Below are 144,179 nucleotides of genomic sequence, written 5' to 3'. Positions count from 1 at the left end.
CTAAAAGCATATGCCAATTTAGCACAGTTGTATGACTCTTAGAAACAAATTCATGAGTCATTCAAATCCATTTAGCAGGGAAAATTGAAGAAATAAGTATTAATTCTTCATATTTTTATGCATTTTCTTAGATTTCTAACTTAAAATGACAAACTTTTCAAGGGCAGTTATTTGAGAGTAACAGCCATTTCCCATGCCTAATTCGATTACCATTAAATCCGTGTTTATTTCCAATGTTCTTAGCTGTGCTATCCACAAATATGTGAATCAATTAGTCATACAATGTGGTCATAAACCAGCAAAGAGACAGTGGAATACAATAAAACAAGCACAGACTTAGGGGTCAGTCTGGATGTGGGTTCATATCCAGGCTTGGTAACTTTCTAGTTGTATAAACTTGGACAAATTGTTGTAATTATTCTGAAAAACACCTAACTAGAATAAATAACATAAAGGTGAGCTGAGATTACATAAAGATAAAAGAGAAAATGACTCAGTGTCAAAGCCCTGGCATGCTGCCTGGAATTCAATGGATAATGATTTGCATTAGAAGCAGAAAACAGAGAATTTGGATAGAGCAGTTTATTTTCTGTCTGCATCAGAATTTCAACGTGGGCACTATTGATATTTGGGGCTGGATAATTCTTTGTTGTGGGACACTGTCCTGTGTGTTGTAGCATGCTTAGCAACATGCCTGGTCTCTACCCACTTCTAGTGGTCTCTATCCACTAGAAGCTAGTAGTGCACCTCCCTCTTCTCAATTACTCCTCCCAAGTCCTGCCACTCTACCACTTGGCGCCTTAATTATGACAATCAAGACTGTGTGCAGGGATTGCCAAATATGCATCAGGGCAAAATCTCCCTGATTGAGAACCACTGGTCTGCCTGAAGAGTGGGGTCCATTGTCCAGTAGCCCGGACCCAGTCTTGTGTCTCTGTCCTTCAATTTCACCTTTGGCTAGTTACACAGTTAATGGCAGAACTCCCCCAATGTATAGGGACATGGTCATTGTATATTTTGGGTACTCATGGTCATTGTGTAATTTGGAAAATTTCTTTATCACCTAAGTTCTTCCTAAATTAGAATACAATATCAGGAATACTGGACATGAAATGAGATTTATTACTTAATTAATTTGTGCTCAGTAAATTCCATGTGAATTTGCAAAGAAGTAAGTAACCATTTTAGGCAAATAATTCATACATAACAATTAGTCTTGTTTAATTCAGAATGCCTCAAGACATTCAACTTTTAAAATTCAAAGAAAAGTAAAAAAAGTAAAATGTGTATTTCGGGATAGCAAAACTCTTCCTTGTACATTAATAATCTGTTTCTTTCTTTCTTTTTTTTTTTTTTTTTTTTTTTTGAGACGGAGTCTCGCTCTGTTGCCCAGGATGGAGTGCAGTGGCGCACGGTCTCTGCTCACTGCAAGCTCCGCCTCCTGGGTTCACGCCATGCTCCTGCCTCAGCCTCCCCAGTAGCTGGGACTACAGGTGCCCGCCACCCACGCCCAGCTAATTTTTTGTATTTTTTTTTAGTAGAGACGGGGTTTTACCGTGTTAGCCAGGATGGTCTCGATCTCCTGACCTCGTGACCTCGTGATACGCCCGCCTCGGCCTCCCAAACTGCTGGGATTACAGGCGTGAGCCACTGCGCCCGGCCAATAATCCGTTTCTTAAGTGATCCTAATACACGTTGTTTGGAAGGATTGAAAAAATTGTTGTTAATATACTCGCTTTCACTTACAAATGATTATTTTTATTTTACTATGTGTATTTTTGAGGAAAAACCTTAAAAATTACTATAAATAAACTGTTAACAGTTTTAAGGAATAAACACTATCAAGTCTGTTTCTGTAAATTATAAAATGAAAAAAGTTTTTAAATGTGCTATTTAGTAATTTAGTGTCAGATGTATATAATGGAGCAGATTATATTTATAATTATTTTGTCTTTATAAAAACGGAAAAATGACTTAAAACTGGGGGTGGAGGAAAATTTGTGATGTGATCATGAAGAAGGTCAAAATATTCTCAATTCTATATATATTTGTAAACTAGTTCAATACAGTACCTAGATTATTTTATTACTTATACTGAGCTTTGACTCCAAATAATTTAAATAAGTCTATATAAAATATAGTGAGATTATTCAAATATTCAAAGAAAAAGTAGAAAGAAAAAATAAACACAACCCTAGAAACATAAAATTAAGTCAGTAAAAGTCTAGTTGAAAATGCATTTATAAAATGTTATTTGTTTTCTACAGCTGGATAAGATATTTTGCAAGAAATGAGCAGAACAAAAATAAAATTAGGAAAACAGTTCCATTTATAATCACACCAAAAAGAATAAAATTCTTACAACTAAATTTTTAAAAGAAGTATATACTTTATACTCTAAAAACTACAAAATATTGTGGAAAGAAATTATAATAAACCTAAATAAATGATAAGACTTTTTATGTTAATGGATTGGAAGATAACATTGTTAAGATGACAATATTCTCCACATTGAGATACAGATTTAATTCAGTTCCTACCAATGTCCTGGATGACTTCTTTGCCAAAACTGACAATGTGATCCTAAATTTAATTTGGAAGTGCAAATGATCTAGAATGGCCAAAACAATCTTCAAAAAGAACAGAGCTGGAAGACTCACACTTCCTGATTTTAAAATTTACTTCAAATCTATAGTAATCAAAATAGTATAGTATTGGTCTAAAAATAGAATTAGAGTCCAGTAATAAACCCTCAAATTTATAATAAATTAATTTTGAAAAGGGTGTCATGACCATCTAATAGGTAAAGAATAGTGTTCTCAACAAATGGTGCTAGGTCAACTGGATAGTCACATTAAAAAAAATGAGTTGGAAACTTAGCTTACCACACACACAAAAAAATTTAACTCAATATTGATCAGAGACCTAAATGTAAGAGCTTAAACTATAAAACTCTTAGAAAACATGTATTTCAAACTCTTAAAAACTTAGGTATAAATGTTTGTTATACCTATGGATGTGGGAATGGTTTCTTAGAGATGACACCAAACATACAAGAAACAAAGAAAAAATAGGTATCATCAAAATGAAACTATTTCATACTCAAATTACACCATCAGGAAAGTGGAAAGAACACCCATAGAATGAAAGAAAAAATTTTCAAAGCATGTATCTGAAAAGGGACTTGTATCTAGACTATATAAAGAACAATTACAACTCCATAATTAAAAAGACAAATAATCCAATTTAAACATGGGCAAATAGTCCAAATAGACATTTCTTCAAAGAAGATATACAAACTTCCTTCTGTTTAATGCTGGTATTTATCAGAGAAATGCAAATTGAAATCCACGAGATACCACTTCACACCTCCTAGAATGACTATAGTCAAAGAAACCAAAAATAAAAATTTTTAGTGAGTATTTGGAGAAAGTGGAGCCCTCATACACTGATGGTGGGAGTATAAAATTTGAAAAACAGTTTGGAAAAGCCTAGAGCTTCCTCAAAGTCTTAAACACAGACTACCACATGATCTAGCAATTCTACTCCTAGGTATATACCAAAGAAAAATAAAAACGTGTCCACACAAACATTTGTAAGTGATTGTTTGTAGCAGCAGCATCTATAATAATCCAAAAGTGGAAACAACTCAAATGTCCATCAACTAATAAAATGTGGCATATCGTTATAATGGCATATTACTCCACATAAAAAAAAATGAAGTACTTATACATGTTGCAGCATTATGAACCTTGAAAACATGCTTAGTGAAAGAAAACAGACATAAAAAAACACATATTATAATTATTTCTTTTGTAAGAAAAGTTGTACTATTATGTCCTGTTTTGTTTGGTAGTGGTGAAAAGATTGTGGTCAGAGCTAGAATGTCCCATCTTAGAAGAAACTTCCATAACCACCCATAGAAAGTAGCTACCCAATCCCTCTTTGAACATGACTTAATTTTAATATTCTACATAAAACCAATCAAAATTTTATTTTTTTAAAAAAGGATTTATATACTTTATTATCTTAACACTGAAAAGTAATGTATACAAACAAAGAGTTGCCCTTATTATTCACAGCTGTATCTTTAGGACCAAGTGTGATGCCAGGCATAGAGTTGGCCACCTAATAGGCAAATGTCACTAATAAGATATTTATCATAAGACTATGGGAGATTGAAAGATATAAATATTTAAAACAGTGACCATTTCTTGGTACTGGTACTTTTTACTAATGTATTTATTTATTAAAATTGATAAGTAAAAATTGAACTTATTTATGGCATATAAGACGATGTTTTGAAATATGTGTACATTGTGGAGTGACTAAGTCAAGCAAACATATGCATTACCGCACATACTTATTTCTTTGTGATGAGAACACATAAAATCTGTTCTCTTAGTGATTTTCAAATATGCAATACATTGTATTAACTGTAGTCATCGTGTTGTATAATAGGTACTGGTACTTTGAGTGCCCTATCTTGTGTAATCCTTAGCTCAGCCCTGAGCTAAGTAGTATTTAGCCCTGAGGTCAGTAGTATTCTTTCCATTTTTAGAGAAAGTAATAGTTCACTTCAGATCACACAGTCTGTACCAGGGCAAGATTCCAGTTGGCATTTTTCTTCCCGCAAGTGCCATGCTTTAATGATTACACTGTACTATAGCCAGTGCTGAAGCAAGTACTATTGGGACTTAGGAGTGTCAGGGGATGCTTCGAGACAGAGGGATATTTTTAAATAGGTTTTGAATAAAAGGGAGACTTTTGTTCATGTGGTGGGATGGCATACCACCCAAAGTGTGGGAGGAGGATAGCACGGAGCTTATAGAAAGCAATGAGGGGTTCAATTTGGCAGGAGTCTAGGATGAGCTACACTTTGAGAAGGTTTTGAGAATGAGGTGAATATTATGATTAATTTGCTCCTTTTTGCAGAAATGACTGGACCAATGCTCATGTTTCTTCTTATAATGGCACTAGTCCAATTCATGAGGGCTCCACCCCCATTACTTAATGACTTGCCAAAGACCTTACCTCCAAATATCATCACACTGGAGACTAAGCTTCAACATACGAATTTGGGGACACATCCTTGATCTCAGTTCCAGCTCCCCCACCATCTGTCCAATCCATTCTAGATCACAGAAAAAGCCCTGATATTCACCAACCATGCCCATAATTTCCTGTTTCTGTGCCAGGTCTCTCGATACCACTTTTGCCTAGAGCTCCTAGCGTCAGCCATATTGCCTTCTATCAACATTCTGTCTTTCCTGGCTCCTTTGAAACACCATTGGTTAAAAATCTTTCTGAATGCATCTCCCAATAATCAGATGTGCTACTAAATAAGATATGATATCTTCTTCATGATTATCAAGGAATCCAATATTTCTAGCTTTTTCTAAGATCAGTTTCTAAGAAAAGCTTCTCCATTATTCTTGTGGTGTGCTCTCTTGTTTACATTTTGGTTTTCCTATTTCAGATAATACTGGGGATTTGCTCATGTAGTTCATCTGTATCTATATACTGGTTAACCTCTGTTTAGAATCTTTCTGAAGGAAAGAATAATGATAATGATTATAGCTAATCATTTGACCTTTCTGTGTTATTCAAACATGCCTGTATGATGTACTAAAATTATCTCTATTAGTTAACACTGTACTTATAACAAAGTGGGAGCTCAAATAATTCTAATTTGCTGAAAAGTCTACAGTCTAACTGATATATTGAAAATAATCTACATGTTATGTCTTCATAAGAACTTCATTTATGATCATTCCTTTGTTTCCCTAAATGGTACCTAAAAAAAAGATTCCATTTCACTTTTATTAAGCATCTACTCAGTGTAAGACTATTTGTACTGCATGGAATGCAAGGAGAACTGTGATAGTAACTGGCTTCATAGATCTTAGCATCAACTGTAAGGATAAAGCAAGAGTATTTACAGGTAATTGTAGGTAATAAAAACTACAATTAGAAGCACACAAAATGTTCTGTAGAATTCAAAGAAAGGAGAGATCATATCACATTAGAAGTTAAAAGAAAGATTTCATGGAATAGTTGACATATCATTTAGGCAGTGTGGCAGAAACTGCTATTTGCCTACCTGAATATCCATTTACCCTTTCCTTTTTAGGAACAGAATTCTGATTTTTAGCTGAACTTATTGATGCATGAATAGAAAGACTGCATTTCACAGCCTTCCTTAAAGCTGAGGGCAATCACGTGGCTAAGCACTGGCCAACAAAATGTCAACCAAAGTGTTATGTGTGATTTCTGTCAATGTCACGTAGAAGTAGCTGACTTGCAAAGAGAAAAGAGATAAATCTTTTTTTTTTTTTTTTCATCACTATTCTGCCTTTTGTCTTTCTTCTGGCCCACAACCTCAGATATAATGGCTGGAGTTTCACACACTGTCCTGGGTCATGAGCCAACTTGAGGACAGAAAACTTGTGCTAGTCTAATAGAGCAGAAAGACAGGAATTGTGTTCTTATGAAAACATGGAATGAACTTTCTACCTCCAGACTTATTTTACACAATAATGAAATAAACTTATAACTTATATAAGCCCCTATTATTCAGAGATATTCTGGTCCATCCCACTAAAACAGATTCTAATCTACAGCTCTGGAGGCTTTCACTAAAGGCAGGTGGAGCAAAGTAAATGGCACGCTGTTAGGAAATTTTATAATTTTACGTTTATTCTCATTTTGGTCATTCCTATAATACCTTTGGCAATATTCCTTGTGGTTCTCTTTCCTTCTGCTAACACTTAACCATCACAACAGGCAGTCTCACTCAGTGATCAAAGATGTGGACTCTCAAGTCAAGACTCTGTAGGTTAAGATCCCAGCTTGGCCTCTCATGAGCTGTGTTATTTAACCTTTCTCATTTCCTCAACTGCAAAATTTATACAGTAGTAAGATCCAGCTCATAGGGTTTTTGTGAAGATTATATTAGTAAAGGATGTACACTAAGACCATAGAACAGTAGCAGGCTCACAGTAAGTGCTCAGTAAATGTTAGAAATGTGGCTATCAATTCAAGAATGGCTTGTTGAATGTCAGTTATGTGTTAATCTTTATATTCAGCTTGGGTACAAGGGAGGAAATAAATCACATTCCTTACTCTCAAGCAGTTCACAGTATAGTTCTCTGTGAGAAAAATACATATATTTTGGGGGATGATTTTCTTCTAGCTCTGTGTCCTGTTAACCACACCAAACCAGTATGAATTATAAACCAATGTTTTTGTTTTGAGACAGAGTTTTGCTCTGTCGCCCAGGCTGGAGTGCAGTGGAGCAATCTTGGCTCACTGCAGTCTCAGCCTCCTGGGTTCAAGCAATTCTCATGCCTCAGTCTCCCAAGAAGCTGGGATTATAGGCCTACACCCAGCTAATTTTTGCATTTTTAGTAGAGACGGGGTTTTACCTTGTTGCCCAGGCTGGTCTTGAACTCCTGAGGTCAAGCAATCCACTGGCCTTGGCCTCCCAAAATGCTGAGATTATAGGCGTGAGCCACCACACTCAGCCAACAATGTTTAATCATTGGTTAAATTATGCAATTCAGTGCACTCTCCCCTGGTGAGAAGAAATGCCCTGGCATGGCACACAGGAAGAGCAAAATGATAATATCATGAGATCTACCCCCACAAAAAATATTTGAGAGACTACTTCTCAAAAACTTCAAATTAATTATAACTCAGTTTAGGGAGACCTGAAAATGAATAACAACAAAGTACGGCAACATCAAAAATATCTAATATTACTATAATTTGTGCAAATGCCAAATTAAATGTTATAAGCCCTCCAAAAAGAATTTTTGCACTATGAGGAAGATGACAAAACAATTTCCACATGGCTTCTACTGCCCATTTATATGTTTATACTAAAAGATGCTTCCTCTATTGTCCACATGGCTTTCACCAAGCCCCACTTCCACTTCCACTTAGAACTATTAGACGAAGTTGCCAAATTATGATGAGTCAGTTGTTTAGAAATTGAACATGATTTTACAGGTAGCCTACCTAATTCACAGTGTGCCTAATTATAACAATAATAACACTGACTCCAACATTGTACTCTAAACTCTCTCAGAGGAAAATTCACAGCAGATTCTTCCTTGAGATGACAAATTACATTTCATGTCTCTAACTTCTTCCAACACACTCTCTTCAGTCACTGGGAATAATTATTGGGATATGGACAAAGAGTTCCATCCATCTGGGGTTTGGGTAAAGGACAATAGGAAGAGAAAAAAGGAGTCCCCAGGGGCTCTTGGTTCTGCATCAGCTTCTAATTGCATTTCTTATAGGGCTGGGAGATTGGTCCATATATTTCCAGTTCTACTATCCTGGCCTGCTCTTCTTGCTGTGGGTTGTCTCCTCTCCCAGGCCACTGCCCTGTGAAACTACAGTTCTTCCCTAGTCTCCAGTTCCCGAATCAAGTATACAGTCCTTCGGAGCAGTGGTTTTCAAATTTTTTTTTTTTTTACATGATCTGCAGCAATAAAAGTACAATAAAAGCATTTGACACCGTGATTAAATAAATGTGTACCTCTACATAGACATAAGTAAAAGAAAAGTTTTACGGGACAAAACTCATCCTACTATGTGATATGCACATTCTATTCCATTCTATTAAAAAATATTTGTTATCACAGCTCACTAAGTCAATTTGATGACTGTTTTATAGATTATACCTCACAGTTTGAAGAACTGTGCTTTAAACATTAAAAAAAAAAAAATACTTTTTTAAAAAGTCTAAAAATTAACACAAACAATTTCAAATCATCTTGAAAATGTCCCACTATACTGGACGTTGAGTTTATTTTGACTGTTGAGGGCTTTGAAACTCCTTACTATGGAAACTTCTCTACTTCATGAAAATTGGAGAGATAGGGCTTGTTTCCTACTATGACATTGCCACTGTCCATACACACTATTTCTCTGACCCCTAGAAGTAAGGGATGAGCATGTGAGCCTTTCAGTTTCTTGGTTTGGAGCAAGAATTCATTCTGGCAGCATAAATTAACATTGGCTGCATTGGTAGCGGTACAACAGTTCATTGTGGAACACTGTTCACTGTGGAATGGGCCTGGGTGCCACATGTTGCACCCAGTAGCCAGCAAGAAGGATAACAGTATCTGCATCCACATGGTGTTTGGTGGTGTGGTTTTAGCTGTAATCATTATGTCCAGCCTCCTTTTATCCGTACCTTGCCCATGTCTGATTCTCCAGCCTTTCTAGTAGTTCCCTTTCTTTTTAAATCTGCCACTGTGTACGTTGGTTTCTCTGGTTTGCAATGACTTGCAATCTATTTCCCTGAGGTTTAACTCAACATTAGGGATTTTTCCTCTGCTTTATGCAGAGGAAATCTGCATAAATCTACATCAGAGATTCTTTGCAAAAATCTACAGTAGAGGCCTGTGAACAAAAGGATGGGAACATTGAGGGGTGAAAGTTTGATAGGAGAATTGATAATTCATCTTGTTGGTGAGAGAATAAGTAGAGAAAGAATATCTTGGGATTTTTTCACTTTCTTTTCTTCAACAGGATCCTCATTGTATCCCTTCTACTGTCAAAAACCCTATTTGGGGTCAGGGTGGGGCAACAAAAGACCAAGATTCAATGGGGGAGAACAGGGAAGGCAGTCATAAGCAATGAAAGAGAAGGGAGCCCTAGTTGTATCATTGGGGAATAAAAGTAATTCATTATGGCCACTCCCTTTCACATGCTGGAGGCCTGTCCTGGGTATGTATGAGTAAAGAAATGTGTGTGAAGCAAAAATGTGTCTAATGCCATCAGCAGTCATCTAAAGACCAGTGTAAAGAAGCATGTATTTTTCCACATAAGTATCTTTATTATTATCGATATTATTTAATATTTGTTAATAGACTGTGAGATCTAGTTTAATTCTTTCCAGTAACGACCTAGATGGCCAGTGTAAATTCTCCTAGTTGATTCATCCAGATGGTGCCTTAATTTCTGCCCAGCTTCTCATCAATAGGCCATAGCAAGGGATCCTCAAACGCAAAGAGGTAGGTTTGTTGGGACAAGTGCTCATTAAATTCCATTGTTTTCACCGCATGTTCTCACTCGTAGGTGGGAACTGAACAATGAGATCACTTGGACTCGGGAAGGGGAACATCACACACCGGGGCCTATCATGGGGAGGGGGGAGGGGGGAGGGATTGCATTGGGAGTTATACCTGATGTAAATGACGAGTTGATGGGTGCAGCACACCAACATGGCACAAGTATACATATGTAGCAAACCTGCACGTTGTGCACATGTACCCTACAACTTGAAGTTTAATAATAATAAATAAATTTAAAAAAAAAAAAAAATTCCATTGTTTTCCTCTTTAGAATATTATGTTTTGACATTTCAACTGTCCTCATTGCACAAGAGTTTTCAGACTAAATTTTGTATATAAATCCAATAAAGATATGATGAAAACTTTAACTCATACTTAAAATGTCACTAGTTTCCCAAATCTGCACTGGATTAACACCCACGTGTAAATGTGATGATGCCTTATAAATGCTTTGAAGTTAAGTGAGCACAACTGTGTTCTTGTAGCAAACAAGCACTTGTGAAATATCAAGTGAAACAAGCATGAAATACTAGTCAGTTAACAAAAATGCAAATAAAATAGTTTTTACTGCTGACTAGTAAAAATCAGTCTAAATAATTTCATTTAAACTGATTAATTTAGCTCACCCAGTGAGCATGTAGATATAATTAGTAAAAATATAATATGAATATAAATATCAGTTTTGATACTTAGAAAAATTTGAAAATGTGATATTTGCCAGCATTAAGCTCATACATTTTCATTTAAAAATGCAATTTTAGAAATTTTTCTTCTCTTTGCTTGTACTGTGATATTGATAAATAGATGTAAGGCCCAGATATTATTCACATAAATTTTTCAGCAGTAGAGATTTTAAACAATATGAATACATGATTAACAGGTATTGCCTGTGATTTCAGAGTTGAACATGATTAAGGCTGGACTGCTTACATCTGCTGAATTCTGAGATATGAAGAAACAGGATCTTTGGGGCATCATCTAGTTTATCCAATGAAGTATTAATATGTTGGAAAAAATATTTCTTGTTCATGGGCCAATCATAGTCATGTGTCACTTACCAATGGGAGTTCATTCTGAGAAATGTATTGTTGGGTGATTTCATCTCTGTGTGAACATCGTAAGAATATGGTCACTAAAGTTAGCTTCCAGAAGGGACAGATAAACTTATTCTCACAAATATTTACTTTATGAAGAAGAAAGGGGAAAATACTTACAATTGTTAAAGTAAGAAAAGAGTTTTAATCTTTTATCTAATTGATTTTAAGATTATTGAATTAGCTGGGCATGGTGGCACACAGCCATAGTCCTAGTTACTCGGGAGGCTAAAGTGGGAGGATTGCTTGAGCCCAGGTGTTCAACATTACAGTAAGCTGTGATCATACCACTGCGCTCCAGCCTAAGTAACAGAGACACCCTATCTCTAATAATAATAATAATAATAATAATAATAATTTGAAGGGTTATCATAGTCAAAACAATGAGAAGATTTTTAATATGTTACTCATTTTATTATAAATTTCTAAGTGCTACCTTATTTAGGCATGGTAAACTTGAAATATTAACATGTTTAGAGTAAAAAAAATGAAAAGTGAAGTGAATTAATTTTTGGAAGAGTCAGAAGTTAACCTTGGGAATGATTTCTGGTGATTAATTACCTGGGTGGCTGTGGCTGACCAGCCTTACTGGCTCTGCTTTTCTTCATCTATGAGTCCTGAGCCAGATTATGTCACCCTAATACCTAGAATGAGTAAATATCTTTTATTAAACAGCACAGAAAGCAACAATATATCATATTTACTAGAAGCTTATGATGTGCATGCAGTGTTCTTTATCAATATTATTTCATTTAATGTCCACCATAATCTTTGGTGGTAGATGGTTAAAGTAAAATGCAAACAGACCAAGTTATGTTGCTGTACCACATCAAGCCCAGGTGAAACCCACTTGAAACTCCTAAACCTGGCTCACTTTTATTCTTTGATTTTAAAAGTTCATTTCAAATGTCACTTCCTTTAGAAGAAGTTATCTGACTTTTCCAGGAAACTCAAGAATTCTTTTCTTTAGCTGTTGCATACATTTTGTTCATTCCTTCATTATATAAACTATCATACTGATAGTCCCATGTCCGCCTCCCTTTCTGAGAAAGGGGACTGTGATATTTCATGCTGTATCCCTAGAATTCGTTAGTATTTGGTATATAATAGGTACTGAATATATTCATTAAATAAATGAATGAAATATTTAACACATTTCTGTGGAAATAAAAACCAGTAAGCATACCATCAGTGTATATTAAATAAGACTTACCGTCATCCAACACCAACATGTTGACACTGCTTTGGTGAGGACACTAAGCAGAAATTGGATTGAGTATTGGTATGAGGAGTCTCACATGGTTGAACTCGACAAGTCCAAACTATACGTGTGTGAAATCTGATCTATTGCTCAGTGGCAGAGAAGTTGTGTCCCTCTCCTTAAGAGTTACCTAATACAGCAAGACATGGCCAACCTGATTGTGCCTGTGTCCACATCTGCCGAGACCAGCTCGGTTGTGGAGACCCTAACCCAGCGGCACTAGAGGAATTAAAGACACATACACAGAAATATTGACTGTGGAGTAGAAAATCAGGGATCTGACAGCCTTCAGAGCTGAGAGCCTCAAACAGAGATTTACCCATGTATTTTGTTGACAGCAAGCCAGTCATAAGATTTACTAAAAGTATTCCTTACGGGAAATAAAGAGATGGGCCGAAATAAAGGGATGGGCTCTGGCTAGTTATCTGCAGCATGAACATGTCCTTAAGGCACAGATCGCTCATGCTATTGTTTGTGGTTTAAGAACACCTTACGTGGTTTTACCCCCTGGGTGGGCCAGATGTTCCTTGCCCTCACTCTGGTAAACTGACAGCCTTCCAGCATGGGCGTCAAGGCCATCAAGAGCGTGTCACAGCGCTGCAGATATTTTGTTTATGGCTGTTTTGGGGCCAGTTTATGGCCAGATTTGGGGGCCTGTTCCCAATACACATTCTGATAGATGTGGACTTCTTCCTCATAGAGGATAAAGACGAGCTGGGCACGGTGGCCCAACACTCTGGAAGGCTAAGGTGGGAGGACTGCTTGAGCTTAGAAGTTTGACCAGATTTGGCAACATAGTGAGAGCCCATCTTGAAAAAATGACGAAAGAAAAAAAGACTTATTTGGAAACATCTTCACTTGCTAAGCAAAATGATCTACCAATATCAAATTTCTCTTACTAATGCTCTTAGAATGAAACAGGAATTAAAAGAAATTAAAGAACGTGTAAGCAAAAACTCAGTTATATGTAAAAAAAAACCCAGTTCCCTCTGAGAAAGAAAAAGAGGTGGAGTCCTTTAAAAATTAACTGCCTGTTTTTTTGTCTGTGGCTAGTGAGCCTTCTCTCTCCCTTTCCCAGGCATTGTGAAGACTCTGTTTCTCTAGCTGTGCAGCTGCAAGGTCACTAGGTAGATAAACTCAAGTCATAAAACATGTTTTTCCTTGAAAAGTAAGAAATAACATAATACATGTCTCAGTTGAATGACTTTGTTTCTCACTTCTGTAATATGCTTCCCCCCTGCACGGATCTCCTCCTGCTCCACAAAATGTTTCAAAGGTAACCTGACTCTTTGTTTGAGGCTCAGTCCTTTGGATGTTAATCCGACTGGGTTGGGGCACCTAAATAATAATATATATCCTCCTCAAACCCTCAGTCTCTCTGATTCCTAAATTACCCTGCTGCATTTCTGCAAGAAGATATCCTCTCTTCCTCTCTACCGTCTCTATCCTCTTCAAGAAGAGTCACTGGGCACCGTGGCTCAGGCCTGTTATCCCAGCACTTTGGGAGGCTGAGGTAGGTGGATCACCTGAGGTCCAGAGTTCAAGCCTGGGCAACATGGTGAAATCCTGTCTCTACTAAAAATACAAAAATTAGCTGGGCATGGTGGCACATGCCTGTAATTCCAGCTACTTGCGAGGCTGAGGCGTGAGAGTCACTTGCACATGAGAGGTGGACATTGCAGTGAACCAAAATCATGCCAGTGAACTCCAGCTTGGACAACAGAGTGAGACCCTGCCTAAAAAAAAAAAAAAAAAAAAAAAAAAAAAAAAAAAAAAAAAAGGCATAGATCTTTTCCAAATATAGGATGAAATGCATCTGAGTGAAACATACAATATTGCTACTTCAGCTAAGATGACTCTTAGTCACATAATTACCATTAGAGTTGACAAAATATGTTCAATTAAATTACTTTGCAAATAAGAACATTCGTATTTAGATAGGAAGTTAAATAATATATAGTTAAAAAAACCAAATTACTTAATGACATAGTATTTCATGTTACTTAATATATTTATAACTATCTAGGAAGGAGAAAGGAAAAAAAGGGTAACATAATGACAAACCTACAGATTCCATATATAATAAATAGACTCATATATAATAAATAGATTTAAACACTATCAAAAAGCAAATGGGCTTTTATCTGCATTAATAACATTTCTGATTTTTCACAAACACTTTACATTTTACAAAGTCTATTTTATACATTAACTCCTTAAATCTTCACAACTTCCTCCTGTGGGAGTCTTATATTTTATTTACCAGAAAAGAGCATAGAGGTTAGTGAGGTTAGGTTTCTACTTTATATATAACTGTCTCTCCATTAAATAATGGAGACAGCATAGATGATACAGCAGCATAAAGATAAAAATAAATGTATACATATGTAGAAGAATTTTCATGAAATGATATTTCAAAAAGTGACAGTAAGAAAAATAAATTTTACCATATATGCTAAATAATTATATTGCAAAATGGAGCAGAACTATAGGTAGTTATGAAAATAATCTTGCTATATTAGACTCAGTAATAAGATTTTCACTGCGTAATTTCCTGGCATAGCTTTTTGTTAGATTTCCTATTCATTCAAAACTAAATTTATAATTGCAGTATTCTCTTTATTCTGGAAGAAAAGAATACTGAAAATCTTTTGTAATTTTACTATAATATATAATGCAAGTGCTAATCTTCCTATAGACCAAGAATTAATTAGCTAATCATTTCTGTGTTTCAGGACTTTGATGGAGAACACAGGATGTTGGGTACTTCTTGAAAGCAATAAAAACAATTTTGACAGAAAGATAAGAATATGTCTAATTTATAGTGTTAGGAAATCCTGGGCATGAAGTCTACTGCTGCTGGTAACGCTGGACTAACAGAGTTCGATTAAATCTCAGGCCTGAAGCAACTTAAAAACTGGAAAAAAATTGTAAGAAAAAATGGTTTTTAGGGAATTGGAGATATAGCAATAAAGAACAGTGATCCCAGAAAGATAGGAAAAAAATGAGGTGACCCTCCAGCAGCCCCAGTTTGCTAACTGGAAAGAGTTTCAGGACACATTACAGGGAGAGATAACTGGGTAGGATCTGGCAGTTTTGTATGAGATGAGGAGATAGATCTTAGAATCCAGAGAGATCAACAAAGCTAGAGGTTGCAAGGCATAGTATCAGAGGAGAGAGCCACCCAGAGAAATCTCTAGATCTGTAGAGAGTGCTATTTGAATCTTCAGCTGAGTTTGGATCAGTGCATGCATGTAAGTATAAGTAGCCAAGGGTGGGGGAAGAGCCAATCAAAAGGATAAGATGGAACACACAGGGTGAGAAATGTTTTTTATTCTAACAATGCAGAGTGGAAGACCCTGTCATTCACAGAACACTGGTAGAAGAGTCAGAAATATTTTACCTCAGTATTAGGGCTAAATTAGTCCTACATCAATCATCACTCTTTTTCTTCCCAATGAAGCTTAAACATAGATCTCAAAGGGATCAAACTGTATCCATGCTTCTTAGTTATATCACAAAAAATGGGTCAATATTTATTTAAAGGAATACAAATATAGCTAACACAAATTGACAATATCTAGCATCCAATCGAAAATTACCAGGTATGTTTAAAAAAAAAAAAAAAAGGAAAATAGGACCCATTTTGAGTAGATAAACCAAGCCATTGAAATTGACATGGGACAGGGCATGGTGCTAACACCTGTAATCCCAACACTTTGGGATACCAAGGCGGGAGGATTGCTTGAGTTCAGGAAATCAAGACCAGCCTGGGCTATGTAGTGAGATCTTGTCTCTAGTAAAAATAAAAATTAAAAAAAAAAAGCATGGTGTGGTGGTGTGTGCCTGTAGTCCCAGCTACTTTGGGAGCTGAGGCAGGAGGATTGCTTGAGCCTGGGTGATAGAGGCTGCAATGCTCTATGATCATACCACTGCACTCCAGCCTGGGTGGCAGGGTGAGATTCTGCCTAAAAATAAAAAGAAAGAAATTGACACAGAAATTATATTTGTGATGGAATAAGTAAAGAATGGCTAAACAATAAATGTAATTGATTCCATAGGTTCAAGAAACTATAAGGCAGATTGAGCATGTTAAGTAAATACATGGAAGATGAATGTTATTAATGTTCCTCTTAATATCAGACATAATGGATTTAAGAAGAAAAAATATTATCAGGTGATTTAATAATGACAAAAGTATAAATTATTCAAGAGAACATAATTCTCAATGTTTATGCATCTAATAACAGAGATTTGGAATGCACAAAGCAAAATTGATAGAATTTTTAGGAGCAATAAGTACACAAATGTAGTAAAATATAAATGTCAATAACCCTCTTTCAATAAATTAATAGAACATATTATCATGTATTAATACATTTTATAGAGCAATTAGTCAGAAAATCAGTAATGCTATAGAAAATTTGTTTGACACTATCAACCAAATTGACCTAATTGACATTTACAGAACATTCCACCTACCAAGAGAAGAAAACACATTGTTTTTAAGCACCTTTGGAACATTTAAAGACCACATTTCGGGTCATAAAACAAGTCTCAATACATTTCAAATGATTCAAATCAAAAGCAGTGTGTTCTCTGACTACAATAGAATTAAATTGTAAATCAATAAGCAAAATGTATCTGGGAAATCTGCAAATATTTATAAACTAAATAACACCTTTATAAATATCTCGAGTTATTTATATACTCATAAAGAAGACACAAAAAGGAAATCATAAAGTATTTTGAACACAATAAAATTAAAGGCAAAACATTTCAAAATTTGTGAGATGCACCTAAAACAGTATTCAGAGAAAATCAAAGCATTGGAGTTACACTTTGGGAAAATAGAAAAAAAGACCAAATTAAATTCAAAATAAGCAAAATAAAGGAAATAAACATCAGAGGGAAATTCAGTAAGACAGAAAAACAGAGTCGATGAAACTAAAACTTTGTGTTTATTATTTTTTCACTCTGTTGCCCAGATTATTGCAATGGTACTGTCATGGCTCACTGTAACTTCCAGCTCCTGGGCTCAAGCAATCTTTCTACCTCAGTCTCCTGAATAGCTGGAACACACCACCATGCCTGGCTAATGTTTAAAATTTTTTTGCAGAGACAAGGTCTTGCTATGTTGCCCAGGCTCCAGGTCTCAAAATAATACTCCTACCTTGGCTTCCCAAGGTGCTGGGATTATAGGTGTGAGCCACTAACCTGGCCTAAAAGTTTGTTTGTTGTTTGTTTGTTTTTTGATGAGATAAATGCAATGGATAACTTTCTAGACAGATTCATTGGGAAAAGAAATAGAAGAAATAAATTACTAATATCATGGAGAAGTTATACAAATACAGATTCTGCAGATGTTAAAAAGGCTAATAGGTGTATTATTTTCCTACTGCCGTTGTAAAAAATTAATAGATTATCACTCACTTGGTGATTGAACACAACACAAATTTATTCTGATTTCCCTTGGCTAAATTTTTTAAAATACTTTAAGTTCTAGGGTACATGTGCACAATGTGCAGGTTTGTTACATAGGTGTACATGTGCCACATTAGTTTGCTGCACCCATTAACTCGTCATATACATTAGGTATTTCTCCTAGTGCTATCCTTCTCCCTGCCCCATACCCCACAACAGGCCCTCATGTGTGATGTTCCCTGCCCTGTGTCCAAGTGTTCTCATTGTTCAATTCCCACATGTGAGTGAGAACATGCCATGTTTGGTTTTCTGTCCTTGTGGTAGTTTACTCCGAATCATGGTTTCCAGCTTCATCCATGTCCCTACAAAGGACATGAACTCATCCTTTTTTATGGCTGCATAGAATTCCATGGTGTATACATGCAACATTTTCTTAATCAAGTCAATCATTGATGGGCATTTGGGTTGGTTCCAAGTCTTTGCTATTGTGAATAGTGCCACAATAAACATACGTGTGCATGTGTCTTTATAGCAGTATGATTTATAATCCTTTGGTTATATACCCAGTAATGGGATGGCTGGGTCAAATGGTATTTCTAGTTCTAGATCCTTGAGGAATCACCACACTGTCTTCCACAATGGTTGAACTAGTTTACAGTCCCACCAACAGTGTAAAAGTGCTCCTATTTCTCCACATCCTCTCCAGCATCTGTTGTTTCCTGACTTCCTAATGATCACCATTCTAACTGGCATGAGACAGCATCTCATTGTGGTTTTGATTTGCATTTCTCTGATGACCAGTGATGATGAGCATATTTTTATGTGCCTGTTGGCTGCATAAATGTCTTCTTTTGAGAAGTGTCTGATCATATCCTTTGCCCACTTTTTGATGGGGTTGTTTGATTTTTTCTTGTAAATTTGTTTAAGTTCTTTGTGGATTCTGGATATTAGCCGTTTGTCAGATGGGTAGATTGTAAAAATTTTCTCCCATTCTGTAGCTTGCCTGTTCACTCTGATGGTAGTTTCTTTTGCTGTGCAGAAGCTCTTTAGTTTAATTAGATTCCATTTGTCAATTTTGGCTTTTGTTGCCATTGCTTTTGGTGTTTTGTCCTGAAGTCTTTGCCCATGCCTATGTCCTGAATGATATTGCCTTGGTTTTCTTCTAGGGTTTTTATGGTTTTAGGTCTAACATTTAAGTCTTTAATCCATCTCGAATTAATTTTTTTTCTTATTTATTTATTTATTTATTTATTTATTTATTTATTATACTTTAAGTTCTAGGGTACATGTGCATAACGTGCAGGTTTGTTACATATGTATACTTGTGCCATGTTGGTGTGCTGCACCCATCAACTCATCAGCACCCATCAACTCGTCATTTACATCAGGTATAACTCCCAGTGCAATCCCTCCCCCCTCCCCCCTCCCCATCATAGGCCCCAGTGTGTGATGTTCCCCTTCCTGAGTCCAAGTGATCTCATTGTTCAGTTCCCACCCATGAGTGAGAACATGCGGTGTTTGGTTTTCTGTTCTTGTGATAGTTTGCTAAGAATGATGGTTTCCAGCTGCATCCATGTCCTTACAAAGGACACAAACTCATCCTTTTTTATGGCTGCATAGTATTCCATGGTATATATGTGCCACATTTTCTTAACACAGTCTGTCACTGATGGACATTTGGGTTGATTTCAAGTCTTTGCTATTGTGAATAGTGCCGCAATAAACATACGTGTGCATGTGTATTTATAGCAGCATGATTTATAATCCTTCGGGTATATACCCAGTAATGGGATGGCTGGGTCATATGGTACATCTAGTTCTAGATCCTTGAGGAATCGCCATACTGTTTTCCATAATGGTTTAACTAGTTTACAATCCCACCAACAGTGTAAAAGTGTTCCTATTTCTCCATATCCTCTCCAGCACCTGTTGTTTCCTGACTTTTGAATGATCGCCATTCTAACTGGTGTGAGATGGTATCTCATTGTGGTTTTGATTTGCATTTCTCTGATGGCCAGTGATGATGAGCATTTTTTCATGTGTCTGTTGGCTGTATGAATGTCTTCTTTTGAGAACTGTCTGTTCATATGCTTTGCCCACTTTTTGATGGGGTTGTTTGTTTTTTTCTTGTAAATTTGTTTGAGTTCTTTGTAGGTTCTGGATATTAACCCTTTGTCAGATGAGTAGATTGTAAAAATTTTCTCCCATTCTGTAGGTTGCCTGTTCACTCTAATGGTAGTTTCTTTTGCTGTGCAGAAGCTCTTTAGTTTAATGAGATCCCATTTGTCAATTTTGGCTTTTGCTGCCATTGCTTTTGGTGTTTTAGACATGAAGTCTTTGCCCATGCCTATGTCCTGAATGGTACTACCTAGGTTTTCTTCTTCGAATTAATTTTTGCATAAGGTGTAAGGAAGGGATCCAGTTTCAGCTTTCCACATATGGCTAGCCAGTTTTCCCAGCACCATTTATTAAATAGGGAATTCTTTCCCCATTTCTTGTTTCTGTTAGGTTTGTCAAAGATCAGATGGGTGTAGATGTGTGGTATTATTTCTGAGGGCTCTGTTCTGTTCCATTTGTCTATGTCTCTGTTTTGGTATCAGTACCATGCTGTTTTGGTTACTGTAGCCTTGTAGTATACTTTGAAGTCATTTAGCATGATGCCTCCAGCTTTGTTCTTTTTGCTTAGGATTGTCTTAGCAATGCAGGCTGTTTTTGGTTCCATATGAACTTTAACGTAGCTTTTTTCCAATTCTGTGAAGAAAGTCATTGATGGGGATGGCATTGAATCTATAAATTACCTTGGGCAGTACGGCCATTTTCACAATATTGATTCTTCCTATCCATGAGCATGGAATGTTCTTCCATTTGTTTGTGTCCTCTTTTATTTCATTGAGATGTGGTTTGTAGTTCCCCTTTAAGAGGTCCTTCACATCCCTTGTAAGTTGGATTCCTAGGTATTTTATTCTCTTTAAAGAAATTATGAATGTGAGTTCACTCATAATTTGGCTCTCTGTTTGTCTGTTATTGGTGTATAGGGAAACTTGTGATTTGTCAACATTGATTTTGTATCCTGAGACTTCGCTGAAGTTGCTTATCTTCTTAAGGAGATCTTGGGCTGAGATGATGGGGTTTTCTAAATACACAATCATGTCATCTGCAAACAGGAATAATTTGACTACCTCTTTCCTAATGGACTACCCTTTATTTCTTTCTCCTGCCTGATTGCCCTGGCCAGAACTTCCAACACTATGTTGAATAGGAGTGGTGAGAGAGGGCATCCCTGTCTTGTGCCAGTTTTCAAAGGGAATGCTTCCAGTTTTTGCCCATTCAGTATGATATTGGCTATGAGTTTGTCATAAATAGCTCTTATTATTTTGCGATATGTTCTATCGATACCTAGTTTATTGAGAGTTTTTAGCATGAAGGGCTGTTTAATTTCATCAAAGGCCTTTTCTGTAACTATTGAGATAATCATGTGGTATTTTTCATTGGTTCTGTTTATGTGACTGATTACGTTTATTGGTTTGTGTATGTTGAACCAGCCTTGCATCCCAGGCATGAAGCCCACTTTATCTCGGTGGACAAGTGTTTTGATGTGCTGCTGGATTCAGTTTCCCAGTATTTTAATGAGGATTTTTGCATTGATGTTCATCAGAGATATTGGTCTAAAATTCTCTTTTTTTGTTGTGTCTCTGCCAGGCTTTGGTATCAGGATGATGCTGGCCTCATAAAATGAATTAGGGAGGATTCCCTCTTTTTCTATTGATTGGAATAGTTTCAGAAGGAATGGTACCAGCTCCTCTTTGGACCTCTGGTAGAATTTGGTTGTCAACCCATCTGGTCCTCTACTCCTTTTGGTTGGTAGGCTATTAATTATTGCCTCAATTTCAGAGCCTGTTATTGTTCTATTCAGAGATTCAACTTCTTCCTGGTTTAGTCTTGGGAGGATGTATTTGTCCAGGAATTTTTCCATTTTTTCTAGATTTTCTAGTTTATTTGCATAGAATTGTTTATAGTATTCTCTGATGGTAGTTTATATTTCTGTGGGATCGGTGGTGATATCCCCTTTTTCATTTTTTATTGCATCTATTTGATTCTTCTCTCTTTTCTTCTTTATTAGTCTTGCTAGTAGTCTATCAATTTTGCTAATCTTTTCAAAAAACCAATTCCTGGATTCATTGATTTTTTTAAAGGGTTTTTTCAGTCTCCATCTCCTTCAGTTCTGCTCTGATATTAGTTATTTCTTGCCTTCTGCTAGCTTTTGAATGTGATTGCTCTTGCTTCTCTAATTCTTTTAATTGTGATCTTAGGGTAGCAATTTTAGATCTTTCATGCTTTCTCTTTTGGGCATTTAGTTCATTTCATAAGAAGTACATGATGCATGTGCAAACTTCAATAGCTGATTCGATCAAGTGGAAGAAAGGGTGCAGTGATTGAAGATCAAATTAATAAAATAAAGTGAGAGGACAAGTTTAGAGAAAAAAGAGTTAAAAACAAACAAAGCCTGCAAGAATATGGGACTATGTGAAAAGACCAAATTTTCCTTTGATTAGTGTACCTGAAAGTGACGGGGAGAATGGAACCAAGTTGGAAAATACTCTTCAGGATATTATCCAGGAGAACTTTCCCTACCTAGCAAGGCAGGCCAACATTCAAATTCAGGAAATACAGAGAATGACACAAAGATACTCCTCAAGAAGAGCACCACCAAAACACATAATTTTCAGATTCACCAAGGTTGAAATTAAGGAAAAAATGTTAAGGGCAGCCAGAGGGAAAGGTCGAGTTACCCACAATGTGAGTGACCCCACAAAGGGAAGCCCATCAGTCTAACAGCAGATCTCTTGGCAGAAACTCTATAAGCCAGTAGAAAGGGGGACCAATATTCAACATTCTTAAAGAAAATAATTTTCAACCCAGAATTTCATATCCAGCCAAACTAAGCTTCACAAGTGAAGGAGAAATAAAATCCTTTACAGACAAGCAAATGCTGAGAGATTTTGTCACCACCAGGCCTACCTTATAAGATGAAGGAAGCACTAAACATGGAAAGGAACAACTGGTACCAGCCACTGCAAAAACATGCTAAATTGTAAAGACCATCGATGCTAGGAAGAAACTGCTTCAACTAACAGGCAAAATAAATTACAGGCATGTGCCACCAAACCTGGCTAATTTTTTGTATATTTAGTAGAGACGTGTTTCTCCATGTTGGTCAGGCTGGTCACAAACAGTATGGCATCTTTAAATCTCTTGATGACTCTGGCTTTCTTGTATCCCTCTTTCATGTAAAAGAAACAGTGAGATAGATTACATTGGTTCCACCTGGATAATCCAGAATAATCTCCCTATCCCCAGATCCTTAACCGTATCCACAAGTGCTTTTTTTTTTCCATTTAAAGTAACATATTCATAGGTTCTGAGTTTCTGAATGCCCAAAAGTGGGCAAATTGTTGGGCCATTATTCTGCCTGTGACAGCAGATAATACTATCAACAACTTTATGCCAAAAATTTAGACAATTTAAATAAAATGGATAAATTCATTTCAAAAACTACAAAAGCACACTGAAGAAGAAATAGATCATGTAAATAACCTTGTATATATTAAAGACATTGGATGTGTACTTATAGAATATAAGTATATTATATATATACTTATATTTATATATATAAAGTACATTGGACATGTACTTTATTCTGACAAATAAAACTCCAGGCCAACATCATTTCCTTGATTAATTTTACCATTTAAGGAAGAAAATAATACCTAGTCTACAAAACTTCCTCCAGAAAATTATAGAGGAAATCATTCTTTCTAACTCTTTCTGTGAGGGAAGTATTACCCTAATACCAAAACCAGATGAAAACACTTCAAGGAAAGAAAGAAGAGACCAATACTGTTCATGGAAAAGGTTTAAAAAAAAAAAAAAAGGCCTAACAGAATATTACCAAATAAAATCCAATAATATATAAAAAGAGTAATATATCCAGACAAAGTGATGTTTATCTTATGAGTACAAGGTTGGGTTTTATCCTTGAAAATTAATGAATATAATTCACTTTTTTTTTTTTAATTATTATACTTTGAGTTCTAGGGTACATGTGCATAGCGTGCAGGTTTGTTACATATGTATACTTGTGCCATGTTGCTGTGCTGCACCCATCAACTCGTCAGCACCCATCAACTCATCATTTACATCAGGTATAACTCCCAGTGCAATCCCTCCCCCCTCCCCCCTCCCCATCATAGGCCCCAGTGTGTGATGTTCCCCTTCCTGAGTCCAACTGATCTCATTGTTCAGTTCCCACCCATGAGTGAGAACATGCGGTGTTTGGTTTTCTGTTCTTGTGATAGTTTGCTAAGAATGATGGTTTCCAGCTGCATCCATGTCCCTACAAAGGACACAAACTCATCCTTTTTATGGCTGCATAGTATTCCATGGTGTACATGTGCCACATTTTCTTAATCCAGTCTGTCACTGATGGACATTTGGGTTGATTCCAAGTCTTTGCTATTGTGAATAGTGCCGCAATAAACATACGTGTGCATGTGTATTTATAGCAGCATGATTTATAATCCTTCGGGTATATACCCAGTAATGGGATGGCTGGGTCATATAGTACATCTAGTCCTAGATCCTTGAGGAATCGCCATACTGTTTTCCATAATGGTTTAACTAGTTTACAATCCCACCAACAGTGTAAAAGTGTTCCTATTTCTCCATATCCTCTCCAGCACCTGTTGTTTCCTTTTTAATGATCGCCATTCTAACTGGTGTGAGATGGTATCTCATTGTGGTTTTGATTTGCATTTCTCTGATGGCCAGTGATGATGAGCATTTTTTCATGTGTCTGTTGGCTGTATGAATGTCTTCTTTTAAGAAATGTCTGTTCATATCCTTTGCCCACTTTTTGATGGGGTTGTTTGTTTTTTTCTTGTAAATTTGTTTGAGTTCTTTGTAGGTTCTGGATATTAGCCCTTTGTCAGATGAGTAGATTGTAAAAATTTTCTCCCATTCTGTAGGTTGCCTGTTCACTCTGATGATAGTTTCTTTTGCTGTGCAGAAGCTCTTTAGTTTAATGAGATCCCATTTGTCAATTTTGGCTTTTGCTGCCGTTGTTTTTGGTGTTTTAGACATGAAGTCTTTGCCCATGCCTATGTCCTGAATGTTACTACCTAGGTTTTCCTCTAGGATTTTTATGGTATTAGGTCTAACATTTAAGTCTCTAATGCATCTTGAATTAATTTTCGTATAAGGAGTAAGGAAAGGATCCAGTTTCAGCTTTCTGCGTATGGCTAGCCAATTTTCCCAGCACCATTTATTAAATAGGGAATCCTTTTCCCATTTCTTGTTTCTCTCAGGTTTGTCAAAGATCAGATGGCTGTAGATGTGTGTGTGTTTTTTTTTTTTTTTTTGGAGACAGGATCTCACTGTGTGACCCAGGCTGGAGTGCAGTGGTACAATCTCAGCTCACTGCAACCTCTGCCTCTCTAGCTCAAGTGATCTTTCCATCTCAGCCTCTACTGCAATTATAGGTGTGCGCTACCACCCAACTTTTTTTCCCACCACCCAACTTTTTTTTTTTTTTTTTTTTTGTATTTTTTGTAGAGATGAGGTTCTCATTATGTTGCAAGGACTGGTCTTGAACTGAGCTCAAGCGATCTGCCTGCCTCAGCCTCCCAAAGTGTTGGCATTATAGGTGTCATCCACCACAATCGATCCACAGTATTTTTAGACTGAAAAAGAAATATCATATGATCATCTTAACAGATGCAGGAAAAAACTCTTAATAAAACCCAACATCTGTTCCAAATAAAAACTCTTATCAAACTAGATATTAATGAGAACTTCCTCAACGTGATTCAAAGTACCTATTAAAAAATCTACATTTAACATTACACTTAATAGTGACAGATTGAATGCTATCTCCCTAATATCAGGAATAAGGCATGGGTGTCCACTCTCATCAGTTCTCTTCAACATTGTACTGGAAGCTTTTGCTAACACATTAAGAAAAAAACCAGAAATAATAAAGGCATTCAAATTTGAAATGAAGGAGTAAATCTTATTCATTAGTGGCATGATCATGTACATAAAAAGTCCTGTGGAGCGTACAAAAAAGTTAATATAGTTAATAAGTGAGGTTAGCAACAGTTCTAGGATACAAGAACAACTTAGAGAAATCAATTATTTTTTGTACTAGCAAAGAAAAATCAAATATTGAATTTTTTAAAACATTGCTTATATTAGTATCAAGAATATGAAATACTTATGTATCACTTTGACAAAACCTAGACCAAATATAGGTACACTAAAACTACAAAAATTATTGATAGAAATTAAAGATAACTGAATAAATGAGAGATATATTGTGTTCCTGGATTGAAAGATTAACACTGGCAAGATGTAAATTCTTCCATAATTGATTTATAGATCAAATGCATTCTGAATAAAAATTTTTCTAGGTTTTTTTTTTGGTAGAAATTGACAAAATGATTCTAAAATGAAACTGCAAATGCAAAGGACACACACACACATAAAGACCTTTAAAAAATAAAATTACCATTGAATGACTAATGATACCTAATTTCAAGACTTATTAGAAAGCTTGAGAAATGAGGACGCTGAAAAAATGATGTACAGGCAGACAGATCAATGGAACAAAATAACACAAAGATAGAACCAAAAATGTGTGAACAATTGAGTTTTTACAAAATTGCAAAAGAAATTCTTTGTAGAATGTAGAGCTTTGCATCGTGCTTTGAATGTAGAGCTTTGCATGGTGCTGAACAAATTAGACATCCATATGCAAAAAAAGTTACATCCATACCTTGTACCATATAAAAATTAACTCAAAATGGATACTAGATAAAAATGTAAGGCCTAAAACTATTAGTCTTCTAGAAAAAAGCATAAGAGAAAACCTGTGACTTTTGTGTAGACAAAGTCCTCTTAAATAGGATATAAAAAGCATGAGCCATAAAAGAAAAAATACTTAATAAATAAAAATTAAAATGAAGAACTTCTGTCCTTTGAAAGACAATCATAAGAGAATTTTTTTTTAAAGCCACAGACTTGGAGAAAATATTTGCAAATCACATGTTGATAAAGGACTTTCTAGGGGCCAAGGAGGGCCCTCTGAAGATTCACTGAAAAATCTACTTGCAAAGGCAGATTAACTGGAGAAAAGGTGCATATTAGCCAGATGTGGTTATTAGCATCTGCAATCTCAGCTACTGGGGAGGGTGAGGTAAGAGGATGGCTTGAGCCCAGGAAATTGGGGCTGCAGTGAGTTATGTTAGTGCCACTCTACTTCAACCTGGGCAACAGAGCGAGACTCCATCTCTTAAGGAAAAAAAACAAAAGGCATACAAATCTACTTAATGTGTATATACAGGAGCCTTCAGAATGAAGGCCCAAAGATACAGGGGAATTTTTCACTTTTATGCTTAGGTTGAACAAAGTATGAACAACCATGTAGAAATATGATTAGACAAAACAGGTATGATGTAATGCTAACGGACTGATGGGGAAACTTAGCCAATCCTGTCTGTCTAGATTTTTCTTGGCCTCTCTGTGCAGCATTCCTTCCTTCAGGGTATGGGACAGGACCTTCTCTGGAATGGGGTTTAGGCTCTACAGTCAAACAAGTTAGACCAGATAATTTCTTTATGTTCAGTTTTTACACAGAAACATGAAGGGAAAATTAGAGTAATAATTTTAGGTTTTATGGCTGGCTGTAAGGAAAAGGAGTTCTGGTTTCCATAAATTGCCTTCATGAAGAGAGAGATTCTAGTTTCGATGGCTAGCCTTGGGGGAAAATGGAGCTGAGAGACAGGAGGGAAGGGAAGGTCGAAGAAAAACTTTTGCTTCTGAGGCTGTTTTGAGGGCTTCATTTTGGGGTATTATTTTCTGAGCCCCAACAACTATTATCCAATATATTTTCAAAAACTCTCAAAACTCAATAAGAAAACCATAAAAACCCAATACAAAAATAGATCAATGATTTAAGCAGACATTCACCAAGGAGGATATATGATAGTAAATATGCACTTGAAAAGTAGCTCAAGATTATTACTCATTAGGAAAACAAAAATTGATAGCTCAATTAGATAGCTCAACTACATATTAGCTCAACTAGATATTACAACACAGATATTAGAATGTCTCAAGTGAAAAAGAATTTAACATTCCAAGTGTTGGTGAAGTGGAGCAACTAGAACTGATGGTGGGACTGAAAAACTGAACACTTTGGAAAACATTTTGGAAGTTTCTTCAAAAGTTAAATATAACCTTACCCTATAACCCAGCCATTCTACCCTCAGGTATTTATCCAAGTGAATCAAAGGCACATGCCTGGGCAAAAATGTGTACTGTAATATTCATAGCAACTTTATTTGGTTTTTTGTAGTTGTTGATTTTTGAGATGGAGTCTTACTCTGTTGCCCAGGCTGGAGTGCAGTGGCTCAATCTCGGCTCACTGCAACTTCCGCTTCCTGGGTTCAAGGGATCCTCATGCCTCAGCCTCCCAAGTTGCTGGGATTACAGGCACCCACCACCATGTCCTACTAAATTTTGTATTTTTAGTTGAGACAGGGTTTCACCATGTTGGTCAGGCTGGTCTCGAACTCCTGACCTCAAGTGATCTTCCCGCATTGGCCTCCCAAAGTGCTGCAATTACAGGCGTGAGGCACCGCGTCTGTCCACAGCAACTTTATGTGTAATAGGCAAACTGGGAAATGATTCAAATGCCCATTGAAAGGGGCATAGACCGACAAATTATGGTATATCCATTCAATGGAATATGACTTATCAACATAAAGAAATAAACTCTTTCTACAGTTACAACATAGATGAATCTAAAAATAAATGTGCTGAGCCAAAGAAGCCAGACCGAATAAAAAAGAGGAATACATGTTATATGATTCATTTATACGGAAATCTAGAACATGCAAACTGATCTATAGTGACGGAAAGCACTGTCAGGATTTGCTTAGGAACAGGGTGGAACAGATGTGGCAGAGAGGAATCATAAAGTGAGGAAACTTTAGGAGGTGATGGATATATCCATTATCTTGATTGTGGTGATTGGTTCATATGCATGTACATATATCAAAACTATACACTTATAATATGTGTAGTTTTTATATTATTATAATATATATATAAAACATCTCAATAAAGTTGTTTTAAAAAAACAGAACATTTATATGAAATTTAGTAAAGAACACTTAAATTTTGTTAGTAATCTTTCTTATTAGATATTAACTATTAAAATATACATAGATGCCTATATGTGCTAATTCTGATTTATTTACCTTGTCATAAGTTTAAAACAAACAAACAAAAGTAATCTATATACTACTGTGAATGCCTCTGTGGTAGATACTCCTGTATGTGTATGTTGATGAATCTCTATTTTCGATCTAGTAAAAAAGTGTAAATTTTTCTGCAAAATCTTCTGCAATCCAGGTCTGCCAAGAAGCCAAACAGGGCTGGGTGCAGTGACTCATGCTTGTAATCCTAGCACTTTGGGAGGCCGAGGTGGGTGGATCTCTTGAATCCAGGAGTTTGAGACCAGCCTGGGAAACATGGTAAAAGCCTATCTCTACAAAAATACAAAAAATACAAAAAACTAGCCAGGTATGGTGGTCCACGCCTGTAGTCCCAGCTATTCAGGAGGCTGAGGTAGGAGGATCACCTGAGCCCGGGGAAGTAGAGGCAGTAGTGAGCTGAGATCTTGGCACTGCACTCCAGCCTGGGTGACAGAATGATGAGAGCACATCAGAAAACAATCTTCCAGCTTTGCTAAAAGCAGAAAATAAACTACTGAAACAAGTGAGATAGTAAGTGGGTAGATTACCCTCAAACCTGTTGCTTTGAATAAATCAGAAATCATAGTAAAGAAGTAATGTGTCTATTTCAGCCCCTTTATTCTATCTTCTAAAACCTGTTGAGCTCATCTAATAATCCTCAAATGCATTATTAAATAATTAAGAAGTTTTGATGGAAAAAAAATCCTTGTGAAGACTTGTCAATCCCTTTCTTATCCTACCTCCACAATGAGTCTACATAATCTGTAAACTTATCTCACCCTTCTCCTAATTCAACGTGAGAAAATATGTGAAGCATCATGCCTGTGATGAAAAATGGGATATTTGGAAAGTTTCCATTTTGCTAAATGGGTTCCCTACCTTCTACATCTTCTGCTCTACCATCTGCCCTTGTCTCTGTGCTCTCCTTCCTGCTTTATATTCAAAGGGTAGACTGCCCCTTAAACTTTCTGTCCTGCATTTGAGTCTACCCCTTCCCTGCCTCTGGTAGCAGCACTGCCCAGTTAATTGTCTTACACCCATTTTAGTGTTTGAGTACCTCTGAAAGATATAAGGGCAGCCCTGAGTTATGAGTACCAATACAGAGAGATGCTAAAGTAAAACTAAAGCATTAACAATGTGCTCAATAGTTCAGCAAATTATCTTTTCATGAATTAAATTCTGACGCATTTGTCATTCCTCAAATAGATCTTTGGCACCGTGGTAATTTAAACATCAATCAAGCCTGAAAGGCAGTGGGGGATGACCAGCTGCAAAAGTTGAAAGATTGGGATATTCCAATTTACAGATGTTGACACCTGCAGCACATCTAGTAGAAAATCCCAAAAATAGGTACCAGCAGTGATATTTCTCTCCCAGGAGGGCCAAGAGTAATTAAAATACCAGGTAACATTACTCCATTTATCTTCCAATAGGTTCTTTTACGCTAAAGAAAGATGGTTGGCTCAGTGAAGTCAAGGAACTATAATATGACAAAGACAGACCTACATTCCTTCGATTCCCCCCATGATAATATTAGTAACTGGCCATTGTGGTTATGTTAGAACAGGGTTATTATGCCATATCTCCTAGTTGTTTACTCTTCATATTGAGGCTGATGAAGAGGGAGGTGCAAGTAGGGGAGATTCTGTGGGCCAGAAATAGGAGGGGATGATAATGCCAGGGTTCAAATTTGGGAAGAAGGGGAAAGAAGTTTTAGGTAAATGTTTCCTAGCTGTATTAGCTTGGACCCTGAGCATCAGCCACAGAACCTCTTTTTGCTTTAGTGGAAGGTCCAAGTAGAATAATATTGGAGAAATGAGAGCTGTAGCTTATGACTGCCTAGGCTTTCTGATATGTAGGGACCTGAAGAAGCTGTGCCTATGGCCCTAGTTTTGTATCTTTTTATTTGTCATGCTCCTTCTGTAAATCCTAGCTTGCTATTGGAAATAGCCACAATGATAATGAGAGGAATAAAAGCTGTTGTAATGATGAAAGCCTACCGACTAAATGCCTGGAGAGAATTACAATGTGGCAATTGTGTTCCAAAGAAGTGAATGATAGACTAGGTAATACAGCACCAGAGGTACCCCTCAGTTTGCAGTGTTCTTTGCATTCACTATTGGCTTGGAAGTGGGTACTGCATAGAACTATATAAGTATGTGGAATTTTTGAAAGAGGTTCGCTAAGAGAAGAATATAAATTAGGATTCTTAGTTTTGTGTAATCTTGGAAGACAGAGGATGGGAAGATGTGAGTGTACATTGCTGGTGATGATTCATAGCAGGAGGTTGAATTGGGCAATCTTGTTTAATCTGAGTGGGAAGATCAATATGTAGGTACACGGAGATCCGATCTTAGAGTGCTTGGGTGCCAAGAACAGATACAGAAAATGATTTGGTCCACCTGGTCAGACAGGTATGTTCTGTAGAGTATGAGTCATTATGTCAGGTGGACATCATCAGGTGACCCTGAAGCTCAGATTTTGTATGCTTAATATCACCAGTAGTTCACCAGTATCATGCCAAGGCACAGGTAGAATGCCAGAAATAAGCTTTCCTGGTAAAATGTGACTGAATTAATTAGGATTTCCTCTAGAACCTTTTCAAAAATAGTCCTGAGTTTCAAGAGGCACTCAGATACCTCACCTTTGACTAATGATGTGCCCAGATGACAGTAGCCAGTTCTAACTGTGCTTCTACCCTTCCCATTAAGTCCTCTAGCCTGAGTTTCTTCTGGAATGTTATTGATAGAAAATGTGTCCTTTATACTCTAATTTTTAGAGATAGGTGCAAATCACAAGTCTATTTCAGTTTTCAGGTTGTTCGAACAGGGCCACAAGATCTGGCATTGACTGTTTCTTGGAGACCTATAGCTGTGATGGAGTAGCAGGCTTTCTCCATCTTTTTCTGTCTTTCATTAGCCAAAAAAAAAAAAAAAAAAAAAAAATCAAATTTGTAGTTCTATTCATGACACTTTCAGATTGAAAATAGTCCAGATTAGGCCTTTTGGAATCTTTCTGTGAGTTCAGAAGTTAATTGTAAAGAGTTGACAAGTTTTTCTTGTTGAAAACATCAGACATTCCTTGCATGTAACTATTAGGCTTTCATTTGATATTATATAAGGCAGCTCATGAACTTTATTGATTTAATGAGCCAAAATGTGTGTGCCTCTTAAAGCAAGTCAGGACATACATTATTATAATAGTTTGGAGAACAACATATCTTTGAAGTGTGTGGCCTGGATTTTGAGGCCACATTGCTTACCATATCTCTCATCTCTGAGAAGGTCTATTTGTTTAGTTTAGCTTTTGCTTTAAATGTGTTTTCCTAATTTCCTAATTTAGTACTGCAAGGAGCATAAAACTGGTATGGATTTTGAATTATATAATTTCATGTCAAATAAAACAAAATTTACTTTCTATAGGCATGAAATACTTAAACAATGTCCATAGGATATAGAACAAAAACCTTTACAATAGATAACTTTAGTTAACTTGTACATATTTGTGAGAACATCTTATATATTTCCTAGTATTTCCTACTTTTCCTTATTGAAATGTAGTCTCATTAGAGACTTCTTTTTCACTTGCCCAGTATCCTCATACACCAATGCAGTACATGCCAATGGTACAACCAATAGAAAGGGGAAATTGTCAAGATCCAGAAAATTCACAGATATGTTTACCCTTTGACTCAGCAATCCCGTTTCTAAGAAGCTATCCTAAAGTTACAGCTAGAAAAGTGTATAACATGTACAGACTCATTAATTGTAACACTATTTGTAATGGCAAAAAAAATGGAAGCAAGCCTAAATGTCTGTCAGTAGGGAGGGAGTTGAATAAGTTATTATATTATCCCACAGTGAAGTATATGCAACCATATCTAAAATGAAGATGCTGCCTGCATAATGATAGGTTGTGATTACCAGGATCCTTTAAGTGAAAAAGGCAAGGGGCAGATGTATTTTACAAAACATAGCTTGTATATAGCAAGCTATGTTTTGTAAAATAAAAAAGGGAAAAATATAAATAGGCATGTATTTCTTGTATTTGCAGAAAGAAATATTGGAAGAGTGAACTGAAAGCAAAAATTACTACTATAAATGCACTGGCAATAAGGGTGAAAGGGTTAAGATGAAAGCCAAATTTTCTGAGTGTATATGTATGTGTAAAAGATATATATATTTTGAACTTAATGTTTTACATATTTAGAATATGATAGTAAAAACAACATTAAAAAGCACTTGTCAATTACAGAGACAAGTATTGCAGGAAGTCTTCACTTTGCAAGTTGATTGTTGAGGAAAGAATTGACTCTTCCACTCATTTTATTATAAGAACTGTATTTCAGAATAATCATATGATTCTTGTTAATAAAATAAAGCTGTTTTGGAGATAAATGTCAGCTAGTAGGATCATTTTTCAACTCTATGAAATAATTGATTCAGGCAATCAATGGGCAATCACTAAAGGATACTAAAATAATTGAGTGAAAGATTGATAGAAAACTGAACATTCACAGAGGGTCCAAGTACCCCTTCCTGGTACTTGTGCGGCAGCACACTGAAAGAGGAAAAACATAATCAAATGTGACCACCTGAAACCTGTAGTCAGGTATCATCATCAATAGCAATGTGTTGTCCAATTCACAAGCAGATATTAGGTTTATCCTGATGTAATATGACATAAAGTACATAGCATCACCTATGAAGTAGTCTTGCCAAAACGTTTAACCTGAGTTTCATGAAGACTGTAAGTCTAATTATCAGTTTACATGGAATTAAACATGGTAATTAGACTTAGCATATTTCAGGGGTAATTAGGGGACAGAGTAACACATTAAACGAGAGCAGGGAGAAGCAGTCAGACCAATGCAGAAGGTGGGACACTCTACAAGATCTGTGACCTGTTCTAACAAGTAAACCTCTGGCAAATATAAAGAGGTTGTGATAGGAAATTGATTCTAGTTTAGACAAACAAACTCTATAATACATTATGAAAAAAATTAAATGTGAACTAAATATTAGAAGGTATTAAAGAATTATTAATTTTATCAGGATTGATCATGGTATTGTGATTAGGTAGGAAAATGTCTTTTTGTCAGAGATGCACCCTGAGATGTTTTGGGGGAGAAATGCCGTGTCGTCTGCAATTTATTTAAAACATCTAAAAATAAATGGATACGACAATTTGAATATAATACTAACAATCATTAAACTTGTGTGATGAGCATGTTGAGGGGGTGGGTCAATATTTTATTGTTTCTACCATTATGTATATTTCACATTTTTTATTTAATGAAAAGTTAAAAATTAAAATTGAAACAAAGAAACAGCAACTGGCTCTGACTTTCCTGGGCCCATTTTCCCTTCCTGATGGCCAGGAGAGAGCGAGAGCTGAAGCAGCTGCCTTGAATTCATAGGCGGAAACTCCAGTTGGCAGAGTGGTGCCAGCCCTGGGCCACCAGTGCTAAACCAACTGCCTACCCAGGGAAAGATAATTATTATAATCAAGTCATTGAAAAAACATTGAAAAAAAATTCAGTGCTGTAAAATTTCAGAATATATTCAGGTGGGATTTCCACTCTACATCTCAGAATTCCCACTCCTCGTACACCCTCGAGACTAAATCTTAGACCTTTTGAGAAATCCAAGAGTGGGAGCACATGGAACGACTCACTGCAACACTGGAGTATTGTTAATTCTTAACAACAGTTGCCAGAGACTTTCTTTGATTTACCTCACTAATGATCACATGAGCTTCCTCCATGTAGGTGGCTTATAAAATAGAAAGGAAGCTGGCTTGAGGACTCAGTGTCCTCATTTATTTATTTACATAAATATATTTTCCAAACAGTAAATTTTGTCAACATCGAGAAAAGGGAATTGTCATAACTGGAAGTATCTGGACATAAGACAGCTGTTTTAAAAAAATGAATAAAATACATGAGTAAAATATCTTCTTGGCAGGGTCCTGACTGCCATAAATTTCTAGGCATAGTTTGTAATGAGTGGCAGAAGTGATGGTTAAATATTTCATTTGTTTGGAAATTGTTCTTAAGTCTATCATTATAGGACCACTTATTTGGTGCTATAAAATTTTTATATTTTAAGAAGTGTTTGAGGTGTCAGACATGTAGTAATGTTAACAGCCCCCAATTCTCAAACAGCACACCTCTTATTTTTTCTTATTTATTGTACTTTAAGTTCTAGGGTACATGTGCACAATGTGCAGGTTTGTTACATAGGTATACATGTGCCGTGGTGTTGGTGTGCTGCACCCATTAACTCGACATATACATTAGGTATATCTCCTAATGCTATCCCTTCGCCCTCCCCCAACCCCGCAACAGGCCCTGGTATGTGATGTTCCCCACACTGTGTTCAATTCCCACCTATGATTGAGAACATGCAGTGTTTGGTTTTCTGTCTTTGTGATAGTTTGCTCCGAATCATGGTTTCCAGCTTCATCCATGTCCCCACAAAGGACATGAACTCATCTTTTTTTATGGCTGCATAGTATTCCATGGTGTATATGTACCCATTTTCTTAATCCAGTCTATCATTGATGGACATTTGGGTTGGTTCCAAGTCTTTGCTATTGTGAATAGTGCCACAATAAACACACGTGTGCATGTGTCTTTATAGCAGCATGATTTAGAATCCTTTGGGTATATACCCAGTAATGGGATGGCTGGGTCAAATGGTATTTCTAGTTCTAGATCCTTGAGGAATCACCACACTGTCTTCCACAATGGCTGAACTAGTTCACAGTCCCACCAACAGTGTAAAAGCGTTCCTATTTCTCTACATCCTCTCCAGCATCTGTTGTCTCATGACTTTTCAATGATCGCCATTCTAACTGGTATGAGATGGTATCTCATTGTGGTTTTGATTTGCATTTCTCTGATGTCCAGTGATGATTAGCATTTTTCAGGTGTCTGTTGGCTGCATAAATGTCTTCTTTTGAGAAGTGTCTGAACATATCCTTTGCCCACTTTTTGATGGGGTCGTTTGATTTTTTCTTGTAAAGTTGTTTAAGTTCTTTGTGGATTCTGGATATTAGCCGTTTGTCAGATGGGTAGATTGTAAAAATTTTCTCCCATTCTGTAGGTTGCCTGTTCACTCTGATGGTAGTTTCTTTTGTTGTGCAGAAGCTCTTTAGTTTAATTAGATCCCATTTGTCAATTTTGGCTTTTGTTGCCATTGCTTTTGGTGTTTTAGTCCTGAAGTCCTTGCCCATGCCTATGTCCTGAATGGTATTGCCTAGGTTTTCTTCTAGGGTTTTTATGGTTTTAGGTCTAACATTTAAGTCTTTAATCCACCTTGAGTTAAGTTTTGTATAAGGTGTAAGGAAGAGATCCAGTTTCAGCTTTCTACATATGGCTAGCCAGTTTTCCCAGCAGCATTTATTAAATAGGGACTCCTTTCCCCATTTCTTGTTTTTATCATGTTTTTCAAAGATCAGATGGTTGTAGATGTCTGGTATTATTTCTGAGGTCTGGGTTCCATTCGATTGGTCTATGTCTCTGTTTTGGTACTAGTACCATGCTGTTTTGGTTACAATAGCCTTGTAGTGTAGTTTAAAGTCAGGTAGCATGATGCCTCCAGCTTTGTTCTTTTTGCTTAGGATTGTCTTGGCAATTTGGGTTCTTTTTTGGTTCCATATGAACTTTAAAGTTTTTTCCAATTCTGTGAAGAAAGTCATTGGTAGCTTGATGGGGATGGCATTGAATCTATAAATTACCTTGGGCAATATGGCCATTTTCATGATGTTGATTCTTCCTATCCATGAGCATGGAATGTTGTTCCATTTGTTTGTGTCTTCTTTTATTTCATTGAGCAGTGGTTTGTAGTTCTCCTTGAAGAGTTCCTTCACATCCTTTGTAAGTTGGATTCCTAGGTTTTTTATTCTCTTTGAAACAATTGTGAATGGGAGTTCACTCATGATTTGGCTCTCTGTCTGTTATTGGTGTATAGGAATGCTTGTGATTTTTCAACATTGATTTTGTATCCTGAGACTTTGCTGAAGTTGCTTATCATCTTAAGGAGATTTTGGGCTGAGATGAGAGGGTTTTCTAAATATACAATCATGTCATCTTCAAACAGGGACAATTTGACTTCCTCTTTTCTTAATTGAATACCCTTTATTTCTTTCTCATGCCTGACTGCCCTGACCAGGATTTCCAACACTATGTTGAATAGGAGTGGTGAGAGAGGGCATCCCTGTCTTGTGCCAGTTTTCAAAGGGAATGCTTTCAGTTTTTGCCCATTCAGTATGATATTGGCTGTGAGGTTTGTCATAAATAGCTCTTATTATTTTGAGATACATCCCATCAATACCTAGTTTATTGAGAGATTTTAGCATGAAGCGCTGTTGAATTTTGTCAAAGGCCTTTTCTGCATCTATTGAGATAATCATGTGGTATTTTTCATTGGTTTTGTTTATATGATGGATTACATTTATTGATTTGCATATGTTGAACCAGCATTCCATCTCAGGGATGAAGGCAACTTGATTGTAGTGGATAAGCTTTTTGATGTGCTGCTGGAGTCGGTTTCCCAGTATTTTAATGAGGAGTTTTGCATCGATGATCATCAGGGATATTGGTCTAAAATTCTCTTTTTTTGTTGTGTCTCTGCCAGGCTTTGGTATCAGGATGATGTTGGCCTCATAAAATGAGCTGGGGAGGATCCCTTCGTTTTCTATTGATTGAAATAGTTTCAGAAGGAATGGTACCAGCTCCTCTTTCTATCTCTGGTAGAATTCGGCTGTGAATTCATCTTGTCCTGCACTTTTTGGTTTGTAGGCTATTAATTATTGCCTCAATTTCAGAGCCTGTTATTGGTCTAATCAGGGATTCAACTTCTTCTTGGTTCACTCTTGGAAGGGTGTATGTGTCCAGGAAATTATCCATTTCTTCTGGATTTTCCAGTTTATTTGCATAGAGGTGTTTATAGTATTCTCAGATGGTAGTTTATGTTTCTGCGGGATTGATGGTTATATCCACTTTATCCTTTTTTATTGCATCTATTTGAATCTTGTTTCTTTTCTTCTTTATTAGTCTTTCTAGTTGTCTATCAATTTTGTTGATCTTTTCAAAAAACCAGCTCCTGGATTCATTGATTTTTTTAAGGGTTTTTTGTGTCTCTATCTCATTCTGTTCTGCTCTGATCTTAGTTATTTCTTGCCTTCTGCTAGCTTTTGAATGTGTTTGCTCTTGCTTCTCTAGTTCTTTTAATTGTGATGTTAGGGTGTCATTTTTAGATCTTTGCTGCTTTCTCTTGTGGGCATTTAGTGCTAAAAATTTCCCTCTATACACTGCTTTAAATGTGTCCCAGAGGTTCTGGTATGTTGTGTCTTTGTTCTCATTGTTTTCAAAGAACATCTTTATTTCTGCCTTCATTTCGTTATGTACCCAGTAGTCATTCAGGAGCAGGTTGTTCAGTTTCCATGTAGTTGAGTGGTTTTGATCGAGTTTCTTAGTCCTGAGTTCTAGTTTGATTGCACTGTAGTCTGGGAGACAGTTTGTTATAATTTCTGTTCTTTTACATTTGCTGAGGAGTGCTTTACTTCCAACTATGTGGTCAGTTTTGGAATAAGTGTGATGTGGTGCTGAGGAGAATGTATATTCTGTTGATTTGGAGTGGAAAGTTCTGTAGATATCTATTAGGTCCAGTTGGTGCAGAGCGGAGTTCAAGTCCTGGATATCCTTGCTAACTTTCTGTCTCATTGATCTGTCTAATATTGACAGTGGGGTGTTAAAGTCTCCCATTATTATTGTGTGGGAGTCTAAGTCTCTTTGTAGGTCTCTAAGGACTTCCATTATGAATCTGGGTGCTCCTGTATTGGGTGCATATACATTTAGGATAGTTAGCTCTTCTTGTTGAATTGATCCCTTTACCATTATGGAATGGCCTTGTCTCTTGATCTTTGTTGGTTTAAAGTTTGTTTTATCAGAGACTTAGGATTGCAACCCCTGCTTTTTTTTCTTTTTTTTTTTTTTCCATTTACTTGCTAGGTCTTTCTCCATCCCTTTATTTTGAGCCCTATGTGTGTCTGTGCAAGTGAGATCAGTCTCCTGAATACAGCACACTGATGGGTCTTGACTCTATCCAATTTGTCAATCTGTGTCTTTTAATTGGAGCATTTAGCCCATTTACATTTAAGGTTAATTTTGTTATGTGTGAATTTGATCCTGTCATTACAATATTAGCTGGTTATTTTGCTCGTTACTTGATGCAGGTTCCTCCTAGCACTGATAATCTTTACAATTTGGCATGTTTTTGCAGTGGCTAGTACCAGTTGATCCTTTCCATGTTTAGTGCTTCCTTCAGGAGCTCTTGTAAGGCAGGCCTGTGGTTACAAAAGCTCTCAGCATTTGCTTGTCTGTAAAGGATTTTATTTCTCCTTCACTTATGAAACTTAGTTTGGCTGGATATGAAATTCTGGGTTGAAAATTATTTTCTTTAAGAAAGTTGAATATTGGCCCCTACTCTCTTCTGGCTTGTAGAGTTTCTGCTGAGAGATCTGCTGTTAGTCTCATGGGCTTCCCTTTGTGGGCAACCTGACCTTTCTCTCTGGCAGCCCTTAACATTTTTTCCTTCATTTCAACTTTGGTGAATCTGACAATTATGTGTCTTGGGGTTGCTCTTCTCAAGGAGTATCTTTGTGGTATTCGCTATATTTGCTGAATTTGAATGTTGGCCTGCCTTGCTAGGTTGGGAAGTTCTGGATAATATCCTGAAGAGTGTTTTCCAACTTGGTTCCATTCTCCCCGTCACTTTCAGGTACATCTATCAGGTGTAGATTTGGTGTTTTCACATAGTCCCATATTTCTTGGAGGCTTTGTTCATTTCTTTTTACTTTTTTTCCTCTAAGTTTCTCTTCTGGCTTCATTTCATTCATTTGATCTTCAATCACTGATACCCTTTCTTCCACTTGATTGTATCGGCTACTGAAGCTTGTGCATGGGTCATGTAGTTCTCGTGCCATGGTTTTCAGCTCCATCAGGTCATTTAAGGTCTTCTCTACAGTTTATTCTACTTAACCATTTGTCTAATCTTTTTTCAAGGTTTTTAGCTTCTTTGTGATAGGTTCAATCATCCTCCTTTAATTCAGAGAAGTTTGTTATTACCAATCATCTGAAGCCTTCTCTCAACTTGTCAACGTTATTCTCCACCCAGCTTTGTTCTGTTGCTGGTGAGGAGCTGCATTCCTTTGGAGGAGAAGAGATGCTTCTTTTTAGATTTTGGATTTTTAGAATTTTCAGCTTTTCTGCTCTGGTTTCTCCCCATCTTTGTGATTTTATCTACCTTTGGTCTTTGATGATGGTGATGTACAGATGGAGTTTGGTGTGGATGTCCTTTCTGTTTGTTAGTTTTCCTTCTAACAGTCAAGACCCTCAGCTGCAGGTCTGTTGGAGTTTGCTGGAGATCCACTCCAGACCCTGTTTGCCTGGGTATCACCAGCAGAGGCTGCAGAACAGCAAATATTACAGAATGGAAAATGTTGCCACCTGATCCTTCCTCTGGAAGCTTCATCTCAGAGGGGCACCCAGCATATGAGGTGTCAGTCAGCCCCTACTGGGAGGTGACTCCCAGTTAGGCTACTCAGGGGTCAGGGACCCACTTGAGGAGGTAGTCTGTCTGTTATCATATCTCAAACTGCATGCTGGGAGAACCACTGCTGTCTTCAAAGCTGTCAGACAGGGACGTTTAAGTCTGCAGAAGTGTCTGCTGCCTTTTGTTCAGCTGTACCCTGCCCCCAGAGGTGGAGTCTACAGAGGTAGGCAGGCTTCCTTGAGCTGTGGTGGGCTCCACCCAGTTCGAGCTTCATTGCCACTTTTTTACCTACTCAAGCCTCTGCAATGGCGGACCCCCCTCCTCTAGCCTTGCTACTGCCTTGCAGTTAGATCTCAGACTGCTGTGCTAGCAGTGAGCAAGGCTCCATGCACACCTCTTATTTTTAATGTTCAGTTTGCTTCATGAGTCCTTGTGTTGAGTAATAATCTGGGCAAAGATTATTCATTAATACAAATAAACATTAGATTATAGGAAGAGTAAACTTCCCATGAAAACCAAAGTTATCATCAGATCCTAAAAGCAGTAATTAAAAACTGAGCAGGACCCCATTCCCAGGTAGAATTGTAAAGTGGATGACTCCTGCATCCAGCATTCTCCCATTCATTTTCAGAGACATCCAACTCCCTCACTCACCTCACTGCCATCCCCTTTCCCAAGACCCAGCTGCAGTCTAGATAGTCAGAGTTTCTTGGCCCATTTCAAGCACTCATCATGATGTTTAGCCACCAACCCAGCATTGTTTGGCATCTTTCTAAATTTCTTGGTTTTTACTAAAACCTCCCATAATCCAAATGATGACTGCTATAGAATTGCATCAGAAGACATGAAGACAAGTGATTTGACAGCACAGAGTCAGAATGCTTAGGCTACAGTGGCAAAATCCTGTGAGCTCCATGTCTGTCATATGTTGCTATTTGTTCAGTCTTACTTTGATCTACTCACTAAACAATTCGTCTTCTACAGAGCTGAGGGTGCAACGGTGGTCGGTAGTGGGTTAAAGAGGAAAGTCAAATCAGAAATGAAGAAGGGGTTGAGGAGACCATATGTAGATTAAAAATAAACTTTTTTTGGCTTTGATTTTCATTTAGTCACAATATTTTTATTTTCAAATTACATTAAAGAAAAACATACAGTCTTTATATTTTCTAAAGGAGAACCAGAGAAATATCACACTGTTCCTATTCAAAAGTAATGTTAGCAGGAATGTCTAGACTATTTCTATGTGTTTATTTCTCTTTATTTTAGTGAAATAATAGATTTACTCACTTGCAACTAACTGTCGCTGTGTTTCTCCCATTTCAAAATACTTAATTATTCTAGCTAAAAATTGTATTTATTTTACTTAGCTGCCTTTGGTAGCATTTGAAAGTGAATGCAAAATTTCTGGACAAAATAGAAACAGATACATGGGCTAATATAGGTATATACACAATACTGCTAACTGTCCCAAGATTTTTCATTGATTACCTCTTCCATGGTGAGATTTCAGGCATAAAATTGGTTTGGGTTAGTACAAATTCTGGCCCAACATATACTTACTTGTAGTTCTTCCTAATAAATCAAACAAGCTCACATTTGCGGTGCTGAATATATTCTAAATTCATTGTATCTGTAATTGCTAAAAATTTAGTTTCATGCCTTAGGATGGTATTAGAATGTCCATGATAAGAAAAATAAGTGTAGCAAAATGAGTTTTTTGTGAATTTAATTTTATTCATTTTAAAATGTGGTCCTCTATTATAAGTGGCATTCCCTTCCTTCTTTAAAATGTTGAAATAAATCCTCTCTTTATGAAACAATGGTAACAGTAGATGGTCAGTGTTGTAACGTGTGCTTAATGTTTTAAATGTAGCAAAATAAAAGAAATGCCACGCCTATCTTTCTGTATCTCCGCTGGAGAAGGACAGATTTTACTCTTTAAAATTACAAAAGTCTGAGACCAACTGCTCCATATTCTTTTGTGTTCTTTAAATGTTATTTGGAGGTGACTTAAGTAGACTAAAGCTAGAAGAGAAAACAATAGAATGTCAAAGACATTTTTCAACATTGCAATGTTTTCAACATTGCATAACATTGCAAGTTATAAGCTACTTGATACTATTTCTTAATTAAAAAGATATTTCTGAATCGAAAAGATCAGAGCTTCTGAGTAAATTTAGAAAGCATTTTTTTGTCATTTACAGAAAAGGGCTTTAAGAGCCTATGTTCCTTTGGCTTTCAGAGAGCTCTTCACTGTGACTTCAAAGTAGTCATTTTCAGATGAATAAACTGGAGCTCGTCTTTGGAATTATCAGGGTTTTTTTTTATTACAGAATCTGAGGTTAGCCAGAATCCATTTGCAGAACATAAGGCAGAAGGGAGAAACACCTGACAAGCTGAGGCCATCCTTAATTATTTTAACACATGCAATTAACCATTTATATTCACTTAAAAGCAGGCAGCTAGGATGATGGTGTCTGCTAGAAAAAATACGTGTAATGAAATGTTCTTTAGTTTTTTATCTTTAGTACAATTTCATCTTCGTATAAAATTTTGTTATCCATTCCACTAACTTGTTACTTCTCCACTCCACCTCCCCACTCCCTTTAGAATCCTTAGTTTGAAGACATAATTCTTTAAATGATCTGTCTCAGGGAGGGGGGAATCCTGTTATTTTTAAGGACTGAAAATAGCATTATAAACTTTGTTTTATTTTTAAATATGAATATCGACTGAAGCTGTCAATCAATATTGTTGCCAGATTTTGTAAAATGCACTGTCTTGGTCCTCTAACGACAGAGTTCTAATATAAATGTAAAAACCAACCTATCAATATGTTTTCCAAAAATACTTTTTGTAAAGAACAGTACAGTTTTGTGATGTGTCCAAATATTCCTTTATTACAAAAATTATTGGATCTGTCCAGTTCATAAATATTCCTTCCCTCCCTCCCTCCCTGCCGCTCTCTCTCTCTCTCTGCAGCTTTTTGGTGTTTGTTCTTTTCTTTCCATTCTCTAGTTATTAACTGGTTCAATGGGTGACCTTTTGTGCGACACTGTTCTACCTTACCAGCCTCGCCAGGGCCCCCGCGCCGCCCAATTCTAGCAACCCTGGTTCTCCTGTGACCCCAAGCCTTCCAGATCTCTAGGTTTCCCCCCACGGGACTGTCACATTCTTCCCCGCCAGAAACGCCAGTCGCGGGCCTCCTCCCTGGGGTGTGAGCAGGTCGGCGCGACACGCTTCTCCAGACGCGCGCCCAGGGACGAGCTGGCGGAGGGGCCCAGGCAGTTCCAGCTGCGGCACTCCAGTAGAAGTGGTTGGCACTGAGCCTGGAGGCCGAAGGAGGGGGGCAACACTCTTGCCGCGATTCGGAGGAGAGCTACACTAGGCCAGCCTAACGACACTCGGAGTGCGAGCTGCGGCTGGGGTAGGGGCAGCCCCTTCCAGTGGGCGTGTGGGTCACCTATGAGCAGTTCTCGGGGACCCGTTGCATCCGAGGGACTGGGCGGGGTTGGGCGGGGCTGGACGCGGGCAGCGCTCAGGAGTCCTGGAACTCGCTGGCCCTGCGGCCACGGGCCAAGGCGTGGTCCTGAGCCCCTGCGCGGTTTCTGGTGCGTAGAGACTTTAAATCACTGCGCTTCTCAGTCATCGTCACCCCAGCTTTTCTCGGCTGGAATTCAGCCTCCAACTCAAGATCGCGGGAAAGACTACCTGAGAGGAGAAAAGCTTCTGTCCCTGGACCTTCTTCTGAGGGTGGTGAGGTTTGTTTAGGGTCGTAGAATCAGGGGAGGACTGACCCAGCCCTCACAGAGAAGAGGGCTGGAAAGTCCTGGAGAACCCGCAGAGCACGGGCCGCTGTCGCGGTTGGGAGGCGAGGACGCAGCGCTGGGGTCGTAGATTCCGAGACCCCTGAGGGTGGCTGTGTTGGTTTCTCGCAGGAGTCGGAGGCTCCCTGCTCTCCAGCCGCCCAGTGACCCAAGATTAATCTTCAGCACCACTTGGGGCGACCTTTTCAGTGCAAAGCTCTGATTCTGTTTCTCAGGATTCCTCCCCACCCCGTTCCGCCCCGGAAAAGCTGACAAGAACTTCAGGTGTAAGCCCTGAGTAGTGAGGACCGGCGGTCTCCGCGGAGAGCTGTGCCTGGAAGAGAAGGACGCTGGTGGGGCTGAGATCAGAGCTGCCTTCTGGTCCCGTGGCCCCCATGCTTCTGTCATGGCTAACAGTTCTAGGGGCTGGAATGGTCGTCCTGCACTTCGTGCAGAAACTCCTGTTCCCTTACTTTTGGGATGACTTCTTATTCCTGGTGAAGGTGCTGCTCGTTATAATTCGTCTGAAGAAGTACGAAAAGAGAGGGGAGCTGGTGACTGTGCTGGATAAATTCTTGAGTCATGCCAAAAGACAACCTCGGAAACCTTTCATCATCTATGAGGGAGACATCTATACCTATCAGGATGTAGACAAAAGGAGTAGCAGAGTGGCCCATGTTTTCCTGAACCATTCCTCTCTGAAAAAGGGGGACACCGTGGCTCTACTGATGAGCAATGAGCCGGACTTCGTTCACGTGTGGTTCGGCCTCGCCAAGCTGGGCTGCGTGGTGGCCTTTCTCAACTCCAACATTCGCTCCAACTCCCTCCTGAACTGCATCCGCGCCTGTGGGCCCACAGCCCTAGTGGTGGGCGCAGGTAGAGTATGGGGTGTGGTCTGCTTATACAGAACGGCAACCCACCTGCTTTCCTACCTTTTTTTTTTTTCTTTAGGATAATTCATAACTAATATTTTGGATGAGTGAAGTGTGCATGTTAAGAGTACAAAATAGTTTTACAATTCTATGCTGATTTAACACCTATCTCCTCCTTTCAGGCATGCAGTTTCAGAAAACTTTTATGAAATCTCTGCTTCCTACCATTTTGAGACAGGGACAGTTTTACTGCTACTGGTACCTTCAGTGAGTGCACGAACACACAGAGAACTTGGTCAGTTCTAAATTTTATCAGCTGACAAAATGATGAATAGGAAAGTTATCTGACTTCATTGTGACACACCCACCTACCTCTAATTGTGCATTATCAAGGATGACTACATTTGCAGAAGAGATATATTTAATGGAAAGTACATTAATTCCTTTCTTCATGTCTGCTCCTATTTTATACTGTCTGCAAGCTAGGACTTGCCTAACAAGGTTGTGCTCCCACCTGTGAGCCAGAAAGTGGGCTCTTGGCAGACTCTAGGGCCCTTTCTATTTCTTCTCCTGATCCATGCATGCATCTTTTTCTTTTTTTCACCAAGTTCTACCCTTCCTCCTCCCCCTACCTTGGAGTTAGGACATCTTAGGCTACACCTATTTACCCTGAACTGTAAAGAAAAGCCTGGGGTTTAGTGGCTAATTAGTAAAGAACCTAGGAAGATGGGTTGCTTAATGAAATAGAATTGAAATATGAAAAATGATACTTGTTTGGTGTAATCTGAATGGTTGAAGCAGACCCTTCTTCAATGGGGAAGGAAGGTGCAGAAAGAGGAAGATCAATTGCAAGGACCATAATGAAAATATTTAAGTATTTTAGATTAATAGATACATACCAATATCTTGTATAAAGTTTTTAAACTCACAGAATATGGAAAAATATATTTACACACTGGTGATCTCTAAGGTATAGAACTTTTCAAATAACCTTTATCATATAATATTTATATATCAAACAAAAATGAGTTAGGCAGTATATGGAAAATGGGTTAGTCCTTCAAGGCTATCACTCTTCCTAGTTCTTTTCAGTTCAACTTGTGGTCTGATAAAGTGGAAAATGTTTACTTTTTCTTATTTATATATTTATTGATGTATTTATTTATTAATTATTATACTTTAAGTTGTAGGGTACATGTGCACAATGTGCAGGTTTGTTACATATGTATACATGTGCCATGTTGGTGTGCTGCACCCATTAACTCGCCATTTACATTAGGTATATCTCCTAATGCTATCCCTCCCCCTGCCCCCAACCCAATGACAGGCCCCAGTGTGTGATGCTCCCCACCCTGTGTTCAAGTGTTCTCATTGTTCAGTTCCCACCTATGAGTGAGAACATGTGGTGTTTGGTTTTCTGTCCTTGTGATAGTTTGCTCAGAATCATGGTTTCCAGCTTCATCCATGTCCGTACAAAGGACATGAACTCATCCTTTTTTATGGGTGCATAGTATTCCGTGGTGTACATGTGCCACATTTTTTTAATGCAGTCTATCATTGATAGACATTTGGGTTGGTTCCAAGTCTTTGCTATTGTGAATAGTGCCACAATAAACATACGCGTGCATGTGTCTTTATAGCAACACGATTTAGAATCCTTTGGGTATATACCCAGTAATGGGATGGGTGGGTCAAATGGTATTTCTAGTTCTAGATCCTTGAGGAATCGCCACACAGTCTTCCACAATGGTTGAACTAGTTTACAGTCCCACCAACAGTGTAAAAGCGTTCCTATTTCTCTACATCCTCTCCAGCACCTGTTTCCTGACATTTTAGCCATTCTAACTGGTGTGAGATGGCGTCTCATTATGGTTTTGATTTGCATTTCTCTGATGGCCAGTGATGATGAGCATTTTTCATGTGCCTGTTAGTTGCATACATGTCTTTATTTGAGAAGTGTCTGATCATATCCTTTGCCCACTTTTTGATGGGGTTGTTTGAAATATTTCTTGTAAAGTCGTTTAAGTTTTTTGTGGATTCTGGATATTAGCCGTTTGTCAGATGGGTAGATTGTAAAAATTTTCCCCCATTCTATAGGTTGCCTGTTCACTCTAGTGGTAGTTTCTTTTGCTGTGCAGAAGCTCTTTAGTTTAATTAGATCCCATTTGTCAATTTTGGCTTTTGTTGCCATTGCTTTTGGTGTTTTAGTCCTGAAGTCCTTGTCCATGCCTATGTCCTGAATGGTATTGCCTAGGTTTTCTTCTAGGGTTTTTATGGTTTTAGGTCTAACATTTAAGTCTTTAATCCACCTTGAGTTAAGTTTTGTATAAGGTGTAAGGAAGAGATCCAGTTTCAGCTTTCTACATATGGCTAGCCAGTTTTCCCAGCACTATTAATTAAATAGGGAATCCTTTCCCCATTTCTTGTTTTTGTCAGGTTTTTCAAAGATCAGATGGTTGTAGATGTGTAGTATTATTTCTGAGGTCTCTGTTTTGTTCCATTGGTCTATCTCTCTGTTTTGGTACTAATATCATGCTGTTTTGGTTGCTATAGCCCTGTAGTGTAGTTTAAAGTCAGGTAGCATGATGCCTCCAGCTTTGTTCTTTTTGCTTAGGATTGTCTTGGTAATGTGGGCTTTTTTTTGGTTCCATGTGAACTTTAAAGTAGTTGTTTCCAATTTTGTGAAGAAAGTCATTGGTAGCTTGATGGGATGGCATTGAATCTATAAATTACCTTTCACGATATTGATTCTTTTCATGATATTGATTCTTCTTATCCATGAGCATGGAATGTTCTTCCATTTGTTTGAGTCCTCTTTTATTTTGTTGAGCAGTGGTTTGTGGTTCTCCTTGAAGGGGTCCTTCATATCCCTTGTTAGTTGGATTCCTAGGTGTTCTATTCTCTTTGAAACAATTGTGAATGGGAGTTCACTCATGATTTGGCTCTCTGTTTGTCTGTTATTGGTGTATAGGAATGCTTGTGATTTTTGCACATTGATTTTGTATCCTGAGACTTTGCTGAAGTAGCTTATCAGATTAAGGAGATTTTGGGCTGAGATGATGGGGTTTTCTAAATATACAATCATGTCATCTTCAAACAGGGACAATTTGACTTCCTCTTTTCCAGTTGAATACCCTTTATTTCTTTCTCCTGTCTGATTGCCCTGGCCAGGATTTCCAACACTACGTTGAATAGGAGTGGTGAGAGAGGGCTTCCCTGTCTTGTGCCAGTTTTCAAAGGGAACGCTTCCAGTTTTTGCCCATTCACTATGATATTGGATGTGGGTTTGTCATAAATAGTTCTTATTATTTTGAGATACATCCCAGCAATAACTAATTTATTGAGAGTTTTTAGCATGAAGGGCTGTTTAATTTTTTTTGAAGGCTTTTCTGCATCTATTGAGATAATCATGTGTTTATTGTCTTTGGTTCTGTTTATATGATGGATTAAGTTTATTGATTTGCATGTGTTGAACCAGCCTTACATCCAAGGGATGAAGCCAACTTGATCGTGTTGGATAAACTTTTTGATGTGCTGCTGGATAAGGTTTGCCAGTATTTTATTGAGGATTTTTGCATCGGTGTTCATCAGGGATATTGATCTAAAATTCTCTTTTTCTGTTGTGTTTCTGCCATGCTTTGGTATGAGGATGATGCTGACCTCATGAGTTAGGGAGGATTTCATCTTTTTCTATGGATTGGAATAGTTTCAGAAGGAATGGTACCAACTCCTTTTTGTACCTCTGGTAGAATTTGGTTGTGAACCCATCTTGTCTTGCATTTCTTTTGGTTGGTAGGCTATCAATTATTGCATCAATTTCAGAGGCTGTTGTAGGTCTATTCAGAGATTCGAATTCTTCCTGGTTTAGTCTTGGGAAGATGTATGTTTCCAGGAATTTATCCATTTCTTCTAGATTTTCTAGTTTATTTGCATAGAGGTGTTTATAGTATTCTCTGATGGTAATTTGTATTTCTGTGGGATCGGTGGTGATATCCACTGTATCTTTTTTTTATTGCATCTCTTTGATTATTCTCTGTTTTCTTCATTATTAGTCTTGCTAATGGTCTATCAGTTTTTTGGTTGTTTTTTTTTTTTTTTTTTTTTATCTTTTCAAAAAACCGTCTCCTGGATTCACTGATTTTTTGAAGCGTTTTTTTTGTGTGTGTGTCTCTATCTCCTCTGTTCTGCTCTGATCTTAGTTATTTCTTGCCTTCTGCTAGCTTTTGAATGTGTTTGCTCTTGCTTGTCTAGTTCTTTTAATTGTGATCTTAGGGTAGTGACTTTAGATCTTTCCTGCTTTCTCCTGTGGGCATTTAGTACTAAAAATTTCCCTCCACACACTGTTTAAACGTATCCCAGAGATTCTGGTATATTGTGTCTTTGTTCTCATTGTTTTCAAAGAACATCTTTATTTCTGCCTTCATTTCATTATTTACCCAGTAGTCGTTGAGATGCAGGTTGATCAGTTTCCATGTAGTTGTGCGGTTTTGAGTGAGTTTCTTAATCCTGAGTTCTAATTTGATTGCACTGTGGTCTGAGAGACAGTTTGTTATAATTTTTTTTCTTTTACGTTTTCTGAAGAGTGCTTTACTTCCAACTATGTGGTCAATTTTGGAATAAGTGTGATGTGGTGCTGAGAAGAACGTATATTCTGTTGATTTTGGGTGGAGAGTTCTGTAGCTGTCTATTAAGTCTGCTTGGTGCAGAGCTGAGTTGAAGTCCTGGATATCCTTCTTAACTTTCTGTCTCGTTGATCTGTCTAATATTGACAGTGGGGTGTTAAAGGCTCCCATTATTATCGTGTGGGAGTCTAAGTCTCTTTGTAGGTCTCTAAGGACTTCCTTTATGAATCTGGGTGCTCCTGTATTGGGTGCATATATATTTAGGATAGTTACCTCTTCTTGTTGAATTGATCCCTTTACCATTTTGTAAGGGCCTTCTTTGTCTCTTTTGATCTTTGTTTTTTTAAAGTCTGTTTCATCAGAGACTAGGATTGCAACCCCTACTTTTTGTTTTGTTTTCCATTTGCTTGGTAGATCTTCCTCCATCCCTTCATTTTGAACCTATGTGTGTCTCTGCAGGTGAGATGGGTCTCCTGAATACAGCACACTGATGGGTCTTGACTCTTTACCCAATTTGCCAGTCTGTGTCTTTTACTTGGGGAATTTAGCCCATTTACATTTAAGGCTAATATTGTTATGTGTGAGTTTGATCCTGTCATTATGATTTTAGCTGGTTATTTTGCTCATTAGTTGATGCAGTTTCTTCCTAGCATCAATAGTCTTCACAATTTGATGTGTTTTTGTAGTGGCTGGTACCAGTTGTTCCTTTCCATGTTTAGTCTTCCTTCAGGAGCTCTTGTAAGGTAGGCCTGTGGTGACAAAATCCCTGAGCATTTGCTTGTCTGTAAAGGATTTTATTTCTCCTTCACTTATGAAGCTTAGTTTGACTGGATATGAAATTCTGGGTTGAAAATTCTTTTTCTTTAAGAATGTTGAATATTGGCCCCCATTCTCTTCTGGCTTGTAGAGTTTGTGCTGAAAGATCTGCTGTTAGTCTGATGGACTTCCCTTTGTGGGTAACTTGACCTTTCTATCTGGCTGCCCTTAACATTTTTTCCTTCATTTCAACTTTGGTGATTCTGACAATTTTGTGTCTTGGGGTTACTCTTCTCAAGGAGTATCTTTGTGGTGTTCTCTGTATTTGCTGAATTTGAATGTTGGCCTGCCTTGCTAGGTTGGGAAGTTCTCCTGGATAATATCCTGAAGAGTGTTTTCCAACTTGGTTCCATTTTCCCCATCACTTTCAGATACAACAATCAAACATAGATTTGGTGTTTTCACATAGTCCCATATTTCTTGGAGACTTTGCTTCTTTTTGCTCTTTTTTTCTCTAAGCTTCTCTTATTGCTTAATTTCATTCATTTGATCTTCAATCACTGATATCCTTTCTGATATCATTTCAATCCTTGATTGAATCGGCTACTGAAGCTTATGCATGCGTCATGTAGTTCTCATGCCATGGTTTTCAGCTCCATCAGGTCATTTAAGGTCATATCTATGCTGTTCATTCTAGTTAGCCATTTGTTTAATATTTTTTCATGGTTTTTGGCTTCTTTGTGATGGGTTCGAACATCCTGCTTTAGCTCAGAGAAGTTTGTTATTACCGGTCTTCTGAAGCCTGCTTCTGTCAACTCATCAAATTCATTTTCCATCCAGTTTTGTTCCATTGCTGGCAAGGAGCTATGATCCTTTGAAAGAGAAGAGGTGCTCTGATTTTTAGAATTTTCAGCTTTTCTGCTCTGATTTCTCCTCATCTTTGTGGTTTTATCTACCCTTGTTCTTTGATGATGGTGACCTACAAATGGCATTTTTTGTGTGGATGTCCTTTTTGTTAGTGTTGATGCTATTCCTTTCTGTTTGTTAGTTTTCCTTCTAACAGTCAAGACCATCAGCTGCAGGTCTGTTGGAGTTTGTTGGAGGTCCACTCCAGACCCTGTTTGCCTGGGTATCACCAGCAGAGGCTGCAGAACAGCAAATGTTGCTGCCTGATCCTTCCTCTGGAAGCTTCATCTCAGAAGGGCACACAGCTGTATGAAGTGTCAGTCAGCCCCTACCGGGAGGTGTCTTCCAGTTAGGCTACTCGGGGGTCAGAGACATACTTGAGGAGGCAGTCTGTCCATTCTCAGATCTTAAACTCCCTGCTGGGAGAACCACTGCTCTCTTCAGAGCTGTCAGACAGGGATGTTTAAGTCTGCAGAAGTGTCTGCTGCCTTTTGTTCAGCTATGCCCTGCCCCGAGAGGTGGAGACTACAGAGGCAGGCAGGCCTGGTTGTGCTGAGGTGGGCTCCACCCAGTTCGAGCTTCCTGGCCCCTTTGTTTACTTAGTGAAGCCTCAGCAGTTACAGACACCCCTCCTCCAGCCTTGCTGCCACCTCACAGTTCAATCTCAGACTGTTGTGGTAGCAGTGAGCAAGGCTCCATGGGCGTGGGACCCACCGAGCCAGGCACGGGATATAATTTCCTGGTGTGCCATTTTCTAAGATAGTTGGAAAAGCGCAGTATTAGGGTGGGAGTGTCCTGAGTTTCCAGGTACCATCTGTCACAGCTCCCCTTGGCTGGGAAAGGGAATTCTCTGACCCCTTGTGCTTCCCAGGTGAGGCGATGCCCCACCCTGCTTTGGCTCACACTCTGTGGGCCGCACCCACTGTCCAACAAGTCCCAGTGAGATGAACCCAGTACCTCAGTTGGAAATGCAGAAATCAACTGTCTTTTACATCGCTCATGCTGGGAGCTATAGACTGATCCTGTTCCTATTCAGCTATCTTGGAACGATAAAAACACAAATGTTTACTGTTGAGCACTGATTTTAATCTTATTTTCACTACAAGAGGAAAGGGTCTAGGGGCAAAGGTAAACTCCAAGTTGTGCTAATAATTGATAAAGCCATAAGTTCTGTTTGCAAGGGCCAACCAAGAGGGCCACAGTGTCCCTGAAAAGATGGAAACATTCCAAAGCTGGTTTCCTGAGAGATTCATCTTAAAGTACATAGGACTGGTTATTTCTGAAAATAGAGCATTCAGACTTTTCTGTTGACTGAATTGTTGTTTAAGTAGAACCAATTAATTTTGCAATTTTACTTGTGCCAGCTTTTACTTTTCCTTGCCAATAACTAATCGCATTGTTTCCTTATTTTTGTTTTTAACACCAACAATCAGTTTTTGTATTTAAAAAAGCCACTTTGGGATACTGAAGTTTTAAGCCAAGACTATTTAGTTGATTGGCTCAGTAAGTAGGTTGCTGGAGAAGTCAACCATTCTTTCTGGCATACCTTCAAACATAAATGAGATATATGTTTTCCAAAGATGGAAAAATTCTATTTTGATTAATTAACAGATTTTGTAATAAGATGTAGCTTAGATCATAGTCACTTTTATACTTAAAATACTGTATCGCTGGCATCTGGAATCTCATTGGTAAACAATATAAACATATTGTTTTTAGCACATTAAATTTCAGATTTCTTGGATTGTCATTGGACGTTTCTGATGGTGTACTATTAAATCATTATATCCCCACAGAGAGTATATTGAGGTAGAAAGATGAATCATGTGGTTCAGACAGAGGTAAGCAAGACAGACCCCTATAGCAGTAGGCTATATCGTACAGCCTAGGTGTGTAGTAGGCTATATCACATAGGTTTGATCAATGATTATCATTGGGTCTTGTGTGAATTAAATGTAAAGAACCCAACAGAATACCAGAATCATAAAGTATATTCAACAAATGGATGCAATCATCATTTTTAACTACGTAATGGCAGAGACAGCCACCCATAGTAAGGAGTCACTTTTGCCCAGGTCTCTTCATTTGAGATTTGTTGTATGGAGGGAAACCCACGTAGTGTGTTACACAAACCTAGTGAGTTGACTTTAAACATCTTTCTTGTCCTCTCCAGTAGCAGTACATCCATAACTACTTCCCAACCCTCAGTGGCCAAGGTTGGAATGCTCTCAGATACAAGTTTGGAGTGAGGTCACTAGCTCTTCTCTGGCCAAAAAGAAGAGGGTTCTTCTACTGTTAATAACTAAGAGGTCATGAGGGAAATAGCCCTGATGGGATCCGAGTCTTGCAGAAATACTACCTTAGTATTCACTGGCTTTTAAATAAATAAATAAATATATATATATATGTATTTTTATATATTATATATAATATATATTAAATATATATATATCATTTACTTACTAATGATTCTGTCTGTAGATTGCTTTCGTCTGCATTTACTCTTCTAATTTCACCACTTTCTTACTGAAAAATAGCAAGCCAGATGCAACATGCCTTCTTGTGCCATTTCAGTAATAATTATTCATTGGCAACAGGTGATGTGTTCAAAATAACATCAAATGAAGTGTTTGACTTTTTCTTTTTTTGTGTAATTTTGGTTATAATAATATGTATAAATTATGTTATAATAATATTCCATCTGCTCCCCTCAAAAATGTGGGAACAACTGAGACTGAAAACACATACACCCACTTAGAAACTTGTGTGCATATATTCAGGCCAGTTAAATCATGCCAGGGAAAAATATGTTATTGCAATAGAAAGATTTGTGCTTCTGTTATTCATCAATTGTGTATCTCATTCCTTGAGAACTTTGCTATGTTAAGTGAGCCCCAACTCACCCTGCCTGGTTATACCCTTTTGGGTAGGAAGAGGAAGGGTATGGTCTGATTTGGAAACAAAACACGCCAGAATCACTAGAAGCACTTCTCCCATGTAAGGACCTGGATTCCCAATCTGTTTCTCTCCCTTGCAGGGTCTGTGATCTCCTCTTTTCAGCCTTGAACTTTCTATTTAATGAGCTTGAGCTCATTGTATGTCATCATCATCACAACCAACAGTAGTAGTAATAACAACAACCACCTCTGCAGACACCATTTAAGGAGGACTGATTCTGGGTCAGGCACTATAATGAATGGTTTATATAGTCCATTTAATTATCTCAGCAACTGTATAAGTTGTATGGAGTCACTTTTCAGAAGAGGAGAGGGAGACTCAGATAAATGAAGTGACTTGTCCAAGGTCACACAACTAGCAAGTGTCAGAAGTGACGTTTGAATCCAGTTTCTCTGGCTGAAAATCCTATACTCTAGGGAATCAATCCAGAATTCCAGTGTTTTCCTGAAACTATATGTTTTTGTTTTTAAGCTGGTGGGGTCCGCAGTGTAAGTTGGAACCCATTCTTGGGCAATTTTCCTGTATTCCAGGTGTTAACTTTTCTTGTTCTTCACTCCCTTCTCACAGGTTCCAATTCCTGCTCCCATAAACAAATAATATAGCCAATACTTAATGTTGAATCTTTATATTTTTAAGGAAAAATAATTTATATTTCTCAGAACTGAATATAACATGATTGATGCATAAGCAATTTGATTCACAAATCTTTAAATTATCTTGGCAAGCAACACATGAAAAATCCAAGAGGAACAGAAGTTTAATCAGCTTGTGTTCGAATAAAATTATTTAATCAGGTTAACATGACTTTCAGATGATGATTTCAACAGCAGTGTATTGCAAGCTGTCCAAATATGTATTTTGATATATTTTTCTAACACTATTATTAGTTTTTATTTTATGTCAAGAGGAAAGATATGATATAGCAAAAGCAATCTAAAATTATTTTTAACTTCACAAATGATACAGTTTGAAAACTAAGTCAAATAAGCCATTTTCTCCAGCGTTCTTTGAGTATTGTTGTTAAAGCACATATAATATCCATTAACAGGAAAAATAAGTCAAATAGCTTAACTTGTAAACTGTATCAGAACAATGGGTTTTTGACAACCTAATTGCAAGCTTTGTGTTGAAAAATGGGTGAAATAGGGAAATAAGAAATAATGTTTAATGAGAAATTACTAATACTACCAGCTCTATAAAGATATTTTAAAGCTATACTTATTAAAAAGTATAATATCACAAAACTAGACAGAGAATTGAGTGGAATAGTCCGAGTTACCAATGGAAAAGAGAAGAATTATTTAATAAATCATGTTTAGATAACTGATTTTAAAAATACATGTAATGAATGGCAGTGTAGTAGTATAGGTCTTAAAGTTAACAGGATAGATTTCGAAGTCTAGTATATTTGAATGAAAACACAAACTCTATCATGTATTAACTTACGCAGGTCAGTCAGTTTTTTCTAATGTTCAATTTTCTTCCAATTCCTTATGTTCAGTCTCCTTAAAATGAAGATAAAACATACTTCCTAGAGTTAGTATGATTATTAATAAACTAATATTTATATAAATAGCTGGCATATTAGTCATGATAAAGTGAATTTTTGGACCTTATATGAAGTATTAATATCTATAGCTCAATATGAATTGCTTGAAGACATTGTTTATTTAAGCATCAATTTTCTTAGAAACCATAGCTACCCGTGCATTATGTGACAAGCCTGTTGAACTACTCTACACAATAAGATGGTAACTATAAGTATGTGGCAAGATCTCTAATTTCACTTTGAATTCTAACATTACTTTGCAGTATGGAAAGCTAAAGTTAACCATTTGTAGCTCAATTTCATATTAGGCTTATTAGTGCCTAAAAATTTAAAGTTGAAATGCTTACCAATGTATTAACAGCTATAATCAATCAATTCCTATCCCATATCTTTGAAAGTATTAGCTTGTTTTATGTAGAATAATATAGTTTTTAGTGCAGCAAAAATAATATAACTCATACTAATGGCATATTAGAGGGATATATAAAATTTTTACCCATATATTTTACAGTCTCAAAAATGTGAATAAGATCTAATGTTGATGAAGAAACAAGAAATCAGTTTGTAAAATAAATGCTAAAGGATTTTACGCAGGGATTATAATTAACATTTTTGTACTTGCAACCCCACCTAATAAAGTACACTGCATGTGGGAGGAAAAAAATATGTAAGTTTTGAATGAACATGCTTCTTTGAAAACAGAAATTAAGCCTACAATGCAGACTTTGTTAAAGGTCATAGAAAATCCAGCTGTCGGGCTGGGTGCAGTGGCTCATGTCTATAATGCCAGCACTTTGAGAGGCCAAGGTGGATGGATCACCTGAGCTCAGGAGCTCGAGACCAGCCTGGCCAAAATGTTGAAAACCCCGTCTCTACTAAAAATACAAAAATTAGCAAGGTGTGGTGGCAGGCACCTGTAATCCCAGCTACTTGGGAGGCTGAGGCAGGAGAATTGCTTGAACCTGGGCGGCAGAGGTTGTAGTGAGCTGAGATTGTGGCACTGCACTCGAGCTTGGCGCATAGAGGGAGACTCCATCTCAAAAAAAAAAAAAAAAAAAAAAAAAAAAACCAGAAAATCCAGCTGTCTCATTTTCTTGCAGTAGTGTACGATGAAAATGGTACAAAGTTCAGTTTCTGTAACCAGTTATCTATCTAGCACCTATGGTATGTGGCCAGGTAGAGTGAACAGAAGAATGGAGGAGACCACACATCATTCTTTTGAGATACTTATAATTCTACAGGTATCAATGGTAATACATTTCACTGAAGCATAAATCCTCATGAGACAAAGTCATTTCCTTAAAGTATTTAAACAAATGCTATTTTGTGTCAAGACAATATTCAGAATTTACTGTTAAAGGACATGAAAAATATATATATATATATTTTTTTTTTAAGACGCAGTCTCACTCTGTCTCCCAAGCTGGAGTGCAGTGGCATGATCTTGGCTCACTGCAACCTCCGCCTCCCAGGCTCAAGTGATTCTCCTGCCTCAGTCTCCCGAGTAGCTGGGATTACAGGTGCCCAGCACCACACCCAGCTAATTTTTGTAATTTTAGTAGAGACAGGGTTTCACCATGTTGGCCAGGCTGTTCTTCAACTCCTGATCTCAGGTGATCCACCTGCCTCAGCCTCCCAAGGTGCTGGGATTACAGGCATGAGCCATCATGCCTGGCCAAGATTTCATTTTATTAAGAAAGACTGGCAGTGATAATGATTCTTTATCCCCTACATGACTTTTCAAAGTTTTATTTTAGCTTCCTCTATCCTCACCCACATTTCCTACCACTGTTGAAGAAATAATTTGGTTACACTAAATTCTATTTGAGAATTCTAAGCATTTCACCTAAATAAAATTAATTTTAACTTATGAAAGAAATGACATTGTAATTCCTCTGATTCCTAGGAACCTTCTCACTTCCTTTTTTCTTGCTGTAAAAAGTATCACTCTTGGTAGACACTTAGTTTCTTTGGGCTCTACAATTCCAACAAAGATTTGGAGCCACACTTAATCATATTTTAACTTTCTCGGCACTTATTTTCCCAATTTAGACATACATATCAGTAAGAACATATAAGAGTTTGTGCTGGAAATTTCTCATTCCAGATGAGATTTTTTGAAATTAAAGCAATAAAATGAGTCAGTTCAGAGACTTGTACTTACAAGTTCAAAACCTGAGAAAAAGTCATTACAACAAAATCTAGAACTAACATTAAAAAATAAAGTCTAGACCCTTTGCTTATACAGCTTTTTCATGTTTCTGACTTGTCACTCCTCCCATCATCCTTGGTGGTTTTTCACATCTTGCCAAAGCAATCTGTATACAGCAGCATGATGTGTGTGTTAAGTAGAACTAGGCATTTTCCTGGATTCTTACATTTTACTTAGCTTTGTTATAGAAATAAAAATTAATAAGACATCTTCAGGCTATGAACCCCACTTTCTGCCACATATCAACTTCATTATTTCTGTGTTGCCTTCTACTTTCATATAGGTTTTATTTATAAACTGCTTAGTCCCACTTGACATATTTCTCTTGTTGCTTCTTTGTGATCAATCTGGGTTATAGATTTCATGAAAGTAAATCAAGAGTTTTCCCCCAATGTATTGCATTATAGTAGAACTAACCCAATGACTGACAGTTGGCCTCTTGAGGGAACCAGATACTGACTTATGTTTCCAGCGAAATGTTTAATGCAGAACTCTGAATTCAAACTCAAAGCAGAATATATCTTGTGATTATTTTTTAAATTTTCCTTAAAAATTAGGAAAATATATAGTTGCTTTAGGTGTAAAGGTCCATATTTTCATGTACAGAACTTGAGCATTCTGATCTGGGCCTTTTTTTTTTTTTTTTTTTTGAGACAGAGTTTTGCTCTTGTTGCACAGGCTGGAGTACAATGACGTGATCTCAGCTCACTGCAACCTCCGCCTCTTGGGTTCAAGCCATTCTCCTGCCTCAGTCTCCTAAGTAGATGGGATTACAGGCACCCACCACCGTGCCTGGCTAATTTGTTTGTACTCTTAGTAGAGATGGGGTTTCACCATGTTGGCCAGGTTGGTCTCGAACTCCGGACCTCAGGTGATCCACCTGCCTCGGCCTCCCAAAGAACTGGAATTACAGGCATGAGCCACTGGGCCTGGCTGATCTGGATCTGTTTTACATTTAGCACCATTGTTTTTTCTTTTTCTCCATTTATTTCTTTTATGAGGTAATTTTATAGTTTTAGAGTTAATTAGCCTATGGTTAGATTACTAATTCTACCGTCCACCAACTCGTGAGCTTGATGTATGAGTTTCCTAAGGCTGCTATAATGAAGTACCACAAACTTGGTGACTTAAAACAAGTGAAATTTATTTTCTCACAGTTCTGGGGGCTAGACATCCAAAATAAAGGTGTCAGCAGGGTCAAGATCCCTCAGAAGTATCCAAGATTTTTTTCTTGTCTCTTAGCTTCTGGTAGTTGCCAGTAAGGTTTGACTTTTCTTGCATTACCTCCAAAAGGCCAGTGGGGTACTACTGTTTAATATCCCCAAGGATATTAATATAGATTTTAAGATAACCTATCTAGCATTCAGAAATCCCTTGGACCTTCTGAATGTATAGCATATTATAGAAATAAGGAAATAAAATCAGAGTTGCCATGTAGAATATAAAAGTTGAACTTCATGTCAGAGATCCATGCTAAAGTAAGGGAGTGGTTAATTTAAAATGAATTTAAATAATATAAATAATTGCATGCCTCTCTACTCTGGAGAAAAAAATGATGCTTCACTTGCTTACACAAAAGGCTGTATAGGAATGATGACATTGTTTCTTTTGTATCCCACAGAGTGTTGGGTACCTCAGTGCTTAATTATTTCCTTATCAAGGACCCATTCCCACCTTCTGTCTCTCTTGTTTTCCACCACTACTCCCCTCTTGAACAGATGATATTTTTTTCCTGGGTTAATGGGCAAATCAAGAAGGTCTGGTTCAGTTTCACAGATTAACTCAACATAGTCTCACCTCAACAGCTGCTCCTCTGTTATCCTTGTAGCAGATCCTTCCTAAGAAACTTGACCCTTTTTCTTTCTGAACCTTGAATTGTGACCCAGGTCCTTGACCTTGCCAGGATTCTTAAGTCCTTCAGGCCTGAAGACACCAATTCTTCAGGCTTTTCTACTCTTCCTTCTTATCTGGTCGACTTTGGTTTTGCCCAGGCCTTGCACCCTACAGCTACTGATGGAGGGTCCACTCTTACCTGCCAGTCACATGCTCCCTTGCACCATGGGTCTCACTGCCTTTTCTGGAAGGCATTCTTTTGCCCCTTTTGCTTTCAAAGGCTTTTATCTTTAATTAACGTGATCCAGAGAAAATCTCTAAATCTGCTCACTTAACTTAAAATTTGTTTGACCTGTACCTAGTACATATTAATTGCTTTTAATTTTAAATTTATTTTTTATTTTTCTAGATTCAAGGGGTACATGTGCAGGATTATTACATGGATATATTTCTTAATGGTGAGGTTTGGGCTTCTAATGTGCCCATCACCCAAAGTGTGAATTGTAAACATTGTACCCAGTAGGTGATTTCTCAGTCTTCGCCTCTCTCTCCCACTTCCCCCATTTTGGAGTACCCACTCACTTAACTTTTGACTTTGGAATGATTTCTAAACCACAATGATCTTGTAATTTCAGAGCAGTCAGGGGATTCTCCCAAATGTTTTGCATTACAGTGAAACTGAAGAGTAACCTACAGACAGCTTTTTGGAATAACTAGCTACCGAGTTGTACTTCAAGGAAAATGTTCAGTGCAGTATCCTGAATTTAGATTCAGACAGAGTTTTAAATAGTTTTATTTAAAAATTGGCAGGGGAAAACCAATAATTTGAATAATAGAGTCTCTTAAATTCAGTCTGAATTGGACTGCTTGCATTGGTCTGTCGGGCGATAACTAAATTTCCCTTTCAGTTGGTCCTGTTGAAACAGAACCATAAAATGGCTGTGATATTACTTGTCCAACATGAGAAAGAAATCAGCATTTTATTTACATTTGATCCCTGTTTCAATACACAAAAGCAACTCCAAAGTGAATGGTTTGAGATTTAAGGTTTGCTTACCTCTTCCCAACCCTTTGGCTTTTAGATTTGCTTGGAACTGTAGAAGAAATCCTTCCAAGCCTCTCAGAAAATATCAGTGTTTGGGGGATGAAAGATTCGGTTCCACAAGGCATAATTTCACTCAAAGAAAAACTGAGCACCTCATCTGATGAGCCCGTGCCACGCAGCCGCCATGTTGTCTCACTCCTCAAGTCTACTTGTCTTTACATTTTTACCTCTGGAACAACAGGTATGATCTAATTATTCTGAAGGCTAAAATGAATGCGACAAATTTGCAAAGCAATGGTGTTGGGCAAATTTCTACCATGGGTAGTGACCAACCATCTGAGAACGCATGCTTGCAAGAAGATGTAAGGATCTCAGATGCTAGAAGTTTCCAACTTGAATGGAAAGTTAATTATTTTAACTTTTACTTGAAAAGTCATCTTGTTCATTTGGCGTTTGTCCCATTTGACAATATTTTCTTAAAGTTTGGTAGTACAAAGGGCACGGGAGTGTCCAAACACCCTGATCCAGTCTCATTGCTCAGTGTATGATATTTGACTTTTTAGGCAAGATCTTTGTTAGCTTCTCTGATCCTCAAATTTGTGATATCTAAAATAAAGAAATTAGTTTAAATAGTTTTTACTGATTCTTTTGGATTTAAAAAGTGTTTTAATATACCTGAAAACAGTTCTCTATATTCCTGTGTAAATTATTAAATCCTAAGCATAATCCAGGTATACCTGCAATTTAGGCACCTGTCGCTGGCTCTCCTGATTTTGGTTAGGGTAATTGAATTATATGACAAACAAGAAATCTTGAAGGCATTGCAAGTTTGGACAAAGATACAGCATAAAATCAAGTAAATAAACTTTATTTTAAGTAAACAACAGCAATAACAAAGAATAATAAAACTGCCTGAGAATTCAAAAGAAGGGCCTGGCACAGTGACCCACACCTATAATCACATATTTTGGGGGCCAAGGCAGGAGGATTACTTGAGACCAAGTGTTTGAGGCCAGCCTGGGCAACATAGTGAGACCCCATATCTACAAAAAAAAAAAAAAAAAATAGCCAGGTGTGGTGGCATGCACCTGTAATACCAGCTACTCAGGAGGCTGAGGCAGGATAATCATTCTATCCCAGAAGTTCGGGATTATAGTGAGCTGATTGCACCACTGCACTCCAGCCTGGGCAACAGAGTGAGACTCAGTCCTAAGAAAGAAGAGAAAGAGAATTCAAAAGATATGTTAAACTTAATTGATTTCTAGGAAAAACTGAGTGGTATTAATGGTAGCCTAAATAGGCTTTCATTATTAGTTTAAAGATGATCGGTGATTTGACTTAGTATTCTGTTACTTATTTCTTGTGCATAGGTTGTAAGTAACTATTGCATAGTAAAATTTTCCTTACATTTTAAAAATCTATTCAGTTCCTAATTGTAATCCCTTTTAGACTGGAGAATAGGATTTTTTTTTTTTTTTTTTTTTTTTTTTACTATGATTAGAACAGCTTTGATAAATGAACTGAAAACTGCTAATATGTGTGTGGCTACTCTGTCCAGACTCAGGGAGCTTCTCTCTGAGATTCTTCAGGCTACCTAAACAGATCTACTGAATAATTACAGGTCTAGAAGTTGGCAGATTGAGCAGATACACAGTCCCTTAGGACAAAAAGAATGGAACTAGAGATGACAGCTACAAAATTTTAGAAAAGGAGATGATGACTGAGTGTGGTGGCAGATACCGCAGACCTAAGAAGCTGAAGCTTATGGTAAAGCCTTGAAGAAAACTCATTTGCCCCCACCAAACCCCAGAAAGGCTCAGAAATTGGGTACCAGGTACCTCAAAGAGCAGAAAATAAATGTGGAAATTTTATGGGAAGTTTGTTTAAGAAGGAACTGTAGTCCTGGATTGCTTCTCCCACCCTGATAGAAGTCCTGAGGTGTATTCTCTGGAAAAGATGAACTTCTGAAAATACCAGGAAGAACAGGGGTTTAAAAAGTAGGGGATATAAGAGAACGTCTCCCTCTCTGTAAATATGTGTATATGTGTATGTGTATACATATATATATATAAGTTCTCTTTAATATATGTAACTTCTTTTAACACTTGACTGTTTTAATCATTAAGATTCTTGTCTGAGGAATCTGAATAGCCCATGTGTAAAAATTGAAAGACATTGATCATGATGGATTCCCCCAACAGAATGTTCTGGACAGAGAAACCAACTAGTAAATACGTGTTCTTCAGGCACAGAGATTCTAGTTAATGTTTTGCTTGTTTATTTTGTGTTTTTGTGTCTGCACTTTCAAACATAAACTGATAGTCAATAGTCTCCAGATATTTGAAAAAATCCTCCTGAATATATTCTAGATTAGATTGAGACCAATACAAACCAAAGATAAAAAGGATGTTGGAGAAAAGTGACAAGATAGGAGAAATTTTCAAAAAATTGTTATTGCTAATATTCTGAAAGATGGGGACAAAAAGGGTCAATAATGTAAAAATAACGTACTACAAAAAGAGGAATATTCAGAGAACACAAGTGTTGGAAAATAAATCTCTCAAAAAGTAAAGCAAAAGATAAGAGTAGAAAAATAGGATAGACAAAATTAGGAAATTAGTGATTCTGTCCAGGAGGGCTATCTTAAAAAAATCAAGAGTTCTAAAGATGAAAGGATGAACACACAAATAAATGTAACAAAAAAAAGCAATGGGGAAAAAAAAAAACAGAAATAATGAAGGAACGAGAAGAAGGGGGTGTGAATTTTTTTTTTTTTCAAATTCAAAAATATCTAGAACTGTAAGACCTGAGTTGTTAGACTGAAAAGGTCTACAAATTTCCCAGCGAAATGGATAGATGAGACTGGTCCCAGTACAAGTCATCATGATATTATAGACTACTGAAAACTAATAGAAGATTCCAAAAATGAAATAATAGAAATACCATGTTGCATCCAAAGCATAAGAAATCAGAAAGACTGATAATTGCTCAACATATATAATGGAAGTCAGAAGATTACAGAGCAATGCCTTCAAAGTCCTGCATAAAAATAATTTCTTACCTAGAATTCTTTACAAGCAGCCATTCAAGTGTATGGGTGGAAAAAAAAGACATATTCAGACACATGAGGACTCACAAAAACTTACCTCCCAAATACTCTTTATCAGACAGCTACTGAAACCAAATGTGCGCTACCACTGTAATTAATTTCTAGAATCTTAGATCTATACAGAAAGGCCAACTATAAAATTACATAGTGTTTGAGATACAGTCCTACTTAGCAACCGGTCAAAGGAGCGTTGCTAAAGTCAGAATGGCCTCTTTTACAAAGCAGATAGACTATGATATATTTTGTGTCAATTGCTAGTGTAGTTGTTATCAGCATCATCTTCCTTTCTATTACTTCCTTTCTAGTTATATGAATATGTATGCATATGTATATGTATGTGTGTGTATATATGTTTCCTGTTCTTTTCTTTTCTTCCAGGTCTACCAAAAGCAGCTGTGATTAGTCAGCTGCAGGTTTTAAGGGGTTCTGCTGTCCTGTGGGCTTTTGGTTGTACTGCTGATGACATTGTTTATATAACCCTTCCTCTGTATCATAGTTCAGCAGCTATCCTGGGAATTTCTGGATGTGTTGAGTTGGGTAAGGCTTTATTTCCTTTTTGATAAGTTTTCAAAATGCGTAATAATTAGAACAAGTGTTTATTAACATTTGAAGCTTTATCGGTAGAATTTAGAGTGATTATATGCATATTATTTTATTATAACACAATATTTATTTTAAAAAACCACACAATTTTATGGCATATTCAGTGTTTTCCTGAGGTGAAAAGAACAGTTTTCTGAGGATTTGGCCATGTAGCTGGAGCTGGCTATTGGCTGGGCTTCTCTCTCCTTGTGGTCACTCACCCTCAAACAATATACCCCTAGATTCCTCAGATGGTAGTAGAAATGTTCCAAGGGAGTGAGTATGGAAGCTGCATGAATCTTAAGGCCTACTCTTGAAAGTCACATAGGTTATTTCACCTTCATTCCATTGATCAGAGCAAGTCATGGGCCAGACTAGATTCAAGATTCCAGGAGAAATAGAAGCCACCTCTTGAAGGGAGAAGGAGCAAATTTACATTGCAAAAGTAAGAGCCTTGAAGAAATTGCTGAGGCCATCTTCGCAAACAATCTGCCATAGACACTCAATACATTAGTTGGTAGAGCTCGTGACTCAGTAGATTCCATTCATAAACATGCAAGATTATGTGTCAGTTTCTAGACGTCACATAATATACAAACAGTGGAGATCATTTGCTACTTATATTTGTCTAAAAGGCTGTAATTTTTAGAATAGAATATTTAGAATATTATCAATATCCACCATAAATAAAGATGAAGGTCAAGACATTAAAATCTTCACTGGACATACATTGTTGTGAAAACTAGGTTCTGCAGTCATTTAAGAACTTTTTTTTAGTACTATCTTGCCAATTCAACCTTACTAACAGTTGACTTCAAGATATGTTGAGACTGCTTTAAAGTTTTAAAACTGAATAATATGTATACATTCAAGTTCAAAAGCAAGTGAATATTCTTGACTTCTATGAAGAAGGATGACTCTTATCAATAGCGATGCTCTAATACTTTAACTCTTTTACTTATTTTGACTGTTGCTTTTGTCCTGTGTATTGCAAAAAGCATATAGAATTACAAAAATATAGAATAAAAAATAAAATTAAAAAATATAGAATTATAATATTTTAAACAGAGTTTTTGGACAATAAAATCAGTGTTTCCAAATGAGTTTGATACAAATTACTGACGATAAGTTATTAAAGTTTTAAAATGAGCAAACATGTTCTAGACAGAGAAACATAATTTATGTTTTATGTTCATTCTGCCCTTGAATTTTTTTCCCTAGTGCCTGTTTTTGTCTTTTCTTATAGGTGCCACTTGTGTGTTAAAGAAGAAATTCTCAGCAAGCCAGTTTTGGAATGACTGCAAGAAGTATGATGTGACTGTGTTTCAGTATATTGGAGAACTTTGTCGCTACCTTTGCAAACAATCTAAGGTAGGTGTAATCATTATCAGAAAAAAATATGTCAGAAGGAATAAGTATTGAGATAGAAAAAGTTATTTTTATTTCTTTGTTTATACTCTACCTTTGTTACTGGTGGGTCTTTGTTGTTAGAGCTCCCAAGATGGTGGCAGGCCACTCCCAGGATGGTGGCAAGCCTTGTGTTCTCTCACCTGGGGTTCTTGGCCTCACAGATTCCAAGGAATGGAACTTTGGGCCATGCAGTGGGTATTATAGCTCTATTAGAAGCCGTGGGTCATGGAAGAGAACCATGGAACCCAGCGACTAGTGTTCAGCTCAATTAGGACGAACCCCAGCACTTAGCAGCGCAGAAACAATAGTGAGCCTCTAGCCCCATGGGGAGCGGCAGTGGGCACCTTGCTAGATTACAAGCACAGCAGAAACCCTGCTGGATCCAGAGGGGTAGAAGTCAGCAGCGGGTCTGCGACGGCAGCGATCACCAGTGGTGGATGGTGAGCAAAAACTCAGTTTGAGTCGAAACAAACGCGGACCAGAAGAGTGTGCAGTTGCAAGATTTAATAGAGTGAAACAGAGCCCCCATACAAGAGGGGACCCAAAGCAGGTTGCCACTGCCAGCTCGAATGCCTGGGATTTTATCCAGATCATTGTCCCTCCCCCTGTGCTCTCAGGCAATAGATGATTGACTATTTCTTTACCTCCTGCTTTCAGCCTACTTGGTATTTTAGTGAGCTCTCTTTACTACTTGCTTGGTCAGGTGTGAGCTGAGTTGCAAGCCCCATGTTTAAAGGTGGGTGCAGTCACCTTCCCCAGCTAGGCTTAGGAATTCTTAGTTAGCCTAGGAAATCCAGCTAGTCCTGTCTCTCACCTTCTTTCAGAACATAGTTTAGCTGACTTACAAAGATGCATGCAATACCCCAAGATAAAATAAGACAAGTGAAAGAAAATAAACAGAGAGCTATCCAAAAATGTACTAATGTGCTTTGTACTGTAGCAAGATAGGACAGACCCAAAGACTTTCTGTTTAGAATAATTAAAACTTCTACAAACATAACACGCAGCAGATTATGAAATTAGATTCATGCTATGTTTACAGAAAGCAATTATTCTAAGGTTAAAATAATCTTTTAAAATGCTGTTCTTTAAAAAAATGACTACTGACTACTGACTCTGATTATAATTTATATTCTATTTTTTCTTTTGAATAAGTGATTATATTAGGATTTTTTTGTTTTACTTTAAATTAAAATTTTAAAAAACTCATATTGCTTTGATTTGCACTTGTCTCCTTACCTGAAGAAGTCATTTCCACATTCTTTTGATCAACTGCCACCATCTGAAAAATAGATAAGCAGAGATAGTTGCAATAGCCTGAAGTTTATCTTTATCGGTTCATTTGTTTTTTTGCCCTCAGAAGTTATTTTCTGTTTCCTGGTTTCATTTATATCTCTAAATGCTTCTTCTTTAACTTTATGATTTTCTAAACATTCTTGAGACTATAAAGAAGTGACTTTCTTTAATCAAATTTATTTAATTCTTTAATTATATTATTTTATTATTTATTATTATAAATAATTCATCTTTAGTTATCTGATTATTTTACAAATAAAATCCACATCGGCCCCTTCAAGAATGACAGTAGAGTAGGATATTGCCCTGCGTGGGGTGGGGCAATGGAACCTTGGTCTTTGAGACCCACCTTTCCTAGACTAGAGGATCTCTCACTTATCACCTCTGCCACCATCACACCTACTTAAGGCATGAATGGTGTGCTGAGATATCTTCTCTTCTTCTCTTTGGCTAAAATCTGGACATGTAATTTTTCAGTTACCCAGAGCACAGCTGACACTAGGTTGGAGGCATTTAAATAAGACTTTTTAAAGATACGAGATTACATTGGGAAGATGGACACACAAAAAAATGTGAAATTAGATAATCTGATGTACAAATTGCTTTGATTGATTTTGAGCTTGGAGTTTACCAAGGAGAAACCTCCAGTTGAGCTTCTGACCCACCTCCGTGTGGCAGAAGCCATTCTTACCCATTTTTTGTCTGGAGTGCTTCAAATAACTATAGATTCCATAGATTCATAGCCAAGAAAAGAGTTTCAGATAATTGTTTTACATTTTTTGAATTTTTTTCTCTTCAAGGAGACCTTACTTCAGATAAGGGATGTAGTCTTAACCTAAAGAACCCCAGTAATACACTTAGAATGCCACAACCTCACATATTTTCTCTTCTAGTTTTCGTTGTACTTTTTGGTAATGTGATATCTGGAGTAGGTTAATTTAGGAAATTAATGCCCTCCAGTAAGATTAAGGTCACCTTCAGATGAGATTTCATGACTTTAGTACAGAATACAGTAGGTGCTACCTAGTGAAGCTCATCTGTTTTCTAAACCACATGCTCCACTATTCCTGTTTCCTGTCAGCCATTAATGGTGACATTAGTTTGTGTAATGTCATTGATCAGTAAATATTTATCGAATGGTTGAATACATGGATTTACTTATTTCTAAAATTTACCAAATTAAATAATGCTGCATTTAGTGTCTTCATGCCATTGAGCTAATTTAGGTTTTCAGAAGTGAATGTAAATAGCCAAAGTATATGGATGCTTCTGCGATTTTTAGAAAATATTTCTAAATTGCTGTTCAAAGTGGTTGAAGTGATTTAGAATCTCATGCACATTATAGGAGTATGCCTGTTGCACAGTGTCTGTCAGTACTGGGTGTTATTAAAAATAGTGGTTTTCCAGTTGTGCTTCTTGGAAAATTAGAAGCTCTTTTAAGCTCCCTCAAAAGTTCCTGAAACACGGTGAGTCAGAGTAAAAGCAGGCCAATTTCCAAGGCCCACCCTTTCAAATATCATGAATTAAACCCAATTTCCTGAGCACCTCAATAATACTTTGTTTGAACAAAGGATGCCTCAGTGGTTTTTAATTAGAGAAGTAAATTTGAGTATTTACTTTTGTTTATAATTGTATAGACTAGACACAAACATATATTAATGTGCTCTGTTAAGATTGCTGGCAAGGCGGGAGAGTTTTCCAGCTGTATTTCCCTTTTAAAAATATCTCTTTTGTGTCTTGTACTCATTTATTTCTTTGGCACATAATGTTTTACCTTATCCATTTGAATTCCCACTTCATATAATAAAGGTATTAGTAGTTTTTCATATTGGTTACAAATCTTTTCTCAGTGTTTTCCTTTAAATTTTTTAATGAAATGAAATATTCTTTTTAACTCTCTGAATCTGTATTGCACTGATTTGGAGAAAAGATTATAGCTTCAGAGAATTATAACTGAGAATTGAAAACAGAATACCTGATTGCTTTTTAATTAATTTAATTTTTAGGGGTGGGCCTGGTGATTCATGCCTATAATCCCAGCACTTTGGGAGGCCAAGGTGGGCAGATCACTTGAGGTCAGGAGTTTGAGTTCAGCCTGGTCAATATGGGGAAACGATCTCTACTAAAAATACAAAATTATTATTATTTAAATACAAAAATACAATATGGGGAAACGATGTCTACTAAAAATACAAAAATTAGCCGGGCATGGTGGCAACCACCTGTAACCCCAGCTACCCAGGAGGCTGAGGCAGGAGAATTGCTTAAACCCATGAGATGGAGGTTGCGTGAGCCAAGCTTGTGCCACTGTACTCCAGCCTGGGTGACAGAGCAAGACTCTGACTCAAAAAATAATAATAATTTAATTTTTAATTTTAATTTTTGACTAAATCTCTTTGAAGAAAAAATGATGTTTATGAAATAATCTGCAAATGCTTGCCTGAATGCAAACTGAGGAAGAAAGAAGGAAATATATATAGCTTTACCCAAAGGAAAACTTAACATTTTTTTTAAGCAGAGAAGCATTGTACTAGCTAATCCCCTTTGTTGACCTCACACAAAATGAGTACAAGCTGTTCTTGGCATTAAAAATTAGGAAAAGGAGAAAGTCATTCTGTTATGACATCTTTTCCCTTCAAGGAGATCTTACATTTTTGCTGTCCAATATTCCTTTCTGACATTCCCTTGAAAGGAAGGCGCAGTTTCTGCTGCACAGCCAGCACATCAGTGGATTCAGGTAGAGCCAGAGAATGAACACATGGCATGGTCCTGGTCCTCACCTTCAAAGAATTAAAATGGAATGTCTCATAAGCCATGGTTTGAAGCCCCACAGACAGTTATTTAAAAGAAAGCAAAACCATGTGTTTTTAAAACAGATTCAGATTTGTTGACAATCTCAAGGTAAGTAGCATATTCCAAAGGAAATTGACCTGCAGGCAGAAGTCACAATGTGAGTTGAATGTTTATGTGTAGTTGCACAAAGACTCCCTAGGGTTGGTTTTCTCTGGCCAGAAGCATTTATCCATTCCCATCTCTCAAACATGCACCCCATCCCTCACTGATTTTCTTTTTCGCAACTCCAGTTACAAAAGTTATTTTGGCATAAATATTAGATGTACTTCTTAAAACTGCTGGCAGCAGCATTATCCAGAAAAAGAGACTGACTCCTGTTAGTCATGGTGAGATGAAGTTGTTCTCTTCCCCTGAGACTAGGAAAGCAGCTCTCCCTCACTTTTAATCTACCAAGTTTTCTAGGTTACTAAAGCACCATCGTACAATCTGATTGGGTCTAGTTCTGTATTCATATTAATGTTGTCTTTAGTATTGATTGGTGAGGAATGTGTTGGAACTGTAGACATCAGTGAGCCTCCTGGGGAGTCTTGCTGCAGAGTTTGTCTTATATAAATAATTCTTCCTAACACAGTCAACAGTTAGCCGTATCTAGGGATGTATCTAGGGATAGGACCATATATGTAACATATTTATTTACTCATTCATTCATTCATTCATTCAAGTAATATTACAGGATTAGATATACAGGGATACGCAAGACAAATCAAACTGCTTCTCTCATGGAATTTATACTCTCTTTGATGAGGGGGAGAGAAAATAAACCCAGCAAACACAGAGGAAAAGTAATTACAGACAATGACAAGTGTTATGAAGAAACAAAACAGGATGCAGTGATGGAGAATGATGGGCTGTGGGAGTAGGACATTGCCAATTAGACTGGGTGGTCAGAAAAGACTTCACAAAAATAGTAATCTATGAGCTGAGGACCTGATATGACAATTGGGATCCAGGCACAGAAAAGCTGGGAGGTGGCAGTCATGACAGAAGAAACTGAAAAGGAAGAGGCCCACAGAAAATACCACCTGAATGTTTGAAGACAAGGAGGGTGTGCCGGAAAATCCATTGACAAGATCTTGTAGGGCTTGAATCTTTGTAATCTTGGAGGAGAAACTTGGATTTTATTCCCATCAGAGTAGTTGAAAAAAGATGAAGGAAAAACTGGGAAAAAAAATATACCAGTTTGGGATCTATTTTGAAGGAAAGCTAACAAGACTTGTTAGATCAAGTATAGGAAGTGAAGGAATGGGTAGAATCGAGGATAAGTCCCAGGTTTTGGCTCAAACATCTAGGAAAATTATGAACTATTTTCTGAGATAAAGAAAACTGAGATTCAAGGAATTAAAATTAATGTTTTAGATCTGTTAAGTTTGATATATTGGGCATCCAGATGAAGAAGTTAAATAGGCAATTGGATATAGGAAGCTGAAGCTCAAATAGTACAAAAAACAGGACCTAATTAACAAAGCAAGGACCTACAGTGTGATGCATGTATGATGCTTATTTTTCAAGCTACTATTCGTAGTTTGACATTTAGGCTATGTAATTTGTCTATATATGTCAATGTAGAACACCCACATTTTGACATTCTCAAGGCATAGTCTATACTTATTAGTAATGTATTTTCTAAAAATTATATCTCTTTCCCTTGTTTTGTTTTCTTAAAAGCTAAGAAATTCCCTGGGAGCCAGAAAACATCTTTATGATTCTGAATACTTTTGGTAAAGAATATTGAAATTTGACAAAATGTCTTACGCTTATCTCCCATTATAAAAAGGGAGCTATTTTAAAGTACCAGTGTATTCAATAAATATTTTTATTCATTTTTAAACTATACAAATTTTGTTAAATTTTTCATGAGTAATGCTTAGACAATCCTGCAGTGAGCCCCTAAGAGTTTACAGGTTTTTTTAAAATTATTATTTTGTTTTGTTTTTCTGAGGCTGACAAGATGAAAATTTTGTAACACAAGAAGCAATTTATGGCAGTGTGAGAGTGTTTCAGTTTGAAAGGAAACCTGCTTTCTTTTCTCCAAAAGAATCTATCATTCCTTCAAGAGTTTTCTTTGTCATATCTAGATATGATATGGGAATGAAGAAGATTCAGTAGTGCCAGAGAATAAAATTCCAATAGGAGAGATCGAATGATGCTAACTTGATCTTGGTATCTTGAACTTGTTTATTTGTTCATTTGTTTTGCCAGTTACTTTTTGAGTGGGACCAAAGACAGTCATAGGCTAAAATCTTGGCTTTACCTTGTGCCTGGTTAAGTGCATTCTATGTATTCTTTTTTCTCTATCGAAAATGGGAATATTAAAAACATTTGCTCTTTCATCATATTTTCATTTTCTTAGTTTCTATGAGTGTCTTATCATGTTTCCTCCTTTTCATGTCCTGTAAAAGATGTAATCTATTAAAGTATTAACTTTTGAAAAACTTTTCCCACCATATTTTAGTAACTTTTTAAAACTTGCATTTTAAAATTAATGTAAACTTTAATTGTTATCAAGATGTTCTGACATAGTTTCATTACAATTCTCTGTAGCTTTCAAAACAATAGATTTTGCCTGTAAGATCTAGTTACTTAAAGATATTTATGTATTTTTTATTATTTCATTCCCTAAGTATTTGAAGCATATTATTATATGGTTGAGAAAGTAATCTCTCTTTTAAAACCCAATTTTCCTTAAATAAGTCAAAGATATATTTACATTTTCATAATAGATACAAAAGCATTTAGAAAACTTGATAAGGTGCCAGAAACTCTTTTCTGCTTAGAAACTGCAAATGTAGAAATACGAGGGGATAACATAAATAGCTGTTAGCAGCCTAAATGCTAGTGGAATTGCACAGGAATTTTTTGGGTATTTTAGAACCATGTGTATATATTAAAGGCTTTTTATAAGTGCTAATTTTAATAGCTAATGATTCACACTTCATAGGTAGCAGTGCATGTAAAATATACACGTCTTTTTCTATCTGTCCTTTATGCTATTTATGCTAATTCCATTGAGGATACATATATCCCTTCTTTGTAAAATTTCCCAAGAAATTTAGCTTTAGGTAGGAATCCGTCTGATAGTGCATTGGCTATGGAATCTAGTGACATAGGCTCAATTTCAACCTCCTGTTGTTTGACTTTCAGTTGCTCACTCCTCTTCTTTAAGCCATAATTCTTCTCTTTATATAAAATAAGTAACAATACCTACTTCTTCTAATTGACCCTTGATTCTCATAATCCAGTTATGAGATATATGTGAAAAACTGTAAATGAGGAAGCCAAATACAAATGGAAGGTTTTTAAACAAAAGGTAGGTTGAGTGCAGTGGCTCATGCCTGTAATCCCAGCACTTTGGGAAACCAAGGCAGGAGGATTGCTGGAGGCCAGAAGTTTGAGATCAATTTAGACAACACAGTGAGAGTCCCATCTCTACAGAAAAAAAAAAAAAAAAAAGCCAGGGGTGGGGATGTATGCCAGTAGCAGTCCATGCTACGGGGGAGGCTGAGGTGGCAGGATTATTTGCGCCCAGAAGTTTGAAGCTGCAGTGAGCTATGATTTCATCACTGCCCTTCAGCAGCTTGGGTGACAGAGCAAGACCTTGTCTCAAAAAAAAAATCAGTAATGTTTTACATGAATGTATTTACAAAATTAGAGTAATTTTGTAGAATGTATTTATGAAATTAGAGTAATTTTGTAGGTATTGAAAACTAATTGGTCTTTGACTAACAAAAATTATATAATACTGATTGTAAAATTCCATATAAATAGATCATGATTATTTTAAAATAAAACTTTAATAATAAAATATTAACAATTTTATAGTGACTTGTCACAAAAAGACTAAAAAAACCAGAAACCCTAAAAATATTATGCATGTCTCCTCTTAGATTCTGTATTCTTATTGTAGATGTGGTATGTTAGTAGGATTTTCCCACATTTGATATTCATTTAACATTTAAAAACTTATGTCCAGGATTATTTCTTTGAGTATTCATTTGCTATTTTCTACATTACCTATTCCTTAAATTGTCTGTTCCTGAACTCTCTTGCTATGGACACATAAAGTGAAGGTCAGGAATGGTTAATCTTTGCTCTGCAGTGAGGGCTTGTCAGGAAATACAAGAATATTCAGCAAATGCTAAACTACTAGAATTCTCCATGATCACATCATTTATTCCCAGTGGGGGGAAAACACAATGAATTGAGAAGATCAAGGATTTGATTACAACTTTTCTATTAATTTGCCATGTGACATAAGGCAATTCATTGAATTAATTTATTTGCCCCTTGGAGTTGGGGAGCCTGAAATTTAAGCCTAACCAACAACCATGTCTTATGAGCTTTGTGATCTTGGGCTAGTTCTTGTTCTTTCATCTATATGAGGAATGTAATAACAATTACATCCAGAAGTGATAGGATGATTAATGAGTTAACTCAAGTAGAAACAGGTTGACTACAATAGGGGGTGCTCTCTGGAAGAAGCCTCACAAGATTTTTTAATTATCATAGTGAATATGCCAAAACTGAAGATGTAGTCTTCAGCCTTCCAGGACCAGGACTCAATTTATCAGTACATGTCTTTAGGTTGGACTCATATGAACCAGGCTCAAGAATGACAGTTTATGACTTCAAAGTCTCCTTATTGCTGGACCTTCCTTGATCTTCTTGACTAAATGTTGGCATGCCCCAGACTCACTTTCAAACCTTTACTCTTTTCACTCTATTGTCACTCCATGGATAGGCTCCTGGCTGCAAATACCATCTACAACTTAGCTCTCAAATTGGTATCTCCAATCCTGTCTTCTCCCTTGATTTCTAGTTTTTTATATCTAGATTCCTACCTGACGTGTGCACTGAGAAATCTGACATCTTACCTCAAAAATAGCCAAAGTCCGACTTTTTACATCCCCACTCCATCAAAACGTAATCTTTGTCTCCATCTTGACTGTCTTAGTTAATGGCAACTCCATTCTTCCAGATGATCAATCAAAAACCAAACCAAAACAAAACAAAAACCAAAAAACAAAACACAACAAAACAAAAAAATTAGGAATCTTCCTTGAAGCTTTCTGTTTCTCTCACACGTACTATCCAATCCATGAGCAAATCTTTCAGATTCTACCTTTAGCTATATCCACAATCAAACCTCACCTTACAAATTACACTGTTATTTAGATGTAAGTGCTTCTTTCCTCTAGAAACTTTTGCAATAGCCTCTTCTTAACACCACTCTTGACCCCTAAATTCTGTTCTTGCCATAGCAGTTGGAATGATTCTGTTAAAATATAAATTGGTAAACGTGAAATTACTACTCAAATCCCTCTGATGGTTTTACTTGGAAGAAAATCCAGATGTCTTCAGCATCGCCTGCATGGCACTATGGGATCTGTTTCTTTCTGCCGTGATCTCCCTGATCCCCCAGCTCCCCACATAGTTTATTCCTTGTTTACTCCAGCCTATCTGCCTCCTTGCCTTTCCTTCACTACACCAGGCCTCTCCTCCCTTGAACTGTTCCTCCCCTAGATATTGTATAGGTCATTCCCTAACCCATCAAATACCTCCTAGAGTGGTCTTCTCTGACTTCAAGCTCCACTAATGTCTGTTGTGGTCACCCTACAAACTTGATGGGCTCCCTACCCAAAGTTTGGGTAGACTGATGTTATACGTGCATCAAGAGAATACGAAAAGGTTAATTACTGACAGACCCTTCTGAGGAGAGAAGCGAAGAGTTCCAAGCATGTCCAAAACTGGCTGGAGAGCAGGGGAAAAGACTGGTTCAACTTCTATGTGATAAAGGAGCATCACTAGGGTGAAAGTTCCTGGACTTCAGGCCTGCATATATTGATCTGCACATACCGCTGGTGCCCAAAGAAGGAGCACTGGGCATTCTTATCATCTTGCTGAAGAGGAAAGGATAGTGATGTGGTGTGAAAGCTGTGAGCAGTCATGCATGAAGAATGCAGATGGATACTGGATTATGAGATCTGTCTTATTCTTGAAAGTGGCTTCCTTCACTGCTTTATTTTTCTTCCTAGAGCTTATAATTCCATTATATATTTTATATATAATCTCTTTATTCTCTCTTAATCTTCTTCCCTCCACTATTACATAAGTTCCATTATGTATTATTATATCCCTAGTGCCTAGAATGGTGCCTGACACATAGTAGATCCTCAACATTTGTTAATATTTAAACGAAAGAGAGTAGCAAATAGAACAAGTCCAGTTGCTGGGATACTTGTGTGCTCATGGCCAATATAATCTTTCCCTAGTCTCAGACCTGCAAGGAAAGTTAAATTCTACAGAATGTTGGTGTTTCTGGAGGAGACAAAGTCCAACAAGGGAATTTGGATAAATCAAAGTTTCCATCATTGCAGGCAGGGAGCTGGGACTCTGATGCATTCAGGTCACTGCAGAAATTACCTTGCTCATGGGCCCCTGCACTTTTCAGAGCTTTTCATTAATGAGCGCTGGTAGTTGTAGCTCAGGTGATAGTTTTTCTGAGTTTCTAGGAAAAATCAGCCTCCCTTCACATGTACACATCCTTTTCTTAGGTGAGTTAACACACTTATTCAAGTTAGAGCCAAGTCGTGCAGACTGTTGGAGCTGGTCTTTCTCTACAAGGTGCCTTTGAATGTTCTGTGTCTGAGGCATTTGCTTTCCCTCCACTGTTCTCCCATGTGCTGCAGGATAGAAAGCAGCTATTCAGAGTAAGTAGTCTGTAAGTGGCAGTTCCTATCCCTGTACTATTATGTCTAGAAAATTAGGAGTTTGAAATAAGCCCGCTTTGTGCTGTAACACTTGAAATCACAGAAGTCTTTTCAAACTATCTTTTGTGACTTAAAATCTTTGTTAAAGTGATGGCTGTCATCTCTGAAACCATGGCCTACCCAAACTCAGGCTTGAGTTAGTGGCAACGTTGAAAAGATTTTCAGGGGCAGCTGGAACCTGTGCTGTCTTGACCTTGTAGGCCACTCATTGTAAATGCTACCAAATCCTTTCTTAAAAGAAGTCCATACCCTCTCCCCTCACCACTCCTTTCCTGCTTCAGTAAAAGAAAGTCTGATCTCTTTTATGTCTCTTTTCTGCCCCAGTTCTCTGACATCCTGTTCACATATAGTGTTACTTCTTACTGACTCTGCAATAGCCGTTTGACTTGGTGTCCATATTGTTTCAGTGTATAATATTGGAGTGTCTGTGAAGAAAGCAAACTGTTGGAATGTATTGTCTTTCTTATTACATACATGTGTTGGTGTGACACATGTATATGTATAATTGTGAGTAGGTTTTAGGAAAAATAAGTCTTATAATCCATAACGTATGTTTATATTTTAGATGATTTTTTAGGAGTTAGACCATGCTTTTATGCTTTAAATGGCTAGTTATTTAAGGCTGAAGGCAGAAATGATTTGCTTCTTCGTTTTCACTATGAATTTGTTTCTTTCCTGTCTCTTCACCTATCAACAAACATTCTTTTGTTTCATGAAAAAATTAAAGTTGATATAAAATTACCTGTATTTAAACAGAGCTTGAGAGGTTCACTTTTCTTAGGCATATAAAGAGGTTATTCAGCCTGAGTATGTTAGAGATTCTCTGAGTAGGAATAACCACATGTTTTAGAAGAAAGAGGCTTTGTTTTTAGGAGGGCATTGTTAGAGGACTGAGTATTTCGGGAAATGAATAAATAAATTCTTGACCTTGTAGGAGGTACCTACAGTTCAACTCACTGTGCAGCAGCTCAGCAGACACTGCTGGGAAAACATCTCTCAAAGAACCTTTTGAAGAAACCAGAGTTTTGGTTCAAGTCGATATGACTCCTTTATTGGTATCATCACATCAATTTGATGAATGGTCCTGAACGCTAGAGGGATATATCTATTGAAATCCAAGACCTTGGGATGTCTGTATTAAAAGCTCTGGGCCACTAAGCAAGTTCTCTTTTAAATTTTAAAAGGAATTTCAAGTAGTTGAAGATGAAATGAGCATTTTCTACATGTTTGAATGTGGCTTACTCAATGTGTGTATGCAAACATATAAGCATCTGACAAATAAAATTGTAATATTCCAATACTTTTTCAGCTTCATTGAGTAAAGAACAAAACCACTGAATTAAAAACCCATGTTTTGATGACTTCCTATTACTGAAGCCATGGGAACAGTATGGATAAATAGAGAATGGGCTTTTGAGGCTTTTTAAAGCTGGTTTCCTCACCACTCCCTCCATCCTTCCCCATCTTGTTCCTTCCCTCTCTTGTTCCTTCCCTCTCTTGTTCCTTGCCTCGTTCCTTCGTTCCCTCGTTCCTTCGTTCCTCCTTTCCTTCCTTCCTTCCTTCCTTCCTTCCTTCCTTCCTTCCTTCCTTCCATAAATATGTTGTGAACACTTCTTATGTAGCAGGTCCTATGGCAGGCCACGCTGTAAGTAATGGGGTACAGCAGAGGACGGAGCAGACAACAATCCCTGCCTTTATAGAGCTTACATTTTAATGAGTTCAAATTATGTCTCTATCTTATGTGACCTTGGATCTGAACTTCATTTCTCCCTATGCAAAATGAGAAAAATGCTTCTTATTTTATAAGGTTATTGTGGTGATTAACATGAGACAATACAATGCTTTGATATGGGGACTCAAGCATGTTTTCTCTTTGTTTCCCCTGACCTAGCAGCCCACATGGGTTTTGCTCCTGTCCTGCGTTCTCTGAATTTGTCCTCTTTCTTGCTCTTTCTCTACTTTGGTTTTTGAGTACCTGTGGGTCTCAGTGCCTTTATTTCTATGTGTACACAAGTCTTATTTGTGTGCTTTGGCGTGTTTGCCTCTCACTATGTCTTTCTTTGTATTTGCCTCTGTATGTCTAGTTTGTGTCTTTCTTTTTTGATCTGTGTGTGTGTGTGTGTGTACGAGAGAGAGAGAGAGCGAGAGAGAATCTGTGTGCTTACATCTCTGTCTCTGCATTTTTCTCTCTTAGAATGTGAGTTTCTCTCTGTCTCTGTGAATTTGTCTAAGTTTTAAAATAAAAGTTATGTGAAAAGGAATTTGAAAGAAAGTGACTTTATTCCAGTGAACAGTTTGCAGACTGGAAGATACAGCCTTTGTTATGAAACTTAGGTACATTCCAGAGAACAAAGGGAAGGTTGAGTTTTTATAGTAACAGTTCTGCTCAGGTTTCCAATCATGCCCATTTATGCAAATGAAATACTCAAACTTGCTGAGTTTTGATTGGTTGATGTAGCTGAGTTCTGACTGATCAGTTCAAGCCACAGCTTATTGGTTGGTTCAGGAAAAATGAGCAATAAGAGTTAGCTATGAAAGCCTTAACAGTAGGCCAGTGTAGTAGCTCATGCCTATAATCCCAGCACTTTGGCAGTTTAAGGTGGGAGGATCACTTGAGCCCAGGAGTTCAAGACCAGCCTGGGCCATATAGTGAGACCCTGTCTCTACAAAGTTAAAAAATTAGGTAGGTATGGTGGCACATGCCTGTAGTCCCAGTTACTTGGGAGGCTGAGGCAGGAGGATTGCTTGAGCCCAGGGGTTCAAGACCAGCCTATGCAACATAGTGGGACCTCATCTCTACAAAAGTAAAAAATTAGCTAGGTGTGGTGGTGCATGCCTGTAGTCTCAGTTACTTGGGAAGGTGAGGTGGGAGGATTGCTTGAGCATGAGACGTTGAGGCTGCAGTGAGCTGAGATTGCCCCACTGTACTCCAGCCTGGGTGACACAGTGAGATCCTGTCTCAAAACAAAACAAAACACCTCAGACTCAAAGTTAAGCAGATGTATGTGAGTTTTCTGAGAACTCAGAGAACGTGTGTGACCTCTAGTCAAAAAACAGCTCATTGGTTCTATTTTATGTTTAGGCCCAGTTAGCCACTCAGGACTTATCTTGAGGGATTGTCTCATTCAGGTTCGTATTTGGATCGCTACATGAATGTGTGTGTCTCTCTGTGTTCCTCTCACAGTGTGAGTCCCTCTGTCTCTGTGTGTGTCATACTGTGTTTAGGTTTCTATAATGTCGATTTGACTCTGTCTTTTTTTCTGTTTTGTTCATTTATATTCTCGCTCTCGTCTGCCCTTTCTCCCCTTGCTCCCTAGCTCTGACTCTGTCTGGCTCTGCCTCTCACCTTTTTCTCTTGTTCTGTGAGTCTCTCTTGCTTTCTTTCTCTCTAAGTCTCTCTCTCTTTCACTTTCACTCTCTTTCCTGCTTTTCGTCAGTCTTTCACGCTCTCTCTCTCTTTGTCACTTCACATCTTTCACGTGTGTGTGTGTGTGTGTGTTTGTGTATTCATTTATTTAATTGTACTCGTTATATTTATGCATGCCCTCTCATTCCTATCCCAATATAGCTTAGATATTCAGTGATATTTAGATAGCAATCTCATATCTCAAGAAGAATAAAAAGGAATAGAGATTTATTCTAAAGAAGCCGTAAGGGGATTTATGGACTGAGAAGAGGAGTTTGAAAAATTACAGATAGATATTATCAAGATTTGGTTGTATTCTAGGTGATGTACCACTAATTTCACAGTATCTCAAAACTGACCAATATAAAACCAGATATAATTAACAACCATCAGGCCCTCATCTCTATGTTTAGATAGTCCGAGGTCACTTTTTAAGACTCTCTTCGCTGATCTTGATGATTTTTCTTCTCCAATGGTTGTCATACTGCTGAGCCTGCTGTTCTGTTTCCTTGACTACAACCTAGGTTCTCATCATCATCACCCTCATCGTCTTTTGCCTGAACGACTTCAGGTGCTATCCCTGACCCCACTAACTTTCCATCCATCATGCCAGGTGGGGACAGGTTATGGTTCCATCATCAGTCTCTCCTTGATGCCCTCCCCTGGCTTCCAGTCTTCTTCCAGGGTTCACCAATAGAGTTTCACAACATAAACAGTTGGTTTTTTTTAAAAAAAGGCTCACCTGACCAATATTTTGTCCACCTACCAGTGTGCCCAATGTGTATAGGAAGTCATGCTTTTGAATGCTTTGACTAGGCTATTTTCCCCACTACAAATATTAACTCCCAGTTATTTCTAATGGGATAAAGCCCTTTCCTGAGAAGGAAACATAAATGGAAAGCACATGGGAATCTGGACAAGGAAACTTTATGAACCAATATTTGTAGCACCAATGTATTGGCCAATTAACCAGATGGTGCTTAACTTGTTTTAATACTAAGAAGTTTTTGCTATTTGGACTTTTTATCATTTAGGAAAAGGTTCAGCAAGCTTTTTCTGTAAAGCACCAACCAAGTGAGTAAATATTCTAGACTTCGTGGGTTATACTGTCTTTCTCACAACTATTTAATTCCACCTATGTATCTCAAAAGCAGCCATAGATGAACCATAAATAGGTCTGGTTGTGTTTTAATAAAAATTATTTGCAGAAACAGGACGTGGCTCAGATTTGGCCCCTGCAGGCTGTAGTTTGCCAAGACCCAATTTAGACTTTACGATAATATCTTATTATGTATTCCATATAGGTAAAATTTTCATTCCTGTGCACACTCGTTTTTTAAAGCCTTTTTCCTCTCCCACCTTTCATTTATGTATATGTGCATGAGTGTATGTGTGTGTGTGTGTGTGCGCGCCAAAAATATAGATAACTTTTGGGCTTTCTACAGGGTTTCATATAATTTTCATTATTATTATAAATAAAGGAATCATATTATTTTCATTTACATATAATTCCATGCTCATAATTTGAATTAAGAAAACAAAAACCTAAAACATGTTACTGGTAACTTTCAAGAAATATCTCGATAATAAGTAAAATAGCAACACTAATTTATATCACATATTTTATGTACATTATGTCATTTATGTTTTACTATTTTGTAAGTGTTATGTTTAGATTCTTAACTACCATTTAAAATAAGATTTTAGAGAGTTGTTTTAAAGTATTTTGTGTATGTGTGTTTACTGAGTCAGCGTAAAGATGTTTGTAAAATTTTAGACTTTTATTAATTGAAGACCTTTTATTTGTAAATCTTATCTAAAATGCAGTTGAATAGATTTAAAATTAAACTTTCATGAAATCTGAATTGACCATCATTATATAGAGTAAAAAATGTTACATCCTTGTCATAAAGTTAATTCTAGATGAATGTAATAGGTAAATGTAAAGAAGATAAGAAGAAAATAATATATAGAATTTTTTGCTTATATAATGGGAAAGAAAAATTTAAATCACATATTTAGTAGCAATATTAATAAGAACAGAGAATGATCCATTTAATTATTAAAAACATTGAATATGGCTGGGCACAGTCCGCCTATAATCCCAGCACTTTGGGAGACTGAGGCGGGTGGATCACAAGGTCAGGAGTTCAGGACCAGCCTGGCCAAGATGGTAAAACCCCATCTCTACTAAAAATACAAAAGTACAAAAATTAGCCAGACGTGGTGGCATGTGCCTGGGAGGCTGGAGCAGAGAGTGCTTAAACCTGGGAGGCAGAGGTTGCAGTGAGCCAAGATCATGCCACTGCACTCCAGCCTGTGCGGCAGAGCAAGACTCAGTCTTAAAAATGGAAACAAAACAAAACAAAAAAAGAATATAATGTTAAAAATAAAAATCAAATTAAAAGAAATAAATGCTTGTAATTATTTTAAAAAGTGTCAGTCTTCTTAATATACTATTAAATGACAAGCATTCAACTTGGTTAAAAACAAAGAAAAAGAAATTAAATACAATATATTTTCTTATCAAATTGTAATTTTAAATTAAATGAAATGTCATATTTTTAAGAATTCTTCATTGAAGAGGGATCCATCTCCCTCTCCTCAATAAGATATAAATAGGAATGTCCTTTTTAGCCAACAATTTGGTAACAAAGCCATAAAAATATTTACAACTATTGGCTTCTTCCAGGGATCTGTCCTAATGAGATGCAAAAATTTATAGATAAAATATTCACTCTACTGTCTATAATGATGAACATTTAAGAACAATGTAGCAATTCAAAAACAGATGATGAAGAGGTAAATTGTGGTATAATTATATGATAATCATATGAGCGTGGAACATCATATATTTGAATGATAATAATTTAGAATAATGTCCAAAATTTATTAATAAATTATAATATATGGCCATATTATGGTGATTATAACTTTTAATGTATATACAGATATGTAACATAATATTCATATAGTGAGATTACATATTATTTCATTTTTTATTTTTCTGTATTCTCTAAATGTTCTCTGATGTATGTATATTTCAACATCAAAAGAAATACACATTTTCTTTTCCCACATAACACTAAACAATAGATCAATTGATCTTTCCTCATACCTTTCAAAGCATGATCTTCTGGGTTTTCTTTAAAGGAAAGACAAAATTTTTAAAAGAGATCTTGGACATTAGAGAAATGAATTTGATATTTTGGGACAAAAGTCTTGATCCTAGTTTTGAAAATTTGATTCTCTGTATCAACTAAATTTCTTAGGATGATTGTTTTTATTTAGCAAGCTTAATAGCTATAGCCCACACAAGTTAAAGCCTGTGAAATTTGGTTTATAAACCACCTTCATATTGGATTTCAGAGAATGCCAAGGCATTTTATCGATAATGATACTTGCTAAAACTCATCTCATACCTGAAAAGCTTCCAAGCTTTTATACTATATAAAAGATGGTTCTCTGTTCAAGCAAAATAAATCCTCAGATTTGCAATGCTGCTGTTTGATGTGGGAAAATGGCAGTGGAAAATCCAAGAGCCAGTTCCATGCCAGGCAGGCAAAATCTGCCATGCCCATAGGAGGCGGGAACCAGAACAGAACTGCTGTGGGTTGTATTTACTGGGAGAAAAGAACCCTCTGTCTTGAAAGGAGCTGCAGATGGAGTCTTTTCTCCATTTGCAGAATAATTACCTTAAACCTCATTTGTGTAGGTCCAAGGAAATCAACAAGTGAGGGTGTTGTTTCACATAATTCCACAGTTTTGGCTATCTTATTATTTTCTTTTTTTTTTTTTTTTTTTGAGATGGAGTCACTCTGTCACCCAGGTTGGAGTGCAGTGGTGTAATCTTGGGTCACTGCAACCTCTTCCTCCCGGGTTCAAGCAATTCTCCTGACTCAACCTCCCGAGTAGCTGGGACTACGGGTACCCACCGCCACGCCCAACTAATTTTTGTACTCTTGGTGGAGGCAGGATTTCTCCATATTGGCCAAGCTGGTCTCGAACTCCTGACCTCAGGTGATCCACCCGCCTCAGCCTCCCAAAGTGCTGAGGCATGAGCCACCGTGCCCAGCCTCAATTGAATTTTTAAAAATCAAAACAGTGCTTTTACACAGTTATAAAAATGAAATAGTACTCTTAGAGTAAGAAATATCTCTGCATTATCAGTACTTGATCTCTAGAAGTAAGCATCTTTAATTCTTCTAGGACATTTTTAGTTATTATTTATCTCCATATTTCTCAGTAAAGTATGTATTATACTATTTTTTGATTTTTCAATTTTAACTGTCGCTTCCTCCTCACATGCTCACTATCCACACACATATATTTGTTCCTTCTCTGTGACACTAATAAAATTATGATAGTTTAAAAATATTTTTATAACCAGTTTTTAAATTATTGTAAGGAAGCGACAATATATAAATTTTATTCATAGCTGAGACATACTGTATTTATTTCATTACAACTTTTTTCCTTTTATTCCTTATAAATAATAGTTGTCTCATTTTTCTATTTTAAATTTATCTTTCTAATGTCTATCACAAATCCATCTCAAACTCCCCATCATAGCTAACATTTCTTTGTGTGTATGTGTGTCACTCTGTCGCCCAGCCTGGAGCGCAGTGGCACGATCTCGGCTCACTGCAACCTCTGCCTCCTGGGTTCAAGCATTCTCCTGCCCCAGTCTCCTGAGTAGCTGGGACTACAGGTGCACACCACCATGCCAGGCTAATTTTTTGTATTTTTTAGTAGAAATGGGGTTTCACCTTGTTGCCCAGGCTGGTCTGTTAACTCCTGAGCTCAGGCAATCCACCTGCCTCAGCCTCCCAATATACTGGGATTACGGACATGAGCCACTGTGCCTGGAGCTAACATTTCTTAGTAAGATTTAATAACATATTGTGTGTTTTTAATAGATTGTGTTTTTTAAAGGCATCCCTCCTAATGTGCTGAATCAGTGAGTCACTGTCCTCCCAAATGTGAACAACATTCTGATTTCTCCCAGTATAAATTAGTTTTGCTTCTTTCTCAAAAACAGAATCTAAATGAAATTATATATATGCGTTCTTTTGACCTTGCTTCTTTGATTCAGCACTATGTCAATGAGATTAATCTTTGTTTTAAGGTATAGCAGTAGCTCATTTTTTCTCATCGCTTTAGTTATGGCAGGCAAAAAAAAAAAAAAAAAATGGCCCCTTCAAATATGTTCATACCCTAATTCCTGGAATGTGTGAATATGTGTGCAGTAGAAACATTGGCAAAAGGGATTTTGCAGATGTGATTACAGTTACAGAACTGAAAACAGGAAGATTATCCGGGTGGATACAATATAATCATATGAGACTAATTTAAAGCAGATGATTTTCTCTGGCTGCAAGCAAGGGAGACTCAGCATAGGGGAAGCTGGAGATTTGGAAGATGACTGGTACTCAATGTGTCATTTGTTGTTCTTGTATGTAGAAGCCTATGTGGAAGAACTGGAGAGAGGCCTCTATGATCTAAGGGCAGCCCCCAGCTGATAGCCAGCAAAGAAAAGAGAGTCTTAGTCCTACACCCTCCAGGAACTTGATTCTGTCAAGAACCTACCTGAGCTTGGAAGCAGATACTTCCGAGAGTCTCCTAATAAGACCCTAGCCAGTCAACACTTTCATTTCAGTTTTGTGAGTCCTGAATCACACAATCCAGTGAAGTTGATGTGGACTTCTGACCTACAGACATTGTGAGATAGTAACTTGGCATTGTTTGAAGGGCCCAAGTTTGTGAAAATTTGTAGGGCAGCAATAGAAAACTAATAGAAGACTGTTCCATTATGTTACTATAACACAACATTTTAAAAATATCTATTTTACTATTGATGGATTTGGATAGCTTTCAATTGAGACTTAATGTGATTAATGATGCTAGGAACATTCTTTTATGTGTCTTTTGGCAGATGTATGTACATATTTCTATTGGTAATTAGGAGTGGAATGGATAGGTTGTATTATATGCATATTTCAGCATTAGAAGATATTGCTAATCAAAGTGGCAGCAGTAATAGGCACTCCTGCCCATGGTCTATGAGAGTCCCAGTTGTTCCATGCCCTTGCCAACACCTGTTGGAAAATTTATGGTGCTAAAGAAGAAATCACAATGTTTGTAAATGTTTGTTGCTACTTCATGGTGTTTTGATTTGTAGCTCTCTGATGATTAATGATGTTAATCATCATATACTTACTGGATGCTTGGAGATATTCTTTGAGAAGTACCTGCTCCACACTGTCAATCATTCAAGCAGTCCATAAACAACACCATAGCTTCTGGATTGGCTCACCATATTTCCATAAAACTGGTTAGTAAGGAAAGAATGAACTCAAATGGATTTCTACAGCACAGAAAGCATCATAACCTTCTGTTCACATCTCACGTTCACAACAGTTTCCTCTCCCCACACATCCTATGGGGAATGCAGAGGTGGGCCTAGGTGGATGCTACGTCTGTGGCATAGGTCTGTGCCTCAGCTGAGAACACTGCCCTTAGGAGCTTCCCAGTCATTTAAGGGGCTGCTGATAAACCTGTCCTTTCTTTATATCTGAGAAAGAGTTAATAAAGATATGCAAGTAAATCTTCTTGTATGTAAACAAATTTTCTACCAGAAGAGGAGGGAGACTTTACTATCATGGAAGGTAAATAAATTTTCTCTGTGACCCAAAAACCATCTCTAGCTTCCAAGCCTGTTTGCCACACAAATACCCTTGAAAAGATATGTATATAGATATAGCTATATACAGTTACATAAATATACATATACATACATATATTATAGTTCGATACAAATATATGCACATACATACATTATATATTATATAAGATATATATCAAACTATTATTTTTATGTATACTTTTTAAAATATAAAAATATGTATTTTTAATGTATTGCTTTTGCAGTATAGCATAATTTTTATTCTGTCTTATTTTTCTTATACAGTTCAGAATATTTTTTAAATTTCCATTGTAATTTTTTTCTTTTACCCATGGGTTGTTTAAACTTGTATTATTATTATGCAAACATTTGGAGATTTTCTAGTTTTCTTTTTGTAATTGATCTGTGGTTTAATTTTATTGTGGTCAGAGAACATAGTTTGAATGAAGCCTAGTGCTTTGAATTTGGCTGACACTTGCTGTAAAACTCAACAAATGATTGATCTATTTTTGATAAATGTTTCATGGGTACTTGAAAAAAATGTGCATTCTTCAGTGACTTGTTATACTGTTCTGTATACATACATTAGGTCAAGTTGGTTAGTTTTCTTTAAACTTCCATATTCTTATGGTTTTTTTCCTGCTTATTCCATCAGTAGAGAGATAAGTTAAAAATATCTCAGTCTATTTTAGCTCTGTCAATTTTTGCTTTATATAGTTGACTACATTCTTAGGTAAATAGAAATTTAAGGTTGCTGTCCATACAGTGAATTGACCCTTTTATTATTATTAATTATCCCTCTTTATCTCCAGGAATGTTTCTTTACTTAAGGTCTACTTTGTCAGATATTAGTATAGTCATACTAACTTCCTCTTGTATGGCTTACGTTTTTCCATCCAACTACTTTCAATTTGGGGCTCATGTAAGATTTAAGATGTAATTTTCATAATCAGTATATAGTTGAATTTTATATTTTTATGCATTCTAAAAGTTTTTTTCCATGATTGCATATTTAGTCCATTTACACTTGATGTACTTATGATATATTTGCTTTTATAGCTTCTATCTTCCTATTTTTTCTTGTTGTCTCATCTGTTATTTGTTCCCTTTTCCCCTTAATCTTCTTGTGAAATAATATTTTTATTATTAGTTTTCATTGATTATCTCTTTAATTATACATCATTTTATATTTGTTTTATTTATTGAAGTATTTGTCTTTGAGTAATTACCTAGAAGGATACAAGATTAATTTTTAACTTACTACATTCTATCTTCAAATAGCATATTTTCCACTTCTTTACAATGCAAGAACTTTGTAACACTTCTCTTTTCTGGTCCTCTTCATTCCTTTCTGGTTTTTGTTTCTTTGCTCCTATATAATATTGTTTTCTTTGGTGCTAAGAACTACCTTTAGTGTTCCATCTGTACCATTGTACTAAAAACAAAATATTCCATTTTTATTTGTCTGAAAACATGTTTTTCCTTCAGTTTTGAATAATTCTTTAGCTGAATATAGAATCCTAGGTTGACAATTATTTTCTTGTACTAGCTTTAAAATATTATCATATTGTCTTCCAGGCTTATAGTCATTGTTGAAATGTCAGCCTTAAATATTCATGTTGCCCCTTTGGAAACGATGTTTCTATTTCTTTCTGCCTGCTTTTAAAATTCTCCCTCTTTGTTTCTCTAATTTTTATATACTTTTTCTTCTTAGCAATTTTGCCAAAAAATGTCTAACTGCATTTCCCTGGTATTTAATCTCTCTGAGGTTTTAGTGTTTTTTGTTTGTTTTGTTTTCTTTTGTTTTTTTTCATGGCTTCACGTCTTTCTATCACTTTTGGAAAATTCTCAGTTAAAATCTCTTCAGAATTGCCTCTTCTCCATTCATTTTATTATTCTATAGGGCTCCACTTGTAGGTATTTTTGACATGTACTTTGTGTGAGGCGCTAAATACCTGATGGTACATAACTGGGATTTGTCAACAAAAGGCTCAGATTCTAGGGTGATTAAGTGAGGATCCAGCCATTTTATTGAGATACTTCCAGAAGTCAGTATCTTTTCTCTTGGACTGACCAGTATCCTTGATAGTAACTGAACAGTTTCCTGCTCTGGTATATTATTTGGGGTGTCGGAATTCTGATACCAGAGCAGGAGAAGAGTTTAGTGATCTCATCCTTTAGTATGTAGACTTTCATTTAACCCTTCTGTTTTCTATAATGTTAACTTGAAATAAAAATTTCATAGAGATGCATCTCTAAGCAAAGAGATTATCTGGAAACAAAAGATTGCAATTTGGGACACATAGAACAGCGTAGCCTCTAGGTGTGTCTGAGGAACAAAAGGAACGGCTGGGGTTTAATTGGGAAAACAAGCAAGGTTATATAAGCTGTTTTGAAGTAAGTTTCACTGGTACTGGCAGTGTCTTATTGGAGCTGGTGAGTTCTGATTGATGAGTGTCAACAATTACCAGGTAAGACTTAGAGTTACAGTAGGTCTTTGTGCTTTTGCTTTTCAATTACAAAAACAGTTTCTGGAACAGGCATGCATGACCTCGGTGCCTTTCTCCATGGCCTCCGAATCCATTTTAGTTGGGAATGATGTGAAGGACTCTATTTTATAAAATAAATTTTCACAGTAAGTTCCTCAGCCCAAACTGGTGTCTGGTTAGACATCTCCAGAGACAAATTTCCAGTCTTTGGCCAATGTGTAGCAAGGGCAGACTCCTAGACGTTTTGTCTGTATTTAGATATTTAGTTATACAACTGCTTCTTAAACAAATTTCCTACTAGGCTTTCTGCTTTCCTCATTCTTTTTGATGCTTGCTTGACACTTTCAGGAGCCTTTGTTGTGTGCTAAGCTGCAGGCTTAGATTTCAGCCTTATCCATTCTGCTCAAACACATGTCCTTTTATCTCTTCACTTTTCAGTTTCCAAAATTACCTCTCAACTCACTTCTGTTTCTTCTTGAAAATTCATAGATTAAAATATCCCCTTTAAAACCATTTAAATGGTGTTTAGAGAAGAAACTGAAATGAATAATGTGATCCATTGATCATTTTAAATTATAGGTAGCAAAGAAGCCAATTTCTCTATTTTATTGTTGTTGCTGATTTATTATTACATCTTGTTATTTTGCATTTTTTGGTGATGATGGAGGTAATCAGAGCAAATAATGGATTTATTGTGACTACACTGATAATATATTCTTACTCTGATTTTAGGTGAGTGTAAAAGTTCAGGTTAGTTAAAACATTACTTATTGAATATAGAACAAAATAGAATCCTATATCTTCCTTTAATTCTAAAATATGAACAAAAAGTAAAAATGTGAGAATATTCTAAAATAATAGTCAACTATACAGTTGCCATAATATTTACAAGTCAAATATTACTTTGATTCTATGGCCTCAAATTATTGTTTATTCTATGTTATGCACTGTGTATTAACAATGCACTACAGTGTATAAGGAAGACAGGTATTATTATCTTAAAATAGATGAATAAACTGAGAATCAGAGTTAGGAGTTAATATCTTGTTCAGAGAATCAGAGTTAGGAGTTAATATCTTGTTCAGAATTATATAGCTAATTACTGCTAAGCCTGGACATCCAAACTTAAGTATGTTTCATAATATTATCAAAGTAATGCTTTTTTTTTTTAATTTATTTATTATTATTAAACTTTAAGTTGTAGGGTACATGTGCACAACGTGCAGGTTTGCTACATATGTATACTTGTGCCATGTTGGTGTGCTGCACCCATCAACTCGTCATTTACATCAGGTATAACTCCCAATGCAATCCCTCCCCCCTCCCCCCTCCCCATGATAGGCCCCGGTGTGTGATGTTCCCCTTCCCGAGTCCAAGTGAGCTCATTGTTCAGTTCCCGCCTATGAGTGAGAACATGCGGTGTTTGGTTTTCTGTTCTTGTGATAGTTTGCTAAGAATGATGGTTTCCAGCTGCATCCATGTCCCTACAAAGGACACAAACTCATCCTTTTTTATGGCTGCATAGTATTCCATGGTGTATATGTGCCACATTTTCTTAATCCAGTCTGTCACTGATGGACATTTGGGTTGATTCCAAGTCTTTGCTATTGTGAATAGTGCTGCAATAAACATACATTTTCTTCCTGAAAAATGCTTTCTTCCTTGCCTGACATTTACTCAAAAAAGCCTTTAGTGATCTGCAATTTAGAATGAGCTGTTCCCAGATATGGAAAGACACAAACTGTATTATTCTTGGCCAGTGTTACTTTCATTAGAATTTGGACACAGTTCTGCAATAGAATTATACACATATTTTAGCTTCCCTTCTATTATTGCACAATGCAGTTTACTTCTGTGACATTTTTCATTTAAATAATAATAATGAAAGAAACAACTGGAAACTGGAATTAATTACAAGTAAAACATTTTCCTCTAACAGAGAGAAGGAGAAAGGGATCATAAGGTGCGTTTGGCAATTGGAAACGGTATGCGGAGTGATGTATGGAGAGAATTTTTAGACAGATTTGGAAATATAAAGGTGTGTGAACTTTATGCAGCTACTGAATCAAACATATCTTTCATGAACTACACTGGGAAAATTGGAGCAATTGGGAGAGCAAATTTCTTTCACAAAGTAAGTACAGCATTTTCCTTATTAAAGAAATACGTTGGCGCGGTGGCTCACGCCTAATTCCAGCACTTTGGGAGGCCGTGGTGGGCAGATCATGAGGTCAGGAGATAAAGACCATCCTGGCTAACACGGTGAAACCCTGACTCTACTAAAAATGCAAAAACAAAATTAGCCGGGCATGGTGGCCGGCACCTGTAGTGCCAGCTACTCGGGAGGCTGAGGCGGAAGAATGGCGTGAACCCGGGAGGCGGTGCTTGCAGTGAGCGGAGATCACGCCACTGCACTCCAGCCTCCTCCCACCCCCCCAAAAAATAAGCACATTGAGATCTGCCAGCTCTCTTGGATATTGTGCTTGTAAATTGTGGTAAATATTATCACTTTTTTTTTTTTTTTTTTTTTTTTTTTTTTTTTGAGAATTTCTAGAAATAGGGTAGTGGCCTCAGTGTGAGAGACGAGGGTACAGGTTTTGTGAACCTCAATTATCTTCCGTGTTTTCTCTCTCATGTCACCATAATGATGCCTTTTCTTGTTCAGTATCCAAATTTAATGATGTAATTTATAAATAGCAAGCATAGGCCCTGATATATGTTAATTTGACTCTTTCCGTTTTCCTTGAGTGTTTTTATTCCACTATTTCTACTTATCTTTCAATGTTTATACCACTCAATTCTATACCGGCTTTTAATAATTTTTAAACTACATTAAGATATCACTAAAATCTTAAAAGTATCCAAATAAATCAACTTTTTAGGAGGAGAAGATTGACAGCTGATTTCTCAATAGCAACCACAAAACACAAAAGACAGTGGACATTTACCTTCCACTGGCTTGGAAAAAATAACTGTCAAACTGGAACTTATATTCAACAATAATTTTTTAAGAATAAAGGCAAAAATAAACATAGCAGTCTCAACCTTTATAAAGCAAAACTGATATAGCTGCAAGAGAAAATAAATCTTCAATAATCTATAATAATAAACTGCTAATTGACATCTGAAAACCCTGCATCTAACAACTGCAGTGTGTCTATTTTATTCAAACACTTTTGAAACATTTACAGAAGTTCCTGGGCCAGTTAGGTAATTCCAACAAATTTCAAAGGATTGAATATATTTAAATTATGTTCTCTGAAAACAGTTTAATTGTTGGTAGAAATAATTTTTGTAAAAGACAACTAGATAACCTCCTATATATTTGGAAATAAAACATTTCTAAATTTCCATTCATCAAAGAAAAAATCATAATAGAAATGAGAAGATACTGTGAGCTACATCCTAATGAAAATATTACATGGAAAAACTTGTGCACTTAGCCAAGAATAGCTGAAAATTGGATGGAGCTCAGTAAGCATCTCTGTAAGTTAACTTTTAAAAGGACAACTAAAATAAACTCAAAGGAAATAAAAGGAAGGACATAATAAAGAACAGAAATAAATGACATAGAAAAAATATTTGGTAAGGAATATAAAAATAAATAGAAATATAATTTTTAAAAAGTAAAGAAATCGAATCTGATTGATAGAAGGCAGAAATAATATCAGGAATGGAAAAGGGAACATTGCTGCTGATACTTTAGACATTAAGACAGTAAAAGAGGATATGTCAAGTTCATATCAATAAACTTGAAATTATTAGATGAATTGGATAAATTTCTAGAAATGTACAACTTACTAGAGTTGACTCAAGAATTATTTTATCACACTAAATGAAATAAATTCATACTCCAACATCTTCCCTTAGTTTCAGACAGCTTTCCCACTCAGGATAGTGAATATTCAAGAGCAAATGATTCCTCTCCTACAAACTCTTCCAGATAATGCAGAAGGAGAAAAAACTCCCCAACTCACTTTCTGACTCCTAAACCTGACATAACAGTGCAAGAACAAAAGTACTTCCTACAGGCATACATGTATGAGGAAAGTCTTTGTTTGATAATCTCTCCCCTCAGGTGTGTTTCCTTAGTGGCCTCACCTGTTCTCTGAAAGTAGCAGTATCCTATATCATTGCTTTTGAGATTTCCAGAGCACCCTACTCAAGCCATATTTAGAGCTGCTTTTGAAGAGATCTTTAAGAATCCCATAATGTGAACTTTGGTGTGCATTTTTATCACTTTCATCCCTAACTGCTTTAGCTTTATAGTTAAAGTTTTCTATATAATAAACTGCCATACCTCAAAGAACACCTGGAAGCAACAAAGTATTTGCTTTTCTAATCTGTGGTGATTTTTTCAGTGTCTGGAAGTAATTGGCAGACATGTGTTTTTCATGCCCTAGCAGCTCACTTTTTCAGTCTAGTTGCCCATTCAAAGCTAGTATAAATAACAGTAATGCTCTAAACCTAAAGAAAATGCAAACTATTTTTATAATGCATTCTTTTGGGATTTTGAGGGTATAGTTGACATCTCAGAAATGCACTTTATTTTGAACAAAAGCATTTTGGGGAAAGTAAGTGCTGATTTTACTGAGTTTTACATTCCTTGCGGTTAATTTTCTCAATTCATTGCACTGGTTCCTTTACAAATTTGGTAATGATATTGAGCTCCTTTGTGAAACTGAGTCATTCTAAAGCAACCAACAAGGGTATGATGATTTGTATTTTATATTACTGACTTTATTATAATTTTCTAATTCTTTAAATTTTCTGTCAACTGTAATAATGTTAATCATGTAAAAAGTCATGATTGTCTTCAATTTATTTGGAAAACCTCTGTTTTTCAACTCATTTTAGTTTTCTTTTTCAGTTTGGAAATGAAAAAACAAAGTTGTGCCTGATACTACATGTCTTCTAGTCTGCCTTTTATCATTTTATTCACATGTTGTTTTCTTAGATAGCGGGTAATTAGAAAAATTTGGTTCAATGATTTTCTCATAATTAAGTGAGGAGATTTGATAAGTGTCTCTCAAAAATGCTAGCCTAATGGAGGCTCATGCTTATTATCTGGGAGGCAAGCAGCCACCAGAGATAAAATGTTACAAGTGAAGGAGAAATATAAGGCAGCAACAGAGTTCCTATAACCCATTGTCTTTATGTGCTACACTTACTATTTTAATGCAAAAAACTGAAGAAATATTGTACCCCATATCCTCCCAAGGCAAACAATATAAAAAATTTAGTGACAACTTATTTGAGAGACAAACTCAAGTAGAATTATGAACTACCTTCTCTTTTTCTGTAGTATTTTCACCTGGGGAAAATAGGGAGCGGCAAACATAAAATACAAAGATAAAGCTTGAAAAAAGGGAGAAAATGAATCTAAATAAAAGGCAGATGAAAAAAATGAATGCACATTTTATACATAGATGAAATAAAGCTCAGAAAAAAAAAAAACAGAAAATGAATCAAAAATAAAAGGCAGCTGGAAAAAAAATGAATGCACATCAAAATAGTAAGTTTCCCAAAACGACCACGAAATGTTTAGAGAAACAATTTCTCACAGGCTTGAAAAATTACAATAATATTCTCTTTAAAAATAAGAGCGCAGGAAAGAAAAAGGATCAAGGACAAACATAAATCAACAAAATGAACTAAAAAGTAAGCATGCTCAGCTCAAAGAAAAAAATAGAGGAAAAATATGTAAATGTTACACAAATGAGCATCACATAAAAGAACTTAAAATCAAAAGGAATGTACATGTTGTTAGGGAGAAAGATGAGCAGAATTAAGGAGCCCCACAAACACAGTAAAAAGAGCAAGCAAATGATAATTTAAAAATGAAGAAAAAGGATTTTGAAAACATAGACAATGATCTGATACATCCTTAATTGGTGTTCCTGCAGTAAAGAACAGATCAAAGAAAAAAATAATTATTTCTACCCTAGTAGAAGAACATTTCCTTAAGGTAAAAACTTGAATCTTTAGCAAAAGAGTACACTATCTGGGGCAGAATAATTATAAGAAAAATATATCCTGGTGAAATTATGAAACAAAAAGAACCTTAAGGAGATTTTGAGGTAGGAAGAGCAAAGGATGAGCAAAGTATAGCACAGGTGAGGGTGGAAAACATCTCAGGCATTCTCAAAATAAAACACTCAAGGTTAGGAAACAAGGAAAGAGTTGACTTCACCTAAGAATTTTTCTAGGATGTTTTCTCAAAGTTTTAAGAAATCAGAATCTATAATACCCTCATATTTATAGGAATGCAATATTTCTTTGTAAAATTCACTGAACAAAAAATAATGGCCAACTTGAAGATAAACCATAACTTAGAAATGAAAGAATGACCTTCAGTTAAAATGCCTGATGGTGAATATTGAGTCAATTCACATATAGATGATTGAACCACTCTGAATTGTTTATACATGGAATAAAACCTGACAATGTAAAAATAATTATGACACTAACAAAAATGGGAGTTGGGAGGGAGGAAAGGAAGAAATGGTAATTCTCCTATCTGTCTTATTGGCAAATCCATAGAAACAATGGAATTTAAAATTTAAATACCATGTAAACCTAAATTTAAAAATAATATATGAGATTAATGAAATGACTCATTTCTTTAACCATTTTCGTAAGCTGTTTTATTGCCTTAAAAGTAGGCATCTTTTAGGGATAAGAAAAGTTAGACAACTTCAAAATAAGAGAACAGTCCCCAAAAGACCACTCATTTCTGACATCAGTTGCAATTTCAGGAGTCCCTGAAGACCACTCTCAGGTTTGATAATTTGCTAAAAGGACTCACAAAACTCAGCTTATCACATCTAAAGGATCTAGATTATAATCATCCCAGGGATGTCATATGTAAGGCAGAATCCAGGAGGGTACCAAGGGTGAAGCTTCCAGATATGCTGTGTTGTGGAGCCAGAACAGCATTACTTTCCTGGAATTGTGTAAAAATACGCAGGAACTAGTGCCAACTGGGGAAGCTCACGGGAGCCTTGATGTCCAGTCTTTCTGGAGGCTTCGTTGTGTAATTCAGGTTGACTGCTCACATGGCTTACCTCCATCTCTGCCCCTTAGGAGGTCAAGCTGGGTGATGCAAAGCCCCCGGCCTACTTCATATTGTTCATGTGCCTCAGAGACCCCATTCTAAATCATACTGTTGCCATCTAGTTGCCCAGAGGTCTTAGACAAACAAAAATGCACTCCTATTAAGAATGGCATTCCAAGGACTTAGAGGTCACCTCCCAGAAGCTGGGACCTTTTTGGGTGACAAGGTTAAATTCTTTACTACACAGGGACTGATAACTCGATTCCCGACTCTACCGTTATTTCACTTTGTGACTTTGACAAGTTACTTTTCTCTCGGTTCAGAGTTTCCTCGTGTATTAACGAAGGAAATTAACTTTGTGTTCCTTTTCCAACTCATAAATTTACAAATCTGAATCTGCAAAGATAGGTAGGTATGGATAAAACCTCCCAGGGCCAATGCGTACAGCCACATAGGTGTGTGTTCATCACACAGTTCTGCTATGAATGGGACCCCCTGCAGCTGTGCTCCAGACATGTACACATACACATACATAAACATGTACATTTGGGGGATTTTAAGGTGTGGCATCTATTTTTTGAATTTGTATTATAATGCAGCCATTTTTGTAATATCATGAGGACCTCCTGAAGGCAGGAAGGAGAATAGAAATATTTCTAGCTGAGCATTAATCCTCTGCTCCAGGGTACTGCTAGAAAATGCTGTGATATATTTAATTTTATTTGAATTATAAAATTATTCAATTTCTGACCATCAAGTCCCTTTTTTCTGATAACAGACACACTAGACAGTAATTTGCTGTGGAATGAATCTCACCCACGCACATGGTTGCCCAATTAATCTAAAAGAAATAACACTAAAGCTGACATCACAAGTCACTGGGCAAATTTTCCAAAAAACAGAACATATTAAAGTAGGAGAAAAAAGAATAAGTAATGGACAGGGGTCTGTTCTTATTTGGCCAAGATGATAAAGGCAGTTCTGGAATTGCTGGGCTCTTTCTTTCTACTAGCCATTAGGCAAGTGGCCAATATCCTGTTATCCCAATTACAGACAAAGACCAACAAGATGCAAGTTCATATTTTAATAAACAGTCTTTATATCTAGAATAACAATATATTTGCTTTGTTGCCTCTTTCATTGGCTCTAATCCTAAAATAGGATAATATTAATTTCCACCTCATAAGATGTTTTGATGATTACATTAAACAGTGCCCTGCATATAGTTAGTGCCCAATCAATATTCATTGCTCTCATTTATATTTTAATTCAAATAATGAGTTGTGATTCAAGTTACATGCTTATTTTACTACTGCTAAGAACCAGAGGTATTTGCATTTAATCTTTGATGATAAATAATACTATTGCATCTATCTCAATCATCTTATCTTTTCCCACTTATTTGTTCTATATTTGTTCATTTTCTCCTGCTTTTCCCCCATTCATCTTTGTTCTATATTTGTTCTATAGTTGTTCATTTCTCTTCTCCTGCTTTCCCCCCATTCATCTTTCCTTACTATTATTTTATTTCACTTCATTTTATTACATTCATGTTAGTTTACCATTTTCTAACTGAGCTTGCTTAATTGCTGAGTAGAACCTCAGTTTTCTTATAGAATAAAAATGGGAGGGCTGGGTGAAGTGGCTCACACCTGTAAGCCCAGCTGCATGGGGGGCTAAGGTGGTAGGATTGCTTGAGCCTGGGAGGCAGAGGTTGCAGTGAGACGAGATCTCCTCACTGCACTGCAGCCTGGGTGACAGAGTGAGACACTGTCTCAAAATATATATATATATAGGAGGAGATTGGACTAAACCAGTCTGCAGTTCTCTCCCAGGGTGGGAATTTAGTGGACAAATGAGCCTGCATGACATGATAATATGGACATGATAGGAGCAGAGTAACTGAAAACATTTGGGGATGAGAGGAGACATCCAATCTTTGGTTCCTGATGTGATGGGTGTTTTCTAATAAATTTATCATCTCATACCAGAGTGTGGAGAAGCACTAAATGTTAGTTTAGGAGCATTAAAGTGAAAGGCTCAGGGGAAAGGCTTACAGGAAAAGGACAAAGTGGCTGTCAAGTAAACATACTTTTTAGGCATTTGATATGTTTTGGCTTTTTTGTTTGTTTGTTTGTTTAGATACTGTGAGGAAAAAATAAACAATACCATTCTTACATTAATGTAGCTTACATTTTAGTTCTATGAAAACTTTTCACTTCCAGGGTTACTTTAAATAAATGGCTGCAGAAAATGGTCCTTTTACGGGCAGTTAACAGATTATTAATTGAATGCCTGGATTGTTTCGTATCTTGATTAAAATTAGTAGTGTTTTGCTAAGTAAAGTGTACCACAAAAGAAATGAAAGTAAACGCCAGTAAATGACTGCTGTTTACTAATACCTTTAGTTTTGAGTTTTAAATATTTAATTTGTCTTCAGTAGAAGTTGTTTTAATAAATCCATATTCCAATAGTTATTTCAATTAGCATAGTCTACTACAGTAGATGTCATTGCACAAGTAACTAAATGCTTGTTTCTATTTGATTTTTTTTGTTTTGCAGCTTCTTTCCACTTTTGACTTAATAAAGTATGACTTTCAGAAAGATGAACCCATGAGAAATGAACAGGGTTGGTGTATTCATGTGAAAAAAGGTAAGACTTCTATTTGAAGACATCCTCTCAAGCAAAGTTTCTGATCTACCATATACAGATATCCCTTGGTATCCTTGGGGGATTGGTTCTAGGACCCTGGGTAGATACCAAAATTCATGGATGCTTGTTCCTTATATAAAATGATACAGTATTTGCCTATGAGGTATGCACATCCTCCTGTATACTTTAAACAGGTGGCTTATAATACCCAATACAATGTAAACGCTATATAACAGGGTCATATGGTATTTTTTATTTGTATTATTTTTATTGTTGTATTATTTTATCTTTTTTCCCCAAATATTTTATATCCAAGGTTGGTTGAATTCGCAGATGTGGAATCACAGATATGGAGGGCCCGCTGTGATTATTAGTGAATTTCAAAAGGAGAGGATGACGAGGTCCACTGTGTAATTTAACTTTGGAATTTTAATGCAGGTGGAACAATTTTACTTAGATGTTAAGAGCCCCAGAGGGATCAGTCAGCTGGTAAATTATTGAAATAAAAAAGTGGTAACTATTTGGCTCATACTATTCTTAATCTACCACTTGTAGTATGAACAATGGCAAATGTCTAATATCCTACATTGCCAAACAATAATATAGAAATTAGTGAATTATTTTATCATTCTAGATATAGTGTAAAGTCAGGCCAACTTGGATTTAAACATGGTCTCTGACACTTAGAAATGGTGCAACTTTGGACAGATTACTTAACCCATCTAAGTCTTATTTTCTTTTGTGTAAAGTAGAAGTGACAATATTTATTCATTGAGGACAATTAAATGGGATGCATGTATATTCCTGGGGGACCTGGTATGTGGCCTGTTACTTTCCTCTCCTCAACTTCTCCCTCTCACTCCCCTCCATTCTCTACCAAGGTAGACTTTCTTACAATTTTAGGTTAGAAATTTTCATGAGAGCAAGTACCTCAATTAACTTGCTGCTGCATATAATAAAATTAGAAAATAAAATGTAGAGATGTGCACTTAGAATTGTTTAGAGAGCCAGTATGAATAAATCAGGGCAAAATTAATTTTTATTGCCTTAAAATATGTTGAAACTACATTTCAGAAGTGACTTCCTAAATCTTTACTTCAAATGTGAAGATAAGGTGGCAAACCTGTTTTTATTTTCTAGTAGCTGAAAGACTAAAAAAAAAAAAAAAAAAAAAAAATGCAAACTTTGTCTATTAAAAAACAAATCTCCCGAATCTCTGAATTTCAAGCCTACTGGCTTTTATCAAATGTTTCTCCAATTCTATTCTATAGACACTGGCCATGGAATTTCTGAGGAAAGTGCAAAGAACTTAAGCACTCTTTTCTACTGGTCTATTTCTTGCAATTACAATAATATCTAATATTAAAACTTGAATCCCAGAACTGTGCTTATACACCCTCAGGTTTTCTTAAAAAGCTGGTTGACCCCAAATATCTGTTTTTCTATTTTGGATTCTCATTATGAGCTACTCAGTATTTTTTCCATTAAGGCGTTGTGTCTTCACAATGTATATTATGCCCAACAAGAAAGATGTAAATACACTATGACCTATTTAAACATTTGCAACAATTAGTTTGTCAGAAAAGAAACTGTCACCTGTATCCTGAAAAAGAATAAAAGAAACCAAAGAACATATATTTTAAGGGAGATGTAAGAGTCTTGAAAAATTCTGAAATATAGGGAATGTAGACTGACAGAATATATCACAGAGGTGAGGCTTTGGAGTCAGATGTTCCTGCATGGAGATATATATATATATATATACACTCCGATTCCTGCATTTGACAGCTGTATGACATTGGGCAAATTCCTTTTTTTATGCCTCAGTTTTTTCACCTTAAAATGAAGATATTATCAGGGCCTTTCTTGTAGGTTTGTGATGAGAATTAAATGGATTACATGTGTAAAACACTCAGAATAGTGACCATTACCCAAAAAGTGCTCAATAGGTATAATAGTGGTGATGATAATGATGGTGATGATGATGATATGATGGTGTTGGGAATGATGATGATGACGATGATGATGATGCTATCAGACTCTGCTGGAGCAGAGAAGATTTGCTTTGGCCAGTGACCTATGTGCCCTTGAAAGCCACAATGACCAGGAGTGGGAGAAATGGGAGTCGAGTAAAGACTGTTGACTGGGTGTGGCAGCTCATGCCAGTAATCCCAATACTTTTGGAGGCTGAGGTGGGAGAATTGCTTAAGCCCAAGAGTTCTAGAGCAGCTGGGCAACCTGGTGAGACCTTGTGTTTCAAAACAAATCTCAAAATTAGTTGGGCCTGGTGGCATGCACCTGTAGCCCCGCTACTTGGGAAGTTGAGGTGGGAGGATCGGCTGAGTCTGGTAAGACAAGACTGTGGTGGGCCATGATCACGCCACTGCACTCCAGCTTGGGTCACAGAGTGAGACTTACTTTTTAAAGAGCTTTAAAAGACAGAAATCACTCTGTATTATAGTTTGCTGGACTCCAACTTCATCTAGTCACATGAACACTGCATTTCTTTATAGCAGGCATAGCAAGTGGACAATAGCCTTGAAGACTTCCAGAGCAGTGATTGCTGCTGTCCTTTTTTCTTTTGCCTTCTCTTCAAAGTAGTTTTTACCTTACAGATTGCTGAGAAAAATCTTAATTAATTTGAATAAGTTTGATTGGAAAATTATTTCAGATAATGTGTCTAAACATAACTGAAACTAGTAGGTATCATGGAATAGGAAATCTTTTCAATGGCTCATCTCTTTCCCATCAAAGATTTCCAGAATAGCATACCAGAGGAATAAACCATTTTGTTATAATAAATAAAATACATTTGTGTATTGGATGAGAGATAGTATTATACAGAAACCTTGCCACACAAAGTCATAAAAAGTTAAATTTGAGTTCTAGTTCCATTTATCTCTCTGAGCATAGCAGCTGTTGTACCTCTTTGGGTCCTAGTTCCTTGCTGGTAAAATAGGGATTATATCAAAGGATTTCCATGCAGAATAAGCAAGGTGACATTTGCAAAGGGCTCATGGTAAATGCCCAATAAAGAAAATGCTATCATTATGTTATTAACACTATTACTACTGTTGTTATTTATATAACAAATGTCAATATTATCTGTGGTAACATCTACATAATCCAAAACAAAAGTAGCCATTGGTCTATCCACTTGGGAAATATAAGAAATCTAATGAGCCTTTTCTTTCCATTCAATTCCTTTTTATTAGTTTTTCCAAAGTAATTTGTATTTTTGGTAATCTATGAAAGGATGTGCTAGATATAGGCACCAAGGGTAAATGGTGTCAAATACAGAAATAGGTTCAGAGGAAGCTGAGATAAGCAGCATTGGTTGTGCTGGCCAGATATAATATAGATACATGCATGATGTGTGTAACAATACTTTTAATCGAAAGGCTGCAAAAATGTCGTTCTTTCTTGCAGGAGAACCTGGACTTCTGATATCTCGAGTGCATGCAAAAAATCCCTTCTTTGGCTATGCTGGGCCTTACAAGCACACAAAAGACAAATTGCTTTGTGATGTTTTTAAGAAGGGCGATGTTTACCTTAACACTGGAGACTTGATAGTCCAGGATCAGGACAATTTCCTTTATTTTTGGGACCGTACCGGAGACACTTTCAGGTATGAAATATCATGGGATGAACAGCTTGTTCTGTAATTGTGAACCATGCTTCTATAGAAACATCAGAGACCACATATGCTTTAGCTTTAGCTTTCAGGGCAGACAGAGCCCTTTTATCTCCATGTCTTCTCATTAAAAAATTTATTGGCCATCTGTTTCTAGACTGAACCACAAGTTAAATTTTGTTGTAAAATTTTATAATTATTTTATTGAATCAGTTTAGAACAAATCAGTGAGCTTCTTTTTAAGGAAATAAAGCTGGCAGACAGATGTAAAATATAAATGGTAGGGTTAAAACAAAAAGTCAGTTTGATCAACTGTAGTCTAATTCTTGGCCTAATGATAAAAATTTTGAAACAGCAAAAATCCCCTTTCGCACTTTTCCTTTTTTAATTCCCCAAGCTTATTTTAGGTCTATGAAATTATTTTGCTTTACTATTCCAATGACTTGAATGAATGCTTGAATGAGTAACTTCCTACATCCTTGCCTTCTTGTACCATGTTATAAGCTCACTTTATATAAAGTTATTTCAATTAAAACAAAATATTCATTCAAAAGCATTAAAGGAGCCAAAGGGGTTAACACCTAGAAACTGAAGTGGGTCAGTGTATTAAAAGGCAGCTAGAGCTTTACTTTCAATTCTTATCACCAGAGAAAAGGAATGTTTTGTACTTTATTGTTATTTTAAAAAATAATATTTTTGTAATGATAATCCTTATAATTATTTTTTTATGTATATTATAAAACATAGAAAGTAATTTATACAATGAGATATAAAGTAATTTTAACTAAAAGACCAATGCTGATTTTGTTGAATTACCAACAAAGTGCTTTCTTAGAAATGCCTTTCAGCTTGAAAACTACAGTTATGTTGGTCAGTAGGTGCTTGCACAGAGCCAAATACAAGACACTAAAACTAAAACTGGGTACCTAGTTTTTCAAATACAGGTGCACTAACTGGAATTTGATTTTTTTCATTTAGATGGAAAGGAGAAAATGTCTCAACCACTGAGGTTGTTGATGTTATTGGAATGTTGGATTTCATACAGGAAACAAACGTCTATGGTGTGGCTATATCAGGTATAAATATATTTCAGATTTGGGAAAGATTCTTAGAATAGAATTTCCACTATTCTGTAGTTTTGCAATAGTCTTGCGAATTCAACATTTTAATTTTTGTGTATTAAGATAAAGATTTTATTACTGCCTTGGCAAGTAATGCCCTTGACCAAGCTAACAAAGTTCATGGTCACTTCACGGGAAAGGTACCAATTGAATTTTAATACCTGTGTGTATTTTTAAGCAAAGCTTGAAAACTCTGATCAATGACTCACTGCTTGGAATTAGTTACAGCTTTTTATTAGTGTATTATTTTTCTTTTTATGACTAGTGTTTGTACATACCACTAAACAAGAACATGTTCTACTTTAAATGTTTAAAAATACTGACTTTTAGTTAAGATGGCTCTTTATAAAAATTACTTTTAAATTTGGACTCATTATCCTTATAGTTATGCATATGAGGATTGTCTGATGATGTTGAAAATGTCACAGAAAAGTGACCAATTTGAAGTCATAAGACAGCCATTCTCCATTTTTCAGCAAATGCTTTTAGGTGCAGGGGAGATCAGGGATGTGAGTGTTTGGATGGGAGAGCAGAAGAAGGGAATGATTACTTAATAAATAGCCACTGAATGTTGGAGAAAGATTCCAGGACATTCTGACCGCTGTAAAGATCCACAGGTGGCATGATAATCATTAAATGATTTGTGGAATTAATTATGGAAATACGAGTTTCTAGTTTCTTAAAAATATGCCCTTCAGCTGGTGCAGGGGCTCACGCCTGTAATCCCAGCACTTTGGGAGGCCAAGGCAGGCGAATCACGAGGTCAAGTGATCGAGACCATCCTGGCTAACACGATGAAACCCCGTCTCTACTAAAAATGCAAAAAGTTAGCCGGGCATGGTCGCGGGCGCCTGTAGTCCCAGCTACTTGGAAGGCTGAGGCAGGAGAATGACATGAACCCGGGACGCAGAGCTTGCAGTGAGCCAAGATCGCGCCACTGCACTCCAGCCTGGGAGACAGAGCGAAACTTCGTCTCAAAATAAATAAATAAATAAATAAATAAATAAATAAATAAATAAATAAAATATGCCCTTCATATTTCACATTAAAGCTTAGGATATATATTTCTGCTGGAATATAGTTGCCTTTTAATAAATGTTTTCTTTCTTAATATCTGTTTTAGTGGTGGTAGGATGCAAATTCATTGTAATTTATAGTGTTGCCCATTCCATGTATTTCATTTCTGTAGTATAGGCAATTACAGATAGACTCTGGTCTTCCCTGTCCTTAAATGTTTCTAGGGGGTAAATCATATGTTCAGGGAAGAAGACAGACTTGTTTATGCTACTGTTGTCTTATTATTACTGAAATAGATTTAATGTCTCCATGTGTGCCAATTAGCATGTACAGAATTATCTTTTAAAGTTTATTTGGTACTTACAAATGGCTCTATTTCAAACTTTTTTTTCAGGTTATGAAGGAAGAGCAGGAATGGCTTCTATTATTTTAAAACCAAATAAATCTTTAGATTTGGAAAAAGTTTATGAACAAGTTGTAACATCTTTACCAGCTTATGCATGTCCACGATTTTTAAGAATTCAGGTAATTTTAGTGGCGCAGTTTACTGTTAAATATAAGACTAGGAAACAAGGAGGTAGTTTACTTGCAAAATAATATTGTATCCTTTAGATAACATGTGAGTTATGTGAGAGGCGTGGCATGTGGAGTTGATGCAGATCGATGCCATGTTTGAAGCCTAATTATAAAGGGGGCATGGTGAAATGCTAGGGCATACCTGTCTTTGTCCTAATTATAGAATTTCTCTCTTCCTCTTCAGTCAGGACCTCAGAGCAAAATGATGGTCCCAGTGACAGTAGCAATCCAAAACCACATCTTACTTACATCTTGTGAAAACATTTGGTGCTATGTGCCTAGAATTAGGTTCCTTTAAGGAGACATCAAAGAGATGGCAAGATGTGTGCAGAACATAAAGGCATCTGGGTTTAGGCAATCCTGCTTTTAATTTTTATTGCTGTTCTGTCCATATTCCTCATCACCTGGACCTTTCCCGTGTGAGAAATTCTGAGTTTATTTATTTTGGGATGAGGACTTAATCTCTTGTTAGGTTACTGGTATAAGTACAGTAAAAAGAAAACAAATTTCCTTAACTACTGAGTAACTTATTTATTCAACCATTCATTTATTTAATATTTTGCATCAAATATAATTTCCCCAAATTAGTACTCATCATCTCTTAACATCCAACCACACAGATATATATTTTTTTCTGAATACATTTGTTATTTCACTATTAGACCCCTAGTGGAGCAGTAGCCTGTATCATAGTCAGGTTTATAGTATTTGACAAGCAATCACTGCAGCCAAGTCACTGCTTATTCAATGGGACACATCCTCTGAACTATCATAAACATATTTCGTTTGCCTTTTTAGTTTTGAGTTTTTACATTGTCTCAGATTATTTTAACAACCCTCTGAAACACTAAAGGTAAGTAACTATGAAGCAGAAGTAATATATTTTCAATGAAATTTTTTGAGATAGTTGTAGATTCACATGCAGTTGTAAGAAATAAGAGAGAACTTGTATATCCTTCACCTGGTTTCCCCCAAGGATAACATTTTGCAGATCTGTTACAATCAGGATGTCAACATAATCCACCCATCTTATTAAAAATTCTCCTGCTTTACTTACACTCATTTGTGGGTGTATATTTTCTATACAGTTTTATCACCCATGCAACTTCATGCATTCATGACCACAGTAAAGATATGAACAATTTCAAAATCACAAGTTTCCCTCATGTTGTCCTTTTACAACCATACTAATCTCCCTCTTGTCCCTCCTCATCCTCAGCCCACCCCATAAGTAATATATTTTGATGGAGTAGAAAGTTGATAGGACAAATAATATTTTAAGAATTTTTTTCCAGGGCAACATAAAATTCACTTTAATTAAATGGAAAAAATATTTTAGCACAAGGCTACTTTAGAAGATTAGATCAGCCTTGCACAAATTTAGAAAGCATTTTAGGATCTTTAAACACCTAAAAAGAACATGGACTATGACTGTTATGTTTATTCAAGTATTTGCTATAGTTAGAAATAAAGCCTGACAGCAGTCAAATATTTGTTTAATAAATGAATGTTAGTAATAAATGATCTCATAAAAGGAATGCAAAAGTAAAAGTTACTTCTGATAAAATGAGTCAAACAAGTATTGTATTACAAATCTATTTAGCACAAATTAAAAATAGAACTCTTTTTGCCAATAAGTCACAAAAACGTGAAATGTTATAATATTCAGTGTGACTGGGATAAAACGAACTTGGTCCTTTCTTTCTACTCATGGAAACACAAATTGTTATAACCTCTCTAGAAAACAATTTGGTAATATATGATCACACTCTTAACAGTTTGCATGTATTTTGACTTAGTCAAAATACATCTTAGGAAGTAAAGATGTATAAATGTTATATAGGCATACATTTCTCAAAGGACTATAGTAGTAAAAATTTTGATATTCTCTAAAAGTTCATGAATAAGGGCAAAGTTAATTGAAATATGACAATTAAATGAGACCTTATAAAACAATTTTCTAAGTTCTATTTTGAAGAAAATTACAGGACCCAGGAAAATATACTTTGTGTCGTATTAAGCTTAAAAATGGCAGAACATTAAATCGTATAAATACTGTGAGCCGCTGATTTTTCAAGAGAAGAGTGAAAGGATATATGTGCTTGTATAGCCATATCTAGCTGTGATGACACTGTTGGATCAGGGGAGATGGAGGAGGGAAGGGAGATCAGGGAAGGGGGTTCAAAGTGAAGTTGACTCAAATAGTCCAAAAGGATAAATAAAAATGGCCAAGCTACTCATAGAATGTTGTATGGGTCTCTACATGTCATCTCACTTAAACAGACCGTTTATCCATACCTGAGATTCCCACAAAGAGATACACTCTTATCTCCTTTAAATATCTTGAAACAGAGATTCTTAAACTTTCTAGACTCATGGCATCTTTAATGTCTCATAGCACTCTTGGGTCAAAGCAAATACCTAAACATGTGTTTATTCACTAGTTAAGGAAAAACATTAAGTATTTAGGTCTAACAAATGAGTAGCCACCTGAAAAATAATCCATATAAATAAATAAATGCTTTCATTTCATTTTCAAATAACTGCAGTCACTTATTAAGGAGATGTAAGCTGGGCACTGCACAGTTCTTCAGACCTTGGAATTAGATTGGATTAGACAGGGAGAGTCTGATTTCATGTTCCACGATGATTTTTGGCTGTACTTGCTTTTTATCCCAGCAACTACCAAAAACCCAAATTTGCAAAGATAATGACATCATTGGATGTATTACAAATTACTACTGAAACTGTGAACCTGAGCTAGTAGTTTGTGAGTGGTGACTAACAGATGTCACTGAGTTTCTCTTGAAAACAAGATATCCTGTGAGGACCTTGGAAATTCACTGAGATACCTCAAGTTTTACAGCATTCAAGTAATCCCTCTGGGTAAATTTAAGCCATGTTTTAGAACATTCTGTACCCCGTCTAGCTCTTACAGTATTCTGCTTTTTATAATAGATTTGTGTGTACTTGTAGTAGAAATTGCTGTCTTTTGTGGCTTTTATCTCCTCAGCATCTTATAGCATTCTCTATACAGAATATTATATTGGCATTGAATTGAAGAGATAACCTATGTGTTTTAGACATAACTATAATCAGTTTAATGATTATGTTCATAATTCTTATATGTTGAATGAGTTTATATTTGAGTGAAGTTTACAGGTAAATCAAATATTTTAATATTCTAGAACACATTTTTTATTTCTAGTGTTAAATTATTAGTAGAAAATACAGAGATCACTAGATATGGAATGTTATAATTTAATATTATGGTCTATAGTATTAACGCTATATTAATATATTATAATTATTAAATGATTCTACTCATCCTGGTAATTGCTTTACAGGAAAAAATGGAAGCAACAGGAACATTCAAATTATTGAAGTATCGGTTGGTGGAAGAAGGATTTAATCCACTGAAAATTTCTGAACCACTTTACTTCATGGATAACTTGAAAAAGTCTTATGTTCCACTGACCAGGGAACTTTATGATCAAATAATGTTAGGGGAGATAAAACTTTAAGATTTTTATATCTAGAACTTTCATATGCTTTCTTAGGAAGAGTGAGAGGAGACTGTATGATTCTTTACTATGAAATGGGTAGAAGGAGCTAACATTATTTAGGCATGTGCTATGTTTCCTTAATATGAGAGAGAATTGTTTTAGTTGCATAATGATTTTTTCTTTTAATTGATATAAACTTTAGTTGATTATTCGTTTTGCCTATTTGGAGATTCAGTGCATAACTAAATATTTGCCGTAATATTAAAGGGTTTAAATAATAAATGGTGGCTAGCGGTTTGGACAATCACTAAAAATGTACTTTCTAATATGTAAAGTTACTAATTTTGAATAAAAGATTAAATTTTTCTGAAATATTTTAATTTTATGTGTCCCATCCTATAACCCAATAACATAATTTAGATTAAAAATGTGTTTTCAGTATAGTTTGAAGTCAGGTAGCATGATACCTCCAGCTTTGTTCTTTTTGCTTAGGGTTGTCTTGGCTATGTGGGCTCTTTTTTGGTTCCATATGAAGCTTAAAGTACATTTTTCCAATTCTGTGAAGAAAGTCAATGGTAGCTTGATGGGGATGGCATTGAATCTATAAATTACTTTGGGCATGATGGCCATTTTCACGATATCGAGTCTTCCTATCCATGAGCATGTCATGTTTTTCTATTTATTTGGTGTCCTCTCTTATTTCCTTGAGCAGTGGTTTGTAGTTCTCCTTGAAGAGGTCCTTCACATCCCTTGTAAGTTGTATTCCTAGGTATTTTATTCTATTTGTAGCAATTGTGAATGGGAGTTCACTCATGATTTGGCTGTTTGTCTGTTATTGGTGTATAGGAATGCTTGTGATTTTTGCACATTGATTTTTTGTCCTGAGACTGCTGAAGTTGCTTATCAGCTTAAGGAGATTTTGGGCTAGATGGTGGGGTTTTCTAAATATACAATCATGTCACCTGCAAACAGAGACAATTTGACTTCTTCTTTTTCTATTTGAATACCTTTATTCCTTTCTCTTGCCTGATTGCCCTGGCCAGAACTTCCAACACTATGTTGAATAGGAGTGGTGAGAGAGGGCATCCTTGCCTTGTGCCAGTTTTCAAAGGGAATGCTTCCAGTTTTTGCCCATTCAGTATGATATTGGTTGTGGGTTTGTCATAAATAGTTCTCATTATTTTGAGATACATTCCCTCAATATCTAGTTTATTGAGAGTTTTTAGCATGAAATGCTGTTGAATTTTGTTGAAGGCCTTTTCTGCCTCTATTGAGATAATCATGTGGTTTTTGTCATTGGTTCTGTTTATGTGATGGATTACGTTTATTGATTTGTGTATGTTGAACCAGCCTTGCATCCCAGGGATGAAGCCGACTTGATTGTGGTGAGTAAGCTTTTTGATACGTTGCTGGATTCAGTTCGCCAGTGTTTTATTGAGGATTTTTGCATCGATGCTCATCAGCGATATTGGCCTGAGATTTTCTTTTTTGTTGTTGTGTCTCTGCCAGATTTTGGTATCAGGATGATGCTGGCCTCATAAAATGAGTTAGAGAGGACTACCTCTTTTTCTATTGTTTGGAGTAGTTTCAGAAGGATTGATACCAGCTCCTGTCTGTACCTCTGGTAAAATTCAGCTGTGAATCCGTCTGGTCCTGGACATTTTTTGGTAGGTAGGCTATTAATTACTGCCTCAATTTTAGAGCCTGATACTGGTCTATTCAGAAATTCGACGTCTTCCTGGTTTAGGCTTGGGAGGGTGTGTGTGTCCAGGAATTTATCCATTTCTTCTAGATTTTCTAGTTTATTTGCATAGAGGTGTTTATAGTATTCTCTGTTGGTGGTTTGTATTTCTGTGGGATCAGTGGTGATATCCCCTTTATCATTTTGTTATTGCATCTATTTGATTCTTCTCTCTTTAATTCTTCATTAGTCTGGGTTGCAGTCTATTTTGTCGATCTTTTCAAAAAACCGGCCCCTTTATTCATTGGCTTTTTTGAAGGGTTTTTTGTGTCTCTATCTCCTTCAGTTCTGCTCTGACCTCAGTTATTTCTTGCTTCTGCTAACTTTTGAATTTATTTGCTCTTCAAACTATACTACAAGGCTACAGTAACCAAAACAGCATGGTACTGGTACCAAAACGGATATATAGACCAATGGAATAAAACAGAGGCCTCAGAACTAACACCACACATATACAACCATCTGACCTTTGACAAACCTGACACAAACAAGCAATGGGGAAAATATTCCCTATTTAATAAATGGTGTTAGGAAAACTGGCTAGCTATATGCATAAAACTGAAACTGGACCCCTTCCTTACACCTTATACAAAAATTAAGTCAAGATGGATTAAAGACTTAAACGTAAGACCTAAAACAATAAAAATCCTAGAAGAAAACCTAGGCAATACCATTCAGGACATAGGCATAGGCAAAGACTTCATGTCTAAAACACCAAAAGAAATGGCAACAAAAGCCAAAATTGACACATGGGATCTAATTAAACTAAATAGTTTCTGCACAGTAAAAGAAACTACCATCAGAGTTAACAGGCAACCTAGAATGGGAGAAAAGTTTTGCAATCTGTCCATCTGACAAAGGGCTAATAAATAATAATAATCTACAAAGAACTTAAGCAAACTTACAAGAAAAAAACAACCCCATCAAAAAGTGGGCAAAGGATATGAAGAGACGCTTCTCAAAAGAAGAGATTTATGCAACCAACAAACATATGAAAAATTCATCATCAAAATCACAATGAGATACCATCTCATGCCAGTTAGAATGGTGATCATTAAAAAGTGAGGAAACAACAGATGCTGGAGAGGATGTGGAGAAACAGGAATGCTTTTACACTGTTGGTGGGAGTGTAAATTAGTTCAACCATTGTGGAAGACAGTGTGGTGATTCCTCAAGGATCTAGAACTAGAAATACCATTTGATCCAGCAATCCCATTACAGGGTATATACCCAAAGGATTATAAATCATTCTGCTATGAAGACACATGCACATGTTTGTTTATTGTGGCACTATTCACAATAGCAAGACTTGGAACCAACCCAAATGTCCATCAGTGACAGACTGACTGGATAAAGAAAATGTGGCACATATACACCATGGAATACTATGCAGTCATAAAAAAGGATGAGTTCATGTCCTTTGCAGGGACATGGATGAAGCTGGAAACCATCATTCTCTGCAAACTAACACAACAACAGAAAATCAAACATCTCAAATTCTCACTCATAAGCAGGAGGTGAACAATGAGAATACATGGATGCAGGGAGGGCAACATCATACACCAGGGCCTGTTAGGTGGTGGGGGCCTAGGGAAGGGATAGCATTAGGAGAAATACCTAATGTAGGTGACGGGTTAATGAGTGTTGCAAACCACCATGGCATGTGTATACCTATGTAGCAAAACTGCATGCTGTGCACATGTACCCCATAACTTAAAGTATAATTAATAAAAAAAGTGTTTTCAGTTTTTGTTCTGGTGTATTTAATTGTTTACTTCCAATCAAAGAAAGCTGACTGACTAAATGCAAGCACTGATATCTCCTTTGTCTTAAACCCACATTAAGATGATTGAAGAAATATAAATATACGAAACAGCAGATCAGGAAAACTGGTAAGCTCAGAGCACTTAGGAATTTTTGGTAGATATATAAAAGGGATAACTTGATAAAATCCAACAGATCTGTCTAAACCACTCATCATACTGGGAAAGGGTAGACTAGAATTGAACCATGGAATTATCATCAAGATCAAAAACAAAAAGGCCTACAAGTTTGGACAATTTTGTGAGTAGTTAATGGGGAAATTTATTATAAGGATAATCTAATGAGCACAATTGTGCTTATCTCAAGCTGGAAGCACCAGGCTCCGGTATTCCCTTCAAGCTAGAACCGCAGAAATGACTCTTAATATGGTGAGGTATCTTCCATAGGGGGGCATTGGGGAGCTGAACTAAGAGGGGGAAGATTGCCCAGCAAGAACCCCCTGTGCCCATAAACCCAGTTCCATATACAACCAAAAGGAAAGTTTTCCTTGCTTCAGGCAGTCTCTCATATGCTAAAAATATTGCATTGATTGGAACAGAAGTTGTAGAGAGTTTAATTTTGTAAATGCTGAGAAATCATGTCATAAAGTTAAAACACTTTTTTAAATGTAAAGGTTAACCACAAATAGCATAGAAATAAAATGTCAAATTTTATGAGACATATAATTTGTAGAAAGTAGAAATTTTGAAAGAGAAACAACAAAAAATAGTAAATAGAAAAAAATACATGTAAGCATACTCATATACCAATATATAAATTAGAATGGATTAATTTCCTTTATTAAAACATTAATAAATGAATAAATAGACATTTATTTTTATATCTGTGATTTGTGTGGATTTTTGCCTTTCCCACTAAAAATGATTTTGCCTTTATTTGCATAGTTTTAATTTGTAAGTGTTCTTTAAGTACCATGAATCTGAGTGAACATGTTTCTTATTTCTTACTCTTTTGGAGATTTGATCATGATAGTGAAGTAGGCATACATATATCACCCCATTGGATATATGAGTAAACTCCTCCTCCTGCCAAATCTGTTGCAATGAAGGACAAAATGTTATAAAGAGAACGATCTATTTGAAAATGGAGGGTTGGGGCTATGTACAGTGGCTCATCTGTAAACCCAGGTCTTAGGGAGGTCAAATGGAATCGCATGAGTCCAGGAGCTTAAGACCAGCTTGGGTAACATAGTGAGACCCCTGTTTTTACTAAATAAATAAATAAATAAATAAATAAATAAAGCTGGGCATGGTGGCAAGTGCCTGTAGGACCAGCTACTCAGGAGGCTGGCCCCAGGAGGTCAAGGCTGCGGTGATCTATGTTTGTACCACTGAACCCAGCCTGGGTGACAGAACGAGACTCCCTTAAAAATATTACTAAAAAATATAAAACAGGTGAGTTTAGCAAAGAAACTATGAGAGAAGAGTGGGGAAACAAAACATCAAACTTATGTGCAGTGAAAAACTACTTCAAAGGAAAAAGAACTCCAACCACACAGTAAACACACATAAAAACAAAGATGGGGCCTCTGTGTATATCAGATATCAGAGTATCCTGATTATTAATTATCAAGATACTTAATTGTAGAAAATTGAGGCTGTGAATTTTCTTGCCTTTTTCTTACTTACAGAAAACTTCTAGCATCAGACAAAATAATTCATGACATAAAAATAATATGTCATTAATTTAAAAACTTCTTTAAGACAAGACAATAAAGATTAAAGTTTTTAAAGAACTAGAAACTAGGGAGAATAGTTGTCACCTTTATAGTATATAAAGAACACTTACAAATATAAAGGCAAAATAATTTTAATGAGAAAAATGTGAGAACAGGCAACATGGGGAAATTTTAGCTTACCAGTACTTCAGTTGAGGGTATAAATAAGTACAGCCATTCTGGAAAGCAATATGGCAGTACTTATTAAAATGCTAAAGGTATATACCATTCAACATGGCATTCTACTTCTAGAGAACATGTAATACCTTTAATACATTATACCCATGTGCACAAAGAGTCTTAATGAATCTTTATCCCTTTTAATAAAAAAAATTGTACTTATACATCAGAAGAAAGAAAAATAAATGTCAATACAGTCATATGGTAGAATATTATGTGATCATAAAATAATAAGGTGGGCTAACATATACTGATTCGTAAAGCCATACTATAAATTAAAAAATTCATATTGCTGAACAATTCATACAATAAGATAAAGTTATGTAAACATTCTATAAAACTATTTTATATATGCATGTATAAATACATAGAAAAGTATCTGAAAAATATACTAATAACAGTGTTTATCTCTAGTGAAGAAAGTTGTATTTAGGCATTGAGAAATATGGAGAGTTGTAAAGAAATGGAAGGAAGTAAATTTTAAATTATTCAGGTGATATAAATACTTTTATTATAAAAATACTTCTAAAGTATATGATGTAAAAGTTTAAATTCTCTTTCATTTAAACTTTTACATCATATACTTTAGAAGTATTTTTATGATAAAATGTATCACCTGAACAATTTAAGAAATGTATGAGAGGAAACATTTATTTAATGACCTTCATTATTATATAAAGATCTTCCCATCACAAATTTATATTTATAATGGAAAAATTTCTTGAATTAAAAAATAATTAGAATGTGGGTAAAAAAAGAGAGCAAGATTTGCTCTATAAATATAGCTGCATTACCATTACAATAAACCTAATAAATAGAAAAGAGCTAAATTATAAATATATATCAACTAGTGATAACCACAATGACAAAAAGCAGGAGTCATGGCATTTACTTCTTACAAAGTAGAATTCAAATGGGAAATATTAAAAAAACAAATAATAAATATAATATTTAAAGTAATTTCAAACATGTGAGGATACAGTAAGAAAGTAACCATTTGTAAACCAGAAAAAAGGTCCTATCCTAACAAATAGGATATATCTATTCTATTAGTTCTGTCCCTCTAGAGAACCCTCTAGAGACACAAATAGGTCAGCACCTTAATTTTGGACATCCCGGCCTACAAAATTGTGAAAAAGGAATATTTGTTGTCTAAGCCACCCAGTCCATGGTATTTTGTTACAGAAGCCCAAACTTACGAAGATACTCAGCAGACCTAAAATTGAAAAAGTGCAAAGAAAACCATACCAAGGGCATTAAAATCAATCTGCTGGCAAATAAAGTTTAAAACAAATTCTTGAAAGGAGTCAGAAAAAAAATTACGTAATGGAATAACAGTTTGAAATATGTCTGACTTTTCATCAAAGGTATGATGGACAGAAGAAAAGGGAACAATATCTTTAAGATCCTAGATAAACAAAAAACTGTCAAAGCAGAATCCTACTGGCAATGAAAATATCCTTCAACAATAAAGGTTAAATAAAGGCAGCTTCAGATAAAAGATATCTACAAGAATTCATAGCTAGGAGTCCTGTCTAAGGAAATGCTAAAGGAGGCTGTTTAGACTCAAAAAAAAAAAAAAAAAAACCAGATGGAAACGTATCTCTTCAGGAAGAAATAAATAGTTATTAGAAATGGTGAATATGTGGGTAAATACAAAATATTATTTTATTTCTCTCAATTTAACAAAAGTATATAACTATTTAAAGCAAAATTTATAACATTGTCTTCTTGGTTTAAACTTACCATAGATGAAATACAAATGGCAACCATAAGCATAAAGAATGGTAAATACAATGGAAAATAACAGATACTTATTCAGCAACAGGAAACAGATCTTAAAACTCATGACTAATTAGGAAACTCCAATTTGAAATAAAGATGATATATCTATCTATATCTGGCAATATATAAAAAAGAGGACTTTTATAGGCATTGTTGATGGAATGTAAATGGGTGCAGTATAAATGAGTGTAAGTTCTGGAAACAGTATCTACGAGAACATAAAACACAGATAACTTTGACTCATCAATTCTAATTGAAAGGGTTTTTGTTTGTTTGATTTTTTGGTGTGTGTGTTATTTGAGACAGAAAGGCTGCATTGCAGTGGCCCGTCTCAGCTCACTGCAACCTCTGCCTCCCAGATTCAGGTGATACTTGTGCCTCAGCCACCCTAGTGGCTCGGATTACAGGAATACACCATCACACCAGCTAATGTTTGTATTTTTAGTAGAGATGGAGTTTTGCCATGTTGGCCAGACTGGTCTCGAACTCCTGCCCTTAAGTGACCTACCTGCCTTGAACTCTCAAAGTGCTGGCATTACAGGCATGAGCCACTGCACCCAGCCAACAATTCTATTTGTAGGAGTAAAAAAAAAAAAAATCACTTTTGATAGTGAGCCAGGATTTATGTCAAAATATGTTCAATTAAGGATAGCATTTATTAATAATAGTATTTGGAGACAACCTAAAAAAAGTTAAATAAAAATTGATAAAATCAATACTTTGTTATGCTCTGCAATTATTACAGTGACTGACATCTCAGCATGACATCTCAGCATATACTGATGTGGAATAATATGCTGTATCCCAAAGGGGAGGAAAAAAAAGAGTACAAAGTACTTATTATTTATTTGTTAAAAATACATTGAGAATTAGAAGTATTTGTAAAGACAATTTTAACAATTTTAATTAATTAAGAAGTGTGGAGTTGGATGGAGTGTAGGTGACTTGTTACTTTTTAGTCTATACTCTTTGTATTATTTGAATTTAAAAGTTGCCGTATTCTGCTTATGTGTTCTTTTAAGACAATTAGAAAAGTCAAATAAATTGCTTTCTTTAAGAAAAATATAAGGCAGAAAGCAAGAAATTGATTAAGTGGTATTATATTAATAGGAGGGAATTTAAGATACTCAACCATTTCTAAGTAGAAATAAATATTAAGTTGATATTATCTCTGTTGCTATATTTCATTTTACTACGGATTTCACCACTTTTTGACATACTTAGATGAATTATTTTAAGACCATTAAAAAGGAGACTATAAAACATCGGATATTTTTAACAAATCTTATACATGAGAGTTAATTTATGAGGAAAAATACTCTAGCTATTGATTCTCCCCAAATTGCCGTAAATTTGTGTATAAATTTTAACATGTATAACAAAAGCCAAGTTTGAACCACATTCAAGATGATCTTTCTTTGAAGTTCTGTTATATCTGTTGCTGTTTTACTAGTGAAGGGATTTATTACTGGAACTGTGGCTTTTATACAAAGAAACTTGGAGCAACGTCTTCAGTAAATTAAAATCAAAGTTAAAAATGCAGCACTAAAAATGTCAGTGGAGTTTATTTTATGAACTTCTTGCAGTGCTTTTCCATATTCAGAATATTGGTTTCTTGATTTAATGTAGCTTGACATTTAATCTATGTAAACTATTTGACTGTAATCCTTTTAGAGATAGAATCATATCTTCGTGATTACTATCTGTGTACTATGTCACATTTCAACAATGAGGTAAAAGACTTGAAAATGTGAATGAATAACTGTTTCTCAGTTCAACACACCTAACCTTGTAAACAGTGATAGCTCTTCCTTCCCCATAAAATCACTACATGAAGTCTTTATTACCTTCCTCCCCAGCATCCAACAAAACATAAATGTTTCTCAAGGCTAGAGTGCAAAACCAAACTTTTGTGATATTTTTTAAAATGCATACTCCTGGTTGTCACCTAGATGTACTAAATCAGAAGCACTTGAGTGTAAGCCTTGGGAACTTGTATTTTTAACAAGGATTTTGAATTCTTGTCATGTATAATGTTCTACTTCTTTATTCTCATTCTCTGTCTCTGCCTCCCAGATTTTCCTCTGGGCCCTCTTGCAACCCCAGACGTGACTAAGTACATCAAATTCCTTATAAACCTTCAGTGTATTCCCAAAGCCATCCTTCCAACTATTTACCTTATTAGAAACCTTTCTGGCTGGGCACGGTGGCTCACGCTTGCAATCCCAGCACTTTGGGAGGCCGAGACAGGCAGATCACTTGAGGACAGGAGTTCGAGATCAGCCTGGCCAACATGGTAAAACCCCGTCTCTACTAAAACTACAAAATAATAATAATAATAATAAATTAGCCGGGCATGATAGCAGACACCTGTAATCCCAGCTACTTGGGAGCCTAAGGCAGGAGAATCGCTCGAACCCAGGAGGAGGAGGTTTCAGTGAGTCAAGATCACGCCATTGCAATCCAGCCTGGGCAACAAAAGTGAAACTCTGTCTCAAAATGAAAAAAAAAAAAGAAAGAAAAGAAAAGAAAAAGCCTTGCTGTCCCTGGAGGATACCATTTAACTCCACTAAAGTGGAGGCTGTAACTCTTGTATACCATATATTGCTGTCAAGAGGTGGTGTGTTCCTTGTACCTCATGGTCCCTTCTAGACTATTATGCTTTCTGCACCTATGAGTGCCCTGCCATTTTGCTGCAATGTACTCACCTCTTGGTCCTTACACCTCATTTTCTGACAAGCTCATCAAAGGGTCCACAGTTTTCTTCTCACCCTAATTCATATGATCAGCCAATACCAATCTCCATCTAATCATCTCAGGATTTTTCCACTTTGACTATAACAGACTTTCCCATGCTTTTCCAATCTTTCATTTCCCACCTACCCCACTATGTTCAGCTGATGGCTCTCCTTGTTCTTAATTGAGAATATACAAGTCATCAGATGGGACACCATCATTTTCATAATATCCTAAACAACTTACACATATGCCAATTACCTTTTTTCTTTTTGCCATGAAATGAATGTCTTTTTGTTATCAAAGGCATGCTTGGCTGGGTGCAGTGGCTCACGCTTGTAATCTCAGCACTTTGGGAGGCCGAGGTGGGCAGATCACGAGGTCAGGAGATCGAGATCATCCTGGCTAACATGGTGAAACCCCGTCTCTACTAAAAATACAAAAAAATAGCAGGGTGTGGTGGCAGGCACCTGTAGTCCCAGCTACTTGGGAGGTTGAGGCAGGAGAATGGCGTGATCCCGGGAGGCAGAGCTTGCAGTGAGCCGAGATTGCCCCACTGCACTTTAGCCTGGGCAACAGAGCAACACTCCATCTGAAAAAAAAACGAAAAACAAAAAAAAACAAAACAAAAACAAAAAAGGCATGCTCATAATTTATGTTTCAGAACTCATCTTCTCTCCCCCTCTCAAGAATCATTTCTAAATGTCAGCAGGATGGCAGAATACGAGGCTCAGGACTCTCTCTCTCTCTACCCACAGACATACCAAATAAACAGTTACATTTGGATCAATACCCTCTGAGAAAGATCCAGCAACTACTTGAGGGACTCCTGCACACTAGACAACTTAGAAAATACATCAAAACGGGCAAGAAAAACTGAGATAGTCTCATCATTAACCCTACCCCTAACACAGTAGCATACAATGTGGAAGGAACCCCCATTTCCCAGCTTTGCCCCAGGGAGTGAAGGGTCCTGAGGTACTAGCCCCTGACTTGACTAATCCAGGAAGCTGATGGGGAATGAGAGAATAAAACTCAAATATTCACTACCTCCCCAGGACCACAGAGAACAAAATGGCAGTTTCAAACAGGTGTGCAAGCACTTCCCACACCTCTTTCTCCAGCTCAGTGTAGACTTAGCAGGCAATGAAGCCCAGGTTTCAGCTCCTCTCTGAAAAGGTAGACTGTACCTCTAAACTTCCAACTTTTCCAGATGCTGTTTGAGCATCTGGCTTCTAACTAGCTTTCATCTGGGAGCTGAGAGGGCAGGCAATCACTAGTCCTCTGGGCACTTGAATGGGCATGTGCTCACTTCCTTGGCTTCTCTTTTCCAGCTTCCTTCAGCAATAAAAACAAGCCTCCAGCTTCTCCCTGGAAATAGTTGGACCATACATCTATACCACCCACTCAACTTTTCTGGCTGCTATCTGAGGGACTGGCCTCTAATCTGCCTGTCTTTGTAAGCTGATAGGGCCCAGCATTTGCTATGCTGGTGGGGAGACAGAGAACAAAGCAATGTTTTGAAAGTGCATGTAGTCTGAATGAGCATGCAGGCATTTGTCACAGCTCCCTTTCTCAGCTCAGTGCAGAGCCAGCCAGCAATAAACTCCCACTTTCAGCTTCTCCCTCAGGAGAGAAAAAAACTGGGCCACACATTTAGCACCACAACTTTTCCAGGTGATACAAAGAAATAGGAAATATTTAGCAATACCAAACAAATCATAGAACTAAAAAACATGATTAACTGCACTGAAAATTTTAGTAGAAGGGTTCAATAGCATACTATATCAAGCAAAAGAAAGGATCAGTGAACTCAAATACATACAGGTCGTTGAAATCATCCTGTTACAGGCACAAAAAGAAAAAGAATAAAAAATGAGGATAGCTTCAGGGACTTATGGGACACGATCAAGCCAAACAATATATTTATTATGAGACTTTTAGAAGAAAATGAAGAAAAGGAGAAAAAGTTTATTCAAATCAATAGTGGCTGAAAACCTCCCAAAACTGGTTACAGAAATAAACATCCATATCCAGGAAGGCCCCAGACAAAACACCAAATAAGATGACACCAAAGAGCCCCACACTAAGACACATTATAATCAAATTTTCAAAAGTTAAAAACAAAGAATTCTGAAAGCAGCAAGAAGAAAACTGACTTATCATGTACAAGGAAACCCCAATAAGACAATGAATGGTTTTTTATTCCCAGTAGAAACTTTGCAGACCAAAAGAGAGTAGAAGAATATATTCAAAGTACTGAAGGAAGAAAACTGCAAACCAAGAATACTGTATGTGGAAAACCTGTCCTTCAAAAATGAGGAGACAAAGACTTTTGCAGACAAACAAAAGCTGAGGAAGTTTACCACCACTAGACTTACCTTACAAGAAATACTAAACAAAGTTCTTCAAGTTGAAATGAAAGGACTCTGAACAGCAAAGGAAGAGCATAGGAAAGTGTGAAACTCATTGGCAAAGATAAATATATAGATAATATTATTATAATGATGGTGGGTAAATTGCTTTTAATTCTAGTATAAAAGTTTAAAAACAAGTATTAAAACTAACTATAACTAAATTATGTTAATGGGTGCACAAGATAAATGGATGTAAATTGTGATATCAATAGCATTTTTGGGGATCAGAAGAGATAAAAGTGTACACTTCATGCATGCAGGTGAAGCTGTTATCTGCTTAGGCTGTTATAACTAAAATATATGACATGTAACCTCCATGTTAACCATAAAAAAACTATAGACATTACACAAAGGAAAAGGAAGAATTAAAACTTATAAATACAAAAAATCAATAAAACACAAAGGCAATAAGAGAAAAAACAAATCGAATAATTACAAGACAAACCAAAAGAGTTCACAAAATGGCAATAGTAAATCCTTCCCTATCAGTTATTACTTTAAATGTAATTGGATTAAACTTCCCAATCAAAAGATGTAGAGTGACTGAATGGATGAAAAGCAAGTTCAAATTATATGTTCTCTACAAGAAATTGACTTTAAATTAAAAAACAAAATGAAAGTAAAGAAATAAAAGATATTCCATGCAAATGATAATCAAAATAATGCAGGAGTGGCTATATGTTTATCAGACAAGTAGATTTAAAGTTGAAACTGTCCCTAGAGACAAACAGCATCATTATACAATGATAAAAGGGTAAATGCAACAGGAAAATATAGCGATTGTAAATATCTATGCACCCAACATCAGAGCACCCAACTATATAAAGATATACTAACAGATCTAAAAGGAGAAAGTGACAGCAATACAATGATAGAATATTTCAATTACTCCGTTTTCAACAAAGGACAGAACATCCAGGAAAAACAATTAACAAAGAAGCAGCAGAACAACACTACAAACCAAATGGGCCTGACAGACATACACAGATCTTTCACTCAACAGGAAAATATACATTCTTCTCAAGTGTATATAAAACATTCTTCAGGATAGATCACATGTTATGTCACAAAACAAATGTTACCCAATTTAAGAAGATTGAAATCACATTATATTGATCAGGGTCCTCCACAGAAATGGAACCAATAGGAGGGAGGGAGAGAGGGAGAGAGAGGAATGGAACCAAGAGGAGGGAGGGGGGGGGGAGAGAGAGAGAGAGAGAGAGAGAGAGAGAGAGAGAGAGAGAGAGAGAGAAACAGATAAATAGGAAACTTATGGAAATGGGGTCATGTGATTATGAAGGCCAAAAAGTCCCACAGTATGCCATCTGCCAGGTGCAGAACAAGGAAAGCCAATGATGCAATTCAGCCTGACTCAGAAAGCCTGAAACCCAGAGGAGCCAATGTTGTAAATCCCAGTCCAAGGCTGAAAGCCTAAGTACTCCAGGAATGGGAGTTTGGGGGTGCTGTTCTAAGTCCAGGAATCCTAAGGTCTGAGAACCAGAAGCTATAATATACAAAAGGAGAAAATAGATGTCCTGCCTCAAGAAGAAAGAGAAAAATTTGGCCTTCCTTCATATTTTTATTCTACTTGGACTCTCAATGGATTGATGGATGCCCACCTTCATTTGTGAAGGCCGATACTCTTTACTCTGTCTACTAATTCAAATGCTAATTTCTTCTAGAAACATTATCATAGCATACCCAGTTATAATGTTTTACTAGTTGTCTAGATATTCCTTAGCCCAGTCAAGTTGACATGTAAAATTAACCAACACAAGTTTACCTTTTATTAACTTGGCACCTAAATCCACTCCTTAACCCACACCTAATTTTCAAATAAATACAATAACAAGGTCATAATACCACCTGACATGATACAGTTATCCTGCATACAACAGAAAAAGCACAGACCCCTTTCCCAGAAGAGAAGATAAAGTATTTGAGTGATATTTACTCTTTTTGTTATATCCCATAATGTAAATACTATATAATTAGAAATGCTTAAATACTGATATAAAGTCAATACATCTTATACATTATATAGAGAACAAGAGAAGAAAGAAAACAAAAGATACTATACACACACATACACACACACACAAAATAAACAAACAAAAAAAACAATGTATTCAGCCAACACTATAACTCGCTTCTTGGTCTGTTGACTCAAAGGCATGAGGAGCCCAAGTGGCCAGGTAGCAGTCTTAACTTCCAGTTTAATACAATTATTGTGATACCGCCTTATAGAAGCACTCCTTCTTCTGGAGCTAAGACCTCTTGGCCAGTAGAACATAAAATTGTGGGAACAGGAAGAAAAAACTTTGCTAGTAGGTCACTGTGGTAATGATGAGTGGTACCACTCTCATTTCCATTCGTTGGTTCCTGATTCATGAATCCCAGCTATAAGAGAAAGATATTGTACACTGACTTAGATAATACACACCCTTCTGGAGAACTCTGCCCCAGTCCTGCAAAGTATTGTCACCTAGCTGGCAGTATCACTATTTCTTCAAATGGATATTCCACTGCCCTATCAATCCAGCTGCTTCAGGATAGTGAGGAACATGATAAGAACAGTGAATTCCATGAATCTAGGCCTTTTGCCTTGCCTCTGTCTGTGAAGTGAGTTTCTTGGTCAAAGCAATACATTGTGGAATACCATGATGATAGATAAGGCACTCTATAAATAAACAGATGGTAATTTTGGCAGAAGCATTGCATGTAGGGAAGACAAATCTGTATTAAGAGTATCTATTCCAGTAAGGACAAAATGCTACCCCTTCCTTGAAAGAAGTGAACTAATGTAATCAACTTGTGACCAGGTAGCTGGCTAATCAGCGTGTGGAATAGTGCCATGTGTTGGTCTCTGCTTCTGGCAGATTGGGCACTCAGTGATGGCTGTAGACAGGTTGGCCTCGGTAAATAGAAGTTTATATTGCTTATCTCATACATAATTTTTATCCCTGCCACCATGGCCACTTTGTTTATGAGAATGAGTGACTGGGAAAGAGGATGACTGGTAGCTGGAGATCAGATCACTATATCCACTTGATTATTAAAATATTCCTCTGCTGAATTTACCCCTGATAAGCATTTATGTAGAACACAAACATCTTGACCATTCAGAATGTTTATTGACCATTCAGAGTGGCTTCATGACCATTCAGAATGTTCCATCTGTATACCTCTTTTTAAATTTCTTTGTCATCAATTTTCTAATAATGTTCCTTAGTCCTTGACCGTCAAGCAAAACCATTGAGTACAGCCCCTAAATTGCAGATATCCACTTTTGGATGGTACTTGCAGAAACATCTGTAAGCCAGGCTGACGTTTTCTCTTTCTCTGTCAACTAATAGGTAACTATCCATGAAGCTGAGAGTGCACAGTGGGAGAGAGAAGGCAGTGTAGCAGGAGTCGGGCTCTTTCTTCATACAAATTACTTGTGTTGTTTTCAGAGTTTCTTCAGGGCCTGATAACCTATATATCACTTCTCTTTAATGATGGAGTGCTGCTGTGGTTGCCCATATGGCTTGGTGGGTCAGATAACACCTTGTTCATGATAGGAAGCTCAGGTCACATGGTAACTTGGTGGCCAATGATCAAGTGTGCATTTTCTACTAACACTTAGCAGCAGGCCTGTAATTCAACCATAGGGACTTGCCAAAGACTCTAAATAGCATTCCTGCATGCCCCTGATGTTTCAAGTACCACTGGACATACTGGATCATAAGGCACATGATCTGCTGGCAGAGCAGCTTGCACTGAAGCCTAGACTTGTTGCAGAGCCTTCTCTTGCTCTGGGACCCACTTAAGACAAGCAGCTTTTTGGATCACTCATTAACCTCGCTAGAGCAACACAACCAAATGGTAACTATGACAGAAATACAGTCAAATGACAAATGAAAAACTGGGGGAAATATCTGGAATTAACATCACAGATAAGGCGTAATTTCTTAAATGGAAATCTCTTCGGTCTTGTTTAGTAAAAGATAAGTAACACTGGAGAAAAATGGGGAAAAGACATGAACATAGACAAAATAATCCCTAGGGGTGTAAAAAAGTCCAACTTTATTTATTGTAAGAGAAATACTTATTGAAATTACACTTATCAAGGAAATGGGGAATCAGATGGTCTCATATATTGCTCGTGGGAACACAGAATTATCTAACTGTATGGAAGTCAGTTCAGCAATATCTATCAACACTATAATACCATGTGTCTTTGACCCAGCATTCTCATTTCTGGGAATGTATTCAACAGATGCATCTGTATTTATAAAAGAAATATTTACAAGATCATTAATTCAACCATGATGTGTAATAGAACAATCCTGGAAATAATCCAAGAGTGCATTAATAGTGACTGCTTAAATAAATTATGATACATGCATCAAAACTACAATAAAAATTAAGCAACTCTCTGTATATTAATTTGGAAAGATCTCCCAAATATATTGTTAAATGGAAAACTTCAGGCATTAAAGATATATCTTGAATCATAAAATATTGCGGATATGATGCCAGCTTCACGGCTGCTCAGACTTTGGCCTACATCTGCTGCAAATCCCTTTTTTTTTCTAAGACCCATAAAAAAACTCAAAAGTCTTTTGTACTACCTGATAAATGGGTCAAAGCAATATTCACCAGTGTGAAATTGTGCAATTGCTACCAAAACCCTAGGAGACTTCCCACATGTTTTACTATTTAAGAGTTACAAAAAACAGTAACTTGTCCTTTAGTTTGAAGAGAATATCTCAATAGGACATTCCTTACAACTGGCCTTCTGTGCCTCTAAAAACTTCACTGATATGTGAGGCCCTTGAATCTTTGTAGAATTTCTACAAAGATTGAAACATCTACCTTCTAAAGTTAATGTAACAAATGGAAGCAAGGCTTCCAACATAGTTGGCATTTTTTTTTATCATTCTGTAGGATGATACATGCATCAAAACATGTAAGCTACTGTCATCCACTATGACCGCTCTATTTTATGCAGGCACCAAACTGATAAATTGTTTGGGGGTGTGATGGAGACTATTACCCTTTAAGTCTCTGAGGGTGGTACAAATCTCTGTCATTCCTCGGGGGATGTAAAAATCATTTTTAATTTTGATGTGTATCTTAGGCTGAGGACACAGAATTTAAGGGCTTCTACTTGTATTTTCCTACTACTATTGATCTCACTCTTTAGGTGAAGAAAGCACTATATGGTTTGTGCCACTTGCTTGATATATTCATTTCTATTGTATGTTTTAGAACTGGGGAAATGACCACAGGGTATGTCTGTGAACCCATCTGAGCCACTAGGAAGCCAATAATCACTTTAACTGCTGATTCTTACTTACTCCTATTCCAACACATGGGCCATGATTTACTGCAGTTCTCAGTACATTAAAATCAGTCCTTGATTCAACAGTCCTAAAAAAACTTTGGGTATTCTTTCCCCATAAGTAAATGGCCATGGGTCTCTGAGGAGAATAGGAATTTACTACTCTATATAATTGCCCAAGTATTACAGGATCCTTCTTCATGGGGACCCAGGCTCTTCAGTCAAAAAGGGGTTATTGTACAGTTCTTCAGGGGAGGGGGCAGCAAGAATAAGAAATACTGATTGGCTTCCCCAAATGCTCCTTTAAGCAGTGTGAAGATGAGGGAGAGGAGAAGAATATGAGAAATGGAATTCCTGCCAAAATCCAAGTTGCCAGGACAAAAAAACAGGGGAGAAAGGTGACTTTCCAATTTTAATTTTTAAGATAAGTAATGTCCTTAGGAGAATGTAGAAAAGAGAAGTTCAGGAAGAATGGGACTTTCATCTAGAGAAGAATTTTTCCAGTCTTAGCAATGGAGAGACACGTGAGAAGTGATAAAAAAATATTTAAGAAACAAAATGAATACTACAACTCCAATGTTGGCAGGAAATTAGTGAGAAAGACATTGGACTTCAAGAGGCCTGGAGGGAATGAGGAGCATTTCAGTGGCTAACTGTGTGGATATTTGGGAACCAAATAAAAAGTGACTGTTTCAGAGACTGTTGCATGGCTGGTAACTCAAGGCTATCTTTCCTCAAATGTCTTTTGCACACTCTCAAGAACTTAGACCTAATGTCCGTGAAAATGGTAGGAGAAAGAAGGTCAAAATTAGTGTTGTTCTCTTGCTTTTCAAAATGGAAATTAGATTAATTGTGGTTAGAAGAAAATTTAAATTCCCCGGAGGGTAACTTAATTCTTAACACACAGGAAAAATTGCCTGAATGAATCTTTACAGATAGATACTCAGAGGATCATCTGTCAATCACTTGTACTTCTTGGAACTTCTGGTATGATGCACAAGGTGGATCTCTTAGAATTGACAGACATTTTGCCTCTTTCTCTCTGTTTGTAAATTAGGACTGGGATGGGAGGAGCAGCCAAGAGATTTTGTAAGCCACAGTATGCATGATGGATGAGAACACAGGACACATACCAGTGGAGGGCAGGTGGTATAATAATGTTATGCTAACAGATTGGAAATGCAAATAATCAGGGAGCTCATGTGCTATCTTTCTCACTGTGACTCTACTTTGTGCTATTTATTGAATGTACTATTACTTATAAGTGGATGTCTGAGCCAAAAATATGTCATTTTCTACAGACATAGGTTTTAAAAATTGTGGAAAATTAAAATATCAATGCATTAAGAGTAGCAGTATTCAGACCATATATTATATTATTGTTCAAATAAGCTAAAAATATTAAAGATGATACATGAAAGCTTATGCCAAAAATGCAAAAGTGTAATGAACAAATTCCTGTTAGACTGAGTTTAATAAACAAAAAAGCACTTCTTTTTTGATGTTACCACAGAAACCCAATAAGGGAGAAATGTGATCTAACTGGCTTAAATAAAAGATAATGATGAAACCTATTTTCATAAATTTGCATTAGTCAAATATTTTGATGATTAAAAAGCAAGCCAAACTATTATACTTACAAAGGAAGTCTATAAATGATCAAATGCTTTTTATCAACATCAAAATATCTGATTTTTCTATTTCCTTAACTTTGTAGCCTATTGAAATAAAAAATGAGAACATTATTTGAAGCTATTATGATCTGACTGTGTGCTATATGAAAGCATGAAAAGACATTTGGATCAAATGGAGTGTGCATTAAAAGAAATCAACTGTTTTTCAGAAAATAGGGGGAAGTTCTATATATATTATATAAAAGAACAAAATAATAAATCAGGTTTCTCACATGCTGTATAGAAAATGTTACTTATCGACACTGGACTAAAAAAAGACTGTGTGTACAACCCATAGATAACCCAAGTCTTATTGAGAGAAAACATCAGACAAATCCTAATTGAGAACATTCTACAAAATACCTGACCAGCACTCCTGAAAACCACCAAGGTCAGGAAAAACAAAAAATGATAACTAAATGTAATATGATGTCGTGAATAGGGTTCTGGATCAGGAAAGGACATTAGGTAAAAACTAAGGAAAATTGAATAAATAATAATATCATAATATTGCTCATTAATTTTCATGAATATATCACCCTGATTTAAGATATAATAATAGGGGAAATTGGGTGTTGGACATATATATGGGTGCTCTCTATATGACCCAATTTTCCTGTAAATATAAAAGTATCCTAAAATAAAAAGTTTATTTTTAAAAAATTCCCCCCATCCAAAAAACTCCTGTGAATCTGTTTAATGTACTGTAGTATGAACATGATTTCAGAGGGTGAACAGTTAATAAATGTTTTTATGACAGCTCAATAAATCCATCCCCTTCTCTAAGGTTTTCAGGTTTACTTTCTGGCACTACAAGAGATACTCTACGCTCAACTTGCTTACTACTTGCCCCAGTCCGGCCATCAGCCATTCCTGTTTCCTTTTATTGGAGAATAGAAGAATCTAAGGACTGGGATGTTCCTGGTGTTTTGTTGCTTCTAGGACCTGCCGGCTGGCTGACAGATCAAGGAAATATACCTGGTATATTAACCTATATATATCTGTGAATTTTTTTTTGGTGTAATCATATATAATTATATTAAGCTAAACATTATTTCATATTTAGGACTCCAACTCTAAATCATTACCCGTGTGGATCATTCCAGTCTTCTGTCTTTGTATATCTTTGGCCTCTCAATCCATGGATGTTCTTTTACTTGGCCATCCTTCCCCCATGGTTCAAGGGTATAGTAAGCATTTAGTGATTCTGCATAAATGTTCTGCATATCAATATTCAAGTATTTGTTCAATGTGTATGATTTTGATTTAAAGTTATCAGCACCAAATGAAGGCTAGGAGGCTAAATTAAACAGAAATTAAATTGGCTAAAGTTAGAGATACCTTTTTTAAAAAGTATATGTTACTGAGTAAGCTTATCTGTATAATTGGAATTTTAATTTTATCTACTTATATATTGGGCACTTTGGGAATATATATTGTCTTCACGTAGGAGAGATATCATTTGAACATATTCTATAAACTAAAAATAAACAATAGAAATTGTTCTTGATTATTACTGATAGTGATTTTTTTTTTTTTTTTTTACTTTTTTAAATATTTTTCTGGTCAAACAGTGCCATCTGTCTACTGGCCCACATTGCAGATGCATAAGTTTAACACTGTAGCAAATATTTTCTTTTAATTAATAATTTCTGAAAATTAGATTCACTGGCACCTTGACTTTATCTGATGTCTAGCAATTATGAGTTCCTATTTAAACTCATAAGTTGTTTCAAGTCATAAACTTCATAAATAAAGTAAAACTGGAGTCAAGATTTCTCTGTTCTCTGTCATCACAGCTTTGCCTTTTTACCAGCTGGGTGACCTTAACAAGTTACCTCTCTGAGCCTTGTTTTCTTCATCTGTAAAATACAGATTATAAGTCTACCTTAAAAAATATTGTAAAGATGAAATTAACAAAAGATATAAAGGCCCTGAATATGCTCAAAAGAAAAGTTTGTTGCATTTATCTACAGAACATAAAAATTGTTTTTAGCCTTCATTTTGCAAAAATAGAGATGCCCATTTCTCTAATTTCAGGGTTACATTGTGCAATGTTATTTCAATTGAATGGATCAATGGACACATTAATTTAGAAAAATAATACTTAAATTTATAGCCATTGACTTATTTGGACAATAATTGACTTTATAGCAGCAGAAATGATGAAAGATACCTTTACTTTCCCATAAAAATGTAATTATAGTGGAGAATAACATTCCTGAAGGGATGAGTTCCCAAATTTTATTAATCAATATATTATGGCAATTATCATAATTAACAAAACAAATTATATTCCGCAGTACTATTCATTACAAACCTATCTAAATTCCATATCCAACAATCAGCAAGTTAATACAGGAATAAATAGCATATATAACATTTATTTACTTTTACTTAGCAGACTCCAGGAAGAGGGAATGTGCTTGGTTGGGAAAGGGTTGAAGGAGGAACATGAGAAGAGAAGAAATGAGTTGGACATAAGAAATTTAGAGGCTGGGCGCAGTGGCTCATGCCTGTAATCCCAGCATTTTGAGAGGCTGAGACGGGTGGATCACCTGAGGTCAGGAGTTCAAGATGAGCCTGACCAACGTGGAGAAATCCTGTCTCTATTAAAAATACAAAATTAACCAGGTGTAGTGATGCATACCTGAATTCCAGCTACTTGGGAGGCTGAAGTAGGAGAATTACTTGAACTCGGGGAGATGGAGGTCATGGTGAGCCAAGATCATGCCATTGCACTCCAGCCTGGGTAACAAGAGCAAAGTTCTGTCTCAAAAAAAAAAAAAAAAAGAAAAAAAAGAAAATTTAGAAAGATACTCCTTGAAGCTCCTTGCTGATGGAATAGTTCACTGGAGTATAAGTGGCAAGATACAGGGGTAAGAGTCTCTAACTCCAAAAAACAAAACAAAACAAAAATGTAATGAAGACCCAATTTGTTTAATTTCCTAAGCCTATCTTAAGTGGTGGCAGCGATAATGATAATGATGATTTTACCCTCTTCCATTAATAAGGAACAATAAAGTTTGTGTAACTGACCTTCACTTGAAGGGTAAAACTTGTTGGTCTTGGTATTCTCTTCACTAGTGACTTATTAAGAATGAAAATGAGAAGAGAAGATGGAGCAAGATGGTCAAATAGAAACATTCACTGATCATCCTCCCCACAGGAACACCAAATTGAACAACTATCTACATAGTAAAGCACCTTCATAAGAAGCAAAAATCAGGTGAGTGGTCACAGTACCTGATTTTAATTTATATCACTGAAAGAGGCACTGAAGGAGGTAGGAAAGACAGTCTTGAATTGTTGATGCCACCACTCCTCCATGTGGCAGTGGCCACATGGGGCAGAGAGAGAACCTGTGCATTTGGGGAAGGGAGAGCACAGTGACTAGGAGACTTTGCATTGGAACTCAATTCTGACATCATAGCGGAAAGTGACACCAGGCAGAATTCAGCCAGCACCTGTGGAGGGAATATTTATACTAGCCCTAGGCAGAGTAGAATCACCCATCCCAGCAGTCTAAACTTGAGTTCCAGCAAGCCTTACTACCATGGGCTAAAGTGCCTGGGACCCTGAATAAACTTGAACGGCAACCTAGGCCACAAGGACTGCAATTCCTGGCCAGGTCCAGGTGGAGTGCTGGGCTTGGAGCCAGTGAACATAGGGGGCATGTGACCTAATGAGATATCAGCTGGGCAGTTGAGGGAGTGCTTGCACTACCCTTCCCTCAACCCCAGGCAGCACAGTTTGCAACTCCAGGAAAGACTCCTTCCCTCTGCCTGAGGAGAAGAGAGGGAAGAGTAAAGAGGACTTTGTTTTGTAACTTGGATACCAACTCAGCCACAGTAGGATACGGCAATGGGCAGAGTCCTGAGACTCCCATTTGAAGCCCTACCTCTCAGAAAACATTTCTAGACACACCTTGGGCCAGAAGGGAAACTGCTGCCTTGAAGGGAAGGGCCTAATCCTGGCAGGATTCATCACCTGCTGAGTAAAGAGCCCTTGGACCCTGAATAGTGAGCAGTGGTAGCCAGGCAGTACTTGCTCTGGGCCTTGGTGAGACTCAGAGGTGGGCTGGTTTCAGGTGTGACCCAGAAAATTCCCAACTGGGGTGGCTGTGAGAAACTCCTGCTTGAGAAAAGGAGAGGAAAAACTAAAGGCTACTTTGTGTTGTAGCTTAGATACCAGCTTGACTACAGTGGGGAAAAGCACAAAGTAGACTCTTGGGGTCTCCAATTCCAGGCGTTGGCTCTTGGATGGCATTTCTGGACATCTCCTGGCCCACAGGGGAGTCCACTGCCCTGAGTAGAGAGTCCCAAGCCTGGAAGCATACACTGCAAGCTGACTAAAGAGCCCTTGGGCCTTGAGTGAACATCATCAGTAGCCAGGCAGTACTAATTGTGGGCCTGAGGTTGTAGTGGCCATGGGGAGAGACTTCCTTGCTTGCAGAAAGGGAAGGGAAGAGTGGAAAAGATTTTGTCTTGTGGCTTTCATGTCAAACATGAAGGAGAAATGAAGATTTTCTAGACAAACAAAAACTGAGGGAATCCATTAACGCCAGACCTGTACTACTGGAAATGCTAAAGGGAGTTCTTCAATATGAAAGAAAAATACAATAATGAACAGTAAGAAATCATCTGAAGGTGCAAAACTCACCAGTAATAGTAAGTACAAAGAAAAACATTCAATATTATAGCTTGATAGTTATGGTGTATGAACTATTCATTCCTTGAGTAGGAAGAATACACAATGAACCAATCAAAAATAACAACTACAAATTTTCAAGCCATAGACATTAAAATAAGATATAAACTGAAAGAATAAAACATTAAAAGTGGGGAGACAAAGTTAAAGTGTAGATTTTTTATTAGTTTTATTTTTGTGTTTTTTTGCTTATGAAATCAGTGTTAAGTTGTCATTAGTTTAATATAATGGGTTATAAGATATTATTTGCAAGCCTCATGGTAACCTTAAATAAAAAAACATACAACAGATACACAAAAAATAAAAAGCAAGAAATTAAGACATAAGAAAATCACCTTTACTAAAATAAAAGGAAGTAAAAAAAGAATGAAGAGACGACCATAAAACAAGCAGAAAACAAATAACAAAATGACAGGTGTAGGTTCTTTTTTTCTTTTCTTTTCTTCTTTTCTTTTTCCTTTCCTTTTTTTTTTTTTTTTTTTTTTTTTTGAGATGGAGTCTTGCTCTGTCACCCAGGCTAGAGTGCAGTGGTACAATATTGGCTCACTGCAACCTCCACCTCCCAGGTTCAAACGATTCTCCTGCCTCAGCTCCCCGAGTAGCTGGGACTACAGGTGTGTGCCACCACGCCCAGCTAATTTTTTGTATTTTTAGTAGAAATGGGGTTTCACCATGTTAGCCAGGATGGTCTCAATCTCCTGACCTCATGATCCACCTGCTTCAGCCTCCTGAAGTGCTGGGATTACAGGCGTGAGCCACTGCACCCGGCCAGGAGTAAGTTCTTATTCATCAATAATAACATTGAATGTAAATGGACTAAACTCTCCAATCAAAAGACACAAATGGCTGAATGGATTAAAAAGAAAGAACCCAATGATCTGTTGCCTACAAGAAACGTATTTCACCTATAAAGACACCCACAGACTGAAAATGAAGAGATGGAAAGATAATCCATGAAAATGGAAATTAAAAGAGAGAAAAAGTAACTATACTTATATGAGACAAAATAGATTTCAAGATAAAAACTGCATAAAAAGACAAAGAATGCCATCATTCAGCAAGAGGATATAACGATTATAAATATATCTTCACCCAACACTGAAGAACCCATGTATATAAAGCAATTATTATTACAGCTAAAGAGATATATGGATCAGAATAAGATAATAGCTGGAGACTTCAACACCCTACTTTCAGTATCCAGCAGATTTTACAGACACAAAAGCAACAAACGCTGGACTTAATATGCAATGTAGATCAAATGGACCTAATAGATATTTACAGAACATTTCATCCAAGAGCTGCAGAATATACATTCTTTCCCTCAGCACATGGATCATTCTCAAGGGTTGACCATATGGTAGCACTCAAAACAAGTCTTAAGAAATTCAAAAAAATTGAGAATATATAAAATATCTTCTCTGACCACAATGGAATAAAACTAGAATCAATAATAAGAGGAATTTTGGAGACTGTAAAAGCACATGGAAATTAAGCAATATGCTCCTGAATGCCCAGTGGGTCAATGAAAAAGTTAAGAAGAAAATTAAACATTTTCTTGAAACAAATGATAATGGAAACATAACATACTGAAACCTTTGGAATATAGTGAAAGCACTATTAAAAGGAAAGTTTACAGCTATAAGCATCTATATAAAAAAGCTAAACAATTTTAAATGAATAACCTAAAAGTACATCTTAAAGAAAAGGAAAAGCAAGAGAAAACCAAATCTGAAATTAATAGAAGAAAAGAAATCACAAAGATCAGAGCAGAATTAAAACTGAAATGAAGAAAACAAGACAAAAAATCAACAAAATAAAAAGTTGTTTTTTTAAAATGATAAACCAAATTGACAAGCCAATAGCCAGACTAAGTAAAAAAGAGAGAAGTCTGAAATAAATAAAATCAGAGAAGAAAAAGGAGACATTACAACTCAGACCACAGAAATTTAAAAGATCATTAGAGGATACTGTGAACAACTATATCTCAATAGATTGGACAACCTAGAAGAAATGAATAAATTCTTAGGCACACATAACCTACCAGGATTGAACCATGAAGAAATCCAAAACCTGCACAGATCAATAACAAGTAATAAGATTGAAGCCCTAATAAAATGTCTCTCAGCAAAGAAAGTTCTGGGAACTGATGGCTTCACTGCAGAATTTTACCAAAGACTTAAGAACTAATACCAAGTATACTCAAAACTATTCTAAAAAATAAAGGAGGAGGGAACACTTCCAAACTCATTCTACAAGGTCAGTATTACCCTGATACCAAAATCAGGCAAAGACACATCAAAACAAGAAAACTACAGGCCAATATCCCTGATGAATACTGATGTAAAAATTCTCAACAAAACATTAGCACACTAAATTCAACATTACATTAAAAAGATCATTCATCAGGACAAAGTCAGTTTTATCCCAGGGATGCAAGAATGGTTCAAGATACACAAATCAATCATTTTGACATATCATATTGACAGAATGAAGGACAAAAACCATATGATCATTTCAATTGATGCTGAAAAGCATTTCATAAAATTCAACATCCCTTCATGGTAAAAAAAATCCTCAAAAAATGGGTACAGAAGGAACAGACTTCAACACAATAAAGACTATATATGCAGACCCATATTTAGTGTCATACTGGATACAGCAAAACTGAAAGCCTCTCCTCTTAGATCTGGAACATGACAAGGATACTCACTTTCATCACTATTATTCAACGTATTACTGGACATCTTAGCTACAGCAATCAGACCACAAAAAAAAAAAAAAAAGAGGAAATGAAGGGCATCTGAATTGGAAAGGAAGAAGTTAAATTATCCTTTTTTACAGATTATGTAATCTTATTGGATAAACCTAAATACTCCATCTCAAAAACTATTATAACTGATAAACAAATTAAGTAAAGTTGCAGGATACAAAATCAATATACAAAAATAAGCAGCATTTTTATTTCAGCAATGAACTATCTGAAAAAGAAATCAAGAAAGTAACCCATTTATGATAGCTAAAACTAAAATAAAATACCAAGGAATAAGCTTAACAAAGAAGTGAAAGATCTCTATAATGAAAACAATAAAATGTTGATGCAAGAAACTGAAAGGGACACACACAATAAGATAACAACATTCCCAGTTCTTATACAGGAAGAATTAATGTTGTTATAATGTCCATATCACCCAAAGAAATCTACAGACTCAGTGCAATCCCCAACAAAATATGAATAACATGTTTCACAGAAATAGAAAAAAAATCCTAAAACTTATGTGGAACCATAAAAGATTCAGAATAGACAAAGCCGTCCTTAGCAAAAAGAATGAAACTATGGAAATCACATTACCTGACTTCAAATTGTACTACAGAGCCATAGTAACCAGAACAGCATGGTACTGGCATAAAACAGACCAATGGAACAAAATAGAGAACCAAGAAACACATCCATATACTGACAGTGAACTCATTTTCAACAAAGGTGCCAAGAACATTCATTTGGGAAAGGATGGTCTCTTCAGTAAAGGGTGCTGGGAAAACTGGATATACATATGTAGGAAAATGGAACTAGACTTCTGTCTCTCTCACCATATACAAAAATCAAATCAAAATGGATTAAAGATTTAAATGTAACACACGAAACTACTAGAAGACGACTTTGGGGAAATTCTCCAGGATATTCAATGGACCAAATATTTCTTGAGTAATACCTTATAAGCACAGGCTGCCAAAGCAAAAATGAACAAATAGCATCACATCAACTTAAAAAGCTTCTGAACAGCAAAGGAAACGAAAAAGTGAAGAGACAACCCACAGAATGGGAAAAAATATTTGAAAACTATCCACCTGACAAGGAATTAATAATCAGAATATACATAAAGCTCAAACAACTGCTACATGAATGATTTTCTTAATTTCTCTATAAATTCCCAGAAAACCTTTGAAGTCATTCATGACTATGATGTTATTCCATAAGTTCTTCCAGCAGGCATTTACAGCTTCTGGTTTTAATTCATCCATTGCAACTTTGATGAATGTTTTTTTCATCAGAAATAGTGAATGATAGCCAGCCTTAAATTATGTCCAGATTATAGTCTGCATCAATTGCTGATCTATTAAAAATCAAATACCAGGTGAGTGAATGTGACCTTAACAAACCAAGTGATGCCTTGGTTAAGGGGCTGAAGCAGTTAGGTTGTTATTTAGAGGTATAAGGGCAATCTCAACATTTTCATTTTCAAGGCAGAGAGATTCAGGATGGCCAGGTGAATTGTCTATTATTAATAAGATTTTAAATGCCAACCTTTCCTCTTCCAAGTATTTGTTCACTCCTGGGATGAAACAGTGGTAGAACCATCTCATAAACTAGATGACTGTCACCTACGTTTTCTTATTGTGTAGCCATAATGGGGGCCATTAATTTTTGTTTTTGAGAACACTTTCTACACTGTGCATGATTTTATCATATGTCCTACATTTCCACTTAGTACCAGAGTTGATCTGTCCTTTCATGTGATTCCCTGGAGCCTCCTTTGCACTTTTATGTATTTAGGTTCTATTGAGCATCTTCTTCCAGAACAGTGTGGTTTCACTGCAGTTGGAGACTTGCTTTGGATGGCTTCCTTTCCCCTTACACAGCGTCTTCAACTCTGCTGGAAATGTAGTACCAGTTTCTCCACTGGCAGATATTACCTTTCCAGTCAATTTTATATTTTTCAGTCCAAACCCATGCTTAAATCCAAGTATCCTTTACTTGCAGTAAATGCCTTGCTTCCCTCATTTCAAGGGAATCTGTTGCTTAAGTCTTACAGGCTCGATGCTTTCTAGGCTTTCTAGTGCAGCACATGTAGTCAAACATGTTTCTGTTCATGTCTTACACCTACAAATTTAATGCTTTTTTCATCTTATCTAAACACTTATCATGCACTGTGGCCATAACATTTGGAGCTTGAGGTGTGACAGCAAACCTAGCATGAGTTTTTTTTCCTTTCTTTACAATGTTATGAATGAAAGACTCCCTCTTACCATAAATTTTAGCAACTTCAGCATGTATTTTTCTTTCCTTATTAAGTTGAGAGTTTTAAACTTTTAAAAAATATTTTATCACTTCTCTTTGACATATCTGAATTGCCAGTATCACTACTCTTGGGTTTTGAACCTTTTGAAGTAAATTAAGGATCGCCTAAAGCCAACCACTGAGATACCACCACAATTGATCTGATAACCCACAGGACTGAGAAGTGACTAACAGGTTGGTGTTTTCTACAGCGTGGAGATGCTGAACAGAGGGGAGATTCACACCCAGAGCAGGACAGAGTGGGATAGCATGAGATTTCATCATGCTACTAAGAATCATGCACAAGTTAAAACTTGTGAATTGCTTGTTTCTGGAATTTTTCATTTAAGATTTTCAGACTATGGTTGACAGCAGGTTACTGAAATCTCAGAAAGCAAAACTGGGGCTCAAGGGAGACTCCTGTATGCCTCCTGCCTTGTTAATATACAGCTCCCCTCATAGAGTTTAATTCTCTGCATTATTAATTACTTACACCAGGAGAACACAACACCTTCATCAGTGGGTGCCTGAATTCTTTTCCTTTTACCATATAGAATAATATTTACATTGTGCTTTGAAAAATACAGTTGTTTAGCAAAAGCAATATTATTACTTCAACAAAAATTCAAAAATATAAATTTAATGAAAGAGAGAATGAGAAGTTCTACTCATATTATTTGGCAACATCTGAGGTTTAGGATTGAAGGCCTTCAATAAGGAGAGGGAGATGAGGATGAGTTATCCATTTTTAATTATTTTTGTGCATTTTTTCCTGAGATATAAACTTTCAACCACTGTGACTAGAAAAGAACAAGCTGTAAAGGTGTGAATTATTTTCCGCCTCAGCACATTTCATTCCTCATAATATTTTAAAAATCTAAAATTTAACTTACATCAAGAAAAAATTCAATAAAATTACACATACACAAAATAACTGGTTAATTTTCACATTTCTGTCTCTCACCTGTGCAGATAAGTTTTTATTCTAACCTGAATATTTTTGCTCTCTAATACCTGAAGCCAACCACTGAGCTACCACCACAGTTGATCTGATAATCCACAGGGCTACTACGTGACTAGCAGGTGAGTGGTCTCTACAGCGTGGAGATGCTGAACAAAGGGAGGATTCACTTCCAGAGTAGGACAGAGTGGAACGGTATGAGATTTCACCACGCTACTTAGAATCACTCACAAATTAAAACTTGTGAATTGTTGATTTCATTGCTTTCTTAAGTAGAGACATTTTCGCTTCACAAGTCACCTAATTTCAAGAATTCCACATCATTTAAAGAGCTTCCCCTGCATATATTCACTCTTATACTTGCCCTTTCCTTGTCTATATGAATTTGAGAATAAGACTTCACACTTGTATTTCTCACCCAGTTATCCCAGGAATGACCCCCTTCTCTTCCGTCCTCAACACCCCTTAACCAGCTAGGGCAAGAAGTATCCATTACCTCCAGGTAGGCTTATTAATTATGGCAGAACACAGAAAAAAGTCAGTACTTAGTTTATGAGCTTCAGAAGCTTAAGCCGCAAAGTCAGTCACAGCCAGTGTTTTCTGTCTCAGCAGATAATATTCAAGTTTGCCAGACTGTAAGTGGGTGGATACAATAGGGTTAGTTGTTGGCGTGATTCCCAGAGACAAGGTTCTGTGCCCTGGCTGAAATCTCAGGCCAAATGCCAGGGAAAAGAAGAATAGAAACCCTAATTAGAGGATGGAAGTTTTGAACAGAAGTTCAAGTAAATCCTTGGGCAATAGCAAGATCCCAAGGGTTCCTGCATACAACATGGTATATACAGTGTGGGCAGGAGTTGCCTGTGGCAGGTCTGAGCAAAAAGGGTCTGAGAAAGCCTGGGAGAATTTTTTTTTTGCCAGTATGGCTTGGGAGTACAGCCTTGGAGTATTTTTCCAGGCTCTCTAGAGAGGCATTGCTGTAATGAAACAATTGGAACAAAAAGCTCTAAGGTTGGGGAGAAGACTCAGCTGCAAGTGATGTAGGCTAGATGGGATAATATGATGGGGTAGATTTCAGCAGATGCCAGCATGAAGTTATCATAGTAAATAAGGACTAATTTCATCTCCTGTGCACCTTTGTGACCTGATACACTCACTAGTCACTACTTAGGTTTTCTCATCTTCTCCCATGTTTACTTTGCTGCAGGATAGGAATTAATTACTTCTTTGTTGTAAAACTTTTTACTCAAATAGTGTCTGCCTACTTATTTATCAAATTCAGAATTTTAAGAATATGTGTATATCTGAAGTGTAATAATGAAAGAGGGATTTGAACCTGATTTGTGGAAAATATTGAGTCAATTTGGAGTATCATGTGCACGTGGATTGTCTTAAAAATTAATTTTTAAAACACCTCACTTAATAATAGAACACTCTTATTACAGTTTAAAATTGCAGTATACTAAAAGTTTGTTTAAAAATAACAGAATATAAATTCTATAAGTGATTATAGTTCAGAGTGAGAGATGTTTGGGAAGAACATAAAATATTGAAAGAAAAAATAAACTCTTTTCAAATGTGCTGATGGCGATGTTTGAATATTTGAAAAGCAGATGGGTCACAGCCTTAACATGCATGACCTGGATGATAATAAACAAACTACTGTAATGCATTTTTTGCTAATACATCTGTATAAGCAGATTTAATAATTCACAGAAATTATTGTACACTGATTTTGTTGACTTTAAAAGTTGGTTCTTTTCCTATAATTGCAATGTGATTAATCCCTCCAGGTTATATAAACCTAAAATTCTTTTTAAAATGACATAGCAACAGTGCAAAATGGAGTGTATTTCTATTGTCTAGCATAGTGCCTGACACATAGGTATTTTAAAAACAATGGTTTTTGAAATAATCAATGTGATTTCCTTTTCTAAATATTATGTTACTAATGTTAATGCAATTTAAAATTGCCTTATCTTAAAAACTCATAGAGAGAATGGGGTCAACAAAAAAAACCACAACACTTTATCTTGACAATATTTCTGTGAAATAATGTTTTTCTCACTGCATTTTCATAATTTTTTTACACTTAAGTACAAAACCCTTTGATTATTTATCTCCTTCTCCTTCTCCTTCTCCTTCTCCTTCTCCTTCTCCTTCTCCTTCTCCTTCTTCTTCTTCTTTAATGAAAGAGGCTCCCTATGTTGCCCAGGCTGGACTCAAGTGCCTGGGCTCACATCATCCTCTAGCCTCAGTCTCCCAACTAGATGAGACTACAGGTAGCATCATCATGCCTGGGCTTCATGTACTTTTAAATCAAGATGCCTACTAATTTTTCTTTTTTAAAAAAATATTTTGTCAGTTAGTCTCAAAATATAAGATAATTTGACCAGGTTGTCATAGTGTACAGATTTTACATTACGGGATTAAAAGAGACAATAAAGAACATTAATATCCTATGGGTATAAGTATCTAATTTAAAAAGCTTTTCATATTCCATGGAGTGGCTATTGAAATCACTATGTCCTACCAAGCATTAGAGGTAAGTTAAAAATGCTTAACTGACGTTTACAGTTACTATTAATTTTATTTGACTAACGTACAAAGTAATGATAATTAACCAAAAACCAATATGTGCGAGAGAGATTATAATATAGATAATGTGGTAGATAGAACAACGTGTCCCCAGCATCCAAAAGATGTCTACATCTTAATTCCCAGAACTTGTGAATATGTTACCTTAAATGCAAAAGGAATTTTGCAGATATGATTAAATTAAATATATTGAGATGGGAAGATTAGCCTGGATTATGCAGGTGGGCCCAGTGTAATCATCGGGGATCTAGTAAGGGAAAGAAGGAGGCAGGGTGGTTAGAGATATGAAGATAAAAGCAGAGAGATTAGAAGATGCTAGGCTGTTGGCCATGAAGATGGAGGCAGGTGCCCTGTGTCAAACAATGCAAGTGGCCCCTAGAAGCTGAAAAGGCAAGGAACAGCTTCTCCCACTAGAGCCTGCAGAAGGAATGCAGTTCCACAGACATCCTGATCTTAGGACTTCTGACATTCAGAGCTGTAAGATAATAAGTTTGTGTTGCTTTTAAGCCATTTAGTTTGTGGGAACCACAACAGTTAAAACTAATATAGATGCCAAGGTCTATGTCAGGTCAGTAGGGGCCTACCCCATGTTTCTTAAATCTTCTTGGAAGTGGTGCTTCATATCATAGGATTGTGAGACGGCTCACTCACTAGGAAGCAAGCAATATGAAGAACCTACAGCATGGAGTTCTTAATTTGGAAAATAGATCCCTCAGGAGATCTCTGCTTCCCCAACTAATTGTGTGCGTTTACCTGGGGAAAGTATCTGTAGCTTTCCACAGTTTCCCAAAATAAGTCCAGGGAGGGCTTAAAAAAAGGTTAAGAACTACACAATTAGAACAATGATTCTAATTCTGGTTTATTTAATTTCTGATTCAGGTTTATTTAATTTTATTAAGTAATTTGTAAAATTGAAGTTTATTGTTAAAATTGCAATGATAGTAGGAAATATTTCAACAACAAAATAAATAATACATGTAAATATAAGTAATCTGTAAAATTGCAGATTATCAGGAAAATTGCAACCATATGGGGAAATGATATTTCAATGACAAATATAAGTAAATAGAGGGGAGATAACACATCCAGAGGTAAAAAACTGAAGACTCTCAAATTCCAGACTACAGATGAGGTTTTTTAGGGCTTGCTCAGGTGTCCAAGTGATACACACTTAACTCCCATAGCAACGGGAGATCCTCTGGTTTAGGCTATTTTTCTGACTCCTATTGGCACTGTGTTAGTAACCAGTAGACTTCTGGATTTGCAGCGAGTCACCTTGGTAGCCATTTAACTTAACAGGTTCTTATTTAATTTCCACAAGATTCCCTGAAGGTCAGAGAATTTCCTGAGGCACATAACTATTTGGGAGGGCTCTGGGATTTTAATACAGGTCTGAATTTTCATTGAATCTAGGAAGCAGTGAGATGGTGGGGGGAAGGAATCAATTTCTTTTTTCTTTTTTCTTTTTTTTTTTTTGAGACGGAGTCTCGCTCTGTCGCCCAGGCTGGGGTGCAGTGGCCGGAGCTCACTACAAGCTCCGCCTCCCAGGTTTACGCCATTCTCCTGCCTCAGCCTCCCGAGTAGCTGGGACTACAGGCGCCCGCCACCTCGCCCGGCTAGTTTTTTGTATTTTTTAGTAGAGACGGGGTTTCACCATGTTAGCCAGGATGGTCTCGATCTCCTGACCTCGTGATCCGCCCGTCTCGGCCTCCCAAAGTGCTGGGATTACAGGCTTGAGCCACCGCGCCCGGCCAGGAATCAATTTCTTAAGTAGCATGCAAGGGAAAGAGTATTTTGAGCAGCTACCTAGAGCTATAAAGCACTTCTCAGTGGTGATTCTGCACCAGCAGCATCAGCATCCCCTGGGAACTTGTTAAAAATGCAGTTCTCAGGCTCCACTCCAGACCTACCTACAGAACTGGAAACTCTGGGGACAGAACTCAGTAATCTGTGTTTTAATAAGCCCTTCTGGTGTTTCTA

At 36.5% G+C, this 144,179-nt stretch overlaps 1 protein-coding gene across 1 annotated transcript; it reads left to right on the top strand.

Moving 5' to 3' along the window:
- Positions 1-44,303: 44,303 nt before the first annotated feature.
- Positions 44,304-109,844, top strand: SLC27A6 (solute carrier family 27 member 6). Its single transcript, XM_008014310.3, has 10 exons — positions 44,304-45,434; positions 61,349-61,552; positions 64,799-64,957; positions 66,249-66,373; positions 91,848-92,042; positions 99,528-99,618; positions 103,048-103,246; positions 104,231-104,328; positions 105,785-105,915; positions 109,314-109,844. The coding sequence occupies exons 1-10, from the start codon at positions 44,954-44,956 to the stop codon at positions 109,488-109,490; spliced, it is 1,860 nt and encodes a 619-aa protein (XP_008012501.3). The 5' UTR covers positions 44,304-44,953; the 3' UTR covers positions 109,491-109,844.
- The last annotated feature ends 34,335 nt before the right edge of the window (positions 109,845-144,179 follow it).

Source organism: Chlorocebus sabaeus, chromosome 23 (assembly GCF_047675955.1).
Source record: "Chlorocebus sabaeus isolate Y175 chromosome 23, mChlSab1.0.hap1, whole genome shotgun sequence".
Classification (NCBI taxonomy): Eukaryota; Metazoa; Chordata; class Mammalia; order Primates; family Cercopithecidae; genus Chlorocebus; species Chlorocebus sabaeus.
Note: the sequence above shows the minus strand (reverse complement) of the source record. Positions and strands in the feature narration are given on the sequence as shown.

What these genes read in the sequence shown, in the direction of transcription:
- SLC27A6 (XM_008014310.3), top strand. Translation starts at nt 44,954, where the DNA reads ATGCTTCTGTCATGGCTAACAGTTCTAGGGGCTGGAATGGTCGTCCTG. An exon ending in TTTTACCTCTGGAACAACAG is followed by an intron (nt 61,553 to 64,798) that starts GTATGATCTAAT and finishes CTTTTCTTCCAG; the next exon opens with GTCTACCAAAAGCAGCTGTG. An exon ending in CGTACCGGAGACACTTTCAG is followed by an intron (nt 103,247 to 104,230) that starts GTATGAAATATC and finishes TTTTTCATTTAG; the next exon opens with ATGGAAAGGAGAAAATGTCT.